A 138,347-nucleotide genomic window follows, 5' to 3' on the forward strand; every position below is an offset into this window, starting at 1 on the left:
CATCTGTGTGCTATTCGAAGAGGATATGTTGTTTCTCAAGAAACTACATATCGCCGCTTTTCCACTATCAGGCCGAACCGTTCTCTTCGCTTAACCGTTCCGGTCCGGCAGCACGGATACGATTTCATTTCCCACTGTGGTGCTGATAACGGAACTCTTTGGAATGTAAATACAAATGCGTCAGTCGTTGCCTTGGTAACGCAATTGTAATATAAACAGAGATATGGACGATGATCAGATATTTCTGTTTGTGGGACTTCGTTAAATAACAGAAAAAAAGGACACAACTATAAACAACGCAAAAAATAAACAAGGCGATGACAGGTATAACTTTACCAACAAATGCTGAGGGGATGTACATGCCAACGGAGACGGACAGCGTTCTAACAGTGGAAAAACGGCTTATGAGGTTGATGATCAAATAAAGCAATCGACCCTGAAGGAGCTGAACACCGGCACGCTCAGTACTTCAGCCGGGGTCCCAACGCATTGTGGCATATTCATATGATAAACTCAAGCCGTACGGCATTGCAATTAATGGTTGCACTGACAGCTTCAGTCGGTTTGTGTTGTGGATGGAAGCATGCAATACATTCACGTAAAAATATGACTTTATTTTCGTAATTTTGACTTTATTTCTCAAAATACTACGATTTTAATCTCGTATTACTACGAGTTTATTCTCGAAATATTTCGACTTTATTCTCGTAATATTTCGACTTTATTCTCGTAACATTTCGACTTTATTCTCGTAACATTTCGACTTTATTCTCGTAATATTTCGACTTTATTCTCGTAACATTTCGACTTTATTCTCGTAGTTTCGAGTTTATTGTCGAAATATTACGAGTTTAATCTCGTAATCTTAGATTTTTTTTTTTTTTTTAAGGTGGCACTAAAACGCCGTCGTAAATTATTGTAACGAATGTTTGTATGTTTTTATTGCATCCATTCTGATTTTTATTTTTAATGTCCATCAAATGTTTTCCGCTACGGAAGTGTATACTAGCTGTACATTAATTTAAATGTGATAACTGCTTATCAATATGTGGTACAACCACTCATAATGAGCTGTTTTATGTCATTTTATGAACAGAGAATTATGCCAATGACTAGATTTGTTGATAATAAAAACTTTACAGCATCGCAGTTTTCACGTCGTTTTTCACAGTCCTGTTTGAAAGAGACTAAGTTCGTGTCTTTAACGACAAAACTAATCTGATTTGTTTTGAGTATTTTTACCATTAGTTTTTGCAGCTTCTCATTGGTCCTCCCGTCTGTCAATCAAACAGCCTGGCGCGCGCTTCTGCCACGGTCTCGTACGCGCGGGAACGTGTGTGTGTGGCGCGCGCAGTGACAGCTGTCATCGGGCACGCGGCGGCGGAGCGGGTGCACAACAGGAGGAAAACCATCAAATACGTTCATAAACGGTACGTCAGCGGTTTATGATTAATATTCCGCTATTTAGACACATGTGTGAGTCTGTTTGAGCCGCGTCAGTGTGAAACACGAAGAAGAACAGCTTATTTTTGTGGATTTGGTTTAAAGAGCGCAAACAAAATCTGTCAGTAATATTTTTTGGTTTATTTATCGGTTTTGTTGGTGGTTTTGTAATATTTGGCTTTTTGTGTCCCAATGTTATGCATTTCAAGGCAACTCTGACAGAACGACAGAACTGTGCTTGATATTGGTGATATTAGTGTGTTCATGTCATAAGAGTGAATGTTTAAATGGGCCTGTTGGGCTGATATTGCAGTATCTGTAAATATAATGAATACATAATAATATCATGCTAGAGATGGAGGAAAAGAGATGCTGATATTTACAGAGCCACATACACTAACATATGTGGAAACAACAACACCATCATTCTGTGTGTGTGTGTGTTCGAGGGCAGTTTCACACAGATTATTGTCATTGTATGCAGTGTGAGACTAGAAAAGAAAAGAATCCGTGTGTTCTCATCCAAAACCAGCTCTGTTGTGAATAAATTCAACACTGATTGGACAAATTGAACAGAGAAGCACAGTCAGCTGAATAGAATAGAAAAGAATAGAATAGTAATATTTAATGGAAGTGGAAGATGTTGTTAGGTTCAGTTATGTAACGTTCATGGAACAGTTGCTTACAATACAGGACCAAACCAGCTAACAAAATATGTTCTAAGAACGTTTTTCTTTCTTGGTTATACAAACATTAAGAGAACATTCCATTTGATAATTTAGCAATGTTACTTTTTTTTTTAATAGAAATTCTCTGAGACTAGTTGTAAAAAAACGAATATCCAACTGAAACGTTTCAAGAAAAACTTTCCATAAAACTGTTTTGAGAACATTATTAAGGGGAGACACTGCAGGTAGCGTTTGTTTTTTGCACCTGTAAGATTTGAGATTTTAGGCTTTTGGTTTTTCATGAAGTGTTTTTTCGGACAGTGGAGGAAAGAAAACATCCAAAAGACACTGTTGAGTGTTTCATTTATAGCACTTTATCTGTTTATGTCAATAGATTTCAGTTATAATTCATATTTTTAAAGGCTGTTTTCTCAGTTTTTTCTCCAACACTAAGCCATAAATCTCCACTTCAGCAGCACTTACACACACCACACTTTACAGTTTGTAAAGGTTTTTACAGAGGGATTTGTTCATATATAATTTGTTTAATTATATGCAACATTTTATTCCCCCCAAAATTTGGGAAAATATATTGTTTTATGTTTGTTCTTTTCTGAATTATGGAGTGACAAAAATGAGATACCCAAAATTCTCTCTGTAAAAACATTTGACTCTAGTGTCAAAAAAAGTGTTTAGATTTTTATACAGGAAATTTTTGTAAATTAGCACATATTTCATTAAATAATGCCTCATTTGCATATTTAAAACGAACATTTTGGAAAACTTGTAATACAAAAAATGTAAGTAAGTAAAAAAATGTGGGTAAGTCGGCGTGAACTATTACTTTTTTTTTTTTTTTTTTTCCATATTCACCTGCAGTGTCTCACCTTAAGAACATTCCATTTGATAATTCAGCAAACATTATGGAAACGTTACTTTTTCTCTGAAACTGGTAGTAACGTGAAAAACGTTTGATGAATGTCCAACTGAAACGTTTCAGGAAAAACATTCCATAAAAAATGTTTTGACAACATTATTAAAGACCAAATAACTTACATTCTATTAACATTACTGGAAGAACGTCTGTTCATAACATTGAGGGAACCTTGCCGGAACGTTCTGAGCAGGGTTGCCAGGTTTTTTTTAACAAAACCCACCCAACTACTACTCAAAACTAGCCCAAAAGTAGCCAAAACGTGTCCCCCGGTAGAAATCGTTTTCTGGGGGGTAAAATACATATTTTTTTGGCAGGGTTCCCTGGTAAAATTAGCATTCCAGGGGCTAAATATGACGTTATTGGGGTCGCTTCAACCCGCAGACATGAAAAACATCCCATGGCAACAGTGTTAAAGTAGCCCAATTATGCAGGAAAACTGTGGACTTGGCAACACTGGTTCTGAGGACGTATCAAGAAAAGTATTTGAACTTTTACACGCAGCGCCGCGCATTAATGTCAGTCCCAGAACAGTGAACCAATCAGAAGAGCCCAGAGGCGGGGCATGTGCTGCCAGCTTTTGTTTACAGTAGCAAGTTGTCATGGCAACTGTTAGATTTGACAGCAACATGATGGAGGAGGCGTTCTGTGATTCTGTGATTTAAAAAAAAAAAAAAAAAAAATTCTGAGCGCTGCATCTCACGTTTTTAGACATGAAGATGTGTTTGGTGTGAACGGCCCCTTAAGACGTTTCCTGTTATCTGGGAACAAATCTTATGTTTTTGACAACGTTGCTGTGTATCACAGTCATTTCTGCAAGCACACACACACACACACACACACACACAGAGTGATGTAAGCACAGGCAGACGCATGTTTCTCCTCGTCTCACATCACACACACACACGATCACACACTGATCATCACTGATGTCATCACACACTCCTGCTGGGGATTTGCATGATAAATGTGCATTAGTCACAGCCTTCAGGGGTCTGTGTGTGTGTGTGTGTGTGTGTGTGTGTGTTCATGCAAGCTGAACAATATTGCATATGCAACCTATAAAAATGAAGGATGACCTATTTTCCCACATATACGGCACAAGACAACAGTGTATTTATAGATGTTTATGCATTTAATAGCAGTGTGATGCTTTAGATGTTAAACCTTCTGATGTGAGTAAAATCAAATCAGATCGTTTATTGTGACAGTAAAGCACAGCTCTCTCTAGTGTTTTCAGCTCAGCGTGTGTGTGTGTGTGTGTGTGTGGAAAGTGTTGGTTAGTTTCATGCTGGTTGTGTTTTTGTTGTGAGAGAATGATGGAATTTTTGAATAGGAAAATATTAATTCGATCCCATAAATCTAGCGCTGAGGAAGAGAAAACACTCTCTGGTTTCTCCTGTCAGTTCACTGAGCGCTCGCGTATGTCTCGATGTCTCCTCAAGACCCTGAAGGAGAATCGCTGCTTCTTTCCTGACACGTCAAGAGTGAATCCGTCCGTTTGTGTATCCGTCACTGACTGTGGATGTGAGTTTGTCTCTGCTGTTTCTGTGCTACGAACATTTGTGTTCTTCTGCTCAGTGAACAACGGAACAGCACCAGTGAAATATTCATCAGTCCTGCACCGTGTGTGCACTCGACCCGTAGATTCTCAAGATGTTTATATTCATTAATAATTCATAATGTTGCACATTTATTTGAAATTAAAACCAAATATCCATACACTGAAATAAGTGTGATGGTAAAAATTTATTACATTTAAGTCAAATAATTTAATTATTATTAATATTAAATTGATTAAAATGTGAACATTTAATAAAGTGAATTATTTAATAATTATTAACGTTAATAATACTGCATAAAATAATTAATTATTAATATTAACTTCATTGAAATGTATTAAAATTCTTGCTATATGATACGTTTTCTGCTGTTTTCTCAGTGTGTCCAGTATAATGGCCGCAGGCTCGAGCTCCTTGAGGATCCTCATTAAAGGCGGGCGGGTCGTTAACGATGATGTCACTCAGGAGGCGGACGTCTACATTGAGAACGGGCTCATCCAGCAGGTGGGGCGGGATCTGATGATTCCGGGCGGAGCCAAGGTGATTGACGCGTCCGGTAAGCTGGTGATTCCGGGCGGCATCGACTCCAGCGTTCACCTGCAGCAGACCTTCATGAACGCCAGCACACAGGACGACTTCTACAGCGGCACCAAGGTCACACACACACACACACACACACACACAACAGCTGTGATGGAGTCATGCAGATCACACACACACACACACACAGCTGCTGTCTGTAACATTCCTTCAGCTGTATGCAGTTTATTATTATCAGTCAAAGAGGTCTGTGATCTCCTGAATACACTCATACACTGAAAACAGGCTGAAAACTTTTGCACTCAGTAAGTGCTGGTAAACTTTTACAAATAATTACAAAGAAGTGGCAATTAACACGTTACTTTAAACATGAGTTTTGAAGTAGATTTTATTTTCTTGTAAAACATACTTGAGATAATCATTTTACAGTGTAAATCTTTAGATGTTTCATTTATGTTTAAAATATTTAGGCAGATTTAAAACAAAATGTGGGTTATTTTAGTAGTATTTATATACTATTATTGTGACATCTATTAATATTTGAATTGTGTATTTTATATTTTATTTAATTTTGTTAGACGTTTTTATCATATCTTTTAGTTTGTTAGTTGTTTTTTATTATTTCTATTTGATTTATTTAAACTTTGATTTATTTTTATTCCAGTTTTATTTTTAGTCATTTTAGTATTTTAGTTTTACCTTTTTTTTTAAATGACCATGGCAACATTTAAAAGGTTTATTTAAGGTGTTTAAATATACACCTCTCGTCTAATGTCTCTATTTTTTTCCACACTTGTGTTTGTTCTGTCTCACTCTGACTGTCCAGTTTCCATAGTAACCGTGTTACCGTAGTAACGGCCGGCATCACCGTGTTTGCTAGGAAAGATCAGCGCCGACACACCGGAAACAGACCTGAGCACTTCCTGAACTTTCTGCATTGCAAGAAACAGTCAGAATTATGAGATAAAAAGTCATAGTTACCTTTTTATTTCTCTGTTTCGTAGCGGAAACCCAGGTAACAAATTCAGGTCATAAAACCGTTGGGGGAGCGTTGTTTTAAAATGTTTCTAAAATGTTACAATGTCATGTTTTCTTTTTGTGATTAGAATCTTATTTAAAGGATACAAAAATGTTCTCCTAACGTTATTTTTGCCCAAAATGTAACATTATATGAGCGTTTATTATTAATACCTCAAGAACCTTTTCTGTTCTCACGTTAAAATAACATCATAAGAATGCTTGGAAAATGTTTTTCCAAAGTTTTCTCTCAGCGGTTTGAGAATGTATATCAAATATTAATGATGTTTTAAGAATGTTTCATTAAAAGGACTTTAAGGTTGTTTTGTCCCGACATTCTTATAACGTTTAAAAACATGAGTGGAAGTTGTGAGAACGTTGGGAAGGGTTTTTCGTGTCTCTCACATGCGTTAATATTCCACTCACATTCACTCACATCTCCAGCATCAAGCTGTGTGTGAGGATCAGGGTGTTTTCTGCTCGCACACACACGCACACACACACACACAGACTCCAGTGCATGTTTGTCATTCTCCATCAGTGTCTCATTCCTGTCTCCGGCTGTAGGCGGCGCTGTTGGGCGGCACGACCATGGTGATCGCTCACGTTCTGCCCGAGAGAGACGCGTCGCTGCTGGAGGAGTTTGAGAAGATCCGCGCTCACGCCGATGCCAAGGCCTGCTGTGATTACGCGCTGCACGTGGGCGTCACCTGGTGGGGACCGAAGGTACTGCATGCGCTCAGAATCCACAGGACGCGTCTGGAACAGTTTACTACTGTAACACTGATCATCCCACAGCATTGTACAACATTATTAGGGCTCAAGCCTCTTATTTTTCGTCAAGGTTTTGAGGGCTTTTGGGGCCCTTAACATGCTCAAAAACTCCTGAAAATTGGCACACACCTTGGAATCTGCGGCCATCAGGGCCGGGCAGAGACTGGTACACGGGTGTGGCAACAAAAAAGTCATCTGACAACAGTATAACATTCAGCTGATTCATTTATTTACTTTTTTTATTTAATTGTATTAGTTAATTTTACTTCAGGTAACTGGACACACTTGCTAAATTAAACATTGCAAAGTGTAGCACATAACAGATTCATTCAGTTTAATATTTTAGATGAGATAATAAATGGACATTTTCCGACATTCAGTTAAAATCATGCAACAGCAGTGTAGCAAACAGCGATTTTATTCATTTTATTTTCTTTTAGTTTGATGTTCTTCTTTTGATTTTCCTGACTCTGTATGTGAACTCGTTTTCTGTGATCTCGTTTTCTTTCAGGTGCGCAGGGAGATGGAGGTGTTGGTGGGAGAGAAGGGCGTCAACTCCTTCCAGATGTTCATGGCGTATAAAGACGTGCTGATGCTGAAGGACTCTGAGCTCTATCAGGCCATGCACACCTGTAAGGACATCGGAGCGGTCGCACGCGTCCACGCCGAGAACGGAGAGCTGGTGCTCGAGGTGCCGTCAGACCGCACACATTCCTCTTTTCTCACGTAACACTCTCTCTTACGATTTATTTTATTTGATCTGAAATGACAGTTGGACATGTTTACTGAATTAAAAAAATTAGTGTGACGAGTATAGCATAATACTTTTTTATTTTTTATGGTATTTTGTTTTATTTTATTTATGCCGTTTGCTTTTTTGTTTATTTTACCTGAGACTTAATTTAATTTACCTGAGATGATAACTGGACATATTTGCTAAATTAAGCATTCAACAAATTAAATTTATTTTATTTTATTATTTTAAATGTTAATTGGACAAATTTACTAAATGAACACACAAAAAAACATCAAATTTAATGTGACAACAGTATAGCATACTACTTTTTTATTTTTATGTTATTTTGTTATTTATGCAGTTTACTTTTTTATTTATTTTATTTTACCTGAGACTTATTTTTATTTTATTTTATTTTTGTCATATCTTTTATTGTGTGTTTGTTTAGGGGGCAAAAGAGGCATTGGATCTGGGCATCAGTGGTCCGGAGGGGATGGAGATCAGCCGACCAGAGGAGGTGACAGACCGACAGCGTGTGTGTGTGTGTGTGTGATTAATTATTTGCTTTCATTATGACTGATGTCTCTGTGTGTGTGTGTGTGTGATTAATTATTTGCTTTCATTATGACTGATGTCTCTGTGTGTGTGTGTGTGTGTGATTAATTATTTGCTTTCATTATGACTGATGTCTCTGTGTGTGTGTGTGTGTGATTAATTATTTGCTTTCATTATGACTGATGTCTCTGTGTGTGTGTGTGTGTGATTAATTATTTGCTTTCATTATGACTGATGTCTGTGTGTGTGTGTGTGTGTGTGTGTGTGTGATTAATTATTTGCTTTCATTATGACTGATGTCTCTGTGTGTGTGTGTGTGTGTGTGTGTGTGTGTGTGTGTCTGTAGCTGGAGGCAGAGGCCACACACCGAGCCATAACCATCGCAAACAGGGTGAGAACAGCACAGATAGTGTGTGTGTGTGTGTGTGTGTGCGTGTTGATATTCACTACTATATGCTCTTCACTGCAGGCTCACTGTCCGCTGTATTTGGTGAACGTGTCGAGCGTGTGTGCGGCTGACGTCATCGCTGCTGCTCGGATGCAGGGTGAGTTTCTGAGATGTAAACGTCAACGTTTGCATTACACACATACATTAATATTTCATTCCAAAGCTGTTGCAAAGTGTGCAGTTTCATTTTGGATAAAAGCACACATTTCAGCATACTATTAATGGAAATACCATACTTGAATGTAATGTTTTCAGACACTTAGAATTAAATGAAAATGCATTATAGTTTACACTTTGAACTCTAAGAGCTGTACTGGTGTGTGATTGTGTGTTCAGGTAAGGTGGTTCACGCTGAGACCACGCTGGCTCACTCTGTGCTGAGCGGCATGCACTACTATCATCAGGACTGGGCTCACGCCGCCGCTCACGTCGTAGCTCCGCCCCTCCGCCTCGACCCCAACACCCCCGAGTACATCATGGGCCTGCTGGGCAAGTACGCACCAATCACAGGAGCCGATCATTTCACAGCCCCGCCCATCTCCACAAACTCACCCATTCATTCATTCATTCATTCATCCGTCACATCAGAAACCGTCTCTGGGATTAGCGTGTGTGATGATGATGATGATGATGATGATGATGATGATGCGTTTCCTGTGCACGCAGTGACATCATCAACGTGGTGGCGTCGGATCACCGCGCGTTCAACACCAAGCAGAAGGCCATGGGCAAGGAAGACTTCACCAAGATCCCTCACGGGGCGGCCGGCGTGGAGGACCGCATGAGCGTCATCTGGGAGAGAGGAGTGGTGCGACATTCATTAATTAATCAAACCATTCATCAATTTAAGATCATTTAGATTTATTACTGTGTTAAATGAGAAAAGCATTCATTAGGCATTGCAAAAAGTAGCTTTAGAAAGAAATATTTTGATAACAATGGATATTAATGAGTTCAGTTTTACATGAATATTAATGAGCGAGTCACTGAATCATTCATTTAACTGATTTGTTCAAACTGCTGATTCATTCGGAAATGAAGCTGTTTGACTGTCTTTTTGAATGAATCACTGAATCATTGGCTCACTTGATTTGGGTTAGGGTTAGGGTTGAGTCATTTAAACCTGCAGATTCGCTCAGTAATGTTTTGTGTCCCTCAGGTCGCTGGTAAGATGGATGAGAATCGTTTTGTGGCCGTGACGAGCTCGAACGCGGCTAAAATCTATAATCTGTACCCGCGGAAGGGCCGCATTGTCCCGGGAGCGGACGCTGATGTGGTGGTGTGGGACCCCGACGCCACGCGGTACCGGATGATTTACTTTGCTATTTTCTGTGGGAGACAAAGCTTTTCTTCCTCTGGACTGAGGATTAACGTTGAAACCATTTTCACTCAGAAATTGCTTATACATTTCAAGAAACTGTAACTGAAATGGTATTTTCTCCAATAATACAAAAATATTTGTTCTGTTTGTAACTTCAAAAAATCTTAGAGGGATCTGACACATAAAATACTATAAAATGAATGTTTAAATATTAGTAAATTCAATTAAAATATTTTAAAGTATTAATATTTTAAAATGTAACACTGAGTTCAGTAGTTTGGGGTCAGTAAGTTTTTAAATGTTTATGAAATGCATGTCTTCTGCTCACCGAGGCTGCATTTATTTGGACAAAAATACAGTAAAAACAGTAAAAATGTAAAATATTATTACACTATGAAACAGCTGTTTTCTATGTGAATATCTGTTAAATTGTAATTTATTTCTGTGATGTGCAGCTGAATTTTCAGCATCATTACTCCAGTCTTCAGTGTCATATGATCCTCAGAAATCATTCTAATATTCTGATTTGCTGCTCAACAAACATTTATGATTATTATCAATGTTGAAAACAGTTGTGCTGCACAATATTTTTGTGGAAACTGTCATACATTTAATTTTTCAGGATTCACAGATGAATAGGATGTAAAAAAGAGCAGCATTTGTCTGGAATAGAAATCTTTTGTAACATTATAAATGTCTTTACTGTCACTTTTCATCAATTCAATGCATCCTTGATGAATAAAAGTATTCATTTATTTAATTAATGTTGAACACATTTTTATATTTTCTGTTTGTAATTTAATTTTAGTTCAAGTTTAAATTTCGTTGTGGTTTTTGTTGTTATTTTAATTTCATTTTTTATGATATGTGTATATAGTTTTTAATACATTTTTTATGTATAATTTTTTATGTATAAAGGTTTTTTTTTATATTTTATATGCTTTTATATTGTTTATATGCTGTCTGTCGCTGCAGGACGATTTCTGCGAGCGCTCAGGTTCAGGGTGGAGACTTTAACCTGTACGAGAGCCAGCGCTGTCACGGGGTCCCGCTGGTGACCATCAGCCACGGGCGTCTGGTGTGTGAGAACGGCGTGTTCACGTGCGCTCAGGGCTCCGGGAAGTTCCACCCCATGCGATCCTTCCCGGATTTCCTCTACAAGAAGATGGTTCAGAGAGAGAAGGTGCCGCTGATTGTGTATGAATCTCTTTCACGCGGTCGTGATGATGCTAACGCTGTCGTGATCCACAGACTCAGAGGCTGCGCGGTGTGGATCGAGCGCCGTATTCGGGCGACGTCGCCGCCGTAACCAACTCTGTCAGGAAGGAATCCGCCACTCCGGAGGGAGACGTTCCCATGCGGGCGACCGCGCGACACGCGGGCATACGGGACCTGCACGAGTCCAGCTTCAGCCTGTCAGGTGCGTGTCTGAGATCTGCATTACTGACACGCTTCAGATTCAGCCCAGAAAAAAAGGGCCAGTATTAGCTTATTTAATGATGCTGATTTCAAAAATACGTTGAGTTTTTCACAAAATAATAATGAAAAATGTAATTAATTCTATGTAATAATATTATATGCAACATATGTGACTAGATATAGCTTTATATTTAGATATAAATTACTATATTATCTTTTCTAATTATTTATATGTATCAGCTTTAATGCACTTTTCAAAATAACAAATGTCAATTGTTTTTGTGTTCAAAATGTAGGATGTAACTACAAAGGAGTGGAAAATTTGTGCAAATACTCCATTTAATGCCAAAGAACTTTACATAAACAAAATAAGGTTTTTAAATAAAAAACAACAAACTTTTTTAAAATAAGAATGAAGATTCTACTTTATTATATATTATAATATTCATTTTAAAAAATGAAATATAAAAAATGCATAGAAATGAAAATATGCTATATATATATATATATATATATATTTTTTTTTTTTTAAACAATATGACTGATTTTCTGTGTCTGTTTTGAGGCAGTAAACCTGAAAACACCTGCTTACGTTTGCATTTTGTGTCTCTGGTCATAATTCTAAAATAAAATCAGGATTAGAAATACAATCATGTCATACATGTTAATATGTGTAGAGAATTGATCAAGCAGTTGTTATTCGACTGAGATTCAGACAGGAATCATGTGTTTGTGGTGTTTTTCACTGCACAAATGATTCCTAAAATCAGAAATGCTGCAAAATGCACAGATTTAGTGAGAAAATGTGATGCAAAACAGGCACTGTTTGTGGAATCAGCAGCTCAGAATTAGACAGAAACCAGTACTGGATCCACTGATGCTCGGTGTGCTGAGGATTGTGGGATTGCGGTTTTTCAGGGGCTCAAGTGGACGATCACATTCCCAAGAGATCCTCGGCCAGGATTCTGGCTCCACCTGGTGGCCGTTCCAGTGGCATCTGGTAACCGCGGAAACCGCAGAACCGTCTCCACGGCGACCCCTTCCCTTCATGTCCTCGTACACGTGTGATTGAAACTACTCAGTGCCGCTGCAAACGAAGAACTGGATCGAATCGCTTCAGTGTCGCTTCCAAAGTGCCAATTTCAACTAAACTGAAACTGTGCCACACGATACCGCACACACGTGATTAGATGAAAACACCTGAAAATGTCTGTTCTGTCATCGTCTACTCACAAACCTCTGTGCGTTTCTTTCTTTGGTGAAACACAAGAACGTTGGGAACCAAAACGATTTGGGCCCCACTGACCCAACCCTAACAGATATGTGTTCAAGGAAAATTTAGCTGACATTCCTGTCAATTATGAAAACATAACGAAATGTTCTCTAAACACTTCATTTTTAAAAAAATATTTTTATTTTTTTTTTTTTTTTTTTTGATAATGTAAATGTTCAAGAAAACGTTAGGGTTACATTTCATTGTATCATTTTTCAAACATTATGTAACATCACTGTTAAATGTTTTCTGAAGCAATTAGTAACAATTTAAAAATGTTTCAGAAAAACATTCCACAATGTATCAGTAATGGGTTTTTTTGCTGACATTTTGTGAGCGTTATCATTTATCAGACAAGTGAACAAACGTTCTGTCAGCGTTAGTGGAATAACATTTGTTCGTAACTTTGAGCGAACGCTCTCAGAACGTTCCTGTTAGCTGCGATATTATTGAAATCAGTGGCTGCTGGCAGCTGTTTGGTTCCCAACGTTCTTTAGAATGTGTTCAGCAGAAGAAATACATTCATTCAGCTTTGAAACGACATGAGGACATGAGGACACGAGTAAATGATGGTAGAATAATCATTTTTAATTCAGTGGCGTTCTGGCAGCTGGGTCGTTCTTCTCCACATCACTGTTCATAGCTCGTGATATTACCAAAAGACAAATGAGAAGGAAAACAGTATTAAACAAATTCCAGTATAAATGTTTTTCTAGCACATGTACATACACATTCACAGAATAACTGTCAGTGTACTGAAAAACCAAGTGTGTTTTTCCCTCCTGCTGCAGGAAACACAGGAACTCTTGTGCTGTGCATCACGTCACCAACCTGCCCTCATTCACAGCAGCAGTTCAGACACAAATCAACATGTGCTGGAAATTTACTCACCCTCAGACCATCTGAGATTAAGATGAGTTTGTTTGTTCATCAGATTTGCTGAAATGTGTCATTCCATCACTTGCTCACCAATGGATGTGAATGGGTGCCGTCAGAATGAGAGTCCAAACAGCTGATAAAAACATCACAGTAATCCACAACACTTCACATCTTGACAAGACAAAAGCTGAAACAAATCCATCATTAAAACTTTTTTAAACTCTTATACGAGTCCATAATCCATAATAATTTCCTCCAGTGAAAATGTTCATCTCCTGTTGTCTCTCACATCTCACATCCAGCCACATTTGCTGATTGTTATCGGTGCTTGATCTGTGCAGATTTCCCTCCTGATCCCAACCAGACTACAACTGCGTTATTATGGATTATGGACTTAAAAATGTCTTAATGATGGATTTGTTTCATCTTTTGTCTTCTCAAGATATGAACTGAAGGACTGGAGTGTTGTGGATTACTGTGATGTTTTTATCAGCTGTTTGGACTCTCATTCTGACGGCACCCATTCACATCCATTGGTGAGACGGTGATGGAATGACACATTTCTACAAATCTGATGAAGAAACAAACTCATCCTAATCTCAGCTGAGCACATTTTCAGTGGTTTGTCGTTTTTGTCTGAAGTGTTGTTGTAAGTGTCTCGTGCTCATACTGATGTCAGTGTTTGTGTTTATAGTGATGATGCCCACATATGAATAGAGTGTCTGTGAAATATCTATATTTTACATATCTATATTTATAGAAATTGTACGTTGTTAGTTCTGATGGTCTTGTGTGGTAATGAAATATCTAAAGCGTCAGTGACTGATTTTCCCCCAGTTGTCAGGAAATGTGAAATCGTTGATCTCTGTTTATTCCGCCGTTCGTGAACTCTGACACACACACACACACACACACACACACGATCAGATTAGAAACCAGATTCACCTGGTCTGTGAAATGGAACAGCAGGGCTCTACAGTTTGTCTGGTTTGTGTTGATCATCAGTGTTCAGTCTCCATCCACGCATGAGCTATGAGCTAGGGCTGTTTTTATTGGTGCTGTTTTTTACATGATGACTTTCCATTGCGGATCTCAGTTTATATGGTTTAGGTGTTTTTTACTTTTCTTTTCAGAAAAAGCACTTTGTGAAGCGGTTTGTAATTCTGTGTCGTGTGATTTGTTTTTAACAGTAGGTCCTGAAAGTGAAGGCTTGTTTTCTTATCACATGGACAAGTGCAAAAAATAAATAAATAAATAAATAATCCCTATAGAAACGGTGTCGTTTCATTTATTTGATTTTATAAGCATTTATAAGCAGCATCAGAAGAACCTGTGCATGTCATTTACCAGTTCACAAGCAGAAACGCATATAAATAATTTAGAGCGATTCGATGTGAACATTTATTTTTTAATATTGAAAATACGGCAATAATGCGTTTTTAGGTCCTTTTTTAATTATTGTTCAGATATGAGATTTTAATTTCTAAATATTAAAATGGATGTAGCAGGGTTATTTTAGCATCCTTCAGATACTATTATAGTTTTTAAGATTTGGTACATTTTGAAATATTTGACAGTTTACTTGTGAAGTTTTAGTCTTTTTTGTAATAATAATAATGTAATAGCCGTGCTATTGACGTATTTGAGATTCTGTACTATATATATATATATATTTGTTTCTTCTATTCTTTAAAATATCACATCATATATGTGTTTCTGATATTCGTCGGACAAAATGGAGCGCTTTAAAACTATGTGGGTTTGCAGTGCGTCACAGGCCAGGCCAGTGTGCGCGCACGCTTCCGGCTCGAGTGACGCATGCGTGCCGACGGGGCGCGTTCAGGACGGTGGTTGGTGGGCGCGCGTATTGCGCGCTGCGTTTCCAGAGACGCTGATTACGGGAGAGAGACTGCGCACTGCAAACACCAGCGGGACAGATTTACCACAACCGTGAGTAAAATCCATCATTTATTGCAGTAACGTGGCGCGTGTATTTGGGCGGTCTGCAGGACTGAGGACTGTGAAATCGTGAATGACGCGCCGCTCTTATTATAGTGACTGGAGACGCCTCAGTCTGCGGAGGCCGCTTCACACACGCGCACGCGTCCCACATTTGTTTTGATGAGCTGTAATTCACCTTTAGCGATGGAATGAGGGATTTTTTTAGCGCTCCAGCGCAGTTTAGGGGTCTGTCGCGGTGTGACGGAGCGGCCGCGGCCGCAGAGACGCACCGGAGACGCGCACCGGCCCCTGACATCAGCGGCCCTCCGATACACAACACCACAACTACTGCACTACACACCACACGGTATTACACATCACACATTACACTGTAATGCCATAGTGTGATATACGCGGTATACAGTCAGTCCACGTTTTTGCTACTGCACCTTATATTATAATATACTTTTATATTGCTAAACTTTATATCTAGCATACTGTTATTTCCAGAAATTAGGCAAATAGGTATACATTTTTGTCATTATGTTATGATTTTGCTTACTTAAAATGGGAAATGTTTATGTAAAACATAAAAACATTAAAATGAGTTTAAACTGTAAAGAAAAAATGAAAACAAACAATGAATAATCATAATGCACATATTATCAAATGGAAACCGTTGACGAGCGATAGAGTGGAATGGAAGTGGAAAAAAAATCTTTTTTCTTATATTTCAATTATTCCTAAATAATGAATGTTAGTAATGACATTCATGCTGGTTTTGAGCTGAATAAGTCTGGACAGAAAGTAAATAACCCGACACACACACACACACTCATTCCCACGCAGAGAGAAGAATGCAGGATATTCATAGCAAATGGCATTCCAGACACGCTTCGAGACGCTTCGATAACGCTCAAAACATGACGCACGTTACCGTAAACTCAGTGAAACCGCCACAGTCCTCCAGACAGGTTTTGAACTGGTTTTGAGGGACAGTCTTTAATTTTGAACACAACAATGAAGATAACCTCACAAACACAGCCGCTCATTCACTCACACACACAAACACACACACACACACACACACAGGCAGACAGTGTTTCTGTAGAGGTGTGTGTGTGTGTGTGTGTTTTCCAGAGCTCAGCAGAAAGTCCAGCGCTCAGCATTATAGTGAGCCTCCATTCAGAGCGTCAGGATCAACTGATACACGTCTCTGTAAAGAACAGAAAACCTGGAAATATTACAGAGAGGAATTAAAGAGTTACTGCTTCTCTGAAAATGGACTCATGTTGTACTTATGTAACCTATTGTGCATCAGGAAAGAACCACACGAGGCGGGTCACCATCAACTTCTGTATTATTACTGAAGAAAATGGTGCAACAATGACAGATCACGCACTGTGTTCTTACAGCATACACACGAGTGCAGAGGCAGGGAAACCAGAGTCTTAAAGGGACCAACACCCAGACCGTTACAGACACTTACAGATGTAATATCAATAATACAGTATAATTAACATAGTAAAATAAAAAAAAAATACATAATACATTAACTGAAAATTAAACTAAAAGTAAGACTAAAAATGTAATATGAAAGCTAATTCGTAGTATATATATATATATATATATATATATATATATATGTGACCCTGGACCACAAAACCAGTCGGAAGAATCAATTTTTCAAAACTGAGATTAATACATCATCTGGAAACTGAGTAAACAAGCTTTCCATTGATGTATTGTTTGTTAGGAGATACAACTATTTGAAAATCTGGAATCTGAGGGTGCAAAAAAATCTAAATATTGAGAAAATCACCTTTAAAGTTGTTCAAATAAAGTTCTTAGCAATGCATATTACTAATCAAAAATTATGTTCTTATATATTTACAGTAGGAAATTTACAAAATATGATCTTTACTTAATTTCCTAATGAGTTTTGGCATGAAATAAAATTCAAGGACAATCTCAAACAAGGACACATACATAAACTAAAATTAAATCTGAAAATATAAAAATTAAATCTTGTTCGATATATTAATAGAAATATAATAGCATATATATAAAAAAAAAATACTAAACACAGGAAATAAAACTGCACTGGTCTGGAAAAGTCTTGAAAATACATGAAAAACCTGTGGAAAAGCTTGTGGAAATTTACATGGAGTGTATAATTCAACTAATCACTCTTTGCGAGTGTAATCTCTGTTGAACTGTAACACATTTAAATGATTTATTTTTAAATAGTATTTGTGGTGTGTGGGAATCCTCATGATGAAGAAAGCCATGGAAGTGATTGTAATATGAAACAGGTGTGACAGACACTCTTTTCTTCATAAACCACACACACACACACACACACACGCACGCTCTGTCAGTTGTTTCTGTAAACACGGCGTTTAGCGTCAGTAAACGTAGCGTCTGGTTTAACTAGTTGGTTGATTTTCGGGGCTTGTGAGCTGCATGAGACAGAGTCTGCTGAATATTTAGCATTTTCTGCACTAAGAGCGTCTTATTAAAGCAGCACACGGGTTTGATGTGTGAGTGACGTGTTTGAGGTGCAGATCGGTGTGTGTTTGGGCCGGGTCACGTGTTGATGAAGGGCGGCGCAGGAAAGAAAACACACCAGACTTTATCAACCACTGATTTCCACTTACTGTTGATCTGAGTGTAAAGCAGCGTTTCTCCCTCTGTTTGTAGGACACTGTTCTGTAGGGAGCAGAAGCCCAGAGGAGAGTTAGTGTACTACAGTGACGTCCACCTGCTGACGGTGAGAGCGCGTGAGCGTGAGCGTGAGCGCGTGCGCGTGTGTGTGTGTGCGGGACGTGCCATTGCCAGGCTGTTAGTGGGTCACCTATTTAAACAGAAAGAGAAAGTGATCATACATTCTCATCTAATTTAGCTGCTGTGTGTCAAAATGAGCTGCAAAAATAATGATTGTTTCCTTAAAGTTTCCTGAAAACAGCCCCGAAAAAAACCTGCCAGTGATTGGACAAACAGACAGTCCCGCCTCTAAAATCACACCACTGGTTGAGTCAGATGGTTCTAGTTGAACACCTAAAACATGAATCATTAAAGCACACAGAAAATAATCAGAAAGTTTCTTGTTACTTTGGTCAACCAAACCCCTATATATATCTATATATATAACACACAAAGGGTTGTATATATTCCCGGACAATTTTATTGTATTTGTTTGTTTTTTCAAAAGTACTATTTATCCTAATGTTACATTTTTATCATTTAATGATTTGCTTTTCATCAAACCCTGCTTTAGGACAAGACTATAATCTGTTTCCCCACAAATAATATATTTGACACTGACACTGGACAGACGTTGATGTTTGAGATTGTTCAGTGCGTTTATCACAGTCACGCCGAATGTGTGCCGTCATCCATCATAAACATAATGACGTATAAATAGCACCACGTGTGGAATTATGGGTAAATGTCAAAGGTCTTAGTCTGCACAGCTGTAAAATATAAAATCACCAGGGATTTTGCTTTTGGTGAGTCTCTGTAAAATAACTGAAACTGCTTTTTACTGTAATTGTAAACAAATGTAAAATTGTGAACGTGGTAATTTTTAGTTACAGTTTGTCAGTTTTGGGCAGGTAAACTTTTGTGTGTGTGTGTGTGTGTAATCTGGTTACTGGAGTCTAAGAACAGACACACTGTTAACAGTATTAAAGGTGTTGAGAACATCGTCTGATGAAAACCTGACACTTTTATCACTGCCAGTTCACACTCACAATATACAAATATTGACTAATACACTGTACAAAATCATTTTCAGAGGTGTAAATTAAAGGTTATTGTAGTATGGTTTACAGGGAAATTGTATTTCAGTCGTTCTAATTTCACATTTAAATTCTTTTAGTTTCACTGATATAGTGTTATAGTTTTTGTTGATATTTTGAATTAGGTTTTATTTGTATATTTTCTGCTCTCGTGTGCATTTTAGTTAGGGTTAGGGTTAGAGTTTTTAGGGTTATTAGTTTTTGTTGTTTTTAAAGATGTCTGTATAGTTTTTTTTCTCCAGATTTATTTTAGCACATCACATTATACTGAATTCAAATGAGACATTTTACTTTGGCAACTAGCTGAAATGAGATATATATATATATATATATATATATATATATATATCTGAAACAGGTGAGTATTAACATTTCAGAAACGTGAAGAACTTTATTAACCTCGTCACCTGTCGACGGTACTGGGAGATCGTTTGTTGGTAACGTTGAGACCGATGTTTTCCGTGAGTGTTTGACGTCGTGTCGTCTGTCTGCAGTTGTGGGATGGCGGTAAACGTTTACTCCACGTCCATGACCATCGAGAACCTGAGCAGACATGACATGCTGGCTTGGGTCAACGACTCTCTGCAGCTCACCTACACCAAGATCGAGCAGCTGTGCTCAGGTAAGCGTCCGCTCCGAACCGCGTCCCGCTCCCAATCGCGGCTCCTGGCGCTGACGGCTTCTGTTCCTCAGGTGTGGCGTACTGTCAGTTCATGGACATGCTGTTCCCCGGCTGTATCCTGCTGAAGAGGGTCAAGTTCCAGGCCAAACTGGAGCACGAGTACATAAACAACTTCAAAGTGCTGCAGACGGCCTTCAAGAGGATGAACGTGGACAAGGTGAGACGGACGAACCCTCGGAAGTTAATCGTTTCAACTTCTAAACCGGTACATTCGGTCAAAACTGAGTTTCCTAGCTGCTACATTTTAGCTTAACATTTCATTCTCAGTCCTTTTGATTTGATCGACGGCTCGGTTTTGATCGACACGACCCGCCTCGTTAACCCTTTCACCCCTCATTTGCTGTCACGGCTACTGTGGCCATGGCGACCGTTTGCAAACATGCATCCATTTGGAGTTTTACTATGTAAAATAAAAAACGAAAGACGTGTGTCTGCTAGTTTATTCACACTGTGCAGACATTAAACACTCACAAGTGGATACAGTAATACAGCAGACACTGAAGTCTGAAAGGGTTTAAAGGGTGATGGATTTGAGATTTGTCATGTAGATTCGCTTCGTGGAGGGAAGATGAAGTATCATAATATAAAACATTATTTCATGTATATAAAAACTCATACATATATTTGAATAGTCAAAAACAATACAGAAAAATCTGGTCTCGTACACTTGTTAATGCAAATTATCATTGAAACGGAGTTTTTTTTTTATTCGAATTGTTTACTTTAAAATGCCATTTTCATGATTTAATTTTCAGTAAGTGCTTTAACGATTTTTCTTCTAAATGATGCTTATTGTAAGTTTACATGCATGTGATTTTATTTTTAGTAAGTCTTCTATTTTAATTGTTTATTTCAATGTGTTTCAGATCATTCCCGTGGAGAGGCTCGTCAAAGGGAAGTTTCAGGACAACTTCGAGTTCCTTCAGTGGTTTAAGAAGTTCTTCGACGCCAACTACGACGGGAAGGAGTACGACCCTCAGTTAGCGCGACAGGGCCACGACGTCACGCCTCCGCCCAACCCAGGTGAAGTCACTTTCCACAAAACCAAGAGCCCTCCCAGAGCAGCAGGTAACACACACACACACACACACTCTGCACGCGTGTGTTTCGCTCGGTCGCTGGCCTGCTTTGAGTCTCCTCTCCAGAAACCTTTTACAGCTGATAGTGTGTGTGTGTGAGACACTGGATTTCAAGTGTGTTTCATGACCCGCCTGTACATCTGAAACTTAGATTTTGATTGGCTGATGAGCGCACCTCTGCTTTGCGATTGGCTGATGTGTGAGGTGCTCCGCTGTGATTGGCTACTGACTTGGGTTTCGTATGCAGGACCCCAGCGGACGTCGCCGACGGCACCCAAAACTATGCCCGCCCCCCAGCGCGCCATAAGCTCCACCCCCTCGACCGGAACACGGCGGAACCCGCCAATGTCACGGAACGGAGGCGGCGACGCCGAGATCATGGAGCTCAACCAGCAGGTACACGAATATATATACATTTTTACAATGCACATCTGCCCAGATTATGATTTTGGAAGGTTTTGTCAGGTTTAGCTCGCTTCTCAGCACAAATTTGTCTCCAAAATATGCATTTCACAAATCTTCAATAAATGACTAAATATGAAATAAATAAAATTCAGAATAAAATAAATAAAATCATATCAAAATTAAAACTAAAAAATATGAAATGAAATAAAGTAATTATTAAATATCTCAATGTGTGTGTGTGTGTGTGTGTGTGTGTGCAGCTGATGGACCTGAAACTGACGGTGGACGGTTTGGAGAAAGAGAGAGACTTTTACTTTGGCAAACTCAGAGACATTGAGCTGATCTGTCAGGAGCACGAGAGCGACAGCAACCCCATCCTCGGCAAAATCATCAACATCCTGTACGCCACAGAGGTCAGTCGCCGTTATGAAGCGCCGCAGAAGTCTGACACGTGAAATCGTACGCAGAAGTGTGACTGTGACTTTTGATCTCACGATTCAGACTTTTTTTTTTTTTGTAAATCGTCCTTTTTCTTTCTCACAACTTTGATTTTTTTTTTCTTGCGGTTTTGACGTTTTTTTCTCGGAATTCTGCCATTTGAACCTTTTCTTACAATTTGGACTTTTTTTCTTACAATTCTGTTGTTTTGAACCTAACTCAGATTGTTTTTTTACTCACAATTCTGACTTTTTCTCGAATTTTTTCTTGCACCTCAGATTTTTACATGCAATTTGGATTTTTTTCTTTTCATTCGGACCTTTTTTCACAGATATGTTTTTTCTCGCCATTTTGACTATTTCTTACAATTCAGATTTTTTTTTCTCACAATTCTGAATTTTTTCTGACTTTTTTTCTTAGAATTCAGAGGTTATAATTGCTGATTTTTTTTTCTGCAATTCTGATTTTTCTAGAAATTCTGAGTTTACATCTTGCAATTCAAATTTTTTCTTGCAATGGAGCTTTATTGCACTGGAATTGAACACCGGAAGCGTTCGTCGAAGCAGTGTACGGATTCTTTCGGTCATGTATATTTTTGAATATGCTGTAATCACCAGTTGAATAAAAGCCTTTTAAAGCCTGTTAAAATGAGCATCTTCAGGATGATTTCAAAATCCAGACATTTTCAGAGACAGGCCAAAAGATGTTCTGATGATTACCGTGCACAGAATTTTCCGAACTCAGCAACGGAACTTTTAGTTTTAATCCAACGTACCGATCTGAGAAACCCATGGCTCATAAACATGCGTGATTTCATCACACTGCGTCAGTGCTGCGGTGTGTGTGTGTGTGTGTGTGTGTGTGTGTGTGTGTGAGACCTGATGATCACAATCAACATATTTATTCATTTATATGAAATTTTAGTCTTTAATCTGTTACGTTTCATTCACAGTCACTTCACTGTATGTAATTCACATATTTATGCCACAATTCTTAATTAATGCTCAAATGCACGTTATACTATTAATTAGCTAAAATGTTCAACATTGTTATTTCTTTAAGGCAACGCCCACGTATTCATTCATCTGTTTTAATAGCCCTCTTATAAAAATGAGCCATGGCATGTGTAGTAAAACTGTGGCAATACAAATGAAAATCAGTCCACGGAAAAATAAAATATAACAGTTACTACATATTTACTATAGTAAATCCATGGTTAATTTTGTAAGGGTGTTTATCAGTCAAATCTATTTTAATGTAAACAGGTATAAAATATGATGAGAAAAACAAATTGATAATGAAAAGACGAAATTGACTGCAGCAGGTTAAATTAATTTATTATTCAGAATGCACATTTGGAAGAGAAATATATTAATAGGAAGATTTCAACAGGTGATATGAGATGTAGGCGTGAACATCCTCAGTTCCGAAGTGTATACTCCACGCGAACGTGCTCCCGCGTAATATTTTAGAAGGACCTTAATTCATCCCGCGCATCTCATCCGTGTTGTGTCAGGAAATGGTGAAAACTGAGGCAGTGTGTCGTTGTTTAGAATAAAAGCAGCCAAACACACTGCAGTAACAGCGGCCAAAGAAAGGAAAGAGACGATTCTCCCATTCGTTTTCATTACGCTGTGATGGGACCGGAAGTGGGGAGACACTGTTTCGCTTACCGGATATAGGAAGTGAGATAAAGGTCCATTCTGACCTTTTTTTTTTTGTTGTTTTTAATTTGCATTTGTACATTTTTTTTTTTTTTTTTTTTTTTTTTTTTCTCACAATTTGTCATTTTTTAAACACAATTGTGATTTTTTTTTTTTTTTTTTTTTTTTTACTCTAAATGCTGACTTTTTCTCAGAATTCTGGGTTTACATGTTGCAATTCAGATTTTTTCTTGCAATTTTGAATTGTTCCTCGAAACTCTGACTGATTTTTTTTTTGTTTACAAAATGGCAAATTTGCATCCTGCGATCCTAAGTTTCTAAAGGCCCAAATTGTGAAATGAAAATGTCACAGTTCCCTTTTTTCCCAATTTTTTTCAAGCTTCCATAGATCGTCCCCAAACGTGCTGTTGATTGATGTCTGGTTTGTTTTCAGGATGGTTTTGCGCCTCCGGAGGACGATGAGGTTGACGAACAGCCACGGGACCAGGATGAATACTGATCCTCTCACTCTCTCACTCTCTTCATCCTCTCTGCCTGCCCTCCCTCCATCATGTCATCCTCCTTTATTTCTCTCCCTGTCTTTCACTCCGCCAGCAGACAATGGGGGCGTGGTCTAATAGGCTCTTAGAGTGAGTAGGGGTGTGTCTATGCTAATGAGGTCTGAGTTGATGCGGTAAAGCTGATGTTTTATTGGCTGTGGGTTTAATTAGGAGTCCAGACGACTCAGTGATGATGATGATGATGATGATGATGATGCAGTGACACTTTGAAACACACACACACACACACACACTGATGTAGCCGACACACACCGTCGAGGTTATGACTAACAGTTTTTCATTTGGGCTCCAGTCAGCTAATTTATTAGAGAGCTTGAAGCTAATGTCTTTTTTTTTATTTGAATCTCTGCCTGTAGAAGGGTTTTTAGTAGCAATGAACCGAATCCCAGACAAAGCGCAGGTTAAGGCCCGTTTACTGTCTTGTTCCGTGTCCCTGATCTCAACACGTTCAGCGTCAGAGCAGAAACACGTGTTAGCACAGTGAATGGAGTCTCATGCTGACTTTATAGAGTTTGTGTGTGTTTAAATCGTTATTGATTCAGTGCAGGTGTGAGAGTTTTATTTATTTATGAAGGAAACCGTCAGACGGCATGAATAAGAACAACTAACGTTGAATAAATTAATACGATGATGAAAAGAGACGCGGCCATTGCTAACGGTTAACCGGCTGACAACTGAGTTTTCTAGCTGCTACATTTTAACTTAACATTTCATTCTCAGTCTTTTTGATTTGATCGACGGCTCGGTTTTGATCGGCACGACCCGCCTCGTTAACCCTTTCACCCCTCATTTGCTGTCACGGCTACTGTGGCCATGGCGACCGTTTGCAAACATGCATCCATTTGGAGTTTTACTATGTAAAATAAAAATGTGTGCACGGACCGAAAGACGTGTGTCTGCTAGTTTATTCACACTGTGCAGACATTAAACACTCACAAGTGGATACAGTAATACAGCAGACACTGAAGTCTGAAAGGGTTTAAAGGGTGATGGAGATTTATGTATATTCACATCATGGAGGGAAAAAAATATTTTATATATATAAAAACTCATACATATATTTAAAAGCTCAAATAAAATATGGAAAAATATGGTCTCCTACACTTTTTTGTTGTTGTTGTTTTTTTTTTTAACTTTCATTCATGAAGGTGAAATTAAGTAAATTAATCAAACACAATCCTTGTCGTTATCTTTAAAATAATCAAGCGAAACTGAGTTTTTCCACACAGGTTTGGTGTGTTTATTTAAATTGTTTACTTAAAATGAAAAAATCTTTAATGGTTTTTATTTTAAAATATGTTTATTACAATTGTACATGCATATGAGTTTATTTTTAGTAAGTGTTCTATTTTAATTGTTTATTTTAAATGATTTAATTCAATATTCTATTTGTATGATTTCTAGTGTTCTGCTTGTTTTGATTTTAATTTATTTTATTTTCAGTAAAATACATTCATTATAATTTTACATTTTTAGGATTCTAAGCGTTAAGTATTCTGTTTATTTTGTAACTGTTTAATTTCACTTTTTTATGATTTAATTTTCAGCGTGTTATTTTAATGGCAGTTATGTTTTACAATATGACATCATGTCTGGAGTTTTTTGTTTATTGTATTATTTATTGTCATTTTACATTTTTATGACTTCATTAATTATTCAATACATTTTTTCTAATATTCGATACATATTCAAAAAAAACCACGTCATTAACACAGAACTTCGAACAGCGCGTCCACTCGCCTGCTCCTTCCTGTACTTGATCAGAGAGTCACGTGCTACTCAGCTGCGCTTCTGATTGGTCAGCTCGATCCGCTCTCCAGCGTTTAGCCTGCGCGCTAGCAGGTTTACAAGAATCTCAAAATTCTTACATTAGTGAACAACACGTTTCCAGACCGCGACATAGCGGAATATAGTAAGTTCTACGTGGCATTTATGTTTAGTAGGTTTTACTGGGATAATATTCTAAATATACAGCAATAGTAGCAATTTTAGCCGCGCGCCCTACGGGATCGGTGTAGAACACACCCGCTAGCAGTTCCGCTCGCTCTGACCGGAAGTGCGCGGAGAGTGGACGCGCTGGAATTGGAAGCAGTTCCGCTCGCTGCAAACAGACGTGGCATAAGAACCGTTGGTTTGATCCGATCAACGCTGTCGTTTATTAATTATCATTGATTCGTTTTAGATCGGGATTATGGCCTCCGGTGCGGGCAAATGGGAGGTGGTGAAGAAAGGAAAGAAACAAAACAGCAGCGGCAGCTCCGGAGGAAAAACTCAGGACAAGAAATCAGCCCGGAAAGCGCTGAGTGAGGCCAACACGAGACACACTGACAGCAACCGTAAGAAAAACAAGCGAACACACACGAACACGAGCACGAGCACGAGCACGAGCGGACACTGCAGCACTGAACATCAGCTGATCGTCACTCATCGCTCATTACACGACAAATGCCAGCGCAGGCACATCTGTCGTGATCAACACCTGATACACCCTTACATGTTTACTCTAGTCTTTACCGTGGTACCGCCGAACTACCGACTGGCAGTGAATCGTGGTGCTGCTTTTCTGCTCAGATGAATGACACTTCAGCTGCTCGGAGGAATCGGAGCCAAGATTCGAACCCAAACAAAATCAAATCTCAGTGATTCACACTGTAAATGTGACCCTGGACCACAAAACCAGACGGAAGGGTCAGTTTTACTGACATCCAAATGCTGAATAAATGAGCTTTCCATTGATGCGTGGTTTGTTAGGACAGGACAGTATTTGGCTGAGATGCAACTCTTTGAAAATCTGGAATCTGAGGGCGCAAAAAAATCTAAATGTTGAGAAAATCACCTTTAAAGTTGTCCAAATGAAGTTCTGAGCCATGCATATTACTAACCAAAAATTAACCTGTGATATATTTACAGTAGGAAATTTCTTCATGGAACAAAAGAAAATCGATCATTTTGACCCATACAATGTATTTTTGGCTATTGCTACAAATATACCTGTGATACTTAAGACTGTTTTTTTTGGTCCAGGGTCACAAATATTAAAAGAAGATCAACTGAAATGCAGCACTGCAGAAAATATTAACGACTAGAATGAGAATATTGCAATAATACCACTTACAGTTCATTAGTTTATTGCTGAGATCAGTTTGCTAACGTATCAGGACGACTTTAATTTTTATTCAGTATTTATGCTTCTCTGCTGAAATGGCTTAATTCAAGGATGTTTGGATATTTTTATTTATTTATTTTTAGATATTTCTTGTGTGCAATATAAACGCAAAAACGAACTATTACTATTTAATTACTGTTACTATTAATATTACTTTAAAAAAACGAATAAAAATAACAAAAACAAACAAAAATATTACCAAAATAACTAATTAAAATGAATTGTCACATTTTCACATAAATTTGAAATTAATTAGTAGCTTAAAGCGTTCTTAAAATATAATTGACATTATATTAAAAAAAAAAAAAAACCTGTACTAAATGCTGTAATTTCTGGTTCAGGCTGATCCGATGTCAGTGGGTGTGTAGTTGTGAAATGTGTGCCGTGGGTCGTCGGGACTAGAGCACAGACGCTCTTCACCGCTCCCTTGTCTCATTCTGTTCTCTGTGCGTTTGCAGACGTGATGTCTGAGACCATATTTGACGGCTTTGAGAAGATGGTGAAGAAGCAGAACAAGGAGCAGTTTCCTCCTCTGGCCGAAACCCAGCAGAAGAAGCCCAACGCGGGGAAACAGAGCAAAAAACCTCCAGCCAACAGCAGCACCAAACCCACACGCTACAAGACGCTGGAGGAGGCCGTCAAAGCTGTAAGTACACACACACACACACACACGGTCCACCAGGTGCTCTAGACGGCGTCTGCCGACACGTGCGTGTACATGTGAGTATTATATGAGTATATGTCTCTCAGCTGGACGTGGTGGAGCTGAAGCAGCAGCTGGAGAAAAGTCAGAGTCTGTTTCCTGAGAATCCGTCCGTCTGGGTGAAGGATCTCGCCGGATACCTGAACTACAAACTCCCGGCGCCAGACGCCGACCCCACGCTCAGCAGCTACGCACACGGTCAGTCTGTGTGTCCAACTTTAATTCTGAAATTTATTTATGAAAAATGATGCGCTGTTCACGGAAAAGCTGTGATTTAATGCATATATATATATATGTATATATGAGCGCATGATCGTAACTTGTTTTGTGTCATCATATGAGAATCTAATGTTGTGTTTCTGTGTCTAGATTACCCATACTGCCTCGCTGGTAAGGAGCTGAGGGCCGTTATCAGAAACCTGCTAGGCAAATGTTCAGAGGCGCTGCCCGAGTTGTTCGACCACTGCGTGTACACAATGCTGCGAGAACAGGACCGACAGCCCGGTGAGACGCCGTACAGCTCGGTCGCTTTCACACAGAGAAGAAGAGTGTTCGTGAGGCTCAGTTATGGCAGATATTGAGCTCTGTCTTATTTCAGTGCTGAATCCAGAGCTTTGGCAGAGACATGAGTTGTGCTCGCTGTGTGTTGAGCTCTGCTGTTTCTGCTGCTTCTGCAGGTGAATCTCTGCATGGCTACAGGATGTGCATTCAGGCTCTCATGCAGGACAAACCCAAAATCGCCACGCTGAACCTGCCTGACGTGAGTCAAACGCCTCTGTGCTGGATCAAAAACAGATTGAAGCTCAACGGGGCGACTAACGCTTGGCAGACGCTCTTATGACCCTCGTGACCTTTGACCTATTAATACAGTAGTATAGATTTTGTTAATATTTTGATTACGATTGTATTTTTATATTTTGTTTTTGTTTTAATTTCAGTTACAATTAAAAATAATAATAATAATAATACATTTTTCTTAGACACTAATTTTTCTGGATTTTCTTACTTTTTTTTTTTTTTTTTTTTAGTATGTCTGTATCGTTTTTATTAAGTTTTGTTTTTTTGTTTTAGTTATTTTAGTGCATCAAATTAAACAAACAAATAAGAAATGCTGTCTTGTGGCCCGTCCACAGCACCTGGAGCTGCTGCGCTCGCATCAGAACCGGCCGGTCAAGTGTCTGACCATCATGTGGGCTCTGGGACAGGCGGGATTCTACGACCTCGGTCAGGGCATCAGAGGTGAGCGCCGCCGAAACCAAGGCAAAGACCAGAGAAAGCTTGAGAAATCATTGAGAAATAACTGCTGATGTGTGTGACTGCACTTCTGCAAGAACCCCTGGGATTGAACGTGAACTTTATAACGTCCGGAATGTTTTGTCCTGTAGTTTGGCTGGGGATCATGCTTCCTGTTCTCGGGGTGAAGGCTCTGTCTGCGTACGCCATCGCGTATCTGGAGCGGCTCCTCACGTGAGTGTTTATAAGATTTAATCGTTTGAGTTCTGGACCGTCGGACCTGAGGCTGAAGTTATTTGTGTCTGTGTTTCAGTCTTCATGCCAACCTGACCAAAGGCTTCGGGATCATGGGGCCGAAGGAGTTCTTCCCGCTGCTGGACTTTGCTTACATGCCCAAAAACGCCCTGTCCCAGAGGTGAGGCTCGCTGTGAGACGCACAGATCGTCAGACGCCACTGAGATCCTGATTCACATCGTGATTTCATATTAACATCCTGATTCACGCACTGATTCAGATTCACATCGTGATTAATGCCCTAATTCTTATTCATATCCTGATTCATATTCATGTTCTGATTGACGTGTGTTTTTTTTTTTTTTTTTGTTTTTGTTTTTGTTTTTGTTTTTTGTTTCTGCAGTCTACAGGAGCAGTTGTGTCGTCTTTACCCGCGGCTCAAGGTCCTGGCGTTCGGAGCCAAACCCGAAGTGACGCTGCACACGTATTTCCCCTCCTTCCTGTCACGAGCCACGCCGAACTGCCCTGACACCATGAAGAAAGAGGTGGAACACGCATTAACTAGCGCCTCATTAAGCACGTGTCTGAGTTTTTCCTGGATTCCTTCTAATGCTGTGTGTGTGTGTGTGTGTGTGTGTGTGTGTGTGTACGCGCAGCTCCTCAGGAGTCTGACAGAGTGTCTGACGGTCGACGGTCAGAGTTTGAGCGTGTGGAGGCAGTTATACACCAAACACCTGCCACAGTCCAGGTCAGACATTAAACACTAAAACACCTCTGGAGGAGGTTTGGACTGAACGCTTCATTCAATGTATTTCTCCTTCTCCTTTCAGTCTTCTGTTGAATCACCTGCTGAAATCGTGGAACACGCTTCCACCGAAGGTAAGAGTTCGTCAGACGCACAGCACAGTCTCTTCACTGACAGAGAAAGAACAGCCTGCATGTGATTCGATTTGATGTTGATACAGCACAGCCTTCACTCCACTGCATGTTCAGTTCAAATGATATTAGGCAATGTTTTTGTTCTTAAATTTCATAAACAGACATTTTTAGACACTCTTGATTTGGCCATGAATACAGCCTTTGTTGCTGTCTTGGCATTAAATAAATGGAGATGTGCCAGTCTGTGCTCATCATGTGTTGTTGTTTAGTTGCAGAAAAACCTTCAAGACACCATCCAGTCATTCAGAGTGACCAACGACGAGCTGCAGAGCAGCACAAACACACAACACATCAATGACTGCAACACCCTCTGCCACGTAAGACACACACACACACACGAGCCTGCTCAATTTATTGATGCTCCATATGTGTTGTTCAGTATATATATTACATTTAATATATAAATATATAAGTTCTGTTCTTTTCTAAATTATCATTATTATTATTTTTAATTTTTGGATGATGTGTCAGACTTTAATTGTGATGTGATTTTGACATGTTAATATTTTAGTTGGTTAATTTTATTTTTGATTTTCTGTTTTTATTTTAATTTTAAAGTTTTAGTAATTTTGTTTTCTTTTTTTTTTATTAGTGTTGTTTTTTGGGTTTTTTTTTTTGATTAGATCTTTAGTTTTACTATTTTAAATGAAAATAAGAAATGGCCAATGTCTGACTTTTGTTTTGACAGTTTTTTGACTTTGTTTTTTGACTTTCTCTGCAAAACACTACAGTATGTTTCCACAATCATGTAAATAAAGTTGTATGATGTATAATGGCTGATCCCCCATCAGTCTCTGCAGCTGAAGATGCACGGTCAGGGTTTCCCGTGGTGGCGCGTGCTGATGATGGCGCTGGTGTTCGTCGCGGGCTTCGTCGCGCATGACGTGAGGTCGCAGGGGTCGTTCGCCAACTCCACCACAGCGCTGTATCTGGAGAGGTCAGGGGTCACGGCCGTATCCCAGCAGGCCTGGAGTAAAGTGTCGCACTACGGCCAGCAGGGCGTCAGGTCAGGAAACGCATCATACGCGCGCTAGGTGTGCCGCTGCCGCCGCGTCACGTGACTCACGCGTGTTTGTGTTTCAGCTGGCTGGCGGAGAACACGCCGTATTATTACTCGCGTGCGGTGGAGGCCACGGGACCCCTGCTGGAGGGCGCACGGGACCGGATGAAGGTGGCGGCGCTCTTCGTCGCTCAGAAGAGCTCTGAACTCTTCCTGTGGCTCCAGGAGAACGTACCGCTTGTCATAGAATGGGTCAGAATATACATGCCATATCCTTTTATTTTCCAGATTATAAAAATTGTGTTTTTAGTTTTTGTAGTTTTTTTTAGTTACTCATGTAAGTACGTGCGCTGCGTTCGTTCGTTAGGTCCAAGCGAACACTCCAGACAGCGTGTTTGAGTTCATCGAGTATGTGAAGCAGCTGCTGCTGTACGTCCACGAGCGCGTCATCGTCCCGTCGCTGCAGTATCTGAACACGGCGCTGCAGCACGCCTGGAGGAGCCTGCAGGAGTCCTGCAAGTCAGTGACACACCACACATCACACATCGCTGAGCACTGAATTGTTTCTGCTGCTCCACCTTTAGAACTTCTGTATGCAAATGAGCTGTGTTTTGACTGGCTGCTGAATGAGCTGTGAACGTGTGGTGTTTTGTGTGTCTGTAGTGGCGAGGTGTCGCTCCACTGCTTACAGAATCACCTGAGATCCTTCACCAACAGCACCTGGATTTACCTGCAGGACGCCACGTCTGCCGCCAAGAGCCGAGCGCAGGAGCTGCTGTCGCGAGTGTGATTCGAACGTCGAACAGACCCTTCTTCACCTCAGAGTTCCTTTTTTGTTTGTTTGTTTTTTTTGTTTTGTTTTGCTTTATTTTGTCAACTTGCATGATTTTATATCTGTTGTACTGACGGTTTTGTCTTTTATGCAGATGTTTTTCATGGTGTTTATTTTACGAGGCGATGAGGCGTGTTCTTTAGCTCCGTGTGGATCACTAATGACTACTGCTGCTGCCTGAGCTCTGTACTTGAACACTGAACGTTAATGTGACGCCCCTCTGTGTGATTGAGCTGACGGACGATTTACCGTCCGTCTCGTGTGACGCGACGCGAACGGAGTCGGACCCACCCGCGTCTTCTGCTTTCGGGCCGTGGACTCCGGAATAACAGGGTTGCTACAGGAACCACATTGTTAAAATACAATGTATTTTTTGAAGCAGGCGTGTGTCCTGTCACATGAGCTGATTTGTTACTTTGTAAATGATTTATAAATAAATAAAACCAATGCTGTTCAGTCGTGCTCACCGAGTCTGGCTTTTTCTCACATTCGTTGTGTAATGGAACCCAAAGCCTTGTGTTTCCAACATATACCCATAAGCTGCATGGTTTTAAGAAACCAATCTATCATTAAGACGTTTTAAACTGAAGTCCAAGTCCATAATCCATAAGACCGCTTCCTCCAGTGAAAAAGTGGTCTGGTCTGAACCGGGAGAGAAATCTGCACAGATTAAGCACTGTGTACAGTCTAAAATGGCTCTAAACAAATATGTGGCTGGATTTTGATGTGAGAGACAACAGGAGATGAAGTGTTATTATGAGTAATGGACTCTATTTTAGTTAAACGCATCTTAATGGTGGATTTGTTTCAGCCTTTGTCTCCTCAAGATGTGAACTGATGGACTGGAGTGGTGTGGATTACTTGTGGATTATTGTGATGTTTTTTATCAGATGTTTGGACTCTCATTCTGACGGCACCCATTCACTGCAGAGGATGGAATGACACATTTCTACAAATCTGATGAAAAAACACTCCTCTGCATCTCGGACGGCCTTATGGGATTATTTTTGTGCCAATAAGAATGAACGTAACTTTATAAAACTGAACGTAACTTTCCAAGAAACGATCAAAAATATGCCACTGCAAAAGAAGAAAAACACAATGAAAATGAAAAAAGGAACTCAGTCGCACGAATTTAACATGCTCTTCAAATATGCTTCATTCTTTGTTAATGATTTTCAAAGAATCGTTTTCGCGAATCATGGATTCTGAATGCGTTGCCACAGCTTTCGCTTACGCTTCGCAAATGTTCGTTTGCTGTTTTGGCACAAACCTCTCGTGGGGGCGGGCTTAACAGCGATCTACTCTGATTGGCTAATGAGCTTTTGATGGACAGTTGCTCTCTGATCTGGAAGCACGGACGGTGACGTCAGTGGCGCACATATTGGAAAGTTGTTGCGGTGTGCAATACGTCGTGCTTTGTTTATATTAAGTATTAATGTTATTAGTATTTCACCTACGGTCGTCTCTTAGTTTCTAAAGATGAGCTCCCAGGAGAGACACGGAGCGGCATCATCTTCCACCTCAGCTTGTCCCTCAGGGCAGCTTGAAGTAAGTTTGTGTTGCTAAAGTAACGTTAATCAATAACATCGATAAAAGTTTTATTCATGTACAGTGTGCAACAGTTCTGATAGTTTCTATAAACAAAGCACGACGTATTGCGCCACTGACGTCACCGTCCGTGCTTCCAGGTCAGAGAGCAACTGTCCATCAAAAGCTCATTAGCCAATCAGAGTAGATCGCTGTTAAGCCCGCCCCCACCAGAGGTTTGTGCCAAAACAGCAAACGAAAATTTGCGAAGCGTAAGCGAAAGCTGTGGCAACGCATTCAGAATCCATGATTCGCGAAAACGATTCTTTGAAAATCATTAACAAAGAATGAAGCATATTTGAAGAGCATGTTAAATTCGTGCGACTGAGTTCCTTTTTTCATTTTCATTGTGTTTTTCTTCTTTTGCAGTGGCATATTTTTGATCGTTTCTTGGAAAGTTACGTTCAGTTTTATAAAGTTACGTTCATTCTTATTGGCACAAAAATAATCCCATACGGCCTGAGGGTGAGCACGTTTTAATCAAATATTCACCTTTTGCGAGACGTTTCTGTAGGTATTGGTAGAACTGTAGTGTTATTACGGCGTTATGACAGTGTTGTTTCATCCCCTTCGATAGCTCAGTTGGTAGAGCGGAGGACTGTAGAGGTGAATCCACTGATATCCTTAGGTCGCTGGTTCGAATCCGGCTCGAAGGAGGAAACTTTTCTTTTTTCAGTGACTTGTTTAATGTGCTGAGTTCGATTCAGTCGAGCAAAGATGCTCAAGGTAACGGGAAGAACACATTTCAACAAGGACTATAGAATACCTTTGATTCTACAGAACAAACCACACCGGATGAACTGGTTTAACTGGTAAACGATTTGAATAGTAATGTCCTTCCTGGGCACTTGGCCTGCAGCATTAACCAACCTAACCAGTCTTTTACCATTGCTGACCAGCTTTGCCTATTGAAAATATCCCTGGTCCAAACTGTTCGACGCGGTTTTCGCTTGAGCAGCCATAAATATTGGTGTAACAGAATGAAATCCCGACTTAAAAGCGAATTTAAGTATTTACTTAGTGAAACAGACTGAACGTGTATTTAATAAACATGATAAATATTTAATGCATAGTAGTGATGGGAAAAACGAACCTTAAGCGCTCGAATCTCCAGACGCTACTGACGCCTGCTGGTCAAAAGTGTGTAAATGCAACAAAAACTCAGGCTAAAACATCAATCAATCAATCACGTTTATTTATACAGCGCTTTTCAACAAAACAGGTTGTGTCAAAGGTTTTTATTATTGTGTCAAAGCAACTATTAAACAGGACAATAGTGTGTCAATAATACAAAAACATGCATAAAAACAGCTTTTAAAACCCCATTGCAAATGTTTTATTGGAAGTATAACACATTAAATGCAATTTAAAAAAATACCATCAAATATAAAGTATTCTTTTATATCAATTTGCAGGACTCGTTTTGTTTGTTTTACGGGGAGCTTGTACATAGAGGCCAGTAGGTGTCTTATTCTTGTCTCATGTCTCGTTAAAAATGTCTACAAATGGGTGAAACTGATCCGAGATCGCCCCCCCAACGGCAAGCCGTTGAAACGTTTCGAAACAGTTATGACGTAATGAAGCCTCGTTTACTGAAATCACGTGACTTTGGCAGTTTGATACGCGCTCCGAACCGCTGTTTCGAAACAAATGATTCACAAACGTTTCGAAGCTTCACGAAGCAGTGCCTCGAAAGCGCCCATCACTGTAACAGCGATCGTTAAACATATGTATTGAGTGATTGTACAGTAAAGTGCAGTGTGTGGGGCAGGACCCCCGGCCCGTGGCGTAGGAGGGGGATTAGCTCAAATGGTAGAGCGCTCGCTTAGCATGCGAGAGGTAGCGGGATCGATGCCCGCATCCTCCAAATCTTTTCATGCCGCGAATCATGAAGGAATCAAATGAGAACATGGATAGTAATTCGCAAAACAACTCGCGCTGTATTATATATTAAAAAGATATACATAGAACCTTGACTCTGAGTATTAAAACATGTGAATAATCTTATTTTGAAATAATTTCCAAAAATATTAAATCGTAGAAACTCGACGAACAAAAACAACGCAAATTTAAGATTGTTTTATTATGGTTTTCACGCCTTTTCCTGTTACTACGTCCTTGGAATCAAACCAACCAATCTCTACGCACGGAACTGTTGAACGAGCCAATCAGCTGTCGCTGCGTTGCGCTCTCAGGCCAATCAGCGGTCAGAACGCTGTTCCTGTGAGTCGAGCTGCTGATGAGGGTTTGTTTGGGTTTAAAGAGTCGCCTAGTGATCGCTGAGGAGGAAGGAATAAACGCAGGTATTTATTCTGAATAATACAGCGATGACAAACGCATGCTTGCTTTGATTTGTGTTTAGATATCTTTGCTGCTCGCGTCTGAGGTGTTTTGTCAGACGACAGTGCTGATTTTGTCATGAAATAGCTGCAGGAAAGCTAGCGAATGCTAACCAAACACTAGCTGCTGCCGCCGCTGATGGCGATTACAGCTTTCAGTGGAATTCAGAAACTATCGTATGTTTATGATCTGCCGAGTGATAAAGAATGATACAGGTTCGTATAACATGTCTGAATCAGGTAATGTCATCTCCAAAAACGTACCATGGTGCGTTGATGATTTCAGATAAAAATACCCTGCCATTGTTTGATTACTACAGTCGTACCTCACGGGTACTGTAAAGGAAAATCACGATGACGATTGTCATATTGTCAAAAACAACGACACTTATATGGAAGATTATTATTAAATATAAAATGGAGTCATTAAAATGTATTCGCAGTACCATGGTATTACTATGTTTTGTACATGGTTGATATTTCTGCAAGGTCCATAGAAAAAAAACTTTAGTTTTAGTTTGAGAAGGCACAGGGAAAAAGATAAAGCAGGAGAAATGTAAAAAGAAAAGTATTTAAATATGTTTATAATATATAAATGTATAAATCTTATATAAAAAGTGAAAAATATACTGTTTATTTAACATTAAAAATTAGAATAACACAACATTTTCAATAACATATATAGTGTATATTAATACATTTTTAAAAATTAAAACAGTACAGAATGTGCAGTAAAATATTGTTTATTTAAAATGTAAAAAAAAAAAGAAAATAATGCAAAATGTGCCATAACATATAGTATTTAAGGTTAAAAATATAATTATGCAAAATGTGCAGATACACATATTGTTTATTAAAAAAAAAAAAAAAAGAAAATGTAAAATGTTTAATAAAATATAGTGTTTATTTAACATTTCAAAAAACAAAAACAATGAAAAGTGCGTAATAAAATATGTAGTGTGCATTAAACATAAAAAATGCAAATAATGCAAAATGTGTAATAAAATAAAAATGAATAAAAATAGAGCGTGCATTCTGTAATGTTGCAGAAATGTTACACCGGTGGAGTTTTTTGTGTGTGAAATGTGATAAACTCACTAAGTAAGTCAGACCTTGCCTGTCATTGTGTGTGTGTGTGTGCTGAAACTGTGCTTGTCTTTCCAGCGAATGCACAATCATTACAGGATTCATTACAGAAGCGGTACAGCAGAGGAGACACAGGATCTGCCGCGTCGGCATTGATGTGTGTTTTATGGGCTGTGAGCTGAGCTGATGTTCGGGGTCAGAGGTCACTGAGCGATCGTGTGTGTTTCATTTGTTGTTCAGGTGTGGAGATGAAGAGCGTCGGCGCCGCGTGAACATCGGTCCGGTCATGGAGTTCCGCTTCGGGAGCATCGTGTTCAGCTCGCGCTTCGACTCGGGGAATCTGGCCCGCGTGGAGCGGGTGGATCGATCCGAACCCGACGGCGAGAGCGGCAGACCGGCCAACGCTTCAGCGCAGCCGCAGCCCGACTACGAGTTCAACGTCTGGACCAAACCGGACTGCGCCAGCACCGAGTTCGAGAATGGCAACCGGTAGATGATTACATGATCAATCATTTACTCAGATCTTTAAATGTTTATATTTCAACAATGAATTGGAGTAGAAACAGAATTATAGCATAAATTATAGCATGTTAAGATGCTTCAGAACTGCTTCATGTGCAGTTTTACTGTCTTTTTTAATGCTTACATGCAACTTTTTTTGTTTGTGTTTATTGTTAATTAAGTGATCAATAAATACACTCTTATTTTTGGGTTTCATGTTGAATTAAAGACAGAACGTGTGTGTTCGACAGGTCGTGGTTTTACTTCAGTGTTCGCGGGACGCTGCCGGGCAAACTGCTGAAGATCAACATGATGAACATGAACAAACAGAGCAAGCTTTACTCGCAGGGCATGGCGCCGTTTGTCCGCTCGCTGCCCGTCAGAACGCGCTGGGAGAGAGTCCGCGACAGACCCGCCTTTGAGGTGCAGAAAAACACTTCGAACAGTCCTGTTCGTCTCCTAAAATAATCTGCTGTTGTTATCAACTATAAATAACTCCTGTGTGTTTCTGCAGATGTCAGACAGTCAGTTCATCCTGTCGTTTGTTCATCGTCTGCTGGACGTGCGCGGCGTCACCACCTACTTTTCCTTCTGTTATCCGTTCTCGTACACGGAGTGTCAGGACATGATGCTGCAGCTCGACCACAGGTTCCTGAGCGCCGCACACACGCCGGGGCCCTGCAGGTACACGAACATCAACCCGTGCCACTAAACCCACATCTCACATCTGAAATAAACTCTACCTATTTTATTGCATTCTTTTAAATGTTGAATATGCACTGCATATTTTATTATACATTTTGCATTATTTTCACTTTTAAATGTTAAATAAACCATATATATATTTCATTGCTCATTTTGCATTTTTAATTTTTGAAATATTTAAATAGACACTATATGTGACCCTGTAGCACGAAGCCAGTCTTAATTAGCACGGGTATATTTGTAGCAATTGCCAACAAATCGTTGTTTGGGTCAAAATGATAGATTTTTTTTTCTTTTATGCCAAAAATCATTAGGATATTAAGTAAAGATCATGTTCCATGAAGATATTTTGTACATTTCCTACCGTAAATATATCAAAACTTAATTTCTGATTAGTAATATGCATTGCTAAGAACAGCTTTAAAGGTGATTTTCTCAATATTTTAAGTTTTTTTGCACCCTCAGATTCCAGATTTTCAAATAGTTGTATCTCGTCCTGTCCTAACAAAATATACATCAATGGAAAACTTATTTATTCAGCTTTGTATAATGTATAATGTAAAATATCACAATTTCAAAAAATTGACCCTTGTGACTGGTTTTGTGGTCCAGGGTCACATTTGGCATTCACATTTACATTTTTTTTTTCATTGCACATTTTGCTTTTTTAATTTTAAATTTTTTTTCATAATCACTGTATATTTTAATGCACATTTGGCATTATTTACATTTTTTACATGTTAAACAAACACTTATATTTTATTGCACATTTTGCATTTTTGAATGTTAAATATACACTATATTTTATTGAACATTTTGCTTTTTTATTTTTGAAATATTACATATTCACTTTATATTTTATTGCACATTTTATATTATTTACATTTTTGAAATATTTCAATAAATACTATATAATTTATTGCATAGTTAGTTTTCCCCTATTTTTATACATGGTATACATAATATATATTTTAAACACATTTAATGTGTCTTTTCCCTTTTAATTGCTTTTATTTCTTGAAAACCTCCCTTTCTCCTCGTAAGGTCTTCCTGTATTGAAACGGTGCAGTGTGTAGTTGTATTTTCTGCTGATGTTTTCGTCCGTCTGCAGTCCGCTGGAGAGTATCTACTATCACCGTGAGCTGCTGTGTTACTCTCTGGACGGCCACCGGGTGGATCTGATCACGGTTTCGTCGTGTCACGGTTTGCTGGAGGAGAGGGAGCCGCGGCTGGAGCGACTGTTCCCGGACCTCGGCACGCCTCGACCGCACTGCTTCAGCGGCAAACGGGTACCGGACGGTCACGCTGTTACTTCATTATCCCAGAGCCTGTATCAGAGCACACACATGATTGTGTTGAGTGTGTTTTCTCTGGTGTGTTCAGGTGTTTTTTCTGAGCAGTCGCGTTCATCCCGGCGAGACGCCGTCTAGTTTCGTTTTTAACGGTTTCCTGAACTTCATCTTGGGTCAGGACGACCCGCGCGCTCAGACGCTCCGCAGGATGTTCGTCTTCAAACTCATTCCCATGCTGAACCCCGACGGGGTCGTCAGGGGTCACTACAGGTCAGAGGTCACCTGGAAGAGTTTTTACTTTAATCAATTATTTGAAATGTTTCAAATGGAATCATAAGTTTTTTTAATTGAATCTTTTTTTTGATTCATGAGTTATTTGAATTGTTTTAAATGTAGCAGTGTGTGTGTGTGTGTGTTTGTAGGACGGACTCGCGCGGTGTGAATCTGAACAGACAGTATGTGAACCCCAGTCCTGACCTGCACCCGTCCATCTACGGCGCCAAATCTCTGCTGCTCTACCACCACATACACAATCGCCTCAGCAACAGCACGCACTCCGCCCTCAAAACCTCAAACCAATCGAACACCACTCCTCCTGTGACCACGCCCACTGAGCTAGAGCGCTGTCTCAACCTGCGCAACGAGGCGGAGCGAGGGGAGGGGCCGACCCTTGACCTCTCCGAGATCCCCATGCAGCTGGAGGAGAGCTGGGAGAAGGGCGGAGTCGAGAGGGAGGCGGGGCCCTGCGATGAGAACGAATCCACGCCGAGCAGATTCGAAGCGCTGGGTGCGACGAACCCCGCCCCCTCTGAACAGATCCCGCCCCTAGAAAGCGGCGTGGCCTATTATATAGACCTGCACGGACACGCCTCCAAAAGAGGATGCTTTATGTACGGCAACAACCTGCCGGATGAGAGTCAGCAGGTGTGTGTGTGTGTGTGTGTAACGGTGTGATTTTGTTCAGGTGTCATTTCATCCTTTTGCAGATTTGGCATTTTAACTTTATTTTTCTAGCCTTATAAAAAACATTTATTGGTTTGTTAATTAAATGTTAGCATTTTAAATGTTTTAGATTTAATCAGTTATTTGAAATGTTTTAAATGTAAATCAGTTACATTTTATATGTACATTTTACATTTTAAATGTTACAAATGTGTTCTTTATTTTAAATGTTTCAAATTTAATCAGGTATTTGAAATGTTCTGCAATGAATCGCTTATTTTAAGTGTTCTGTGTTTAATCATTTTTCTGTTTTGCAGGTGGAGAACATGTTGTATCCGAAGCTGATCTCTCTAAACTGTGCTCATTTTGATTTCCTGGGCTGTAATTTCTCCGAGAAGAACATGTACGCTCGTGACAAACGCGACGGCCAGTCGAAAGAGGGCAGCGGGCGTGTGGCCATTCACAAAGCCATCGGCCTGGTCCACAGGTACTGATCCAGAATCAGAAGCAGGCCGGTATTAAAACCGCTGTGACGCGCGTGTGAATGATCGCGTGTGTGTTTTCTGTCTTTAGCTACACACTGGAGTGCAATTACAACACGGGTCGCTCGGTGAACAGCATCCCGCCCGCCTGTCACGATAACGGACGAGCCACGCCCCCTCCGCCGCCCGCCTTCCCGCCCAAATACACGCCGGAGGTGTACGAGCAGGTGGGGCGCGCGGTGGCCGTCGCGGCGCTGGACATGGCGGAGTGTAACCCGTGGCCGCGGCTGGTTCTGTCCGAGCACAGCAGCCTGGTGAACCTGCGCGCCTCCATCCTCAAACACGTGAGGAACAGCAAGGGCCTCGTGTCCAACAACCGCAAAAACGCCGCTAACGCCAACACCAAATCCAGCAGCCCGCCAAAACCCACGTAAGAGCGACTTCCTGTGAGATTACGGCCTTCAGTGATTTGAAATGTTGTATATTTCAAGGATTGCTCCACTTCCAGAAAAAAATTGTCTGTCTTTCTTCAGTTGCAAAGAAATTAAGTTTTTTTAGGAAAACATTCCAAAAAGTGTATAAATATTACATTTTTTAGGAAAATTAAGAGCCTTATTCCTCGGCTGGGATCGTTTCGAGCCCTTTGAAGCTGCGCTGAAGCTGCGTTTTTAACCTTCAATCCGTTGAGCACCACTGAAGTCCACTGTATGGAGAAAAATACTGTAATGGTTTCCTCGAAAAACGTAATTTCTTTGCGACTGAAGAAAGAAAGTCATGAATATATTGAATGACAAGGGGGTGAGTACATTATCAGGAATGTTTTATTCTGAAAGTGGAGTAATCCTTTAATCTGCTATTTTAAATGTCGTACATGTGATTTGTTTAATTGTTATTCATTCAGTAGGATATTTTAAAGGTTTTGAATGGAATCATTATTTTAAATGTCGTTTAAAATCTTTCAGATTGTATCTGTTATTTTAAATGTTATACGTTTTAACAGTTATTTTAAAGGTTTTAAATCTGATCTGTTATTTTAAATGTTTCAAATTTATCCAGTTGTTTTAAATGTAATCGGTTATGTTAAATCTGCCAAATTTAATCGTTTATTTAAATGTGTTCAGTGCAAACAATTTCAATCAATCAATCAACATTTAATCAGTTATTTAAAATGTTTTAAATGTAATTAGTTATTTTACATTTTTTTAAATCAAATCAGCTACTTTTAAATGTTTTTTTGTTACATGTAAATAGTATACATATAGTCAAAATGGTCATTTTCTTTTTTTTCTGGAATTGAAATATGATATTAATTTAATTATTTACTTATTCATTCATTTATTAACAAAAATGTTCTTTTTATAGGTCATTTTCACCATATTTGTCCAGTCATATAAACGGCATGCGTTAATGCAGTGTTTTATTTGGCTGTGGTGTTGTGTTTTCTCAGGAGTCTGAGCACGTCTGCCTCGGAAAACTCCCTGAACCGTACGCGCAGTAACGGCAACGTTCACGGCGGCCGGCAGACGTCTCCTCAGCTCAAGAGTTCTCCCAGCTTCACCTTCGGCTGCGGCGCGTCCGGCCCCGCCGCGCAGCGGCCCTCACACCGGAGCCTGGGGCCCGTCAGAGGTGAGAGCGTAGAGACAGCCCAGGATGGATGTTTGACTCTTTATTGTGTCGTTGCGACGGCGGCCGCGCGTCTGATGCGTCTGTGTGTTTCGTAGAGTGTAAAGCGCAGGAGAAGAGGCGTCCGCATCATCTGCACCAGCGGCTCTCCCTGCGCCAGCAGCCGGCTCCCGCGCGGCCCCCTCTCTCGCCGTCCTCCTCCTCGTCCTCCTCCCCGTCCTCCTCGTCCTCTGGGGCCCCGGGCCCCTGCTCCATCACTATGGCAGGTCTGTACTCGCTCCAGCCGCCCAGCCTGGCTCAGATCCTGCCCTCCCTGCAGGCCATGCCGCGCACCAGCCTGCTCTCCAAACTGCCCCCCCCTGCAGGCCTACCTCAGCGACAGCAGGACGGCCCCGGGGCCCGCGCCGCAGTGACGGGCCCTCGCTGCCCGTGTGTGTGCGTGCGTGTGTGTGGATTGAAGGTTTTTTATTATTTTTATTTTTTTAAGTTGGATTTTACGTCCTCTGAAGGTTTTCCCATGTAGCACCTGCAAAGATTATTAGAGACGTTAATTAAAAAAGAGAGAGATTTTATTTATTCTGAATAATCTAGTAATATCGAGGCCTTAGATTCTGCGTTCATTGAATATGAGCTCAAACTGCACACAATTACGAGTGAATCTCATGACAGTACAGCATATTTCAACCCAAAGTTTTACTTCAGCATAATCCCCTGGTTGTTTTGAAATCGTTTGGTGAACACATTTAACTGCAGTGCAAACAAACATTTTTCTTTTGAGTAATGAGAATTGAATGTCTCTGCAATTCAGTAATAAGATGATATTGCCATGAAACATTCTGATTTTGGGTTGAAAAATGCTCACGTTCTTGAGAAAGCTAAAGAAATCAGACACTAGTAAGAATCTGACGACACTAATGCATCTAATACGGATGTGACGTCACGTTTCAGATTCCCAGAAGGCATTAAAGCTGATGAAAGGTGACGTCTGTTAATGTTCACGCCGCACTTTTATTGTTTCCTGTGTGATTATACATCATGGGAATGAAGCAGTGAGTGTGTTGTAGGTGTGTGTGTGTGTTTTCTACTCTCTCTCCCAGTCTGATGTGTGATTTGATTGGTTGTTTGCTGTGATCTTCATCTGAAAGCCTTTATTCTGACTCTATTCTGTCTCTGTACTGCCTTCTGCTGGATCTGTCATACTCACTGTATGCACGTCAATCTCACTAAAATGAATAAAACTCCGTAGTCTCCATCATATTTCACATCAAGATCAAAAGAAAACAAAGTAGGAATTAGATTTTGCTTAAATTAAAATATCTCTTCTTTTTATTTTTAGGTCCACTGAAGATTTTTGACATCATTTTCATGATAGTAAAGCACCTTTTTCCTTCAGAACTGTTTTTTTTCTGAAATGTAAAGTAATGATATATTGTATTAAATTGTGAAGTATTATTCATTACGGTATTATTTGTCACACTAAATTGGAAATGTTGAATTTGCAGATTTAATTTTTAAAAAATCTGAATAGTAATAAGTTTTGCAATGGTGTTTTATTTCTATATAGTTTCTTTCTTTTATGTTTGGGGTGAAATATGACATTTCTCTGTGAGATTGACTTGTCCTCGTGTGTTTTCGTGTGGCGAAACGCAGCTGTTCTTTGCACACAAAGCTGCTTGAAATCCCAGAATTCCCTCCGCAAATGTGTAAAGCACATCAGCACAAACTCAGCGCCGGACCGACGTTCGCTCGTCTTACAGACAGATTAAACAATCTTAGCAGAGCTGTGCGTAACCAATATGACGCGTAGCAAACGCCGTGTGTGTAAATATAGTGTGATCTGACGGTGGTGTCGTGTGATTGTGTACGTAACGTCCTGTTCTCTCGACATCTCTTCTCTATTTCAGTGTCTGTTCATCCTGAGCTGTAATCTGGTGGTTTTCTTGTCCCGTCTGTCTCTGAATGTATAACGGCAGCCAATCACGCGTGTCTCCTGTAAACCACATGAAGCTGTGCTCATTAATAAATGTATCTTGTATAACACTATAGAAGCGTCAAACTGACTTTTCTCTAATAAACATCCTGTTTGAACTGCTTCTGTGACCTTTGACCTCTTTTCAACCTTGCTCTGTCATCACATGCCGTCAGTCTGCAGGCAGATGCATTTATATCAACAAACCAGCTCCTTCCACTGTTACCATGGTTACTACGGGACCCGTTCGTAATTGGCTGTGTCTGTCTGTCTTGTTGCCTAGGCAACAGCTGCCCTGAGTTCCGCCCCGCCGGACAGATTAAAGAGATTCAAACGCGTGGTGGGCGGGGCAAGTCAGCCGGAGGCCCCGCCCACTCTCCCTCTCCCCAGCCGAGGACGGCGCTGCTGTCTCAGGTAGAGAATCAGCACAAAAACACATTCACAGAAGCCTTATGAATTTGAACAGCATCAGGCCTGTTTCTCTAGGAGCCGCTGCGGGAATCCCTGGACATCCTGACGTCTGTCGAGTACAGCAGGTGAACGTCAGCGTTTGGGACGCAGATACAGATGTGATGGAGCACAGAGACACAGTTCTGATTCTGTAAGTCTGCTTTCAGATGCGAGCTGCAGCCTCGGCCCAGCCGTATCCCGGTGCGGAGAGACATTCAGTCCGCCGGCCTTCCTCCCGCCGCATCCGAGACGCCCACCATGAGAGTGTGGAAACTCATCAAACCCGGCATCAAGAAACACCTGGCGGGTCAGAGTCGCTCGTTTAACCCTATAGACCTGGATAGTAAACTTGCCTTGCCTCATCTTAGCAAGACACATTATTAGAGATACAGAGTGACCACTGATATTTAAATCATTTTATGTCAGTATCTGCTCTACTGCTATAAAGATCTCATTGATTTACATTACAAGCAGCAGAATTTCGTCATATAAATATCAGCATCTGCAGCAAATTCATATTTTTAAATTTCTAAATTAAAGTTTTTCACTTTTCTCACTATATCACACCATATGAGCCATAAAAGCCTGATGGATCAAATAAGATACAAAAGATTTTCTTTTACATAAATGCATGAATGATTCAAGAATTGGCTCCATTTCAAAAAATGAAACGTGTGATATGTCAGGCTTTACGGAGTGAAATCTGCTGTTCTATTCACACGTTTTGTGATTTTGATCGTTCATGTTCTCTTCTGCTGTGTTCAGGTGTGTCTGGGAAAGACGGATCTTCTCTGCGTCTGGCCACTAAAGCTCTGCTGAAGAGCTCGTCCTGTAGTTATGAGAGCTCTGGAGACAAACACGCACACAGGTAAAGCCTTTGACTGCTGAAACACATAAGGAAGCTTTCACATTAACCTCATTCATGCCGAGAGACGTCCGGTGCGCGTGAACTGCAGCAGATTTAATGTGACATTCACACGTGCTCTAATACTTAAAGATCTTCATCTCAACAGATCCCTGCACACCTGAGAAACGCGAACGGATCTGCTCATCTACACGCACACACGCTCATGTTAGAGGAACACTTCAGCCAGAAATGGACATTTGCTGAAAATGTGCTCACTCTCAGTTCATCACAGATTGGGCTGAGTTTGTTTGTTCATCAGAAATGTGTCATTCTATCACTGTCTCACCAACGGATCCTCTGCAGTGAATGGGGGCCGTCAGAATGAGAGTCCAAACAGCTGATAAAAACATCACAATAATGTAATCCACACCGCTCCAGTCCATCAGTTCACATCTTGGGAAGCTCAAACAAATCCAGTGAGATGTTTTTAATCCATAATGTTGCTTCCTCCAGTGAAAAAGTCCATCTCCTGTTGTCTCTCACATCAAAATCCAGCCACATGTTTGTTTAGAGCTGTTTTGGCTTGTAAACGGTCTGTGCAGATTTCTCTCCTGATTCAGACCAGACCAGTTTTTCACAGGAGGAAGTGTTATTATGGATTATGGACTCATATTTTAGGTAAAAACGTCTTAATGTCGGTGCCGATAGCCTTGTGGGCAGGGTGCCAGCATGTGGTGCAGTTGCGCTTTGGGTGTCCTGAGTTCGAATCCCACCTCATGAACCTTTTCCGATCTCACCCCCCCCCTCCCAAATCTCTACTGTCCTATCCAGAAAAATGCAGAAATGCCAAAAAATGATGGATTTGTTTCATCTTTTATCTTCTCAAGATGTGAACTGAGGGTCTGGAGTGGTGTGGATTACTGTGATGTTTTTATCAGCTGTTTGGACACTCACTCTGACGGCACCCATTCACTGCAGAGGATCCATTGGTGAGACAGTGATGGAATGACACATTTCTACAAATCTGATGAAGAAACAAACTCACAGTAATCTGTGACGAGCACATTTTCAGCTAATGTTCATTGTTGTCTAACTGCTCTATGTGAGTGAAGTGATGTGTTTGAATCGTCGGTGGTTTCCGGTGTTCAGCAGTGCTGCGTCTGCTTTCGTTGTCCACGAGCACAAGAGCAGGAGTTTAATATCTACAGACACAACATGCGCCGGAACACGGGTCACCAGAGCCATCATCACTCACAACCACACTAAACCCGCACTACAGCACCTCCACTAATGAGCATGGTGTTTTTACAGAAACTCTTTTAAATGTGTGGTGTATTTTGTCATTTAAAATGATGTGAAGCTGTTTATTTGATCAGGATTGTGGTGCTTATTACAGACCCAGCTCAGTGTGAGATACGGAGACAAACCAGTCTGAGTCTGTTCATGGTGAATTAGATGCCGTTTCTCTGTGCAATTAAGAAGCAATAAATGTCCACATGTGTTTGTGAAAGAAACAGTGACTCGTGATTAATATGCGCACACAGTCTCTCACACTTTGACAATTTATTCACATCATTTTCATACAAAATGCAAATGTACAGGCTGCTTGATCCTCTGATTCTCCCCGACGGACGTGGTGTTTGTCATCCTGGAAGAGAAACACGAGTGATCATCTGATGAGGTGTGATCTAGTGTGGATGGGATGTGGTGTGTCCGCTCACCTGTCGCCTCTCACAGTCTCACTCCAGTTTTTTGGGGTTGTTCACGGCCACATAATGATACAGAACCACCAGCAGGAAGAGCGAAACGCCCAGCATGTTGGCGAATATGGCGAGCTGCACGTCTGTCACCATCTCACTGCAAAACACACACAGCAGCTCACACACTCCGGTCACACACGCCAAGGCATGAACTTCTAGTGTCTGTACAAGCGTGGGGATTTCATGCAGTGCCGCTGTGAACTACGGAAAACATAATGTGTCTTGTTTTTAATTGTAATACCATCCCTAAAAGACGTGTCATTCTAATACTTTAAGAATGACCACACTCCCTTCAGTGACACTTAAATGGTTTTAAAAGGCATTGAACACAACCCTCACCTGACGCATTTACAAATCACAGTTCAAATCACTGAACTACTCACGTAAATTGTGTTGTTTATGGGATGTTTATTAGGGATCTGCCCGCAGATTTGGATGCTCTTGCGCTGAATTCCGGGATTGAGACACGTCATGTACATACGGGTCTCTAAACACGTCACATCCGGAACAAGTCACCGATCACTCACATTTTTTTTTTTTTTACAGTTATTAATCTTATTTTAGGATAAATTGTTTGTGCTTTTTTATACGTATAAAATAAAACTGAATCTTACGTTTCAAAAGAATTGTAAGCGGAAGGCGTGTTTCTCCTCCTGACCGCTGGAGGCGCTGATGAGATTCTGGACGCTCGAGATCTCCGACAGGCGCGAGTTCAAATATTCAAACCGAGGCTTTACACAACAAAAACATTCGCAAAAAAACGGGTTAAATATATAAACACAACTCTTTTATCCATCAAGATACATATAACATATGTAAGTAATGATTTCTTCTCATAATCTGTAACGCAGAGTTGCCGTTATTTTGTGTTTTGTTGATTTGAACAGCGAATACTTGAACAATATATGTAATAGACAGTAGTGTTTATATGTCATACATGCAGAGAAAGATTCATCACCAACAGACAGATTATACGTGACCCTGGACGTATTTCAAGAATAAGCTTTCCATCGATGTATGGTTTGTTATGGTATGACAATATTTGAGATAACGTACAACTATTTGAAAATCTGCAATCTGAGGATGCAAAAAATCAAAATCACCTTTAAAGTTGTACAAATGAAGTTCTTAACAATGCATATTACTATTCAGAAATGAAGTTTTGATATATTTACAGTAGGAAATGTACAAAATATCTTCATGGAACATGATCTTTACATAATATTCTAATGATTTTTGTCATAAAAGAAAAATAGATCATTTTGACCTATACAGTGTGTTTTTGGCTATTGATACAAATAAACCTGTGACACTTATGAATGGTTTTGTGCTCCAGGGTCACAAATGTATACATATATAGATGATAGATAGATGTGAAATATTGTATCTATAAATTCTGTTTGTTAGGTACGGTCATGTGAAAAAGTTCGGACACCCTATTGAATTTCATGGTTTTCTGTATCAGGACATAATAAAAAAATATCTGGTCCTTGGCAGGTCTTAAAATGTAGAAAATAAATCCTCAGATAAACATCATCACATGACATATCACACTGTGTCATTATCTGTTTAACAAAAATACAGCCAAGAGGGAAAGGCCATGTGTGACAAAGTTAGGACGCCCTGTTACACCCTCCACCCAGTTACTTGTAGATCCAATTTTAGCAGCAATAACTTGAAGCATTCATTTTCTGTGTGACTTTATCAGTGTCTCACATCGTTCTGGAGGAATCTGGACCGCTCTTCTTTTCAACGTTGCTCCAGTTTATTGAGGTTTGTGGGCATTTGCTTATGCACAGCTCTCACCACAGCATTTGAGTCAGGATGAGCTCTGGACTTTGACTGGGCTGTTGCAACACCTTGATTCTTTTCTTTTCAGCCATTCTGTTGTAGATTTGCTGCTGTGCTTGGGATCATTGTCCTGTTGCATGACCCAGTTTTGGCCCAACTTTAGATGTGGGACAGATGCCCTCACATTTGACTCTAGAATACTTTGATATACAGAGGAGTTCTCGGTCAACTCAATGACTGTGAGGTGCCCAGGTCCTGTGGCTACAAAACAAGCCCAAAATGACCAGCCCTCCTCCAGCATGCTTGTCTTTTGGTATGAGGTGTTTGTGCTGATGTGCTCTTTAGGTTTTCACCAAACTTGGCGCTGTGCATTATGGCCAAACATCTCCACTTCGCTCTTGTCTGTTCAAAGGACATTATTCTAGAAGACTTGTGTTTTGTTCAGATGCAACTTTGCAGACCTAAACTGTGCTGCAGTGTTTTTTTAGATAGAAGAGGCTTTCTTCTGCCAACCCTTCCGAACATGCCATTTTTGTCACATATTTTTCTAATGGTATTGTCATGAACTTCATCATTTAACATGTGAACTGAGGCCTGTAGAGTCTGAGGTGTAGTTCTTGGGTTGTCTGTCATTTCTCTGAGCTCTACACGGTCTGATCTGGGGGTTAACTTTCTGGGACGTCCACTCCTGGAAGGAGAGGTGTCTGTTTTAAATGTCTTCCACTTGTGAATAAACTTCAAATTATTTGGAATTGGCCATATTACTCTTCTCAGATTGAAAGCAGCAACAACTGCTTCTCTAAGATGATTGCTGATGTCTTACCTCCTTGGCATTGTGTTAACACACACCTGAAGGCTCCAGACCAGCAAACTGACAAAGCTTATGCTTTTCTAGAGGCGCTCAGACTGATGATGATCAGTTAATCAAAGGTGTTTAATTATCAGTGCCTGACTGTTATTTATCCTCTTAATTCCAGTGTTAACAGTAAGGGTGTCCTAGCTTTGTCACACATGGCTTTTCCATTTTGGCTTTATTTTTGTTCAGTGAATAATGACACGCTGCAATTTGTCATGTGTTGTTGTTCATCTGAGGTTTTATTTTCAAAATAAAACGAGCCAAGCACCTTTTTTTTTTTTAAATGATGTCCTGATACAGAAAACCATGGAATTCAGTAGGGTGTCCTAACTTTTTCACATGACTGTATATATATAAAACGTATTTATACTGTTTGTTTATGTGTAATATTTTGTAGTGTTATAAAGCGATCTCATGTTTGTAGTGTGTGTTCTTGAGGTGATTATGGGTGTTTCTGAGCTCTGGTCCATCCTGGATCCGGTCCGGCAGTCTGTGCCGCTCTACAGTCTGTCAGGAAAGACCCTCGCCGTGGATCTCAGCCTGTGGGTCTGCGAGGCCCAGCACGTGCAGGGCATGATGGGAAAAGTCACAAAACCGCATCTCAGGTGAGTCTGAACGCACGTCTGAAAGGTCTGAGCTGTTGTTGATCTGCGTGTCACGTCCTGACGCTTTGTGTCACACAGGAACCTGTTTTTCCGCGTGTCCTCGCTCACGCTGATGGGTGTGAAGCTGGTGTTTGTGATGGAGGGAGACGCGCCGAGAATCAAAGCCGAGACCATGAGCAAACGCACCGAGATGAGGTACGGCAGTGCGAAGACCAAGCCGGCAGCCGCCAAAAACACCGGCAGAGGCCGATTCAAGGCCGTCCTGAGAGAGGTGTGCGCGCGTTCGTTCAGCTCGTGACGCTTCGTTCTCCAACGTCCTGTTCACGTGAGTTTCTCTGCAGTGCGCCGAGATGCTGGACTGTCTGGGAGTGCCGTGGGTGACGGCGGCGGGCGAGGCGGAGGCCATGTGTGCCTATCTGGACTCACAGGGCGTGGTGGACGGATGCATCACTAACGACGGCGATGCCTTCCTCTACGGCGCTCAGACCGTCTACAGGAACTTCAACATGAATACGAAGGTTCATACCGCTGTTTTGGTCTCCACACAGATGAGTAACGCGTGTCCTAACACGTCTCGTGTCGTGATCCCGCAGGATCCTCAGGTGGACTGCTACCGGACGTCTCGCGTTCAGGCCGAACTCGGGCTGTCCAGAGACACTCTCGTGGGGCTGGCTGTCCTCCTGGGCTGCGACTACATCCCCAAGGTACTTTCAGGAAGAAATGAAGAGTTTATTTGCAAAAACAGATAAGTCTGTTTTTTAAAATGTTCAAAAATCATGTTTTTCACTGCGTTAGCGTGTTCTTATTGAGTTAGTTGGCTGTATTTGTTTAGATGTTTTTATTTCATCAAAATAACCGCACAAAGGAATGCACAATGGATGTTTTTGCAAATGCGCTCTTCAAATGCTTTCCAGATTGCTCTGAAATGATGAAACGTTCTTGTAAACATTGTGCTGTTCTCCTTCTGGTCCTGTAGGGTGTCTCTGGAGTCGGTAAAGAGCAAACACTGAAGCTGATTCAGAATCTGAAAGGAAAAAGTCTGCTTCAAAAGTAAAAGAGTCATTTTTACAAAGTCTATTCAGGGAACTGAAACCAAAACCAAAACTTAGTTATATTCTCATTTTATTGTAGTTTCATTTGTATTAACATTACTAAACCTAAAATTGAAAGAACAAAACAAAAATGACTACAATTAAAAATGACAGTGAAAACTGAAAATAAAGAAATGTGAAAAATATACAAAATGTAATGAAATTCAAAATCTTAACAAAAACTCTAATAATATTGCAGTAAATTAAATGTTTTTTATTCAAATAAAGGCTTGGTGATATAAGCTATTTCCAGTATTTTATGATTTGATGTATTTTTAGTGTTTTATTTGAGATTACGCCAGCGCCGGTTTGAGAACGCCGCTCTATCACACTCCAGGTTTATTTCAGGTTTTCCCACATTAGTCAGGCTGCTTTGATTTATATTATTTGTGGACAGAGCGTTCTGTGTGTTTCTGCTCGGCCGCAGGTTCACCGAGTGGGACGCGGACAGAGCCGAAAGGTCAGAGGTCGCGGTGAAGAAGGTCACGCACTGTCTGGTTTGTCGACACCCAGGTCAGTATCGTCAGATTCCACGACTCGTTTAGCGATCTGAGACTCGTCGGCGTTGATCGAGCTGCTCTCGTGTCTCGTAGGTTCGGCTAAAGCGCACGAGCGCGGCGGCTGCGCGTTCTGTGAGAGCGAGCGCTTCTGTTCGCCGCAGGACTACGATTCCCAGTGTCCCTGTGAGTGGCACCGCACTGAACGCACTCGCCAGGCGTCCTCCGTCGAAGCCGGCATCAAAAAGTATGTAAACGTGAACATTTGCTGTTAATCTACTCACCCTCAGGCCGTCAGATCTTCAGTAGAGCAGCACAGAAGATTTTTAGATGAAACTGTGCTCCTAAAGCTGCTGCCATCACTTTGAGAATCAGGAAAAACGTATCAAGGAACACAAAATTCGATTCTCAGTACTTTAGTTGCTTGCACCGACCAGTCATTTTGCTTCATAAGACCTAAATATGTCATCAGGCGTCACGGGTATTCATTTTGTGCCGCCTGATATGCTTTGTTTTCACTCCTAAAGTACCAGGACCCATATACTTGCATTTTATGAATGACCAAGCACCACAGTTTCAGCTAAAATCTTCTTGACTGTTCTACTGAAGAATAAAAATCACCTACATCTCGGATGGCATGAGTAAATGAACAGCACATGTTAATTTCTGGGTGAACTGTCCCTGTAAGAGTGTGTTTTTCTGTCATGTGTCGACAGGAAGGCGCTGGCGTGTGAGCAGTTCCCGTTCACTGAGGTGAGTATAATCGTCTGCTTTGCTGATGTAGGAGATCAGATGTGCGCATTCAGACACGTTTGCTGTTTGCTGATGTTTTCAGATCATCAGTGAGTTCTTGGTGACGAAGGACAAACCCGTCCAGGCCTTCCGCAGGAGGAAACCCAACCTGCAGCTCATGCAGGTACCGAATGACCCACCCAACCCTATTTAGAGCGATGGTTCTGAGTGCGAGTGTGTGGTGCTTTCTGATGGACGTGTGATTGGTTTGTCAGACGTTTGCTCTGGAGAAGATGGACTGGCCCAAACACTACAGCAGCGAGAAGGTTCTGGTGCTCATGACCTACACCGAACTCATGAACCGAAAACACGGCAGAGACTCTCAGGCCCAGATCCAGCCCATCAGGTGACCACACATTCATTAAAATAAAAAATAAAATAATAAATAACACATAAAAACAGCAAAAATAAAATAACTTTAACTGAAATAACACAAAATACTTAAAAAAGTCTTCTTTTAATTTAACTTAAAGTGCTAAAATAACTAAAATGGAAATAAAAATTATATATTTAAAAAGAAAAATCTTGTAGAAGTAAAAATGGCAAAAAACAACAAAATATAGAAAACAGAAATTGTTTTAAAAAATGACAAATTCTTTTGTTCAAGTTGAAGTATAACATTTCTAAAATGAATACTAAATAGAAAAACATTTCTTTAAACTAAAGCAAAAAATGTAACTAAATTTTAAGTATAAACAGAACACATACAAATACAAGTAATTCAGAGTATTAATAAATACTATAATAGTATATTAATTATACTAAAATAAAAATACATTGATGTTCAAGTAAGAATGTTTATTTGTCAAACGACAATAAATTGTTAGACGGTACTTATTTTGTCCATCCAGTATTGGATTGTAAACAAAAAACAAAAAGGAGAGAGATCTGAATGCAAGTTATATGAGGGAACAGATGATAAATCATTTATAATCAACACCACAATATTCCTAAAAATATAAATATTCTTAGCTTTGATTTCATCTTGACTTTACATTTTCCTGTGTTTTTTTTAAAGGGTGAAATAAAATACAATTTTACTGAAATAACATAAAATACTAACTTGTGTTCAGTTTTTTCTGTGTCTGTAGTGTATTAAATATATAATAGGTATATATAAAAACGCTGTCTTTTTCTGTGGATATGTTGATGTCTCCTCCCAACAGAATATATAAGCCACGTGTGAGGAACGGCGTCTCCTGTTTTGAAGTCATCTGGAAGAAACCAGGTGATGCCAAACATCTTTTAATTCATCAGCAGGTTTCACACGCACTGTGTTGTATTTTGTGTTGTGTTGCGTTGTGAACGTGTGACGGCCGTCGCTGGGCTTGTTAGTGTCTTGTTGTGAGGTCGGATCAGGAGGGGTCGGGGGTCACAGGTGACGGAACAAATGTATCACCGTCAGGTGCTAAAAGAGCTTCCTCTAGACACCGTGAGCCGGCCGCCCCTCGCCAATCCACACTCCACACCGCCGTAAAACATTTATTACATCTCTGACGGCTGCTGTGATCGGAGGAGACGATCTCATTTCAGCAAATGAGGAAACAGTTTAACATGTCGTTATATAATCACAGCTCGTCAAAAACAACTTAAACATCGAGGAATTTTGTGTCTCCAGGCCTGGAACGCTCATGGAAATTAGTGAAATATTTTAAAATGTGTTTTTGTTTATACTGAATGTACGATTTTCTCATTTTGCTTTGCTTTTAAATATTTTATGGGCTGAAATGCTGCACTTTTTTAGTGTCCGGTCTGTTTTACTGGAGACATTTAGTGAGTGGAATCATGAAATGTCTTCATTTAAAAAATGGAAGCAGATACATAAATGGGATGAGCCTCGATCTCAAGCTGACTAAACAGTCAGGAAGTCAGGAAATATTATGACTGAGAACATCATGAATCGTCATTGTAGTTTCAGCTCATGTTGAAGTAATGAAGACCTATTTCTTGATTATTTCCTGCTGGTGTTTCAGATCACTACGTGTTCGCTGAGGGCTGTGAGGAGCAGACGGAGGTGCGGACGGTGGAGGAGGAGTCTCTCTTCGGCCTGGCGTTTCCCGGGATCGTCCGGGACTTCCAGCGGGACAGAGCCGAAGCTCAGGAGAACAAAACGAAAAGTACGTGCATCCATTCAAACTAACTCGGCTCCACAGGTGAGCTCGATCAGACTTTCTCACGTGCGCGTCTGGAGCGACAGCAGCTGAGCCGATGAAGGACGGGATCAAAGCCGACGCTCGTCTCACATCCACAGCTCGCCGCGCACAGACGCTTTGATAACCGGCAGGCGTCGCACAGGAGTCGCTGTCACTTTAACACCGATCACACGTCCTGCTGCAGGAAAGAGCTGCTCCTGGAGAGCTACAATTATTGTTGCTTAAAGGAAAAAAAAATTCAGAATGAATTAAAATAAAATAAACATTACATTAATATGAATAAATAATATTTCATATTAATAATGAATGTACATTAAAATAAAACTAAAAAAAAAATTAAAAATTATAATTTAGTTAGTTGTCAACATGTCTAGTTGTCTTTTTGTTCAAGTTTAAGTATGACATTTCTAAAATTGATACTAATAGACAAGAAACTAAAACTAAACAAAAGCAAAAATTTCACTACATTTCAATTATAGACAGGACACATACAAATGCAAGTCATTCAAAATATTAATAAATTCTACAATAGTATATTAATGATACTAAAATAAAAACAAATTGATGTTAACGTAAGAAAATTTGTTGACATTTCATGTTTGACATTTTCCTGTTTTTTTTTTAATTGAAGGGTGAACAACCACTAAAATATACAAAATGTATATATATTTTGTATATAATTTTATTAGTTATACAATTAATGTAATGTATTTCATATATTATAATATATATTGTGTATATATATATGTTGTATTTAATTATATACACGATTGAGTTGAATTGTATTTTTTATATTTTACATTATTTTTAATTAATTAATCATTTATTTATTTTTTTTTGTCAAAACCGTTGCAGAAAAGAAGCCAAAAGTGAAGAAAGAGAAGCCGGCCGTTTCCCACGATGCCGTGTCGGATCTCTTCGCTCAGATGTCTCTGCAGACGGACGCAGATCCGGACCCTGGATCTACCCAGAATCCTCCACAGCCCGATTCCCCTCCGTCCCCTGAGATCCAGCCGCCTCCTCCTTCCCAGAATTCACTGTCAGAGTCAGCTCTGATTGGCCAGCTGCATCTCAGCAGTATAGACTGGGACTCTTCGTCGTTCACGGCCTCACCGTCCCAGAAGCCTCAGAGCGGCAAAACTGACCTGAGACCTGCGGAAAACACAGCCTGTTCTCTTAAGGAACGAATAATCGTGAAAAACACTCCGAAACAACAGCAGACGGGTCCTGAGTCTAAAGTAGACGACCGCCGTTCAATCCCATCAGTCCTGTCGAAAGTTCCCAAGACCAAAACAAATACAACAGCCAAAACCACCAAAAACCCTTTCAGACCTGCAGCCAGGCCTCCAAAGGGCGTCTCGGGACGGTGTAACCCTACTGCGAACAGCAAAACCGTGTGTAAGACGAGTCCCGTCAGCGACGACAGCGACGCAGAGAATCGACCCGGATCACACAAACGCAGAAACGACGTCAAAGCCACGTCCAAACCACCAAAAACCGGCCCAACGGATCCGCTCCGGCAGCAGAAATCAGGCAGGAATGAGCAGATGAGTGTTAGAGCTGCTAAAACACCAGAGAAAGAGTCTCACGCTCCCGTCAGACCAGCGAAACCCATCCAGGTGCATCGTGGGACGGTTGAGGAGGACGATTCGGACGCTTCGCTGGACAGTCCTCGACCGCTGGCCGAGAGACTGAAGATGAGGTTTGCGAAATGAATGAAGCATTTCGGTTTGTTTGAGAGAATAATGTTTGGAATTAAAATTTGCTAATAAATTTACGCACAACTTGTCTTTTTATATGCAGTATCTTTCCCTTATTTTCTACATTATTTTCTTGTTTTACTCGTATACGAAAGTCCCGTATTTTTAAAAACAAGAACAGTAGATCCTTTGTAATCCCAGTGAAAATACAGATGCGTTTTTAGACAGCGGCTGAAGGTTGCGGTAAAGAATCAAACGTTCTCTTGTGCTGAAAGAAGCCGTCAGAATAACATCAGGATAAAAGTAACAGTCTGGTCCTAATAAGGACATAAACGCCTGCTACTTCCTGTCGGGCCTTGATCATGAGTGACAGGTGTCACACCTTCCCAGACATGAAAGATCTGACAGCTGCGGCTGAACGTCACTTCTGTCACTTCTGTCCTCTGCAGGGCCGTTAGAAAACAAAAACATGCTGTTAGAAATCAGATTTGTTTATTAAGAGCTTTAAACGTTTTACTTTTTGATCGTCTCTCTCTCTCGTTACTTCAAATAGTGTTTAGAAATGTAATACATACGTAAATGGATTATTAGAGAAATGATGTTTCAAACAAGTACAGTAGGTTTGACAAAAGTTAGCTGACTGTTAAAATATTACAGTACATAATAATGCAGCTAACAAGACGTCATACAATTACGTTCCCATTAGAGGATTTATTGTAAGTGTTCTCTGAATTGTTCAAAACATCCAGTTTTTTTTTGTTTTTATGTGTTAAAAATGTTTCTCTTGGTTATGTGAATGTTCATTTTAAAACATTACGGGAATGTTACTTTTGAATGTTCTCTAAATGTTCTTTTATTTAAAAAAAAAAACATTACACAAATCTTTAAATAAAACATTTCCCAAAAAAGCGATGTATTGGGGGTAACGGATTAAAAGTACTTTCTCCAAGTAACTAGTGAAGTCATGCATTCGTTTCCAATTTACAAGAAATGATTTGAGTTACTTTTTCAAGTACGTAACGCCATTTACTTTGTTTCTCATTTATTGAGTGAAAGCTCTCCTGTCCTCATGCTGAGAGAAAACAAACCTGCAATAATTATGTTAAATAACACAACTATACTCCTTTATGTATTTAGTCCCATTTTATTGAACAATGTCTTTTCTGCTGACCTTTGATGATCCAGTTCAGCCATACTAATAAGCAAAAGTTACTTTAGAAAAACGAACATTTGTGCTTCATTGTTTTTTTTGTTTGTTGCTGAAGAGTGTGTAGTTTTCTTCTTCTGTGTTCCACTGTACAGACGTGAATGTGCTTTTCCTTGAGTCTGAGGCTGATTCGTTTCACTTTTGGTGTGAAAGGACCTTTACATTTACCAAAAACAGAACTTTTCATATTAAAACCAAAGTAGCAAGACTAACCCAGATTTAGAAACGCACAAGTAACGTAACGCATTACTTTTCATTAAAGGTATCAGATCGTTTTTAGGGAGTAACGCAATATTGTAATGCATTACTTTTAAAAGTAACTTTCCCCAGCACTGTGTATAAATGTTTTGTGCTAACACTTTGAGATCGTTATTAAAGACCAGAACATTGAATATTTCTATTCAAAATTCGATTATTACATTTTAATTGTGACATTTTCGTGTTCTGTGAACTGGAAGAACGTTCTGGGAACGCTGAGAATCACGATCGTGATTCCAGAAGTTTTCTTTCTTGGGATTCGGCTCAAAGTGCCCGGTGGTCTGATGTGAGTTGTGATGTGTGAAGGTCGTGTGACGCACTTTTGCGCTCGTCTGCTCGCATCGGTGCGCTAATTGTCGTCGTGTCGACTTAAAGAGTCATTTCCCACAAAAGGGAATCTAATTATTTTCTTTTCTCTTTCACATTATCCGCCAACATCGCCTTATTCGCACCCGGGTGCCAAGCGCGCGTCTCTTTGAACTCGGCGCTCGTAAAGTTCGCGGGTATAAAAGCCCAGTTCGGCCCCACCGGCGCATTTTCTCGCCGAGCGCGGAGATGGAGCAGATCGAGGTCGACGCGTACACGGCCAAGGTTTTGTCCCAGTGGGGCTGGAGCAGAGAGGACGGGACGTTTGGAGACGCGCACGAGTGCGGCAGCGCGTCCTCGCCGGAGTCCGAGTCGTTCGATTCCGTGTGCTGCTCGTCCCCGGAGGCGCTGTCCGGACGCAAACACTGCGAGCAGCAGAAGCCCAAAGTGAAGATGAGCATGAAGAGGAGGATGAAGGCCAGCGAGCGCGAGAAGCTCCGCATGAGGAGTCTGGCGGAGGCGCTGCATCAGCTCCGCGATTACCTGCCGCCGGTGTACAGCCGCCGAGGACAACCGCTCACCAAAATACAGACCCTCAAATACACCATCCAGTACATCAAAGAACTCTCCAACCTCCTCGAGCAGCAGTGACGAGCACCCGAGGAGCACATCACGCACGAAACCTCACCTCTCGGAAACATCCGGTTGAACGTTAAGCGAACATTGTATCATTCTGGAAACATGATGGGAATGTCACATCCGAACGTTCTCTGAACTTCCAGAAACGAATGATGTGAAGCATGTTTCCGGAGAACATCATTAACTTTGAGCAAATGCTCTATTCCCAGCTCCAGTCCCGACCTCAGGCTGCTGTTGTACAGATTTATGTGTTTCTGTTCGTTTGTTCATCCGCTCTCGTGTTTTATTCTGATGTAAATATTTCTTGCTGGTGCTTGAGTGGAGTGTCCGTGTCTAAAATGAAGAGTGTCTTTTAAAGTTAAATTCTAAACAGGAATAGCGGAATAAATGTTTTGTTCGTGTTCATGTGAACTGGTACTTGTATTTTACGTCAAGATAAATGAATTTAAAGTGACTTTTTCACAACTAAAAGTTTTTGAAAGAATCATGCTGGAGCCCAGGGAACACATGATTTAGTTCAGTTAAACGTTGTAAAAAAAACATCGGTCTAAAACGTTAAAATGTCCGGTTTTCTTGTATTACATAATGTTTCTTAAAAGTTAGAAAAATGTTTCTTAGAACATTCAAGTACAAATCGCGTCATAAGGACGTTCCCTCGGCGTCATGAGAAGAGAATTTATATAAAATATTAATAAAGTTACGAGAACATCACTTAAAGAACGTTCTGTTTATAGAACCTTTAAAAACTTTGCTGTTCGCTGGGACACACAACCATTCCTGTGATGCCAAACGCATACATTTAAAATGATTATAACAGCCTATATAGATCTATTACTATATAGCTATAACATTATCATTACATATATAACATCCTGCTTTGTTGCTTATAGCTTCATCGACATCGTTTTTATAGCAGAGCACAAAAATGTTTGCTGTAAGACTTTTAACAATTAAAAATAGTACGATAAGTGCAGAAAATAAAGAGTATATAAGAAGATATATGTCTGAATCTTCAAATACGAAACGGTATGTTTTGAAACGCTAATATATGGGTGACACTGTGCTTTGGGATTAAATCGGTTTACGTACAACAGTCACTGTCGTGACGTCGATGTTGCGACAGGAACGCCGGCCAATCGCAGCGCTGTGTTCGCGGTGGGCGGGGCCTCGCGGCACAATGACGCTCTGACAAAGAGAATCAGCGCTGGTTGTGACGGTGCGGCGCGGGCCGCCATTTCAAAGCCGAATAAACGCGCGAGCTTTCACGGTTTAACAGTCGGATGCTTGTTTTATAGAACATACCGAATAACGCTGTATATTTTTTTTTAACGCTCGCTGTTTAGAAGAGCTCTCAATCTCGTAAGGTAAGTGGCTGGAGTTGAGCTGTGAGGCTGTAATGGAGCGCCTGAGTGTTTCATGTCAGGGAGCCGTTAAATCCCACATTCGCCTTCGTTCATTCTGTGGAAAAACTTCAGCATTTAGCAGCGAATGCGTGTTTCTTTGACAGTTCGGGGAGTATTGGTGTTTTCAGCTGATGTTTTTATCATCTAGAGAGTGATTATCGCTCTGTTATTTCGTTCAGCTGTGATTGTGGCCACAGAATGATTTTAAGCCTCCAGTAAATCTCCGAATGCGGGAAATAAATAAATGAGGAGCTCGCAAATCCCTTCGGAATCATCACACTGATGACAGAAGTCTTAATTTGTGTGATGGAAGGTGGCAATAATCGTAATACATTTAGCATCAAACATTTACATTCCAAATACTACATGTAAATGTTAAAATTCGCATTATAATATTACTACATGAGCCGTCATGAAAAAATATTGATGTCATCTTGCACTCAGGGGCGTGTGCAAATTATCACCCAATAAAATGCTTTGGACTGAGAAGTACCGCCCCCTACTAACATCAGGTAGCAAATCAGGGTCCACCACTGTAGTGTAAATTAAAGCCCATTAGCTACTTAAAATCTAAATATATTTGGTGTCTTGCCCCAACTTCCTGTTTCAGGAGGAAATTAGATCTATAATGAGCCATGAACCACTAATGTAGTCATTTCCCTCTCAGGTGTCTTGCGTCGTTCTCATTTGTACGTCAGAACGGGGTTCAAATCCTCTGATCGTGTGCGGTTTCCTGGAGACGCGTGTCTTCAGACGCTTCGTTCTACAGTTGGCTGTGTGCGTTCACGCTATTAATACACGGCTCGCGGCGTGCTCTGAAATCCCCACGGCCCGGATCAGCTGCTGCCATCCCAGCAGGCCGTTTGATGATGGAGCTGGCGGCATGTGAAGCCCGTCGTGTGGGTTTACCGCAGCGAGAGGCCAAAGGAAAATCATCAGATGTTTGACATTCATGCTAGAACATTTCCAGTCTGGATTTGGGTCAGAGGTGACGGTTTCAGGACTCGTTCGAGGGGGTCGGGGATGAGTGCGGCGCGAGGGCGGATGCGTTACGTGTTCACAGGCTCGAGCGTTTACTCCTGAGAATGCCGGTACGCACTGCCGACAGGCTTCTTTCACTAAAAAACACCGATGTTTTACAGATGGATGCTGAAACGGAGCAGGTGGAGGAGACGACAGAGGTGATGGAGGCCACGGAGACGCCCTCGCAGGACGAGCCTTCGGCTGACAGCAAGATCAGGTAGATCACATGACCGAAGCGGCTACCGCGGTTGGTTATTGTCATCGCCGTCATCACGCGTGTTTATTCGCAGGGGTCGCGGAGGAAAGATGCGCGGCAGAGGAGGCCGAATGCCCCGTGGGTTTCGTGGCGGCCGCGGGATGATGATGATGATGAAGGGGTTTCCACCGGGTCCCATGCGAGGCAGAGGCCGCGACGGGTTCGCGAACGGATTCGGACCCATGAGGTCTTGTCGACGTGTTCTTGAGTCACTCTTATCCAAGCGCTTTTAGTTCGTGTCGAAACGTTTTAATAAACTTGCTTATGAAAACAACTTTTTCCTCTCTGTGTTACAGGAGAGGCATGGGTCGCACGTGGCCGTATCCAGACATGCGCGGCCGGCGAGGTCGAGGCGGACCGATGGGAATGAACCTGGGTCCGCCGCCTCCACCACCTCCGCCCATGCACATGAGAGGACCTCCACCACACATGCACAGGTATGGAGGTCACAGCACGTCATGATGCCAAACGTCCGAGAAACACTTGAAAACCACATTTTTATGTGCTGCATTGAACCAAATACTGCATTCGAGCGCAATAGTATCTAGGGCTGGGTTGACAATATCGATCTCTCAATTATAATGTTCTCTTTCACCGATAAGAAACAAAGTCTCAGCTTTTGAATTCTGTCCGTTTTATCTCAAATTATATGGACAATACGTTTCTATGATTTTTTTTTTTTTTTTTATGACGTGGCGTGAGCGATCGCTGTCAACTTGATTTTCTAGATTTTAAAATAACCCCAGAAGGCATCTTGCCAAAAATTGTGCCATTTTAAATATTCATAATATTTTCACTTAACCTGCTTGTAATGTCTTATGTTTGCATAATTTCATGTTTGTAATGACAATCACCTTTTTAAATGTTTATATGTCCACAATGAATTGAAGTAGAAACATAATTGTGTAATTAAAAAGTTATTGTACGCAAATCAGTCAGTTTTTGTGTGAGTGTTAGCTAATTATATCTAAAAATGAAATTGCAGTCGGTTCAAGGTATAGTTTACATCATTAGTTTTTTTCCCATGAGAAAAATTGATGTATTGAAACACTGGAAATGCATCTAAATGAATCAATATCAATATCGGACTTAATTCAAATCAAGAGCTTGTGAATCAAAACTGAACAGATTCATGAAAGGCTCAATAGTAACAGTGTCAGATTTGTAAAATCTTTAATGTAAGATCTTTAACACATTAAAAACACAAATAAAAGTCTTAATAGTAACATGAAGTAGGGTTGAGGAAGAAAGTAAATCTGTGAATCTATTTTTTCAGCCTTACAATTACAATATTTATGTATTTGCTTTGAATTAGGTAAACTTTTTAATACATTTAAAATACTTGACAAATTGCTTATGTATAATTTAAACTGTATTTATTTAGAGAGGAGGATGTGTATATAACGTATAATACGAATGTGAATGTAGTATATATGAAAACTCGCTGATGTTGAGCGTAAAGGGGGCGTGTTTTTGTGATCGCAGGCACGGCCCGCCTCCTCCTCCGCCCCCGCCAGGACACCCGGCCTTCCGAGGGCGGCCGCCGCACCCCAGAGGGCGGAGCATGATGCCGCCGGGCCCGCCCCGCTTCTTCCATCCCCGAGGGTAAGAACGCACTCACCCGCCCCCCACTTTCCCTAGCGTGTCACGTGTCCAGAGTGTGCGTAGTCGCGTGACGGCGTAGAGCACGGCTAATCGATAACGTAAACTCCAGTACATGAATGACACTAGTGCATGACAACCCTGTGTTTCTTCAATTGTGTGTTTGACGAGTTTGGGCCCCTCTTGAGCACAGCAGGCCAATCCAAATGTGTGATTTTATCCTTTCATGCAGCTACCACAACGGATCGGCCCCTCCTCTGCCCCACCCGCCTCCAGGCAGGGGCCAGCGCTGGCCGGGGCCCCCCGGCGGCCGGAAGTTTTAACGCGGCTCAGACGTAGTTGAATTGTGTAGCGTCGAGTAACGGCCGCCGCTCACGCTCATTTCAGACTCGCAGGTCCTTTTACTGTAACGAGCACGCTACCCTTTTATGTTACTTCATTTGAGGAAAAAGCCCCGAAAGAGAGAGAAAAAAAAAAAAAACATTTAAAAGCACTCTCACTCTGAAGACGAGGAGGAGACATGTTCTTAAGTTGATTTAAATTAAGTGTATCTCATGAGACTTTTACTCCTAAGTGTTGTCTGGTCTGCGTGGTGCTATTCCTGTGAGCCTTAAGCAGTCTTGTTCCTTCCTTTACTCCACGAGAGAGAACGTAGGATTTTAGACGAGCGGGACGATGGCGCGTGCGTGTGTGCGTGCGTGTGTGTTTCTCAGTACGCTGGCGCCGACCAAGCAGATCGCTGACCCTCCATATGTTCTTCATGTGTAGTGCTCATGAGTTATTCATGATCTAATATCATAAATGTGCAGCTACTTTAAGTCAAGTGAGATATTGCTGTTGAAAAGTATTCCTGTTTCTTTTCTTGGTGGAATGATTCTGTTAAAATCACAAATCCATGGATTGAGTTAACATGACAGTAGAGTAGCACTACGATTTATACTTCTTTAAATAAACCTTTCCTTGCTTTTCTATTTTAAAGCCAGTTTTCGAAAGTATTTGATTCAAAATAGTAAAAGGAAAAAGAAAAAAAAAAAACTACAAATAAAAATCCTATCCTCTGTGTTGAGTTTTGAAGTGTTATGGCACATTCACGTATTGTAACCGATAAAGTCATGTGAATTTGTGAATGTAAACTGATCAGATAACAGCTTTTGACTTAGTTTTGGAAAAACAAAACAATAAAGTTAAGATAAAATGACCTCTCTTTTTATTGTTTATTTAAAGTAAAAGCCACTGAATGTCCATTTATGTAATGTATTTTAAAAGTATTGCTCATTTATGAAGCCAAATGGACAGTAATGTAAAGTCTTCTCTTATTTACATGAGCACAGAAATATTCTCTATGATTGAAATGACAGTGTTTTTTTATGAAGAATATCTCTATATATTTACTTCATGCATAATAAAGCACAAAAATGACTGTCCTATTATTGAGTAAATTTACAGTTAAATACACTGAGTAATTGATCTACAGTGGAGTGAGGCTTTTAAAGTTACCTAGAGGGCTGAAAATTCAAGCACAGACCAGACGTCCCAGGATGTGTGCATGAAAGAAACGATCTCTCCACGCCTCCGGCAGACCTGCAAGTCTCCGAAAACGTCTGCTCATTTGACTGATTCGGTTTGGGAAATTCAGTTCAGTCTTAGGTGCATGAATACAAGGACACATGTAGCATCTGTCTAGGCCACGCTGTAGTGCATGTGACCGATCTCCACAGGAAATGGCCTCAGTCGGAGCCAATGCACAAGCAGTCAAAAGTTTGGAGACGCTTAATGCTGATTATGATTATTTCACATGTTAGAATCAATAGTCTGCTTTTGCATTCCCGTTTAACGTTCCATTTGATAATTTTGCAAACATCACAGGAATGTTACTTTTGTAAAATATTAGTCAGATGTGCAACTGAAGCACTTCAGGAAAAAATGTTCCATGACTGATGTATGAAGACCAGAGACCAGATCGCTTTGAATGAGTTAGCGTAAGAACATTTAGAGAGCGTTTGTTCCCTGTTAGCTGGGTCATGATGAAAACACAAATCAAGTGAAAACTCCCAAATGTTGTTTTAGATCACAGCTCTGGACATTCATCAGGTGCATCGTGGGATGCTTTTAAACACCACTAAAGGAGGAACACATGCTTGATGAGCATTTCTTGTGCTAAGTGCAGTTCAGTAAATGTTTTACTTTGCACAAGTTAGATTTCTACATGCTAAATTTATACTCTTTTACATGGTGTACAGTACTGAACTGAGGAACCTAAATGCAGTCTGTGCGTCCAAACTTTTGACTCGTGTGGATTCATTAACAATGAAATATTTAGTGAATCCGAATCACTCTTTTCTGATACGAGGGCTTTGTCCTTGACATGATTAATATTACATTAAGTGTTGTATTCAAAATAAATGCAGCAGGAAACGGAATTCATAGGATCTCTGATCATAATCAGATCATAAGACTAATTAAAGACTCCTCTGATTGTTCGACATCATTGAAGCTCCACGCTGGCGATCTGTTTATGAATACTTGCGCAGGTTCATTTCACAGACTGAGACGACCGGCTGTATTTCTATAATACAAGGTGACGTGTGTAATGTTTTATTGTAATTGTGTATTCTATCCCTGCATTAGCAAATCAATCATAACAATTGATGTAGCATTCACAGCTTTCACGAATTGTGAGTAAATTTCTAAAATGGTTACGAAGAAATGGCCAGTAACGCACTGAATTAAAGCAACACTTCACCAAAAATTAACATCATCTGAACATCTGCTCGTCCCAGATTAGGATGAGCTTGCTCGTTCATCAGATTTGTAGAAATGTGTCATTCCGTCACTGTCTCTGCAGTGAATGGGTGCCGTAGGAATGAGGGTCCAAACAGACGATAAAAACATCACAATAATCCATTTAATTAATCAATTAAGATGTTTTTAACTAAAAGTCCATAATCCATAATAACACTTCCTCCAGTGAAAAGGTGGTCTGGTCTGAATCAGGAGAGAAATCTGCACGGATCAAGCACCGTTTACAAGCCAAAACAGCTCTAAACAAATATGTGGCTGGATTTCGATGTGAGAGACGACCGGAGGAAGTGTCATTGTGGATTATGGACTCATATTTTAGTTAAAAACATTGTCATGATGGATTTGTTTCAGCTTCTGTCTGATGGACTGGAGTGGTGTGGATTATTGTGATGTTTTCATCAGCTGTTTGGACTCTCATTCTGACGGCACCCATTCGCTGCAGTGATGGAACGCTTCATTTCTCCCGACGTGTTGAGATGAATGAGAGCGTCGTTTGGGTTTGACTGCAGTTTTCCTGCAGCAGACAGATTTACACACGTCACCGTTCTGATGTGTAGGAGCAGCAAGCGTCTGTGTTCCTCTGACGGGGCTCGTCTGCTGTGCTCTTCTGCTGCTTTCACTCTGGACTGACTCTTCTTGTCTCCTGAAGGGGTGTGACACCCTTTTGGAAGGCAGCCGGACACGCAGGAGGCAGGACGCTCCCGTCTGTCCCTCCTCTGCCCCGCCCGCCGCTGTGAAGCTCCGCCCCCCGTAACCAAGGTGAGTTTGTCTTTGTGTTCAGACCTGCATCTCTCTGCTCTCTGGACTGATCTGTCAATCAATCGCACTCTAACAGTGAGAAGAGAAACTCCTTCAGAACCAGGAGCTCATCAGTGAACGTTAGCGCTTCCTCCATCGTCAAGGCTTGACGCACAAATGTCAACAAATATTCATTTTATACATATTTGTCACAGAATTTAAAAATAGTTGTTTTTATGCATAGTGCATTATAATCCCATTCATAAAGTACATTATAATCAGTGTTATTGTTAGCTTCAAAATACTATTATAGTTAATATTCTGAACCGTTTTTAGAAATTTTATTTTATTTTTTTAGATTTTAAATGTCTACATAGTTTTTATGCGTATTTATTTGTTTTTTATTCATTTATTTTATTACTTCAACTACATGAGAATGACAAACATGCCTTGGCAGCTAGCTAATTTTCTATGTAATTTTTTGCTTCATTTTTTTTTTTTTTTAGTAAAACTCAAATCAAAATGAGAAAATTTGCCTTGTCATCTGAAATAAAATGAGTTTGAGGGTTTATATATTCTATACTATATAAAACTATATTTATATAATTTTCATTAACTGTAATATCCCTGATAATACTTTGTCTTTTCATGAATAATTACAAGTTAAAATGCATTACATTTTCTAAAGGTGTAACGCTGAATAGATTTAGACAGTTTATAAAAAAAACTGATCCCAGGATGCACCTCATTTTTTGGGTCGCTACATGACTCTCATTTGCATTATTTATTTGATGCATTTAATTCTAAACAAATGTTCACGATGTAATATCTGAGGCCCGTTCAGAGCCTAAGGAGCTTCTACAGACGTTCTGAATGCCGAATGATGAGTCACGTATCATTTTTAAAGTGATAAACAGTTACTAAATTATACAAAATGAACAGCGGCAGTGGCGGCTCGTACAGAAGAGCACAGATCTCTGCTGTTCAGGTAAGAGGAGGAAACTCCTTCAGTCTGACACTAATGTGAATCGCAGTGAATCTCTAGACTGGACAATCTGTTATTTACTTCTGGTTGTAAATGTTTTAGTTCTGTTGTCATATTTCTAAACTGTCTCTTTATTAAGTAGTTTATGTTTTATTGTAATTGTTCAGATGATGAGTGTATTTGACACATTGTGCTGTTCTCTTCGTGTGTGTGTGTGTGTGTGTGAGAGCGAGCGGGAGGCCGCGGGCGAGCAGTGAGTCATTTGACTGCTTCGGTTCAGAAGAATGACTCATTTGGTTTGTGCTGCAGGACTGCGCAGACGCAGACGCACCTGTAAGTAACACACACTCGCTCACATCCTGTAGAGTCACGGTCTGTTGTCCTCAGATGCTCATGTGTGTCGTTAGTTTTGCTCCTGCATTAAAGGAATGACGTTTCTGCAAATCTGTTTTGGTGTTTTTCATTGTTGACTGAAGATGTCGTGATTTAACCGTTTGACTTCTAAAGAGAAATGACAAATGTGTCTGTTTACTGAATTCTACATTTATATGTAAAATATTTTTATTTATGTACATGTAGTGTTATATAATATTATAATTTTATATGAATGTAACTTTTATATATTATAATATACAAATATAATTTATTTATATATAAATGGGTAATGAAATAAGGATTTACTGAATGATGCTGAAGATCTCTTTTTAATGTAGATGTGACATTTTCAAACAAAATAGTCAATATTAACCGACAAAATAAATAGGAAAATATTACAAAAAACAAAAGACTAGTTGGAAGAGAAGGTGGGCTGGTGTCAATTTCTTTTATAACGTAAAAGAAATGTATATAAAATGTATCTGGTTCCTGGTTTGCATGTACACACACTGACCGTCAGAATTTCTACTTGAATCTTGTTTCAGTGACAGAAACACAAACACATGCTGCACAGCTTCTGCTGTATTTCAGAATCGGGTTGACGGCGTGTTCATCGCTGGCCGGACGGCTCCAGATTGCTGTCGTCCCACAGCGGCTTCTGAATGTGCTCTGGGATCTTTTCAATCGCGGTCTGTAGAGAAACACAAGCACTGAGTGTTATATGAAGGACGTGTGATTGGTGAATCTCTACTCATGTCACTGCTGTGTTTGTCTGCAGCAGCTGCTTTATTGTGCTGCCGTTACCTTGGTGACCTCCATAGCAACACCCTCCGGCAGGTTACGCTGAATATACTCCAGATAAACCCGCGCGCTCGACCCCGTTACTCCGGAGATCTGAAATTAACCGATGTAACGAGTTTCTGAAACATTTTACAGAGTATGTATTTTAAACTATACAATTAAAAAACATTAATTTATATATTTTTATGTATAAAATATTAAAATAAAAGATACATCATATAATTTATTTTATATTTTTTATATAAAATGTATAATATATACACGTGTATATAATTAAAATGTAAATATAAATTGAAAAAACATTTATATATATATAAATTGTTTTGAATAATTCCTAAAGCAAACATAAACAAGATGTATAATATATAATTACATCATTTTTAAAATATTAAAAAAAAAGTTTTACATATTTCTTAGAATACAGTCTCTACAAATGTTAATTTCTTCTGTGAATGACTGAATTCTCACTCACCTCAATACACCTGTAATGCGTCCTCATCTCGTACTGCACTCGGTGCTTCTTGAAGATGTGAACGGACTTGAGCAGCGTCAGTTTATCGATGTGTTTTGGTGCCTCAAATCTGTGGAGCAGAAAGCAGCAGGTTGATCTCTCCGTTCGAGTGTTTCTGTGAGTTCGGCTCTCGATCAAGTTCACTCACACTGTCTTCAGGTTGAGGCCGAGCTCTCGAGCCGCCAGAGTCGCGAAAAACTCATAGCTGTCCAGCACGGCCCTGTCGTGACCTTTGACCCGCACCGACAGCTTCTGATAGAGCACATCCGGCTCCTCTGACACCGACACCTGACACACATTCACAGCCTACAATCACACACAGAAGGGCTTCATGTGATCCACACAGGACGAGTGTGATGCAGATACTCACAGCAGGACACAGCGATGAGGACACTGGAGCGGAGTGGACAAACCTGTGTGTACACACACACACACACACACACACACACGTTTAAACCGTTAAATGAGCTTCAGTTTGTATTCAGTGGAGTCCAAACATCTGAAAGCACAGTAATCTGTCAAACAGGCCCAACTCTTTACAATCTCCCTGAGGAAAGAGAGAGAGAGAGAGAGAGAAACTGACCGTGAACGGACCGTTTGATGCCGGACTGCAGCAGCCTGATACACAACACATGACAAACAACGATTAAAACACGATCAACTGCTGAGAGTGTAATAAAAACACAGAGACAAGCACGTGAAAGAAGCAGCAATACCGGTAGGAAGCGTCCGGGAATGATCTTTGACAGGACGCGAACGGTCCTTAAACTCGCGATGGAGGCCGCCATGTTTTCTGTCTCAGCGGGAAGGAAACGGAAGCGACGTCAAAACAGAGACGAGGGAAACGGCGCGTCTAATGGCAGTGAATGAAACTGCAATAAATCTGGTGAGTTTATGAGATTAATTTAGCCACTTTTAGAGTATTTTTGTCTTTAAACTAAAACACTGTGTGGAAAAGTAGTCGATGTTGTTGTCATATGTGCTCATTTATTATGCAACACTAAACATCAACATTACTGAATGATTATAGAAGACGTGCAGAAAACCCCACTATATTTACAGTAACTGTTATACTGCAGATTTCACTAACGCAGAAATAAGGACGCCTGACAATTTGTGCTACCCTGTCAGATTTTGCTACCTCCCGTTCAAACAGATGGTAGCATAATTCGACAGCGAAAAATGCTACCTATCAGATTTTGCTTCCAGCATGATATTAATATTGTGTGAGGCTTTATTAACGTGTACACCTACCCCAACCCTAAACATAACATTACAGTATGAAAAACACAGGGCTGGTAGCACAATCTGACAGGTAGGATTATTTGTTAAAACACTGTTTCCGCCCCATAAAAATAAAGTTTTCTAAAAAGACAGACTAAGTCGTAATAATGACGTAAAAAACATAACTATGAGATAAAAGTCAAAAGTATAATTAGGATTGTCTTTAAGAAATTTTCTTCGACTTTTATGTAATAATTTCGATTCTGTACGTCTTTTTTATCTCATAATCATGACTTTTTATGCCTCAGTTTCCATTATGTCATACACTGGGACTTTTGTCTCATAGTAATGACTTACCAAAGCATGATTTATTTATGTTTTTATTTTCCTTGTGTGTGACATTCTGCATTTCACGTGTTCGGGTTGTGTTTTATATTGCTGAATGCTGCGTGAAGGCGTAGAAATATACAGACTTTATTTCTATTTAAATGTAGTTCTAAATCATTTTAGAGAATAATGCATACTGAGACGTAATAAACGAAAAATACAACACTTAACTGTTCCCATCGCTTTTTCCATGACCGTCTAATTATTTTCGTTTGATTTATTTTTTAAAATGCCAATAAATGTATATCTGTTCTGTTGTATTAGTGTGAAATCTTATAAAAGCGCAAGTCCTGTACAGGTTGTGGAAATGAGATCAAAATAAAAGCGCCGCGGCTGATGTATGTGCGATCATATGGCGGTCACGTGACCCAGCGCAGGGGCCCAGACAGCATCCGAGTCAGAGACAGCAGCGCTAAAAACACACTCATCGGACACACACACGCACAGGTAAACAGCAGGGCGGGTTCGCTCGGGGTTCGTTGTCATCCGTGGACCGGTTCCGTTCCTCTAGCACGTCCACTTCGTGCGTTTTAAAGCGGAAAAACAGTGAGGAGCGCGTGAAGTGAGTGTAGCTGCGGAGCTAACAAAAGCCTCGCACACACAAATCAGGCGAAGACGCGTTATATTAACGAGACGACACTTGGAATGGCGTTTTATTAGACACATGCACTGGATGCATGTACAGATTTTATCCGGCCGTACAGCACGTGTTACATCTTCATCTGAGTTTGATTTTCTCGGGATCGTTACGACTGGAGTTCAATATTTATAGCGAATTATCCTTATTTAATTCTCAGAACGCCGTTGTTATTGACGGATCTGTCATAAAACAGGTAGGATGATGCGTTATGGATGTTCAACGCGCAAACCAAAGCATTGGATGAAGGATCGCTTTGTTTTGAACTGTAATTACACGTTTAACGAAATAACTAGACATAAAATAAACGTGGGGGTTTCGTTTTTCGTCTTGTGTAGTTACGGCGCGTAACTCGGGGAAATACTGAGGTAAAACGGCAAATAAAGCGCCATGAGTGCTACAGAAAGACGATGTTTCTGGTACCTCAGAAACGAACGAATGAACGAGTTCATTGGTGTGTTTTCGATCATTTCAGCATCATTCGACAGTGCCCGTGTGTTGCGAGGCTTATATCAGCGCTGTAAACACATTCCCGATCATTAATTGGGTTTGTATTCTGCCGTTGTTCTCTTAAAGGAATCCCCGACGCTGATTGGCCGGTGGCTCCTCTGATGCCATGACGTCACAGGCGGAGCCGGCGCTCCCGCGCTCGAGCAGCTGACACGCAGGAGAATCCCGTCCGCGCGCTGCCGCTGCCATGAACACGCGTGGAGGCGCGTTCCATCCGTCGATGACGTCACCAGGAGCGGGGCACCGGCCGTAATGACGTCATGAGGTTAAGTCGCCAGCGTCAAGGAGGAGAAAGTTTTCTGTGACTCGGACATTTCCGTCTCTTTGCTCTTTGGAGAATCGCTAGGGACTCCGTCCTCGATATTCCCCGGACCGGCGCTCCTTGTGTCTAGGCTGCTCGGCGTGGCATAATTTATGTGCCTGGTTGGTGGTTTTATGCGGTACTTTTGGGCCGGAAGTGGTTGTGAACCAGCGGCCGCTCTCACCTGGACCCCAGGGACCCGCCGGTGAGCCGGGTGACTTTGTGGATTTGCGCGCGGAGCTCCGGGCAGGTATGTTTGCGGCGGTGGAGCACGGGCCCGTCCTGTGCAGCGACTCCAACATCCTGTGCCTCTCCTGGAAGGGCCGCGTGCCCCGGAGCGAGAAGGAGAAGCCCGTGTGCAGGAGGCGCTACTATGAGGAGGGCTGGCTGGCCACGGGGAACGGCAGGGGCGTCGTGGGCGTCACCTTCACCTCCAGCCACTGCAGGAGAGACCGACCCACACCACAGCGCATCAACTTCAACCTGAGGGGACACAACAGTGAGGTGGGGAGTTAGAAACACACACACACACACACAAATACATTTTGATTCTAAAACTGTGGGTACAGTATTTGATCGTTTTATTAAACTAGTTCTAAACTGGTTCTAAAATATCTAATGTAAATGACTAAATGTACTTAAAATGGCAGGGAATAATACATTTTAATTTCAAAATTGTGATTTCAATGCCTGGAAAAGTAACTGTAATAATTGTCGGCCAGTTTATTGATCCTTAATTGATCTCTTGTGAATATAATTTTGCTTCTAAAATATTTAAAATAAATGAATCAATTAGCTTTAAATTTGCATTTAATAATACATTAAAAAGGTAAAAAAAAATAATAATAATTTAATATAAATACTTACTTTTGCTTACATTTTGCTTGGTTTGGAAACATCTCAAATAGATGCATTGCATTTAAAAAATTTGATTGAAAATCGCATTTAAAAAAGGCCAAGAGCAAATTGTGATTTCATGGACTGATAAAGTAAATATAATTTGTCCTTCAGTCACTTTCTCATATTGTTTTTTTTTTTTTTTTTTGTGAATATTCATTTCCATTTTTACTTAAGGTTCTTTTTGCTTGGTTCTAAAATATCTAGAATGAATGGTTTAATTTATTCAGTGGACATTTCATCAGTCTGTCACTTGATCTCTTGTGAATATAAAAGGTTTTGCTTGGTGTGTCATGTTTTTTTGCTTTGTTTAGTTTTTTGCAAAAAAGTGCAAATTTGCATTTTAAAAACAGCCTTTGTCTGACAGGTGAAGTCATTTATAGATATGAATTGGTAAATGGAAAAGCGTTGGTCACAAGCTGCAGGATCCTGTGAAAATCACACTGATGTCATTTAATTCTCATTTAAAGCCTGTTATGTTTAGGAACGGCGTTTCTGAATGCGCTATCGTCTGATGATCTTCTGGAGCCGTTGAATGGAGACCAGCGAGCGCAGGACAGACGTGCAGCGGCGTGTGAAATGATCACGGGTTAATGAGATCTGTCAGGTTTTGAGTTATGAGACACACGCCCTCGTTAGCAGAACATCTCTCGTCTCACGCTCAACCACCGCGTGTTGTTCTGCGTTCGCTTTGATCTCCAAACTCCAGCTAAAGTCATATAGAATGACTGCAGACCAAATGTTGAACTTGAATGAACTTAAATATTAGAAAATAAAAGAAAAATAGTTTGGTCATTTATCCTGTGCTAACGTTGGCATGATTGAGCTGAGATGTTGTCATAAGTGTTGTTGGAAGTTAAAGCGGCCTAGTTTTCCTGCCCTGCTCAGTTCTGTCGAATACTTCATCTGGAGTAACTCGTTGCTCCCAAAGGGATTCGTCTAACGCTTCAAAACAAGTAACAAGACGCCAAAGTGTCATTTGTGCGGTTTGTTTCCGTCTCCCGAGCGTTTTTCATCAGCGAGTGTCCATCACACATAAAGAGAGCAGAAAATAGACGGGATAAAAATACACGGCTGTAATCCGTTCTCTGCTGGGATTCTTAACCTTGTTGCATCTTTAAAGCGTCTCGTCATCTGCGTCTGATATAAAAACACTCAGACGGCCGCTTCTGCTTCTCACACTCACGCTCTTTCATATATTATCAGTAAAGTGAGGCCGCGCGGCGCTAAAAATAGTAGATTGGGAGAAAAGGAACCTTACCTAGTTTAGTCGGCAGCCCATTTAGAGCACACGGTGTGTGTTATCTGCAGTGCTTTAGCAGCATTTCAATGAAGAAATATGGGGGAAATTAGAGCACCTTTTCATTAGAGGATCCTCATGTCGTCCCAAAGCCGTATGACTTCCATTATTTCTATATTCCAGGGTTTCTGTGGGTAAAGGTCTTAAAATGTCTTAATTCGTGGTTGCACCATGAAGACCTAAGTCAGAGCATTAAGTGTGGCATACACTGCAAAAAAAAGTATCTTCCTATATAAAAAATAAAAAAAGGCCTGAAAAAGTAGATGAAATGGTCATTTTATTCAGTCACACACGTTTATGCCTTGTGTCTCTTTTTGTGTTCCTCTGGAAACAGTTTGTAGGTCTGTCCTCTAGTGAAGGCACCTTATGTAAGCGGATCAGGATCTGTTCTTCGTTCAGACTGAAGACACGTCTGCACGCATGTGATATACAGCATTAAATGGCTTCAGTTTCTGCATCGCATCATTATTTGATGTCCAATGCTAAATCTGGTTCTTGAAGTAAAAGCGCTGAGTTTTATCACTTCAGTTCACACTGGTGATTTCTATAAAGAGCGGCTGAGTTTACATTCACAGCACGTTTAATCGCAGAGAACCTCATGTTTAGGTGCGTGCAGCATATAAGCGCGTCTTGGCCTTGTGGGGCACGTGTTGATCGCGCGTCTGCTGTCAGAGGTTGGGCAGAGAGTTAATAAACTGATTCTGGACTCTTGCTTTGGCTTGTGCTGTAATCCTGCATCGGTCGGATCTTCAGTCTTATGTTGTTGTGACGCCTGATCTGCTGAACCGACCGCTGCGTCACTGTCTGTGCGAGCAGAACGTCTTAATATAGAGCCGCGTGTGTGTTCACCTGCGTCTGCACGCGGATCGGTGTGTGTCTGTGAAGGGAACATCTCAGAAATCTGCTCACTCTTTCATTACTGAGAGGCCATGCGGTCTCTTAATATAAATACACACTTGACAGTACAATATACAGCTTTGCTTGGTTCTAAAATATCAAAATTTGCTTCAAATATGCACAAATATCATTAAAAGAGTAGGGAGAAAATACATTGTAATTAAGAACAATTTAATTAATTTGTTTTTTGAGATCTATAAATGTTCATTTTTGCTTGATTCTATAATATATTCACTAGATTTGCTTCAAAATGTCAGGGAAAATTTTGAATTAGTTTTTTTTTTTTTTTTTTTTTTTTTTTTAATTGTGATTTGAAGGCCTGAAAAAGTAAATGTTTATGATTTTATCATCCTTCAATCACTCACTCACTTTTTTTTTTTTTTGCTTGGTTCTAAAATAAATCAACTAAATGATTTGATTTGCTTTAAATTTACATTTAATTATCAGTAAAATGCACCAAAAATGCCAGAAAAAAACATATAAAGAAAACCCTAAATGTTAATTTTAAAATTAAATATTTAAAATTAAATAAATATTAATCATTTAAATATTTAAAATGATTGGCTTGATTTGCTCCAAGTTTCCATTAAATGAAAAAATATTAAATTAAATTAAAGATATTACTCAAAACGCTTGGTAAATTTGTTGGTCAGATGCTGTGGGAACCCTGCAAAATGCCATAAAAACACACTGTCAATGCATATTATGTTTTAAAAAACGCATTTAAGCAGCATTGGCGAATCATAATCTAGTGTTACAGAATATGATCAATATTTGCAGTCTGTTTATTTATTTGTTAAGTTTCTGTCATTCGAAGCGTGATGTTCGACCGTACGGTTTAGTTGTAAATGTGTTGTGAACGAGCAGTGTTAACTGCGGCGGATGTGCTGCTCTCGCAGGTGGTGCTGGTGCGATGGAACGAGCCCTTTCAGAAGCTGGCCACCTGCGACACCGACGGCGGCATCTTCGTTTGGATCCAGTATGAGGGCCGCTGGTCTGTCGAGCTGGTCAACGACCGAGGAGCTCAGGTGAGGCGTCCTAAAGCTCCGTTAACGTTCCCTCACGAGCTGCGGTGTTTAACGCGCTGTTCCTGCGCAGGTCAGCGACTTCACCTGGTCTCACGACGGCATGCAGGCGCTGATCTCCTACCGCGACGGCTTCGTGCTGGTGGGCTCGGTGAGCGGCCAGCGACACTGGTCCTCCGAGATCAACCTGGAGAGTCAGATCACCTGTGGGATCTGGACACCCGACGACCAGCAGGTGACGACATTTGCTCAGTTACGCTTTTGTGACATTAAATGACATTAATTAATGAGAAAATTTGAATCATAAAAAATGGCAATCAAGATACGGCCTAATGTCAATATTAAACTTCAGAAGGTTTTACTGAGTTAAATATGTTTACAGTCTTGAATATTATTAAAAAATGACATCATTATTTTATGAATTGTTTTAATAGAATCAAATGAAATAATAATATTTATTTCAATTATATATCCATCATTCTTATTTTAATAGGCAGGGCAAGTTTATTTTATAGCACATTTCATACACAGTGGTGATTCAAAGTGCTTTAGAGAAAAATGTTTTTCCAAAAATAGTAATGAAAAAGTTTTATAATAGATATATAAATCAAAAAAAGAAAGTAAGATGAAAACAAATCTTGATGTTATTGCTATTTTGGTCACACAAACTGTATCTGGTGTTCAGTTTAATGTAAACTTGCAGGAATAATTGATGATAACTCGATCGTATGGGCTTGTTCTGCAGTAATTTTATTTGCGCAGCTCTTAAAGACTTACAGTTTAAAAGATTTTCTCAAAATGGTTTTGTTTTGTACGTCAGGTGTTGTTTGGCACGGCGGACGGGCAGGTGATCGTCATGGACTGTCACGGGCGGATGTTGGCTCACATCCTGCTGCACGAGGCGGAGGGCATCGCCAGCATGGCGTGGAATTATCCCAACTTCCTGGTGGAGGACAGCAGCGAGAGCGACACGGACTCGGACGATTACACGCCTCTGCAGGGTAACGTGTGCTCGCGTTCGTCTGTGTGTTTTCAAGCGGTCGCGGAATGAATCTGTTTTTATGGCTCTCCTCAGATGCATATTGATCTTGTGTTTGTGTCGGGATTGTTCAAGTGCAGTCGCGGGAGCTGCTGCCGTAGCGGGAGATTTATCATCCTGTAGTCCGTTCTCCTGACGTGCCCGTCTTACACGCACATGAAACGGATCATTCATGTGATCGTGTTCCTGTCGTTCTCTGTTTGTAGTAGCAGCGGTTCACCTAGTGTTCCCTGGTGTTCATTCACCGTGACTAGTTATTGTATTCATGAACAGAAAACACAAATCAACACATTACAAAAAGAGTCTGAACATGAACGTTCATTTTCTTTCAGTGCACAGTCTGAAGCCGCTGCTGACCGTCTGCTTCACGTCTGGAGACGTCAGTTTGATGAGCAACTACGATGACCTCTCACCCACGCTAATACGCACCGGCCTCAAAGGTTCTTATTGTCGATATTCTTACAAGCTTATTTAAATATACAATGTACAATCATTGCAATCATTAGGTCACTGCATCTGGTGCTTGTTGAGCGTTAATTCTCCTGCTTACTGTCACAAACGGACCACAGAGAACAGAATGGGATCTGTTGAAATCCAAATGGATTTTCCTATAATGAGTCCGTTGGGGGGGGGATCCAATACAATCTAAACCAATCGATATTTGCTGAATCAGTACACTGATGCCATGTGTGATCGTCATTACAAAGCTCTAATGTTTTTCACGGATAGTGAAATTGTGTATAATGTTCATGCTCGTCGTATATCAGATGTGGTGGTGCAGTGGTGCTCTCAGGGCGACTTGCTGGCTGTTGCTGGGATGGAGAGACTCGTGATGACCTCTGACCCGACCCAAGCCACCCGAAATGCCATTGTTAAGTTTTACAATGTTCGTGGTGAACACATTTACTCACTGGAAACACCTGCTCAGGTGAGTGTTTGGGCATTAACCACAAAATAGTCTTGTTTCGTGAGAGTTTACGCTTAAACACGAATGCCGGTTTTCGCTTTGAATTAGGTTCAGAAGAATATATTTGATCATATTTTCAGAAAACAAGACATCTTATGTAATTTTGTTTCTCAAACACAAAGCAACACAAAAATACTGATCATCACAATACATCACTTTATTCAGTCTGACCGGAAGATGAAGTAGTAGTTATTCAGCAGCTGAGCCGTTAATACCTTATTAAACGTGTTTTTTTTGTAAAATATATAAAGTAGAGATCTGTTGGAAGTTGTATTTTCATTAAGTGCAACATATCAATGAGTTTTTTTTTTCCCTAAATGTTTTTTTTTTTTTTTTTTTTTTTTTTTAATTGTTGTTTGTGTGTGTGTGGTGGTGTTGTTTTTTTTAAACATTTTCTTCTTGGTCTTAAAAAGCGCTTAAAAGTCTTGAATGTACCCTCATAAAACCCTGGTAATCTCATGCATACAGGACTGTTTCATTGACATTTCCTCTGGGTTTACCGTATGTTTGTATCTGCATCTGTGTTCAGAGGCCGATCAGTACGCTGTGCTGGGGCCATCGGGACTCGCGTCTGTTTCTGGCTAGCGGCCCGGCGCTGTACGTGCTGCGCGTGGAGCACAGGGTCGCCAGTCTGCAGCTGCTGTGCCAGCAGGTCATCGCCAGCGCAGTACACGAGGAGAAAGACGTGGCCAAGCTCAGCATGCCCTCTCGCCTAAGCACATACGTGTCTTCTGCCTTCGCTCCCACCATTAAGGTAGAAATCGTCCAGTTTACAGGCAGTTCTGCACATGCATCTGCTGGTTGTGTAGTACATTCTGTATTTCAAGGAATACCCATTTCTGTCCGTCTTTGTTTCTGGCACCCTTTCCTCACTTCAGCCCCCCATCCCAGATCCCAACAACATGCGGGACTTTGTTAGCTATCCGACGTCGGGAAACGAACGTCTCCACTGCACCATGAAGCGCACCGAGGACAACCCGGAGGTGGGCGGCCCGTGCTACACCTTGTACCTTGAGTATCTGGGGGGGCTCGTCCCGATTCTGAAAGGCCGTAGGATTAGCAAACTTCGCCCTGAATTTGTCATCATGGACCCAAAGACTGACGGGAAAACAGGTGGGGATATGCGAGTACAGTTTTGGCCACAATGCCACACCGGTTTAGTTCCTGGTCGGCTCATTTTGTTCCTGTATCACAGATGAAGTGTATGGAAACAGCTTCATCCCCTCCATGATCGACAGCTGCAATTGCTCAGATTCCAGTGACATTGAGCTCAATGATGATTGGGTTGGAAAGAAATCACCAAAGATCTCCAGAGGCAGCAAGTCTCCCAAACTTCCCAGGTACTGCATGTTTTGGATTTGCGTGGCTTGATTAGTGGAATAATAAGACGCTGCACTGCAGTTCATGTGGCTACGCATTGACCATTTAATTGAGATCACCTGTGCATAAAAATTATCTGCATGGTTGTAGATGCACATTCAAACCTGCTTAATATGCACCATGAAATGCTTTCCTAAAAATAGAGCTCATCTCGGTAGCATGAAACTCATGGATACTCCAGTTCTGAAGACATGTTGTGCAATTGTAGACTGCATGCTGCTGCAAACTCACCTTGAACTCTTTTCTTCGTTTGCTACCTTCTCTGTAGAGACTTAGTGTGTCCCTTTACCAACAGGATAAATATAGATCCCCGTAAGTCCCCCAAGCTCTCCCGCACCGCGCAGGAAATATCCCGATCGCCTCGGTTACCCATTCGCAAGCCCTCCATCGGCTCTCCGAGCCTGACTCGGCGAGAGTTTCCGCTAGACGACATTACGCAGGTACTCGCTGCAGCTAAATTATAAACCGTGCTGGCTATACAATTTGCAAAAACATTTATGTGTGTATTAGAGCTCACCGAATGTCTCCTTTCTTAGCACAATTATCTTGCGCAAGTTACATCGAACATATGGGGAACAAAGTTCAAAATTGTGGGGCTTGCAGCATTTTTGCCAACAAATCTTGGTGCAGGTATTTTGTTTCTTTCAGTAATATAAACCACAAAATACTACATTTGTTTATCCATCCCATGATTTCTAATACACATTTCCCCTCTCACTAGTTATCTACAAGACAAGTCTGCTTCACCTCCAGCCCAGACAGATGACCATCTACCTTCCTGAGGTGAGGAAGATCTCAGTGGAATACATTAACCTACCTTTGTTTAGTCCTAATGTCTTCAGTGAGGATGAGGATGACCTGCCTGTCACAGGCGCATCAGGAATCACTGACGATAATCCACCTTGCACTGTCAACATACCCATCGCCCCCATACACAGCCCCGCCCAAGCCATGTCCCCAACCCAAAGCATTGGCCTTGTCCAATCCCTGTTAGCCAATCAGAACGTCCAGTTAGATGTATTGTCCAATCCAACATCGACTGTGGCCCCGCCTGGGGTTTCTGACCAAGCACAGCAGGACACTGTGCTTACGGCCCAGTACACTGTCCCTGCCAGGTATTCCAGTCCTGGACAGGTAATCTTTGGAGGTATGGAAGTTGGTCGGCTTTTAGTTGCGCAATCCCAACAGCAGCAGCAGCAGCAGCAATCACAACAACAACAACAACAACAACAACAACAGCAGCTGCAGCTGCAGCAACATTATCAGCAGCAGCAGCATCAACAGCTACAGCAGCAGCTTCAACAATATCAGCTGCAGCAGCAACAGTTGTTGCAGCATCAGCACATGCAGCAACAGCAGCAGCAACACATGCAACAGCAGATCCAACAACAAATGCAGCAACAGCTGCAGCATCAAATCCAACAGCAGCATCTGCAAATGCAACTGCAGCTGCAGCACCAGCAAATGCAGCAGCAGTTGCAGCAGCATCAGATCCAAATCCCTGTTCCAACTTTGCCCTCAGGTCAACCATCATGCCCAGTCATTCAGCTTCCGCAGAGTGCGATACCAGTCGCTCCCCCTACAGCAGAGCACAGTACGGAGCGCGGGGAGCATGAGCTCCTGCTTAAAATTAAAACTACTCGTTCTGCCCCACAACTGGCTGAGGGTGATGCTGTCGTTTTTACCGCCCCTCTTGAGATTAGCAAAATGAACCCTCCCCCTCCTTACCCCGGCACAGTCGCCGCTGCGGTGGCGGCTGCCACAGTTACAGTTTCGGCTGCCGCTTCTACGAGTTCCACCGCTGGGGCGACGGGAAGCGGCTCTAGCGCTTCATCCTCAGGGGAAGTTTGTGTAAAGAAAGGGGACCTGACCTTGTATCCACCCGGTGCGCAGGCAGCTCAGTACCCAACCCCGCTGGGCTACGAGCGCATCACCACGTTTGACAGCAGCGGAAACGTGGAGGAGGTGTGCCGCCCCCGCACGCGACTTGTTTGCAACCAGAATGTTTACACGCTGCAGGGCCCGGGAAGCTCTGCCACCCTCAGGGTCTCATCATCTTCCTCTGCGGTAGAGGGGAAGAAGGTGCAGCTGCCCTACGCCTCAGCCACGTTGAACCGTCTCACTGTGCCAAGGTACTCTATACCCAGCGGGGACCCACCCCCTTACCCTGACCCAGCCAATCAGGTCGGAGCAGGGCGGAACCCGGGCCAGAGACTGGACAGCAGCTTGATTCACGCTACCATGAGGCGCAACAGTCGGGAAGCTGCGCTGAAGGTTTCTCAGATGCTGGATCCCCAGAGGACCCTACCCTCCAAGGCCAAAGCCAGTACTTTGTCCGCTTCCTACCAGCCGAGAGGGCCAACGGCTCTTTACACGTGCAGCCAGTGCAGCAGTAACGGCGCCGTCGGCGGTGGGGCCGCCAGCGGTGGAAGTAACGGAATAGCTGGGGGGACGATCATTAGGCAAGATTTCCCACCCACCGGAGGTGGTGCACCTCACAGCACTGTCATAGTGCACTCCAACAGTGCCTCGCCTCTGCCTTCCCAATCCTCCTACAGCCTGCTCAGTATGGACGGCACCGGCGGAGTGGCTAGTGGAGCTGGAAACCGGGAAAGGGCTGACTATATCAACTCTGCCTTTACAGAGGACGAGGCATTGAATCAGTCTCTGAGGCAAATGGCTCTCGGTACCGAGGTGGTGAGTTTGACAGTCAAACGGCCACCGCCGTATCAATGGGATCCATCTGCCACTGAAGAGATCTGGGTTCCTCAAGAGCGTACGGCGTCTCTGCCCACCTCTGGACCTCCTGCCTCCCACAAACCTCCCCCACTCATCCTCAGCCCCGCGCAGCATCTGGACGTTTCCCGTCTTCCGTTCGTCCTCTCGCCGAAGTCTCCGACAAGTCCTAACGCCACAACCTTCCAGCCGGCAGGAGCGTACCAGATTGCTCTTCCCTATCCGCCAAGTGCGGGCTACGGCGGTCCCCCCCTTCAGACGGTGCAGGCTTCTCCACGTCCCGCATCTCCCAAAGAGGTGGTTACTCCTCTTCCCTTTTCCCAGCAAGACCAAGCGGTGCTCTTGCCACCGGGCTATCCTCCCAGTTTGCCCAACATTGCGTGCTGCCCCCTCCCACCAATGTACCCTGGGACGGCTTCTTGTTCTAATCTGCCTGTGACACCCATTCCTCTCCATCCATGGGGTTCTTACAATCCCTGTCCGCCCATGCCAAGCCCCCCGGGTCCTGCCCCGTCCCTTCCGCCAAAGACCTCCCACATGCTGGATAAGCCTGTTCTGTCTCCTCCCCCTCAACCTCAACCTCCCCCTCTGCCTACGCCTCCTCCAGACCTCCAGAGCGCGGTCAGTCCCCCTGAGGCCATCGCCGAGGCTGGGGAAGGCTTTCAGGAGGTGCTCTCGCTAAACGAAAGCCCGGTTCCTCAAAGAGCGGACCGGTTCGGCAAGAAGAACCGGAAGCGTTTGGACAACAGTCGGGCAGATGAAGCCAACGTTCCAGCGATCACGGAAGGGGGCAGCAAGTCCAAAAAAGAGGGCCGTGCCCTCGGTGACTTCAACTCCCTCATCTCCAGTCCGAGGTTAGGCGGAAGAGACAAGAAGAAACCGAAAGGCCAGAAAGAGCAGCTGAAAGCCAAAAAGCTAAGCAAGGCCACCACAAATGAGTTCCAGGACAGCTCCGAGAGCGAGCCGGAGCTCTTCATCAGCGGCGACGAGCTGATGAACCAGAGCCAGAGCGGTAAAAAGAGCTGGAAGGCCAAAAGGAACTTGCGGGCGGGAGGCTGCGAGCTGGACGAGATCAAATGCCGAAAGGCCAACGAGAAAGAAGACCGTGGCCTCGGCAGCCAAGGCTTCGTCTACGTCATGGCCAACAAACAGCCTCTTTGGAACGAAGCCACGCAGGTCTACCAGCTGGACTTCGGAGGAAGAGTCACGCAGGAGTCGGCAAAGAACTTCCAGATCGAGCTCGAGGGCAGACAGGTACGCGAGAGGCTTCAGATGTTGTTTCTGTCGGTCGCCGTTTGTGCTTTTTTTTTTTAACTTGTGACCCGTTTCATTCTGCGCAGGTGATGCAGTTCGGAAGGATCGACGGGAACGCGTACATCCTGGACTTTCAGTACCCCTTCTCAGCTGTGCAGGCTTTTGCTGTAGCACTTGCTAATGTCACCCAGCGCCTCAAGTGATCGCCTGGGCTTGAACATTGTAGCCGATTGTCCCATTTCTTTCTTTGCTCTCTGTTGTTTTTTTAGCACTTCTTTTTTTCCCAGTTTGAGATGCAGTACTAATACTTGAAAACTACATCTGGGAAGTAATTGCCACATTTTCCAAGTGTTGGAGGTACTACTGGGCACTGAAATCAATTGCTGTACAACATACTGTCATTACTAATTAGTTTTTTTTTTTTTTTTGCATAAGATACTAATGTTTGTCACACTTTGAGGACGTAATATCTAATCTCACTTCCAGGGACTTTACCCTTGGAGTTCAATAGCTAGCATCTGATTAGATGCTTTTGGCTTGCAGTCATAAAATGTATTTTATTAAGAAATAGTTTGACTGAATATACAGTCTGTAGCTGTACACTCTAGGTATTTCTGTTAGGATGGACTTGCTTTGGCAGACTGAATAAGCTCAACGGTGAAACCATTGATGCTGTATTCATTAGCACTCTAGATGTTTTTATTTTTTTCCCTCTTCAGTGTTTTTTTGTTTGTTCATCCACACTTTTTTTATTTGTATCCCCCTGCATGTGTCATTTTTATATTTACAAAGTAACTTTTTTTTTATTGTCTAGTACATTCTTCCTGATTGTGCATCTCTTTCCTGCTGCCAAACAGGAAGTGGTGAGAAAATCAGCATTCACCTCCCCGCCACCTTCCAAAAATGAAGTGACTGCCCCCTGCTGACGCTTCTGTGAAGTGATTTTGTGTAATGGCTTCCAAGCCACATTTAGTCCACCTCAACATGTGCAAACAGGAGATATTTTTCTACCGTGCTTCAACAATGTCATTTCATACCTTTTATTTTTTCGAAAATGATGTTTGTGTGACACGTTTGGTTACCAGTGCTAAGAATATCACAGTGTTAGACGACACCTCGTAGTACGAATAGAAGTTCAGCAGTAGTTTTGCGAGGAACAGGATTTCGATTCTCTATGAATATAGCAACACGCTTAACGTTTTCCTTTTGTTTGATTTGACTGATATCAATAAAACAAGCAAGCGACACAGCGTGATTGGAGCAGTCCCGGTTCAGAAGAGAGTAAAGGCCTGTGACCGTGGTCGTTACATTTCCTTTTTAGTGGCTCTGTGTTTTTGAAAGAGTTTTGAAGACAGTATTTGTGATCGGAAACCATCGCGGCACAAAAATCCGTTGTGCGTTTATGTGCATGTGTGTCTGTCTTATGTCTTTTGTAAAGAGTGATCCAAACACAAATGGTGTTTCGTTTCATGTGGTGATTTCTTTGGGTTTTCGCCAAGAAAATCCCCTGATGGTGGTTTGAGAAACAGTGGTCGATGTTCTTAACGGAAGAGTTTATTTATTTATTTATGTCTTGTTTGTGCAATATTGTCAAGACTAATGCTTTCTTTACCGTCGGATTTCTCGAGACAGCCGTTCGCCGTGAACGCGTACGCCATCGAATCCACCTTTCGTGAGCGTGAACGTTATTTATGTACAAATGATTCTTCAGCTTGGTGTCGTGTGTGTGCATATAACGTGGATGATGCTGAATAGTGTTTGTGGATGAGGATCGGGCGGCGCTGGGTTTTGGTGTTGGTGATTGTGGTGTTTTGTGAGTCGAACCCAGAACGACACAATGAGACTTTCTGACGCTTTAACTGTTACATGACCTGCTCCATCTAAAATGGGCCCCGCCGGGGTGACGTGTGTCGTTACCGCGTGCTGATTCGACTGGTGGTCTTTATTGTACTATTATTATTATTATTATTATTATTATTATTATTATTATTATTATTATTATTATTATTTGAAATGTGCTTGGTGTTCGTAGGGATAGGTCAGTGCTTTGGAGAAGGAAAAACGTGACTTTGGTGAACGAATGTTTGTATTGAACGGTACAAAGGCATGCTGGGTAAATGATATTACTTGTTTTTTAAAGAACGTGTTCGTTTTAGAAGGGGTGAGCTTGGAACGGCTTCGGAATTGAAGACGCACGCCACGGTTCCTTATAATCGCAACACGTTTTAGATTCACGCTTGCTTTAGTCCATTCTGTCTCGAATAAGCGAAACGCACCCATGATGCCGTTTGGTTTTGAGGTGACTGCTTGGCAGGAAAGTTAGGACTTGTTTAGATATCTCGGTTAGTTTCTGGAAGCGTCTTTATTTGCTCTATACTGTATATTTAGGGGAATCTCATGCTTTGCCAGTTCCCCCTTTTTTGACTCTTGTTTTGTAAACAGACTCTGGGGTTCGGGGTTAGGCCTAACTAACTTGAAGCCTATGCACTAGGGTTTGCATTGTACTGTAATGAACAGTTTTGTTGTTCCTCAAAAGCTGAATTGTGTCCTTTGTCGGTGTGTAGCCCAATAAAAGTGTACAGGATGAAATGTGTCTCCTCGATTGTTGATTTCATGAGCATAACAAACATACTGATTAGACCAAATTCTCGACACATTTGCATGCTTTTATCACTAAAGAAATCCGTAAATAGTGAAAAATAAAGTGCTACGTTAATATGTATACTTTGAAGTATCACTTAAAAAGGGTAATGTTTTAGTAAATTATTACCGTTGCATATATCAAAGCAGCATGGTTTTACCATTACTTTAATATGGTACAACCGCAGTACAGCACAGTACAGAGCGCATTAAATTTGCTTGTTTAATGATTCTATGAAACACGAAATTCAGTCACACGGTGCTTTACACAGTACAGATTGTGTCAAACAATTATACTGTTTTGTTCATTTTCAAGTCAAGCTGCTTCATATATAAGGAAGTTGAGAATATTTTTATATAAATTAGTATATACATTTATGAATTACAGTCTAGTCAGACTGAAGCCAATATATTATACTATTAGTATACTAGTAACTAATAGTTATCGCCTTACCCAGTTGATTGATTACATAGGTAATTGCATATTAACATTTTTTGTATTACAAGTTTTCTAAAATGTTAGGTTTAAATATGCAAGCGAGGCATTATTTAATGAAATATGTGCTAATTTGCATACATTTCTAGAACAAAAATCAAGACACTGAATGAAGTCAGTTTCAGAATTGTAGGTTTTTTTGACATATTCGTGTCCAATGTTTTTACAGAGGGAATTTGGGGTATTTCATTTTTGTTACTCCATAATTCAGAAAATACAATATATTTTCACAATTTTGGGGGGAATAAAATGTTCAAGCAAATTATATACGAACAAATCCCTCTGTAAAAATCTTACAGACAGGAATAAAACTGTAAAGTGTGGTGTGTGTGTCAGTGCTGCTGAGGTTGACACAAATAGATAAAGTGCTATAAAAGAAACGCTCAACAGTGTCTTTTGGATGTTTTCTTTATGAAACACTTTACGAAAAACCAAAAAGCCCAAAATCTCAAACTTCACAAGTGCTTGGAAAAAAGTGTTTGTGCCTGCAGTGTCTCCCCTAAACATATGACAGAAAAGTCAAGTCACAGTATTGAGTGACTTAACTCGTATTCAGCGTTAATCTTTAGGGTAGGTTAGGGTCTATGAGCCCTATGTAGTGTGCCCTACCCGGCGAACAGAACCCTGTCCGTGGTGCTGAACGCGCCCGATCACGTGACCGCCCCCCGCGCGCCTCCGGTGTTCAGCAGATCCTCGAACCCGCACAACTGAACAGCATCGCCTGCGTTTCCCCTCCATAGAGCGGCTGAAAAAAAACACCATCAAACGCCATTTTCAATGAGGAGACATGGAGCGGCCGGACAGCGACTACTGCAGCTTTGAGAACCCGCTGATCAGCGAGATGAAGCAGTTCTGCAAGAGAATACAAGAAGCCTGCAACGAGCTCAAGGAGGATCTGACGCCCTACAAAAACGAGCGCTTCTACAGGTAGGTTAGCGTCTGAAACACTGCGGATAAATCATGCGTGTCGAAGCGTTTGGCTCAACACACTCTGCGTGAATCCGATGAAATCGTGTTTCATACACAAACAACGGCGCGTGAAAAAACGTGAACACATCCCTACACCTGTCCTTCATTTCTCATGATGAACTGACCAAACAGAGTCGTACCATGCAACATAAATCTGTATTGTTTGTCTTTTAAATGTGCGGTAAATGCTCGTTTTGAGTGAATTCCGGCCACACTGAAGCTGCTCTTTGCGGCGTTAAATCGCAGCATTTGATCAACAACCAATTACAATTGTTTAGCAAATCGTACCAATTGATATAAAACCAATAACGCAGATGGCACATGCGCACTGCGGCGGAGGTCACATGACCTCGTGAGGGTGACGTCAGCGGGCTGATGTGTGCGGATGTGCGCCGCCAACAAACATAATTCTGCTTTATTCGCGTCGCAAATGGAGTAAAAGCAGCGCGATGGAGCGGTAAGTGTGCGGAAGACGATCACGACATCACATACACACACGGAGAGGCGCGGGAGTCCGGTAAACGCGCGTTCGGCTCGGTTTCGCGGCCTTTCTCGGCGAATGTCCAGATGTTTGAGTGAAACTCAACTCACGTGCGCGCGCTTCACAGCGTGTTTACTGTTATGAATAATTCATTGATTATATGTGGAGTTTAACGATATTTAGAGATGCTTTGTGTGTCGTGTTTGCGGCTGTCTGGGGCGGAGAGGGGGTTCGATCTTCAACTGGCTGGCAGGAGCCGCCACTGGCAGGTCACGTGACCAGTGGCTGGCGGCAGCTGCCAGTCTGATTCTGGCAGGTCACGTGACCTGTCAGTGGCGGGCTTACTGGCAGCTGCCATCTGGCAGTATGCCTCAACAAGTTTCAGCAACAACAGATTTTCGGCAGATTTTGTGTTCAGTTCTTTATTTTTAGCGCGATTAACGTGTTTAAATGGCGGTGATTCCGACTGGTAGGTTAATGCCGCGAGAGCGCTCCGAGTTCAGCGCGTTTCTGCCATTCCTCCTACAAGGAAGTATATTATTTCATGATCATTAATATCTTCTTATATGGGTCTTGTTTTTTAATTTGCCGACGTTTATGGAGTTTTATTATGAATAAAATGTTTAAATGGCCGTGGTTTCAACTGGCAGCTTGTTGTCGCTTCCACTGGTCGCTCAGTCAGTCAGCCGCTCTGCCACTCTTGCTACAAGGAAATATATTATTTCATGATCATTAATATATTCTTATGGGTCTAGTCTTTTAATTTGTCGACAAATTCAGTCACAGAATCAGACTGGCAGCTGCCACCAGCCACTGACAGGTCACATGACCTGTCAGTGGCGGCTCCTGCCAGCCAGTTGAAGATCGAACCCCTACTGCTCGGGCGGGTGGATGCTGTGGGCGTGATCTCATTTCATCTCATTTCATTTCATTTCATTTAATTTTTTTCATTTTGATCTATTAATCGGTCGCTTGAAACCAGTTTTGGCTCTCGCAGCTTGTTAGTTACTGATCTCATCGTTGTCGATAATACTTAAAGATTGAAGGAGTGCGCACGTGACCTCATTTCATATTTTAATATCAGTGTTCTGGTGTGTTGTTGAGGGTCTCTCGCCCTGTTCACACCTGTCAGAAATGCCACATATTAATAACCACAATAATAACTTTTACAGACCATTACAGTGTAAGTACTTCAGTGAATATAGACATACATATGATTGAATATATTTGCAATTTTTAAAACTATCAGTTATATCAATTAAATATTCAATATGTGAAAATAATTGCGTTTTTGTATTTATATGTTATCTGTATAATCATATGCATTTTAATATATGTTAAATATATGCTGTCATAATGTATGTATAACAGTGGACAGACTTCAGTAAGGCTGACTGTGCTGTGTATGTTTGCAGTCTCATGACTCTGTGTTTGCTGTAGGTTGGCCCCCATGCGTCTCTACACTCTCTCTAAGAGGCACTTTGTTCTGGTGTTCGTGGTTTTCTTCTTCTGCTTCGGCGTCTCCACCCTCATCGGCGTGTCAGGTAAGAGCTCTGATTTCCTGCAGACAGAGGCCTGATTCAGGAGCCGTGACCGTTTCCCAGCATTCACCTGCTCGCCTGCTGCTTTGTTTGATCGAGGCCTGTAATTAGTTGTGTGGATGAAGATCATGTGCTTCACAATGACTTAATCCTAATGCTGTCGTTCATAACCCTCAGAGACATCTAGTGTATTAAAGTCCCAACTCTTGTTCGAAGCAGTTAAAAAAGCCTGTTTATTTGAACATATTTACTATTTAAATCTTCCATTGTGATCAAGTTACTAAACCATTTAATTGTAATTAATATTACTAGTCCAAATCATGAAACATATAGTTTTAATATCCACTGGCTAAAAAGTGCTTATATATTCTAGATCTAGTAGTACGTGTTGTGTTCCCACCGTACACAGACGGCGCTGTGTTTCAGTAACTTTACACCACTGATTCAGGAGTGAGGAATGAAAGAGTGTTTTCTTAGAAAAAGGGACTGTGGCTGATTTACATCATGGCAGGATTGAACAGACAAAGCAAGGCGTTATTATGAGAGAGATAAACGTAAACGTGATAAATGTCTCTCCTGCAGGACCCAAGATCATTAGTGAGAATTATTGCAACGGTTTGAGCATCAGCAACGATGGATCAAAGGTGAGACGCATGCAATCAACTGCTCCATAATTTCTTTTTTTCTTTTTTTTTTTTTGGTGATACATTACCATTCAGATGTAAGAAATAAACACTTTTATTCATCAAGGATGCATTAAATTGCTCAAAAGTGACAGTAAAGAGATTTCGTTATGTTACAAAAATTTCTATTTCAAATAAATGCTGTTCTTTTGAATCCTGAAAATAAAATATATGACGGTTTCCACAAAAATATGGTGCAGCACAACTGTTTTCAGCATTGAGCATCAAATCAGCATATTAGAATGACTTCTGAAGGGTCATGTGACACTGAAGACTGGAGTAATGATGCTGAAAATTCAACTTTGATCACAGCGATCAGTTACATTTTAACAGATATTCACACAGCAAACAAATATTTTGAATTGTAATAATATTTCACTGTTTTTACTGTATATTTGATCAAATAAATGCAGCCTTGGTGAGCAGAAGAGACTTCTTTCAGAAACATTACAACATGAATTATTCCAAGTCTTTGATGGATAGCGTAAGCCTGTGTTTTGGTGGTTAAATGTGATCCGTTTTGTCGTCAGACTGGCCCTTTCGACCTCAGATCTCAGCCGCTGTCCAACTACAACCAGCAGCTGTGGCTCACGTGCATCATTCAGCTGGAAGACAACAGTGAGACGCGTCCGCACTCATTCACTGATTGACGGCTGGTGTGGGGTTTGTGAGTGTGTTTTAGTGCTGACGGAGCCTGTGTTCAGTTGTAGATTTGAGCTCGGTAGAGTTCGGGATGAACGTGGAGCTGCAGGGCGTGATGCAGGACGCCAGCGTGATGCGCATCAGCGACAACGTGCACAACAAGAACCGCAGCCTCCACTGCGCCGCCGTGAGTCCTGACGCTGATCTCCGTGTGACGCTCCTGCTTTCATTCAGGTCCTCACAAGTGTGTGTGTGTGTGTGTGTGTGTGTGTGTTGTACAGCATCAGCAGGCGTGTGATGAGATCATCGTGCTGCATCTGGGATATCTGAACTACACGCAGTACAAGATCAACGTCAGCTTCACAAACCTGCAGGACAGACTGAAAAACATCAAAAACGTGACTTTTGTGGTGAGTTCAGATTTGAACACTGTAAAATAGACCTAGTATTAGGTCATTTGTTGCCAATAACAATAACAAATTAACAAAGTAAGAGTGAAGATTTTTTTCTAATTTTTTATATATATATAATATATACATATATATATATATATATATATATATATATGTGTGTGTGTATGAATAAGCTATAATGAACTGATCACAACAACAAAAACTTTGGTTTGGCTAACAAAAACATTTTACAAAATATAATCTACAAAAAGTGAAAAACTATGTTCAAAAACCCCATTTAATGTCCTAAACTTTATATAGACACAAGTTCATAAATATATTCGGGATGTCGATTTAACGCGTTAATATGGTTTGATTCATTATGGAAAAAATAACGTGTTAAAATGAATGCATTACTGCACCCGTCCAGACTCGTCTGGCGTCTTACACTGATGAACACGATGCGGGACGACTGACTATGAGAATGCAGTTATATGAGCCTGAAATTCAAGATTTTATGTCTTGTATATCATATGATAGAGTTTAGCAATATCACACCAGCACGAGTGCTGCTTTTGATTCATACAGCAGTTCATTGAACACAATAATGGCTTTATTTAATTTTTTTTTTTTTTTTAACCGTAATTTGTCAGCCCAAACTGATGTGTGATTCATTTGTTGGCACATCATGTGATTGCTGGGATCAGTTTCACAGAAACATGTTTAACAACCTTTTTGAAATAAACTCTGTTGTAGGAACAAGATGTATGTATGTATTCTTTTAAATCCAGGCATTACCAAGTTGTGTATACAAGGTGTCATACTGGACATACTAGATTAACTCATGGACGTTTATTGATTGGTGAAGAAGCACCAAAATGTCAATATTGAGACACTTGACGGTGAAGCGTGTGCTTTTGTCCTGCCCAATATTTAATGTCATGAGACAAAGGTTGTTATCAGGACAAACTCTTAAGGACTTGTTTTCTAAGATGGACCCAGAAAAACGTTTAGTTTCTTTCGAAAGTAAATGTGAGGAATCTTTTATAAAATTTTATGTGCATTTTGTTTTATAACTGCTTTAAATTTTTGTATTTCGTATTGTGCACAACTGTATTGATTTTCTCTGTATGTGTAGTTTTTGTTTGCCATGAAATGCCTGTGAAGTCCGTAAATCAAGTCAAGTCACAGAAACATGTTGTGAAGTGTGCTGCAGGAGTACATGAACACACGACTGATCTCGTGTCTCTGTGTTTTGTCAGTTTAAGATGTACAACGCCACGTTCTCTCAGGTGGAGATCTGGTTCCGCTTCGTGTTTGTGGTGATGACCTTCATAGTGACTGTAAGTTACAGGCGCAGACCGCCGGCATGTGTGAGCAGATCCTCAGCAGATGATGATGATGATGATGATGATGATGATGTGTTTGTGTGTGTAGTGCATGTTCGCTCACTCCTTACGCAAGTTCTCCATGAGGGACTGGGGAATCGAGCAGAAGTGGATGTCCATTCTTCTTCCTCTGCTGCTTCTGTATAACGGTGAGAACGTTCTCCTCGTATCACACATTTCACTTCCATTTCATTACCACAGAATAACTAAAAACGCACCACCGCTGAGATGTTTGATGTTTTTACTGCGTTTGTGATCAATGAAATGCAGCTGTGGTGAGCAGAAGAGACTCTTTCAGAAACGTAGTGTGTATATCTGACGTAGCGATGTTGTGCTGCAGATCCGTTCTTCCCGCTGTCGTTCCTGGTCAACAGCTGGTTTCCGGGCACGCTGGACACGTTCTTCCAGGCTCTGTTCCTGTGCGCGCTGCTGCTCTTCTGGCTGTGCGTGTATCACGGCATCCGAGTGCAGGTACGTTCTCCGACGGCCCTCGTCAATGCGCGTCGTCCGCGGCTCCGCTCACCTGTGCTTTCGTCCGCAGGGCGAGAGGAAGTTCCTGACCTTCTACCTGCCCAAGCTGGTGATCGTCGGGCTGCTGTGGTTATCGGCCGTCACGCTGGGAATCTGGCAAACGTGAGAAATGCTTTCCGCTGTTTTCTGCTGTCACTGCTGGTGTCTTATGGGATTTTCATCATATTTTTATTATTATCAGGGTAAATGAGCTTCAGGATCCCACGTATCAGTACAAAGTGGACATCCAGAACTTCCAGGTGAGTTTCCTTCAGCTCCGACTGTTTCTGCGAAATAAAATGACATCTGTCAAAATATATAGTATTACTGAATAAGAAAAAGAATATTGTTTTCAGAAAATAAGTCACACTAGGTCAAAACTGCATTAAGTGAAATAAACATTTGTGTGTGTGTTGTAGGGCATGAAGATCTTCTTCCTGCTGCTGGTGTGTGTGTACGTGCTGTATCTGGTGTTTCTGGTGCTGCGCGCCTGCTCCGAGCTCAAGAACATGCCCTACACAGGTAACACACGCCACTGACACCTCAACAACACACACACACACACACACACACCCGTACCCGTGTGACCGTGCATGTTTGTGACGGTCGTCTGATTGGTTTGCTCAGATCTGCGTCTGAAGTTCCTGACGGTGCTGACGCTGCTGGTGCTGGTGATCAGGTACAGTAGAAATACAGCAGCATCTCATTCATCACACACACAGAGACATGTAAACACATGCTTTCAGATGAGGGAGGTGGTTTGTGTTATTTCCTCTTCCTGTTTCCTCAGCGTGGTTATTCTGTACCTGAGATTCGGCTCCAAGGCTTTGCAAGACAACTTTGTTGCTGAACTTTCCACTCACTACCAGAATTATATCCTTTCATTAGAGATCGTACAGGATTCACTCACACGTCCAGCAGCTGTGATTCGTCCCTATAAAATCATCACTACGAAACAATTGTTCAAGTTAAACCAAGCAAAAATAGTTGAAGTAGAATAAGAGTTTTTGTTAAGATAATTTTTTCCTTTGCAAGTAACTTTTTTTTGTTGTTGTTGTTGTTGTTGTTATTTTTATAGTTTTTATTAATGTATATTTTTATTTCAGTTCAGTTACTTTAGTACTTCAAGTTGAAAAGAGTTTAAAGTGGTTTGTCTGTGGTTTTCCTGAGCGTTTTTTCTCTACCAGCTGAATTTCTTTCCTTCTACGGCCTTCTGAACTTCTATCTCTACACGTTAGCGTTCGTCTACTCGCCCTCCAGAAACGCTCTTTACGGTGAGTCTGTCGGCGCTGACATACGGAGCGTTTCAGCAGTAAATCTTGCCTTTGTCATGTAGGTGTGTGTTTGCGTGTCCAGATTCACAGCTGAAGGACAATCCCGCGTTCTCCATGCTCAACGACTCGGACGATGAAGTCATTTACGGGTACGTTCGTTACATCACATCATTTACCCGATCCGAACGACCCGCTCTGATCATCTTGTCTGGATCTGTTTTTCTGAAGGAGCGACTATGAGGAAATGCCTCTTCAGAACGGCCGCGCCATCAAAGCCAGCGCCAAATACCAGGACGAGAGTGAAAGCGACTGAAAGCGGAGTGACGCCGGATTGCTGGTGTATCTTTGAGGGTGTATATAAACTAGCTGTCCAAACGATGCCAGTGTGTAAATATACAGGCGATATATTTTTAACGATACAGTGGCGTTTATGAATGTCAGTCGAGACGCACTGAACCCCAGTGAGTGTCGGTGAAGGGCAGCGTGCAAATATCAGCATGACATCTGATCTCAGATCAGCTGTGACTGATGCTCAGTGTTCAACCACTATTGGGGTGAATGTCATATTTCACCTCGAAATTAATAGGAGAAAAATGAATCATGTATATTTTCAAGAAGCCCATTTTTAATGAGATAATTAAGCACATTTCACTCCTGTAATGATGAAAATCGTCCTGATTTCTCATTACCATCAGCATACGCTAAATTCAGTCATACAAATATTTATTTGACGTAAGGTGTACTTTTACAAAATGTATTTAAGTGTAAACATTCTAAAAAAAATAACTTGTAAATATTTTCATTACAATATTGTCATTTTGGGTTTTCTTTGCAATGCAGTAATAACAATTTAGGGTAAAATGTGCTTAATTGTCATGAAAATAAGTATGTGAAGGGTCAAAATAGCCATCTTGTCAATATTTTTTCTTTTGATCTTTGAGTGAAATGTATTGGGAATTTCTCGACAGTGTTTGTGATTCGGCCGTAGGTTTTTCTCATCGATCAGACTCCGTTTGTGTGTGAGGACGCTGCTCGTTTGCATATTTCTAATGATTTCTGGCTCGTTTGAGCCGTTTTGCCAATATGGAGATCCTGTGTGCTCGTGTGAGTCTCTCTGGTTGTGGATGAGAAAATCGAGTCTCTGCGTTCACTGGATGTTGTCGTTTAACATTCCTAAAACCCTCTTTGCCCACATTCCTCTTTTATTGTGGCTGTACGCATTTCTCTCTTGCTGTCTTTGTGTATTTATGATGATGTATTATTTTGTGGGACTGAATCACTTCCAGGGTCCCGTTCAGGACAGAAGCGCCTTGTTTTTGTCACTGTAAGCAATGTAAACGGTTGGCTCTGCTGTCTTAAGGCTGTTGGAGTGGAGCTGTAATGCCGGTTGAGGGTCTGTTCGGACTCTAGAATGCTGTTGTGCTCCTAAATGTTGATTTGCTTTACACATTTCTGTTTACTTGAGTTTAAAGCAGCAGGTTGTTGTTGTGTGATTGAGTGGTTTATCTGTCTGCTGGACTTCACGAAATGTCCCAGAAGCACTATGTGATGAGTGATAATGATGGTCACGGGACGTCCGGTTCGCTGTGCCTTTCAACATGTACGTGAGATCATTCCCAGACCCGCTGACCTCAGTCCAGACGAACTCGTGGCGAGGAGCTTTCCTTCAACTGCACTGTTGTGACGTCTCAGCGAATGTGGAATAAAATGTTCAGACATTTTTTAACTTGTGAATTTGTGGGCTTTTATTGTACATGGTCATGGTTTTAATGCAGAAATACTGAAGCTTTACATGCCGTCTGATGGCAGTGTGAATGTGAACACAGGCAGGAGGGGTGTGTGTGTGTGTGTCTGACGTGAGACTAAATGGCGAGTCCGAACACACTGACGATGCAGTACAAGTGTTTATTTTCCCATCTGACCGTGCAGCTGCCTGCAGAAGAGACAAAATAAATACAGTGTTTCACATTTGCTCATATTACTACATCATATATTATCCTGAATTTATAAAGTATATAGGCCTATAAAATAAAAAATAATAATAAACTGCAACTGAAGGGCAAAGTTTTTGTCATAAACGACAGACAAAATGTCAAAGATTAGTGAATAAGCCTAAGAAATGTTTAATATTAGGTGATATTTTTGCAGCTTTAAGCTACATTTATTTCTGGAAACCTTGTGAATGACTGAATGGAGATTAATGACATACTGCAATATTCCTGTGAAATTACACCTTAAAAATGGAAACAACAGTATGGTTAAAATATATAGTACTTCTAATAACTTTTGCTAATGTTCTGGCAAGATTCCGTGATGAACAAACATTCTTCAGTAATGTTAACAGAACATTCATGCACAGCTTTATGCTTTTTAATAATGTTCTGTAAACATTAAAACAAAAACATTATTTCTACACTATTCATACAATGTTTTGTCCTGAAATGTTTCAGTTGGATGTTCATCTAATGTTTTTAAAATGTTACAACTTGTTTCACAATGTTCAAAGAACATTTAAAAGTAACATTCCTATAATGTTTCAAAACCTTAACGGAACAGAACGTTTTCTTTGTGTTGGCATAACCAAGAAAACCAACCTGGATGTTTGAATGTTAAAGGAACATCAGAATTAACTTTTTTTAAATTTTTTTTTTATTTGAGCATTGGCTAACCGGTCTTAAAAAAGCTCTTAGCTGCTCAGAGGGGGTGTGTGTGTGTGTGTGTAAGTGCTGTTCACATTTCTGTTTGAACAGAACTCCAGCTGACCCGTACCATCTGTAGTGTTGTCCCAGAAACACGAAGAGGCCGACTGCAGTCCTGCGCCGTTCTTCTGCATTATAATGCATGTGACTGATGGAAAGAAGAGAACAGATCATCAGTCTTCAGTGAAACAACAGAGCTCAACTTCAGCTCTGCTACAGGAACAGTTTGGTCAAAAATGACCATGTGAGATGAGGATGAGTTTGTTTGTTCATCAGGTTTGTAGAAATGTGTCCATCACCGTCTCACCAGTGCTCTCATTCTGACGGCACCCATTCACAGAGGATCCGTTGGTGAGACAGTGATGGACTGAATGACAGGTCTCTACAAATCTGATGAACAAACAAACTCATCCCAATTTGGGATGGTCTGAGCATATTTTCAGTAGTTTGTTTTTTTATCTGAACTGTTCCTCTGTGTGTGTGTGTGTGTGTGTGATGTGAATCTGACCGATGTATTTGAAGGGTTTGCCCAGTTTACTGATCTGACCCAGACACTGCTCCACCACACTGGACGTCCATTGATTCACACGCTTGTGCTCATACGGGTTCCTCCCGATCACTGCTTCAAGAGACTGAGAACACGACGAAGACGATCAGACCAAACACGACATGACACTCAGAATCAAGGCCGACAGAAGACAAACGCACCTCTTTAACGATGCTGCTCACCTCATCCACCACGAACGCGGTCTGGAGGAAATCAAATACGAGAAAACACGATAAAAACATGTTTATGACGTGATGCAGTTGTGAGGACTGTGCTGTACATTCTAGAGCAGGGCGGCGAACTCCGGTCCTGTAGTTCAGCTCCAACACTAATAAACTCTTGTGCCTGCTGTTTTCTAGTCGCCCTTCGCACCTCCATGAGCTTCTTCAGGTGTGTTCGATCAGGACTGAAGCACAACTCTGCAGGCTGCGACTCTCCAGAACCGACGTTCGCCGCCCCTGCTCCAGACAAACGAGTCAGCCGCTGATTCTTTGATGAAATCGAGTCCCGTGAACGCGCTCCTGCTTCAGTCACTAACCCGATGTTTACCGCAGCGCCGAGAAAAAACCCGGAAATGTAACACATGACTTCTGAAAGCAAACACCTTTACTTTACTTCTGATTGAGTTTATTGCAAACACTTGATCGTCTTTACCTCTTCTGCGCTCTGATCGTCGTCCATGTTGCGTCGTTGTCGTCGCTCGGAGCCCCAGCGGTTGTCATGGAAATGACGCACACGTCGCTCACTACGCCCAGACGACGTAGCAAGGGACAGACCTTTACTAACTCTACACATTTTCAGATGTATAATTTTGATGGTGCTTTTTGTTTGATATTCACTGTGAGATTTAGCTCCATCTGTGAGTCCGATTCCGCTGCTTTACACAGAACCGCTTTAAAAGTGAGCGTCGCTTCTGTTTATATTTTGGGTGACGACGAAAGTGACACGTGCTCTTAGTTTTCTTTTTAAATATCATGTTGAATTTGGAGTCACACGTATACAAATATTAAATATGTCAAATAAAATGCATGTACCTAAATATAAAAATATGTCAAGAACGTGTTAAGACATTGCAGAATCGCATCAAAACAGTTTGTGTCGGTGTGCGATCAGTGATGTGAATCAGCTGCGACTGAACTCGAGCTCATTTCATTCACGAGCAAACGCGACTGACGGAGACGCTCGTCTGTGAGCAGCGATGGCTTTGACGAGGCGCCGTTTGTGACCGGAGACCGGCACCGGTTCCGGTTCATGACGCGGATAATAACAGATGAACGGACACCACTCCAGATTCACACCGGACACCGGACGAGGGAAGTGGGAAGTGTGCTGTTGTTGTCCGTTACATATTACAAATATTTTACTATAATAAATGACTACAGTTAAAGTTATTTGAGATAAAAATGGCATGAAATTTCGCAATTATATTCACCAAAGTGATCACAGTTAATAATATTATCACGGTATTATTAAAATGTACTGGAAATGTTCCAGAAGTACTGAAATCAATTTTAAAAACAGAAAATCTTGGTTGAGTGACTTACAGCATAATATGAAATCATGCACTACTCCAATAGGCCTAATGTTCTGATCAAATAAATAAATAGATAAAATGATAAACTTCACATTTCAGCCTTTAAACTGAGTCCGGTAAAGATCTACAACAGTAATTTGGTCCCATTTTCACATTGGTCTGAGGACAAACAGACGCGCTGAATGAGGATGTGATTCCTCTGTCTGACAGCAGGTTGTGACGAGCTGAAATGAGGGAGGAAGCAAATGGAGGTTTATTGAGAAGACAGAATGTGAACAAAGTCTGATGGTGAAGTCTCTCGGCTGGGTGAGGCAGGGGTTAGACGGCAGGCAGTGAAGTGGCGTGAGTCCCGTGGTGGTTGAAGTCCAGGTGGTGCAGACACGAAGACACCACGAAATCCAACACGAAATGATCCCAACTGAAGACTGACACACACGAAGACAGAACCAACACCGCGACATCCAGTCGAACTATCGGACGAGGGGAGAGAGAATGAGGTGAGTATTTATAGGCTGAGGTAATGGGAAACACCTCAGCTGAGCGAGCACACGATCACATGACAAACCAACAGATCACGAGACGTCAGAACACGGCAGATCTGTGAACCGTGGCCGTTTCTCAATATGCGTTCTTGTCTGTACTTGTGTTCTGGCGGACTTGTGAAACGTCATCAGTCGTCGCCCAAGTACTGTTCCAATTTAAAGTTCACATCTGGCCAAGTACAGTTCAAATCCCCGGATGTGTTCTTGCTCCGCCCCTTTTATCAAGGATGCATCAAGAGGAGACTTGTGCGAACTTGAGCAGCCATGTATCCCAGAATGCATTTCGCACCAATCAGCGAGCGTTAATGGCGGAGGCGAAATCCCGCATAATTTTCAAAATATTACTGTTATTCTGTCATGAAATAAAGTTTTAAGAGTATTTCAGGCGAGAATGTCGTTGTTTAAAACTCAAATCTGCAGTTTATTTACAAAGACCGCGCCTATTTGAAAATTTGTTTCGCCGATTTCGGACATGTGAGTTCCAGGCGAACACCGGGAGCTCAGTGGTCGTTTTTTTTTTTTTTTTTTTTTTTTTTTTTTTTTCAAAAGCTTTATTTTCAATTTACAATATGTCAGATAAACTTGAACTGAAATTTACATCAAGAACTCGTTTGAGGAAAAAACATGTGCTCGCATTTAAAACAGTACCAACTCACACCATATCGACAAAATAAGATAGATTAAAATAATTATAAAACAAAACAATAAATAAATAAATAAATAAAATTATTATACAGGGGCTGACAAAACAACATAGTGCTTCAAGCATTTTTAAGAACATAGGACTGTAAAAAAAAAAAAAAACCTCAAGGAGCAAGAGACTCTGACATTGTTTCATATAACTCACTTATGGACTGGTTATCTTCCGATAACACCTTTAGAGATGCTATATAATTTTTTATTTCATTCTTAAAACAGTTTATGTTGGGCTTGCTATTATTCCACTTATTCTTATGTATATGATATTTCCCCATAATGAAAATAATGTTCACCATTTTAGATACCTTTTTTGACAGACCATCCATATATATTATCACTTGAAATTTGTTAAACAAAGAGTTGTTGATCCCAATTTTTAACCATCGATATACATCCTTCCAAAACCCCATTGTGACTGAACAAGAGAAAAAAAGGTGTTCAATTGTTTCGTTTTCTGTCATACAAAAAACACACGGATTAACTTCAAAATTGAACCTTTTCCTTAGGGTTTCAGCAGCAGGATAAATATTATTTATTAATTTAAACTGAATTTCTTTTACCTTGGGTGAAATTGGCCATTTAAGATAGCTACAAAAAGTCTTTGTTAATGTAACTTGATTATCTGTTATCTTTATTTTCGTTGGCTTTTTGATATCATAGAATAGCTTTTCTTTAAACACACTTCCAAGTATTTTGTTGTTACATTTTCTTTCTCCAAATTTCAATTCACCAATTTTTAAATCGGGAAGTTTAACAGTCACATTTGGATTTGTAAGGACATTTTTAATCATGAATTTTAAGGGAAGTGGAATAGCTCTACTGATTTGGTTAAATTCTTTATAAGAGCATCTTAAATTAAATTTTTCGACAAAGGAATTAAACTGCAACAGACTGCCATTTTCATCCATCAAGTCCTTAACATATAGAATATTTTTATCATACCATTCTTGTTTAAATAATGTCTTCCTGTTAATTAATATGGTTCTATTATTCCACAAGGTGGAGCTATGCGGTGTGAAGTTGTGAGTGAACATCATTTTCCAGTAGAGAAGTATTTGTTTATGGAAGTCGGACAGTTTGATTGGTAGTTTAGTTATTTCAAAGTCACACCTTAACAAAAATTCTAATCCACCAACATTTTGGAAAATACATTTTGGTATGTGGAACCATATGGAATTTGGTTGTGTCAAATAAGCTTTAACCCAGTTCATCTTTAATACACCTATCATGGATTCAAAGTCAGCAGCTTTCAGCCCACCATGTTTATAGTCTTTAACCATCACAGATTTTTTAAGGTAGTGTGTCTTATTTTTCCATATGAAATTAAAAATGATTGAATTGACCTTTTTAATCATTTGGGGGGGGACATAAAGAGATTGACAAGGATATATTAATTTTGATAAACCTTCTGCTTTTGTTAATAAGATCCTGCCAAGAATAGAGAGGTCTCTCATGAGCCAATGATTGAGAGATTTTTTCATACTCTCTATTTTCTCTTCAATGTTTAGTTGTTCCCTCTTATCTCTATCTTTAGACATTATTAATCCTAGGTATTTTAGTTCAGTTTTGACAGGTATGGAGTCTATATTTGTCTCAGCACATGGATGAAGACATAGTATTTCACATTTTTTCAAGTTTAGACATAAACCTGAAGCTTTGGAAAAAACTGATATTATATCTAGGGCTTTTCGAATTAAAGATTTATCTTTCAAAAAGATTACTGTGTCATCTGCAAATTGACTTATTCGATATTCGTAATTGAAAATGGTGATTCCTTTAATTTGAAGGTGATTTACGATTAGATATGCTAGCATTTGTGTACATAAAATAAATAGTTTTGGTGAGATAGGACAACCTTGTCTAATACCACGCGAAATCTTGATTTTTGGTGTCATTCCAGGGTTGAGGGAGATGTAACTATAAATATCATTGTAAAACATTTTTATGATTTTGCAGAACTCTTCTCCAAATCCGAATTTTTTGAGCACCGTAAACATGAAATCATGTTCCACAGTGTCGAAAGCTTTGAAGAAATCTATGAATAAAACAAGACTATCTGATTGAATGAATGATTGGTAGTCAATCATATCTAGAATCAGTCGAATATGATTGTGAATATATCTTCCTTTTATAAAAGCTGATTGATACTCTTCGATAAGTTTTCCAATTACATGCTTTAAGCGATTTGCATAAACTAAAGCAAGAAGTTTATAATCGCTGCATAATAAGGTTATTGGTCTCCAGTTGTCCAGCATCAACAAATCTTTTGAGGTTTTGGTAATAAGGTTATCAATCCTGTCTTCATAGTAGGGGACAAACATCCTTCCTTAATGCATTCTAAAAAAGCTTTACATAGTAACTTTTTGATATCTGTCCAAAAATGCTTTAGGAATTCAGATGTTAACCCATCTATTCCGGGGGATTTACCGTTTTTCATTTTTTTTAATGCAGTTTCAATTTCTATTATAGTTAATTCTTCTTCAAGCATGTGTTTGTCTTCTACATCCAGTTTTTTAATGTTTTCCTCAATTTTTTCAAATAAAAATTCACAGTCTAATTTGTTAAATTTTGATTTATATATGTTACCATAAAAGAGACTAATTTCATCTTGGACTAATTTCTGATCTTCAATTGTTATACCATTTATCATAAGTTTACTTTTTTTTTTTACTTTGTCTTTGTTTTTCAAGTCCGAAGAAATAAGTTGAACTTTTTCACCCTTTTCAATCCATCTAGCTCTTGATCGAACATAAGCTCCATTTGCCTTTGTTGTGTACATGTCATCTAATTGGGACTGCAATAACTTTAATTCAGTAATGTTGTCTAAGGATAAGTGTACATTACTTGTTAGTTGATTGATTTTGTCAATTAGATTCTTTTGCTTCTGTTTCCTTATACATGACAGTTTTTTACCTGTGTCAACTGCTATTTGTCTTGTTTTGAACTTAAACCATTCCCATTTACTGATATCACTCATGTCTAGCTTTTCAACCTCCGGGACAAGAGACTTCACCTGTTCACAAAATTCAGCATTTTGTAAGAAATCATTATTAAACTTCCAGATATTTGGAGAATTCAATTGTTGTTTGGACGTTAATAAGTTTAGACTAATCATGCAATGGTCTGTAAGCGGAGAGGCTGATATTTTACAATCTGAAATATCACTACATAACTCACATGAAATCAGCCAGTAGTCTAATCTTGAACATTGACCGTTTCCTGCAGAGTTATACCATGTAAACTGAACTGATGTTGGATTTAATGCTCTCCAATAATCAATTAAATGCGTTGTTGTACATAAAGACAGTATAGTGTCGCTATATACATGTTGAGAGTTCCTATGAGGTAATCGGTCTAGCCATGAATCAGGGGCTATATTATGATCTCCTCCCAATATCACTTTATCTGAATCATATGTTGTTTTCCATTCCATTATAAGTTGGCTTAATTTTGCATACAACTTCACATTGATTGCTTGGTTGTTAAAGCCATACACGCATATCAAAATATAACGTTTGTCATTTGTTTCCACAACCACCATTAACCAGTGACCTTCAGTATCTTTTTTATGATCCATTATGTTACCTGGAAATCTATTAAACAGTATCATGACTCCTGCTGAGTGTGATGTTCCATGTGCAAAGAAGGCGTAATCCCCCATTGAATTTTCCAAAATTTTTCATTATCCATAACAGAATGAGTCTCCTGTAAAAAGATGCATTGCGATTTCTGATCCTTACAAAAAAAAAAATGGCTTTACGCTTAGTAATGTTATTTAATCCCCTAACATTCAATGATATAAAAGAAAGTATGGTTGTTCTAAATGCGCTAAACTTTTTTTTTTTTTTTTTTTTTTTTTTCTTTCTTCTTTTTTTTTTTTTTTTGCAGGAATGAACATGTTGTCCTGAGTAACATATCAAAAATATAGCAAAAAAAAAAACCAATCAATTAAACTTTCACCTGGTAAGATTCATACTAACAGAATATGTTTAAATAAAATACCTGAGAGTTTGTTTCTGTAAACTTAAATACACCTTACCATGTTACTGACTTTTTGCTCTGAATAAGCAGAAAGTGCCTGAGCATTCGCTTACTACACAACAATTAGGGGTCAACTCTGCGTCCATCAATGAGAGCATATCCTTCTCTTAGGGAGGCCTTTTTTCCGTTTCTTCTGGCTTCTTGCACCTTAGGCCAAAGCTTAGCACGAGCCTCACGATCTTCTTTTGAGAAGTCCTCCTTGAACTGAATGTTCATCTCTCTGCACACTCTTGCCTCTCTTGATCTCCTCCATACTTCATCACGGACAGTTCGCAAGGCAAACTGGATGATTATAGGTCTGGGCATCCTGTTGGTAGCTGCATCGTTCTTCTTTCCCAAGCGGTGCACTGTGTCGACTGACTCACGGAGTTTCTCCACTGACACCGGGATCACTCTTGTAAGGATGCCGATCACAGTCTCTCTTGTATCCTCTTTGTCTTTTTCAGGAAGGCCCATCAGTCTAAGATCCCACCTTCTCTTATATCTGGCTTGCTCCAAACAGATCTGCTTCAGTGATGCATTTTCTTTTTCAACATTAACATTTCTTCCTTCACTTTGCTTATTTCTTCCTTATTTTCTCTCACTGCTTGTGTGTTAGCTTCCATTCGACTTTCAAAAGCTTTCAGTCTGTCATCTTGTTCATCAAATCTCTTTATCAAAGTTTGAATAGCATCTAAGATGGTTTCATTTGTTATCTCACCCGGCTGTTTTCCCACATCTTGATTCTTTGATTTCATTTTCTTGGGATTTGGACTAGGCAAAGGTGTGTGGTTATGAGACATTTTCCGATTTTCTTCCTCCATTTCCTCTATTTCTTCTTCCTCACATGCCTCACGTAGGGCCGTCAGGTTATAGTCGTGGTCTGTTAGTAGTTGAGCTTTAGCCGCTTTGCTAACGTTAGCCATCTCGTTCACGTTGCAGAAAAGAAAAAGAAAAATCGAGTAAAGGTGGTCAGCTTCGAAAAAACAAAACTCTCTGGGGCTGAGATGTTGTTCGTGCAGTTCTTATGTGAAGTTGCTGGGGGTTTTTTCTGTCTGAGATTAAATGTTTAGGACGATTTCAAGACTTTAATAACGAGCCTGCAAAAAACGCTACCGCTCACTCCGCCATCATAACTCCTCCAGCTCAGTGGTCGTGTATCCCGCAGAGAGAGCCTCACCACGGCTAGTCCTTCTGACGTTTGCCGCTGGTCCTCACGTCTCTGTAGTGGTTAATCGAGAGGTGTAATTCGTTTTGGGTAAATCTTACAGTTAATTTTTGGTCTCGTTAATCTATTAATGGTCTCGTGAATCTTATCAAAGTTATGCTTCATAAATTATTTATCAATCGTAATTCAATGCTGACTTTTTAACATGCATTCGACTGAATTGTTTTTGTCTTCATTTCCGATTACATATGTCTCTTATACGTTATACCTATACTTTTATAATGGCTAATATTGTTAATTAAAACTGACATTTAACAAAAAAGGCAGAGCTGTGCTTGTCATGTTTCATTTTATTATATATAAAGTAAAGATGTATTATACACAGTGCACATATCGTCTAAATCACATATTAATATGTTTTAATTTTTTTTAATGAGTACGAAAAGAGGGTTGTGGTTAATGTTTTGAAGAAAACAAAGAGGCAGTGGTGTTTGATATCACTTCGTTTTATTGTAATGCGTGTACGCGTTGCGTGAACCACATTTTTGTCGCTATTAATATGTTTAGATACAGAAACAGAAAAGAGGCAGTGTTGTTTGATATAACATTTCGTTTCACTGTAATGTTGTACATTCCCTGAACTACATTTTTGCAGCTATTAATATGGTTAAATTAAAACGAAAATAGGCAGTGGTGGTTGATATCATATTTCGTCGTATTGTAAATACATACAGTGAACATAACCGGAGTAGAAAAGGCGAGCTGACTGACGTTATCAAGTACACTGCTGTTCCATTTGCAGAATTACACGACTTGCGTCCTCCCGTCCTCGGGAGTTCGTACTCCCAAGTCAAACTACCAAGTCCGAACTACAAAGGACGCAAGTCCGAACTTTGCGTACTTGGTATTGAGAAACGGCCCGTGACACAGGTGGCGCAGCAGAAATCGAGCTGTTTCCACAGTAACCGCTGTAAACAAAGCAGCGCTGTGCACATTTAAACCATCGATTTTTATTGTAAAATGATGGACATTTTACGATTTAATTATCATTTTATTAATAATTCACTTTTCACTTTTACCAATTACATTTCCAAAGCAAAATTAACATGTTTACTGGCTCATCAACTATGGAAGATCCATTGTTGCCGTCTGAAAACAATATAATCATAGTAATTGGCGTCCGATTTTCGCAATTCTCCGCACGGAACTTACACACCCCTCCGCTTACCATGGTACAATGAATAACACATGAATCTGTGTGAATATATCCAAACAAAACCAATGAAAGACGAAAGAGAAAGACAAAAAATAAAAAAAACAGATTTTCTAGCGTTTATCAACGTAGACAATTAAATAATACACACAAAATGATTATTTGGGGCATATTCCTAAGTGGTCATTTACAGAAAGACTGTTTTAGCCAAAAAATATGGGCAGTTTTCACCTCGCGCTCAGAGATTTGATTAGAATGCCTTACCTAGTCGCATAAGGTCTTTGTATTATATATATACTTTCATATTAATGATTTATATCACGACTTTACACATTACAGCGGCGGCTGTGTGTCGCCCTCTAGTGCCGCAGACGCGCCACAGCACCATCAACAACATGCGCGCACACGACTGCAGAGCTTTATTCGTTCGGTCATACGTACATTTATCAGGATGAACTGACTTGATTTACACACTCCAACGTATTTTATAGCTTCATAATTCAGTAATAATAATAATAATAATAAACGCTGCTGCTGTAGATGCGCTTCATGTTTGTGTCCAGCAGGCGGCAGTAACGCGCAAACAGCTCTTATGACGCGCTCGCTTTCTCTAAAGGATCATGGGTAATGTAGTTCTCACCTGGAATGTAGTTCTCACCGCTGTTAAACGGGATTATTTCATAAAAATGAGACCCAACTGGCTTTAAAAAGCATACACTATTGGTTAATGTTCTCGTAGCTCTTTCTTAGATTTAACCCTAACCCTAATAATAAATAATTACATGTATTTCTAATAATAATTAAATTAATAGAGCTTATGACAGCTTAATCGCACTATAACAGAATGATCTTTTTCAGACGTATTAACGAGCATTTATTTTATAAAATAAAAGTAAATTTAAAAGTACTTGTTGCTTCATATTTACTATCACTTGATAAACTATGAATCAATCAATAAATATATAAAAAAAAAAGCGTTTTATTGATTTTCTCTGCACTTCTCTGTTGTTCTCTGTAATGTTGTATTACTGGTGGAATTTTTGCAAGTTAAAAAAAAAAAGCTGAAATTGTGTGCGCTGTTTTCTTCTCTGTCAGATGATCGGCTGTGTGTCGCCCTCTAGTGCTGCAGACGCGCCACAGCGACAACACAATGAGCGCTATTAAAACATACATTCATTCGTTTTAGAATAGAGATAGTCGACTACATTCAAAGTGGAAAAAAACGCGAATTACCGTAAAGTCTTTGTCCTTTGAGTAATTTTGAGTTATAATATACATTAATAATATGCTATTTGTTTTCAAGATAATGATATACCCTGCCTGTTTTTCTTTTTCTATGAATATTCTGACGTTTGTCTTAGTATTTCGTTTGCCACGACTGAGATATCCCACAATTATGTGTTCATAGGCACAAAAATTGCAATAAAAAGCATGTGCGTCACGAGCGCGCGCACGTCACATTTAAGAGTATTTGTAGTTTTGCCATACGTGTATTTAATTATTTATTGTACATGTTTATGTATTTATTCATGCACTTGATTTACGTTAGTGACAAATCACACAAACGTACCTTTTCTGTTTTAATATCAAATAATGTTTGCGCTGAAAATAATAGAGGCGCTTCGTGTTTGTGAGCAGCAGGTGGCGCACATGTGCAAAACATATATTTAATCGCCAATAACATCAATGAAATTTCTCTTAATCTCATTCATAAATATAACTGCAGCAATTTCTGTCTTGTAAACAGACTTGCCTGTGATAGTAATATAACTTTTACAGTCCAGAAATATCTAAAAACATCTATAATTCGAAAAACGAGAGCTGTGAATGTGTTCATGTAAATATTTTAATTTAATATGACCTTTGATATTTATTTGTAAATGTAATATTTACCCATCATACAAATAACAAAGGATTTACGTTTATTATGACTTCAAAATACAGCAGGTAATAAGTTTTTATTATTATTTTTAAAATCCCGCACAAGTGAAGCTCCGCACTTGTTTTTGTTCTCTGTAGTGTTGTATTATTGAAGAAATCTATTTATTTATTGAAAATAATGAACAAAATACGCATGTATAATGGCATTGATGAATGCAAATAAACAGGTATTAAGCAAAGCACGTATCAGCCACACACAAAAATAACGAATAAAAAGTCAAATTTGCGAATGAAAACGGAGAAGTCAACAGGAAGTGCGGTGCGCTGTTTTCTTCTCCGTCAGGTGATCGGCTGTGTGTCGCCCTCTAGTGCTGCAGACGCGCCACAGCGTCAACCAGCGACAACACAATGAGCGCGCGTCACATTCCGAGTTTACGAAGACAAATTCAGTTTACAAGCGTTTGAGCCGCAGAAGGACGCGCGAGGAAATCAGCGCTTCGTTTATGACGGATGAACATTTAGCGCTTCATTTACGGCTGTTGAACATTTAGATCTGTGAGCATCAGCGTGTGTGAGCGAGAGACGGCATCATCATCATCATCACCATCATCATCATCATCATCATCCAGCGGAGGACAAAGACACAGAAATGGGTCACAGCAGCGGCTGATCTCAGGGTAAGTGTTTGATCTCCATCGGCTGCTGAAGCTTCATCGTGTCCAAATCACAGCGATATTTCACACGACGCGCGTTTGTGTTCGCGAATCGACTCCGTGCGAATCTGTTTCTCTGTGTGTGTGTGTGTGTGTGTGTGTGTGTGCGATTCTTCGCTCGGTTTCTGGTTTCAGGGTTTTGTCCACGCGGATAACGGGACGCGATGTGTGTTGTGTCGATGAGCGAATAAAACCAGTCGTTCATTTCCTTACGCGACATTCGCTCTTTAAAGCAGTTCACGTGGCTTTAATCCAGTGAATTCGGCGGTTTTTAGGTGTTCTGTGTTTCATAAGGGTTGCATCACGACGATGGCCCACACACGCCGGACACTCTTCCAGTGATGCTCAGTCTCCATGGCGACCAGCGCAGCATCAGCACCACATCACACTACTTTCGGCGATTTCTCCATGACGCTGCGCTCATCGGTCACATCGGTGATCTCTGCTTCAGAACAGCAGCACGTCTGTACACGCGGGATGAGTGATGTGATGATGAGGGCAGAGGTGAGGCTGTAGTTTTATGATGTGTGTGATGAACATTCCTCTGCAGCAGAACAAAGTTCGTCCTGTGTGTTTGTGAGCCGTGACCGGATCGGATGGAGATCAGGTCAGTCTGCTGTCGTCCTTCATCACTGTTTGCTCAGAATTATTACAAAACGCGTCACTATTCCACATTCACTGAGCTGATTCTTGAAAGGCCTTGAGCGGCGAGTATTCCCAACAAATGTCAGTTCTGTTGCTGTAAATCAGGGGCTTGACATCACTGAAGGCCGGACACTGCAGGTGAATAGGCTAAAAAACAATGAACCAATAGTTATCACCTTACTTCCCCAGTGGATCGATTACACTGATAATTGCAAACATTTTTTGCACAAGTTTTGTCAGATGATTAAATATGCAAATGAGATTTAATGAAATATGTGCTCATTTGTAGAAGAAAAATCTAAACGCTGGATGAAGTCAGTTTCAAAATTCTTGTTTCATTTTTTGACATTTTAGAGTCAAATGTTTTTACAGAGGGGATCTGGGGTATCTGTCACTCCGTAATTCAGAAAACAGTATATTTTTGGGGGAATAAAATGTTGTAAATAATCAAGCAAATTACATATGAACAAATCCCTCTGTAAAAACCTTCAGGAATAAAACAGTAAAGTGTGGTGTGTGTAAGTGCTGCTGAAGTGTTGATTTATGGCTCAGTGTAGGAGAAAAAACCCGGTTTGAGAAAATGGCTTTTAAAAATATGTAATTGAAGTCTACTGACACAAATAGATAAAGTGCTATAAAAGAAACACTCAACGGTGTCTTTTGGATGTTTTCTTTCCACTAGACTGAAAAAACACTTTATGAAAAATTAAAAAGTGGTGTGTGCAGTGTCTCACCTTAACCTAATATAGAACACACTTCCTTATGCCGCAACAATAATGAACGTAGATTTGTCTGAATGTTCAGTGTGTCATGTCGTGTGTGTGTAGGTTGGGATCAGAGTTTGCACGAGAGCTGATGACGGGGTCAAACTCTTTGGACTTCAGTATCCATAAACGGGCTGGAACAGATAACGTGATCCAGACCGAGTTGCTCGTTCGCTTTCTCTCGGGTCTTTGATCGTAGACTGGTTTGTTGTGTGCAGGTCTGTGAGGACGTCCGTCTCTTCTGCTCTGTGTTCCTCAAACATCTCGTCATGTTCGTCGGCTCTGGACCGGTCGGGACGTCCGTCCTGCTGCTGTGTCTCCTCCTGCACGCCTGCGGCGGGACGCCGGACTCCGACAGAGAACTGTGTTACTCTCGGCAGCACCGGGACGTCACCGTAAACGTGCGCTTGGCTCTTGAACAGAAGGGAACCGTCATGGTGGCCAAAGCCAAGCCGTCCGAGAAAGACTGCATCTTGACCTGCTGCTCGGAGGACGTCGGCCCAGGTACGACACGAACACAAACACGAAGGCCGTTCGTCGCCGTCTCACGCGTGCGGAGCTCTGCTGATGTGCTGTGATGTTCTCTTAGGTGTGAAGTGTAATCTGGTGGTGTATAAACCGCCGGAGCGGCCCGGAGCGCTCAACTGTCAGCTCTTCCACTGTCCGAACGAGAGAGACTGTCCGCTGATGACGGCCAGCGCTGGAATCAACACTTACAACATATACAAGGGTGAGCAGAGCCACAGTAACATCAGATCTCTGTCAGACTCCTCGTGCACACCATAATCTCACTGGATTCTTACAATTAGTGCCATATTGATTGTAATATTTCCTACTGACACACTACAGCAAAAGATAGAAATAACTGCTTAAAACCATTTTTTGCTGGTGAAAATGCTAATGGCCTAAAACTTCTGCACAGTTGTGTGTGTGTGTGCGTGTGTTTTTGTGACATATCAGGACACAAGTTTGTATAATGACATGGGTATGGCATAGATATTACAAGGAGGAGGTGAATTATGAAGACATTCTAAGTGTCCTTATAATTCTAAAGGCTAATAAATCATGCAGAATGAGTTTTTTTGAGAAAGTAAAAATGTGCACAGTTTCCTGTGAGGGCTAGGTTTAGGTGTAGGCTGATGTGTACAGTATAAAAACAATAGAAGTCTATGGAAAGTGCCTGCAAATCACAAAAACAAACCTGTGTGTGTCACTAAAAGCAGCTGGAGCGCTCCGGTCGTCCACTAGAGGTCACTCCACCCCAGACTACTGTCACTAGCAAAGAATGACTCAATCAACCAGGCTTAAGGCCCAGATATACTTCTCTTTCTGCGTTCCGTTCTGTCTCGTGCACAGCCGCATCCACACAGCTTTCAAATCATTCTCATGCGCAGATGAGCACGGGTCGCCAAGTTTGACACATCCGTAGTCCCCCGAAACGCCATCGGGCTACTTTTGGGCTAGTTCAGGGCTAGTAGCAATTGAGTGCGTTTTGTGGTGAAAACCTGATAACCCTACCACGATCCCAAAAATTGCATGTATGCAGACAGGGTGTGCGGCTGTCCGTGAGCCCTCCTGATGACCAAAATTAGGTAAAAAAAGGTAAAAATGTATAAAACATATTTAAAAGCAACAAAAGCTAATAAAATGGCAAAAACACAACTATATTAGTAAAACTAAAATGAAAATGAACATGGAAAAATAGAAAAACTAATTCAGAATATGAATAAAAACTGCAGTAATGTCTCTGATACTAAAATCAAACTGGTTGGTTTCTGCAATTGATTTGATCTTTCAGGTGTGTCTCATCCGACAACGAAAGGAACTGGAAGAATAACAGCCAAACCTGCAGCACCACAACTAACCACAACTACACCCACGACAACCACAACGACACCTGCAACAAAAGCCACAACTACAACTACACTTACAACTACAACCACAACTACAAGTACAACACCACCACCACCACCACCACCACCACCACCAACAACAACAACAACAACAACAACAACAACAACAACAACAACAACAACAACAACCACATCCAGCAGCAGTGAACCCACTGAAGAAGCGCTGACCGAGTCAGAATCACCCGTGATGCTGGAAACCGTCGCTATGACGACCGCACCCACTACCACGGCAACCAGCACCACCCAGTCCACCACCACGACTAAAAGCGCCAGCACTAAAGCGCCGCGTCCTCCTCCACGAGCGCCCGTCAAACCCAACCGACCCAGAAAACCCAGCAAACCCTCCAGAACGGAGACGCACTCAGCGAAGCCCGTCAGAGCCACGCCGATCCCTACGACGCGCCCCACGAGCAGCGCACCGGCCACCACCACCACCACAACAACAGCAACTACAACAACCACGACAGCTTCGACCACCTCCACTACAACCACCACAGCGACGCCCTCGACCGCGCCGCCTCCGGCCCCCGAGAGAACCACGGCGGTGGCCGTTGAGCTCGAGAGCGACCCGAAGCGCCGGGATTTCGGTCATCCCGTTCTGTCTCTTCCAGGGAAGCCCAAGGTGTCGCGGGTGATGTGGAAGAACAGCCTGGTGGCCATCGTGGTGATCACGCTCATCTTCCTGGCGCTCATCCTCTCTCTGGTGGCCCGTAAAGCCATGGAGTCGTTCGACAGGCGTCACTACACCAGACTGGAGCTCAACGACCTGCATTACGAGGTCTGAAACGCCGCCGGCGCGACAATCCAATGGAGAAACGTGTTTTCCCGTTGACTCGCTGGGAAAAAAGCTTTGTATTTTAATATTTAGGCCGTTTGGTTTTGACACTGAACACTGTCGACGCTTCATCTGTGAATAGAGGTGAATGGAGATTTGAGGAGAGAAATAAAAGCAATACACTGAACTCAGGTCGCCTCCACTGATGAAGTTAAGAGTGAGACGGTGAGCGGCGTCACTGCTGTAACTCCTGTTTAGTTTTGTCAGTAAGCTGCGCGAGGACTGTAGAAACGCAGCGTCGGCTCTCGGTAAACGTCACTTGTGTTCTGTTGAAATGGGCTTTTGCGAGAAGAGCCTCAGCTGATATGGTGGCTGTTTATTTCACTGTGTTTTCCTGATCCAGAGCACAGATCTCCTTCACCGATGGATGCGACGCTCATCCGTTTGTGCACCTCTCTCATGTGTTTTTACTGTATTATTATTATTATTATTACTCCACGTGACTGCAGGCAAAATCTTCACGTGCATTTCATGTTTTCGGTGTAACTGAACGAGTGGCGCGTGTGAATGTGGCTATTTGTAATTCACTGCATTTTTTTGGATAATTGTCTGCTTCAATGATGACTGAACAACAGCATGAGATTCAGAAATCTGTCCGCTTCATTCCGTTTGTTTTGATCTTATTCTGCTTCAGTATTTTCTAATCTGTTATTATATGTTGTTGGTAAATTTTTGGTGAGCCTTGGCTTTTACAGACACCTTAAGATTAATGTGATTATTTCTCTTTCAAGAAATAAAAGGGAGTCTTTTTCAATATTTAACAGCTTTATCACTTTTTTTTTTTTTTTTTTTAAAAAAAGGTAAACGAAGAGTGCTGGAGGTATTTATTAAATATTGGTTATTAATGTTCTGATATGAGTTACGCAAATACAGAAACAACCGCAAATGACAATGTTTCAAAAACATTTCAATTTTTTGAAAGTTAAATGTGACACTAACAAATGCTGTTCTTCTGAACTTAAAAAAAAAAATACTGGGCAGCACAACTGTTTTCACTGTTGATATAGAAGTGTTAGCATGCAAATCAGCATATTAGACTGATTTCTGAAGGATCATGTGACACTGAAGACTGGAGTAATGATGCTGAAAATTCAGCTGCGCATCACAGCAATCAAAACAGATATTCACTTAGAAAAGAGGTGTTTTAAATTGCATTTTGTATTTTGATTGTATTTTTGATCAAATAAGTGCTGTAAAAATATCAGAAGTGCAACGTTTATTGTAGCTGCACGGCTGTGGTTAGACACAAGGGGACGCTGTATAACACATCTGTATGACACGTCCATACATCACACTTACACACACATATATATATATATATATATATTACTGCATGACTCCTACACGTAGATCTTGAATAATTCTATCATGCTCACGCAGCTGTCAATAGAGATCCATCCTCACTAAAGATAGTTTTTTCGACACGGTAAAGAATAGCCGTGTACGCTGCACTAGCAGCAGATATGCACAGTATGGGCTGTACAATGTAATGCATATAGATGTCGTATAATAATATCACTGCGAGCGAATCGCCCCAAAAAATCTTTCGACTGAGAGTCTTGAAAAACTCCCATAATACGCGTCTGCAATATTCAGTGATCATGGGGAACAAATGAGAGGCAATAAGTGAGCAATAATGAAATATAATTCGGGTTCGTGTTGCTTTGTGTTGTTTTGTGTTTCGGGCCGCAGCACGAACCGCTGCGTGAAAAACTAGTCCCATCGGAATGCGCTTCCCTGCCTTTATCCGCGCGTCCACAACGCTCGCGACGCCTTTTCCCCCTCATTAAAGCGTTTGTTCTGCGTTTCCGCCGCACTATGGTCTCAGCAGAGAAAGACAGACGCGAATGCGATGAAATACAACAATAGCGAGCAGAAGAGCCGAGCTGGAGAAAGACAGACGGAGGGAAAGGGAAAGGGGGAAGGGTTTGGAAGCGTCCGGGCATTTTTCCTGTGAGCGGAAGGAGACGGACGGACGGACGGACGGCAGGCAAGATGTCGCGGTCACACTGAAACACTGAAACAATCAAATCGATGAAAAACTGCAGCGGAGATTCAGCGCGAAGAATCCGAATCACAGACACACGCAGCCGGAGCGATGCGAGCGAAGCGGCGCGGCTGAGCGTTGAAGATGGGTGCCGTACTACAGAGTCTCTTACTGTGTACTTTGTGTTTGCAGATACGAGGTGAGTTTCATTTACAGCGCTCGATTAGCGAGGAATCGCGTTCTTCTGATCCGAGCCTCGGGATCGAGTCTCCGTGAATCCGCTTGTGTGAATCGGTCGCGTCGTTTCTCGTGCGCTCAATCAGTGCTGTTGTTTGCGGTGTCGCTCGATGCTAAGCTTAGCTCTGCCGCCGCTGTATTGTTGGAGAAAGTCGTCTGTCTGTCTGTTCGTGTGTAACGTGATTGTTTTGTTTCCCTCAAGTAAATCTGCTTTCGTCAAACTCGCCGGTTTTCAGCTGCTTTTGTCGCGAAAGCCTCGAATATCTCAGCCGTTTCTGGTCTTTTTTGTGGCCTGTGAGCGAGTTTAGTGTGAGATCAGATCAGATCAGATCTGCTGCTTCACTTACATGCGTGGAAGGACTCGAACTGATTGTTTCTAGGTGTTTGACTCAGTCCTGAGTTTTTCTGCACTAGAGAATCACTTTTATTATGAGAGAGAGTCGTTCGTGTTGGTAAACAGTGTTGAGTTTAACAGCTGTTCAGGTGTGTGTGTGTGTGTGTGTGTGTGTGAGAACAGTCACTCTGTTACAGACAAACAAAAGCCAGCAGCAAGAAACTCTGAAAAAGTGTGTAAAAGAGCAGCTAAATGGTTGACGTGATCCGAGGCCAAACATTAAGTGTCCAAAAAGCCTAATATTTCTTCTGTTTGCTCTGGGCTCAGTCTGGCACGGGCTTCACTGAATCACCCGCAGTTCTTCAATCTGCAAGTTTCCAAATATTTGCAAAAGGAAATTCCCCATGTTACAAAAACAGGCCGTCGGCTGGAGGCGAGAAGGTTGAGGTCGCCCTCCGTCGCAATGTGCCGGTGTTTTGTGGTGGATGTGTCAAATTGAGGTTTGATTCAGTGCCAGATCCCTGCAGAGTCACACTCTCTCTCACACACACACACACACACACACACACACTCGCTGCGCTCCAGCACTGGCCTCCATCACGCTCGCTGGATTGGCAGGAATCAGTCTTTCTTTGGCAGAAACAACAGTTTGATTTTTCATGACCTAAAACTTTTGATGGACATAAATGCAAAACAGGAATACGGCTCTTACAGGATGAGGCTGTACGGACATCTGAAGTGATTCGTTCCTAAATGAGATTTCATTCTTTTGTTTACTTCTAGTGCAATAGTGAAAATTGTTTCCTTTTAATGCTGTTTGTAAATGCTTTTAATCAGCACGACTTACAAAAAAAAACAATATCATCCACAGTATTTTTGCCTTTGCTTTCTAGTATAAATATCTAAACATCCTTAAGCTACATTAACTTGAGAAGTAAAGTGAAGTCTTGTTTTCTGAGAAATTGAACAAAATTGAGTTTATCCTTAAAACAAGAATAAATATCTGTCAATGAGGAATGAAAACTCGATTTCCCTATTTATTTGAATCCATTGGTATATATTTGTACTTGTTTTAATCATAAACTCACTTCATTTCGATCAGTTTCTTAGATGCAAGTGTATGTTGATTTATGAATCTTTAGACATTGGCACTGGAAAACAAGACAAAAATACTGAGGAAAAACATTATTTCTTTGCTGTGTAATCAGAAGGTACAGTGAAATTTATTAAAGCTTTTTTTATATAAAGCTTTTTTTTCTGAATTGAATTGAGAAGTAGTGAAGATCTGTTGGAAGGTGCTATTAACATGTTCTCGTTAACATTTAGAGCACATATTGACATCCTTAAATTGCATACTTGGTCTTTGAAAATAGTCCCAAATCGACCTGCAGAAACCCTGATGTATCATCTGAGAATCAAACCCATGAGAGTGGCGTTGCTAGCGCAGTGGAAAGTGGCATGAATCGTTCAGAATCAAATGAAGCTTCACTGGTTTAGGCGTGACCTCTGACCTCCACATGTTCTCTCTCTCTCTCTCTCTCTCCCGCAGGCCTGCCGCTCCTCTTATATGCGAACCGGCGGGACTTGCGGTTGGTGGACGCGGCTCACGGTCGGGCGAACGCCACCGTGGTGATCGGCGGTTTGGAGGACGCGGCGGCGGTGGATTACGTTTACGCGCAGGGACTGATTTACTGGAGCGACGTGAGCGAGGAGTCTATCAAACGGACGCTGTTTAACGGGTCGGCGCCCGGCGGGGTCCAGACCACGGTCGTGTCCAATCTGGCCTCTCCGGACGGCCTGGCCTGCGACTGGATGGGGAATAAGCTCTACTGGACCGACTCGGAGACCAATCGGATAGAAGTGGCCGAACTGGACGGGACGTACCGGAAAGTGTTGTTCTGGCAGGATCTGGACCAGCCGAGAGCCATCGCTCTGGATCCGGGCCGAGGGTGAGTAGACGAGATCGCACCCTTCCCTTCCCCCTTCGCACCGAACCCGCGTTACGCCACGCCGGGACCGTTTCTCACATTTTTATCTCGCCTTCATAAGCGGCAGCAGACGGAGCGGCTCACTCGTACCTGGGCGCAGCGGCTGTGGGCGTCGGGAACTGCGACGTGTTGCGGCTTGTTTTCTGGATGTTTATGTTGAACAGGCCGGTAGTTACAGGTTTGCCTGAACGCTGAACGCAGAGCCGCTCGTGTGCGTCTGTTACAGCTCATTGTAGTTCAGGCCGATCGTGTTTGTGTTCTGCTCCGTTTCTGACACCGATGCTAAAACGTAGCCGAACCCAGGCGCTTCAGTGACTCGTACTGTTGAAATCTCTCCTACTAAACGAACGTCTTGCTCTGCTCTGTTTATCACACCACATGCTCTGAAAAGGTTCAGGCAGTTTATCAACAGCACAGATGTGTTTGAGAGATCGGCTCAGTCGTGACCGTATTGATCTTTTCTGCACGGCACTTCCTGAATCCTTAGGATCGCTCGTATCCTTATCTGTCATCATCAATGAAATGAAATGTACTTTATTGTCCCCAAAGGGGAAATTTGTAATGGCATTTCAACAAGACCTGATACATTAGAAATGAAAGCAGTATTCATACACACCGCTCGCACAAACGGCATAAACGTCACCGATCGGTATTCGACAGTCTAACTGATTCTGTAGGGTCATTCGGTGTCAAATCAACCAAATTTCAAAAACCTGGTTAGGATACTAAATTTGAAGGGGCCTTAAATGAAGAATCCAAAAGAAAAGTTTATGAAGAACTAGAATTAAATCTTTTGTGGCTTTAATGGACAGGACAGTACAGAGATGACAGGAGAGGGGAGCGGGATCAGCGAAGGACCTCGAGACGGGAATCAAACTCGGGTCACCGCGAGCACGCTTGTGCTATATGTCGCCGCACTAACCGCAAGGCTATCCGACTACATCCGTGACATTTAATAGTTTCATCACTATGCTTGTGTATCTTTCTTCGGAAAATCAAAACATCTGAGCCAGGGACCTTCGGTTGAGTTGACACCGAATGACCAGAGGGTTAGAGTTCAAAACGGGGATGGACTGTCGTTGTATTTAAACAATTCTGAAGGGAGAAGTAGGGAGGCTTTTTTTTTTTTTTTTTTTTTTTTTTAACATTTATTTTCTCAGTGTGTGTTTTCTCTAGTTGTTTCTTTTCACAGTTAAGCTAGCTCTTTCTCTCTGTCATAAATGGTAGGTTTTTGAAAACATGCATTGTAGATGTGAAGCTGCTTTAATCGCATGTGTTTTGTTGAAAGTCTTTACAAATGCGTTTGATTGTGAAATCCCAGAATCCCCGTCCGTCTCTGTCGGTGGCATCTGGTGAAGCGTGTCGTTTACATGACATTAGCCTCCATAAACGGCACTGCAAAGTGATGAATGTTTCAAACAGGTTCCCAAACACACTCTGTCTGTCGTTGGTCAGTCAGATTTTGCCATTGGTTGAGTCAGAATTAAACTGGCTCAGATGAACAGGTTAGTGTTGTGAAAGTGTCGCAGTGTTTTTTTTTTTGTTGTTGCTGTGTGTGATCTGTGGTTGGTTTTGTCACTTTTAGTTTTTTAGTGATGTTCACTGTGTTTATCTGTGCTGTTCTCCTCCTGATTAAGAGGAAATAATCGTGTTCGAGGTTTTTGAGATCCGGCCTGAATGGATTTGTCCTCATTCAGTGACAGGTGTTGTCTACAGTAGATGTATTTTTTGAGTTTAAAGGGTTAGTTTGACCAAAAGTGAAGATTCTGTCATCATTTACTCCGAGAAAGGAAAGTCATCCAGCTCTGGATCAGCGTGACGACAGGACGATCATTCTTGGCTGAACTGTTCCTTATTGTTTAAATGTGTTCGAAGATGCCGTGAGTTTTGTGTGTTTGTAGTTGATTTCTCGTGCGTGTGCCGATGTCATCCGGGACGTCAGTCTCAGCAATAGCACACGACGGTTCACGTTTGAGCTGTAATCTGCTGGGCCGGTTTCCTGCTTCGGTAGGAAACGCAACGGTGATTTCACGGCTCTTTTCCTGCAGACGGCAGCTGTAGAGGTTTTCGTGAGGGTTTAGTGTTACCTTCAGCAGCGCTAACCAGGTGAGTCCGTACGTAACCCGAGCGACGGCTTTTCTCTGGAGGGTTGATGGGTAATCCAGCCTCTCCACACTGACCCACACAGGCGCTTTTGTTCTGCTCTGATGACGCCGCTGCTGCCGTGGAGCTCCAGGAAGCATCAGAATGATTTTAGCCGTGTGTTATTTTCATATTGTTGTGATCATGGGAGTTTGTTCGGCTGCTGTCGCCTCAATCGAACCGGCTCACGCTGTTTGTGCAGGTACTGAAAGTGCAGTTTGAGGTCTAGACACGGATATGTTCTCAGATATATGTTCTCCCTCGTTGTGCTCTGTTTTTTTTGGGCTCAGATGAACTCTGAAGTGTCTCAGTGACTGTTTCATAAAACAAGTTTACCAAATAAGCCAGGCTTGTTTTAGTTAGTCTGACTTATTGTTTTATTGCTTATTTGGTAAACTTGTTTAAAGAAACAAATCAAATCAAATTGTTTTTTTTTTCTCATGCTAATTTGCCCTCATCCAGGTTTGCTGTACTTGTTTTTTTAGGTCTGCATTTTTTTTGGCCAGAATTTGTGATTTATATGTCAGTATAGCTATAAAATAAAAAATAAATCAATAAAAAGGCCTGATGTTGTAATATGATTTCTGTTTTATTGAGCGTGTCTGATTTGGCTGCACAGATTGAAATAACTTGATTGCTCAGTATCAGAAATATGTTCTGAATCACCTGCATTTGTGTTTCATTTCATGTGTAACATTCTGCTTCCAGCTCACTTTTATCATGTGTTTTTTGTGTTGTTTATATATAGCTTAGTTACTGTGTATCTTTCACTTGTTTCTCACAGTGAATACAGCTGTTGTAGAAGGCATGGTGCCTAATTATGAGCGAACTAACTCTCAGGTCGGCGTGAGCGCTGTGTCGTACCTGCAGCACTCGAGTGACGTCACTGAAGAGCTTCGTTTGCATGTCAATCCAACACCCCGTCTATTCATGAGCCCGATTTGAATTGAAGCAGAGCCGCTTCCTTCATTTGTGACGGTGTGAAAGACAGCGCTTTAAACAGCGGGCTTCTGACACGACGTGGACACGAGAGACTCTGATCTCTGCGCGTCTCTGATGTCAAATCGCGTGCTGCTGAATCAGTAGGAAGGTGCTGAATCAATTGCATGCTGTGCTCCATGAAACAGCGCAGATTCAACATCCGTCTTGTTAGCGTGACGCTCCTCTGCTCCCAGATGCTGTTGGATTGTGAAATCGCGGATGTAACGGCGTATTTGTGCGTCTCTGTGCTGCTGATTCTGCTTTTGTTTCTTTATTTGATTCACTGGTTCAGAAAACACTGTTTTGTTCATTTCTCAGTCTCAGATTCTCAGAACAGTGGATGATGGACAGGTGAGTGGGCGGGGCTCCACGTCAGTGATGTCATCATCACAGCTTATCATCTCTTTAACTGTAAATCTTCCTGTAGTTCTAGGCTACTGTATGAAAGGCATCTGAGGTATTTGCCGCCTCACGCAGGAAACGCATCATCATCGCGCGCTGATGGTGTCGTAGCTGCAGCTGTACAAACGACGGATCACACATTCCTGCTTCACACCAGAGTGACACATTCATGTGACGTCCCGCCCCGTTCACACCTGAGTGTGTGTGTGTGTGTACTTGTTTGTGTGTGCGCACACACACACACACACACATGCGCATGTTCAGGGCGGGCAGACTGATTTCTGACCGCGTCTTCATTGGTTGAAGTGTCTTTGGTTGTGTGACCTCAGAGGAAGTGATGTCGTTTGTAGAGCTCCTGTTTTAAGTTCATATTTCAATAATTGTTCATTTTTCTGTACATGCAGCTAAAAACATGTTTTATGTCTTAAAGAATTATGTTTTATTTATTTATTTTATTTTATTTTTTTTTTATGTTACGAGTTCAATTTAAAAAAAAAAAAAAAAACAGATTGTGAATTGTTCTCACAGAGCCGGTGTGATGCTCACTGTGCCATTGATCCTGTTCAGACAGTCAATTGGTGGTTTAATTGCGAGTCGGTCGTGTGATGTGAAGTTGGTAGATTTAACCGGGTTGGTTAGCGGAGCGTCTTGTTTATAATAGCAGTAGTTTGAGTCGCGAGGCAACTGATTCTCCACCTAAATATAACCGCCAGCGTGAGGAGCGACTGAAACACGAGTCTCCGGCTCCCGTCGGCCTCCCTGACCCTCGTGCTGTGCTCTCGTGTGGCTCACGGCCTCCTCATCCGCTCTGCCAAAGGTCAAAGGTCGTCAGTGGTTGTGGTTCACACGCTGTTCTGCTGAGTTTCTCTAATGGTTTTATCTGTGTTTGCTGCTTCTCACGTTACAGGCCATTATTTTGCGTTTGACAAACTATTTGGACATCATTGCGTCTTAAAGTTAAAATAGTGTTCACTAGACTCGTGGTTGGTCTAGTTGTTTTTAAAAGGCAGCAGTTGTCGTGTGAACAAACCTGGTCTGATCAGACGCAGAACGAATCCTCTCTGTGACACGTTGATCGGTGCGAGACGTTGTTGCTCCTCGTCTGACTTTAACGTTTGTTTCTGCTTTCTCAGGTACATGTACTGGACGGATTGGGGTGAGATCCCGAAAATCGAGCGCGCTGGGATGGACGGGACGCATCGCTCCGTCATCATCGACTCTGAGATCTACTGGCCCAACGGACTGACGCTCGACTACGGCCAGCAGAAACTGTACTGGGCCGACGCCAAGTTCAACTTTATCCACCGCTCCAACCCAGACGGTTCGGGCAGGTAAGAGCGCCACCGTCGTGTGTGTCCGCGTGCTGTGCGTTCGTGATCTCACGCGTGTGTGTGTGTGTTCTCAGGGAGGTGGTGGTGAAGGGCTCGCTGCCGCACCCGTTCGCGCTGACGCTGTACGAGGACACGCTCTTCTGGACGGACTGGAACACGCACTCCATCCACGCCTGCCACAAACACACGGGAGAAAACAGCCGCGAGATCCACACCAACATCTTCTCCCCCATGGACATACACGTCTACAGCCAGAAGCGCCAGCCGCTGGGTAAGAGACGTCCGTCTGCGCGTGTGCTTCCTTTCCTTCCCACAGTGCTTCTAGAGGAGTTTCCTGAAACGCTACGCAGACGGGCTGCTGGGTACGAGCCTCTGCAGAAATGATTATGACACACGACTCCCGGTTCAGCCTCTCGCACACAATGGAGCGTCTGTTCTGTCCTCGGTGCTGATTGAACGCAGAGAATTTCTCACAGCGCTGACAGAATCCTCCGTTACGGCCTCCGTCTCTCACTCGTCGCTGCAGATCTTTCTCAGCGTCTTCCTCCGTTCTCTGCTTTTTCTGTGAGGGCTGTGAATCTTTACGCAATTAAAATAACTTTAAATTTACATTTGTAGTGTTTAATGGAATTATTTTTTAATAACTTCTTTTAAAAAAAAAAAAATTCATTTTAAATTTTATGATTTAATCTTTATATTTGGAAATGATTATAAATCATTTAAGAGACAATGCATTGGAGAATTTTTTGCTAAATAAACTCTTTTCTTCTGTTTCTGTCTGCGAGTGAGTGTTTGTGTGAGAGTCTCAGAGGGTTTGATCAATGAAAAACCTTTACTGTTATATGGATCGAGTCTGTCAGATATTTGTGTATCACAGCTGCTCCTTGACGCGTCTTCATGTTCTCATGCTGTTCTCCTCCTCTGACGTGTGTGTGTGTGTGTGTGTGTGTGTGACACAGAGGCGACGAGTCCCTGCGCGCTGAAGAACGGAGGATGTTCTCATCTGTGTCTGCTGTCTCCGGTTAAACCCTATTACCAGTGCGCCTGTCCGACCGGCGTCCAGCTGCTGGACGACAACAAGAACTGCAGAGACGGTGAGAGACTCGTAGGCTTCATCTCATAGGCTTCCACTGTTTTTCTGCCAGGTTCATATTTTTTTTCTGTTTCCAACCCGACCTCTGACCCCTAAACAAACCCTCAGAAACCTGTGGAAAACACGAGATTTAAACAGAAACGTGGTTTATGAGCTCTAGTGACTCACTAGTCTGTGCTCAACAGGTTTCGCTGTTAGTGAGGACATTTTTGAATAGTCAAACTTTTACATGATTCCAGGAATTGTTATATTGAAGGTTACGGGAACTTATGTTTGTATTGAATGAGGTGTGTGAATGAGCAGCTATTGGGATGATCACGTAATAATCTAAGTGATGTTTCTTTAAAATCAGAGATGTGTGTGAAGCTCAGCTGTTTAGAGACGCTCCTGTAGCTCAGTGTTGCGTGAGGTTGTGGGTTTGATGAGTGTGTGCACGTGTTGCGTTCGACGGTTACCGGCGTACGCCGGCTCGCGTTCATTCGCTCTCGGTTGACGTCGCAGGGTTACCGTCCAGTGGTTGCTATGGTAACGCGGTTCTCTCTGTGATCCGTGTTTGTGGGTCACGTGACCGGTGCTGCTGTAGTCGTCCATCTCTGTCTGTCTGTCTGTCTGTCTGTCTGTCTGTACTGAGTGATCGCAGGCTGCCGTTCACACCGGGCTGCTGGGAACAGTCTTCACTATTTGAATGTGTTTGGCTGAAAGAGACTCATTTGTAAGGCCTTTTGTTTGCGTCCCTCCCCCCACTGAATGGACGCCACCAGCACGGCCTGATGGGAGATCGTTTCTCTGTTCAATGGCCTCATCTTGAGCAGCACGAACAGCAGCGGGTTCATTCATTCTCTGTGTGTGTGTGTGCAGAGATTGAACATGTTTTACACATGATGGAGTAAAACACCCTTGTTTGCTTTAAAGCAGAAACATTGCGTTTTCATGCACTGGTCAGTTTAGAGATTTTGGTTTATTTTGCTTGCGCAACACATCTCCTTTCACACTAGTGGAGAGAAATAATCCAAAATGCACATTTAAATGTTTAATTTGATTGCACTTAATTTAACAAATACTTAAATTATATTACTTTACATTTTTATTCCTCTCTATATTCTGAAGATTTGTTCATATCATTCACACTGATTTATACAATTGTAAATACATTGTAAAATGTTTGTTTTCTGTCAGTTTACAGTATTTTTTGATTTATAAAATTTTAAAAGGAGAAATCCAAAATGCCCTCTGGAAAAACCTTTTAATATGTCAAAAAAACAAGAATTTTCAACCAGTGTTCAGATTTCTGTTTGGACATGTATGCAAAGTAATGCATATTTAATTAGATAATGCCTCTTTTGCCTGTTTAGACATAATATTTCAGAAAAGTTTTTTACCCTCTTCACCTGAGCTGATTTCCACGACTGACTTTCTTCCGTAAAATACTAAATACAATATTTTAAAGAATGTCTCGTGTTTTTTCTTTACAGTGAAAGTCAGTGTTGTTTGGCTTCCAGCGTTCTTCAGAGTGTCTTCTTTAGTGTTCAGCAGAAGCGAGTGATGTTCACTGGTGTGGTCTGATCTTACACACTCTCGAGTTCTGTGTTGTGACCTCTGACCTCTGACCCTCTCCAGGTGCCAGTCAGCTGCTGCTTCTGGCGCGACGCACGGACCTGCGGCGAATCTCTCTGGACACGCCCGACTTCACCGACATCGTGCTGCAGGCCGACGACATCCGGCACGCCATCGCCATCGACTACGACCCGGTGGAGGGACACATCTACTGGACGGACGACGAGGTGCAGGCCATTCGCAGGTCCTACCTGGACGGGAGCGACGCTCAGTTTGTGGTGACCTCGCAGGTGAACCACCCGGACGGGATCGCCGTGGACTGGATCGCACGAAACCTGTACTGGACCGACACCGGCACGGACCGCATCGAGGTGACGCGACTGAACGGCACCATGAGAAAGATCCTGATATCGGAGGAGCTGGACGAGCCCAGAGCCATCGTGCTGGACCCCGTCGCCGGGTGAGACGCTCGTCTTCGTTAGTCTGCTTTGAACGGCTCCGTTTATACGACTTATACGACGTTTTATACATCGATTTGACGGCACTTCCTGTTTGCCTAGTTCATTTCAATCAGTACTTCACTGATCGGTTAAAAAATAATTTCGCCAATCTATCCAGCCATGAATGAAAATAATTTTTCTGAAAGTCATAGTACACGTTCACAGAATCACTTTTGCAAACTCATGTTTTTTGCAAGTTTTAGTCTACCTGATGTACTTTTTGTTACACAGGCTTCCGTGTATTTTGTAAGATTCATTGTCTGGTTCTTCAACTCTTTTAAAAGACTGACTAAACTCATCAGGTTTGAGTAGTTTAAAGGCTTTACTTTGTCACAAGGAAGGGAAATGTACTTACAATTTACACAAACATTCCAGTGCAGAAATGATCGTGTGAGCTCATGTGATGCGTATGAACAGATGGCCTTTGCTTTGTAACGGTTAAATAAAGTGCAGAACCTAAACATGTTACACAAACATGTTACAAATGTTGCGTTACTCCACCAATCAAAGGAATCCCAATCCTACTAAAAAGTTTTGAACAACACGTACAGAAGGTTTGATCCGGATCAAAAACTAGACTGGATTATATGATCTAATCTGATTTCAGAACCTGTATTTTGTAAATGATCCAATTCAAGATTTGAGCCAACCCAATCAGATTACTATTGAACCACAGGCCTCCCTCACTTCATGAAGACTGATATACTTCAGTATTGAGTATTGAATACTTCAGAACGTTGTTCTGGTGGCATTAGAGGCGGTCGACGCTGCCGTGTTCCAGCGTGTGCTGAAGCGTGTGTCTCGTGTGTCGCCGCAGGTACATGTACTGGACGGACTGGGGTGAAGTGCCGAAGATCGAGCGTGCGGCACTGGACGGGACGGAGCGGCTGGTGCTGGTCAACACGTCTCTGGGCTGGCCGAACGGACTGGCGCTCGACTACACCGAGAGGAAGATCTATTGGGGAGACGCCAAGACCGACGTCATCGAGGTGAGACGACACGCTAGTTACGTGTGTAATTATGTCTCCGAGTTCTTCAGTATCCATCTTAATATTAAACTAGGACAATAGTTTGCAATTTTCTACTTGCATACAGACAAATGCATGTAGCAATATTTGATGATCTTCATTTTTTTACCAGTTGTTTTCACCAGTTGTGATAAATTGGGATAATCTCAGTTTTCTTGGGAAACCGTGCGTCACGTGTTCTCGTGCTGTCAGTCGTTGTCCCGCGCGTCTCCTCTTACTCTCACGTTTAGCCTCTGGTGCTTCAGCGTGTCTCATTAGCCGCGGCTCCACAGGAGCGAAAAACTGCTGATAATCCTGACAGATACAGGCTGAGAGAGAGAGAGAGTGTGTGTGTGTGTGTGTGTGTGTGTGTGTGTGTGTGTGTGTGTGTGTGTGTGTGTGTGTGTGTGTCTCCAGCCAGCAGCAGCGCTGCTTCACGCTGAGAGCTCACGCTAACGGCACGCTCTGGGAGTCTGACAGAAACAAGACGCACAAACACACACACGTGGAGAGCCAGCTGTGTGTGTGAGAGTGTGTGTGTGTGTCCAGGATGAGTCCTAATGAACACTGGAGAAAAGATGAATTACAGGAATAATGATTATTTTTTTCATGTACTCTCCATCATGTTCTTCTGTGCAGCACAAAAGCAGATGTTTAGCGCAATGTTCACGCTGCTCTTTTCCATACAGTGCCAGCAGACAGTGAGCAACAGCTGTTCTAACCCTAATCGGACAAACTGTCCAGTTTCACTGTATGAAGATTTTATTTAGTAAGATCTGATTTGTTTAATAAGATGCTTCCAGAAAACACATACATTTGAAAGATCTTGTACTTTAAATCGCTTACGTTTTTTAATCTTTTTGTTTATTTGGATTTGTTTTATTCCATTTATGTAACTCTTGTTGTACATGTACATTAAAATATCCTCAGCTGCTGTCGTGGATTTAACTTTTGCTACTTATCTTGCATGGAAAGCAGCGGCTCAAACATTCTTCAGGATTTCTCCTGTTTTATTCAGAAGGATGTCTTAAATTAGTGAGTGAATAATGACACTGTTTTTGGGTTGGCTTGGTTTCTCCATCTTTCGGGTGTCTGATGTTGAGCTCGTGTGTTTAGTTCCCGTACGGCTCTCAGATGCTCGAGTTGCTCTAAGTTAACTTGAAGAAACTGAAGCCTGTTAAACACTTCAATATGTCTCACTCGGACCTGCGGATTCGCTAGAAGAAAACGCCACTCGTCGTTTCGTGGGTCTTTTCAGTGCATTCATGTGATGTGATGATCTGCAGGACTCCAGAAACGTTTCAGAAATGCGTTTTCTGTAGAAGTGTAGATCGGTCCGCAACACGAGACTCCGTACGGACGTGACGCCGCTCTCTCAGGCCGCGTTCGGCCAATCGGCGCTCCGTCCCGTCGGGTGGAGGACGGCCGGCTCTGTGGTTTCAGCCCACATCTGGTTCCGATTGCGGCCTCCACTCCAGCTGCGGTCGGCTCTGTTTAGAATAGACCCAGAATCTGAAAGCCACACCGCACTGCGGTCTCCATCCAAACCAGCGGAGACTCGCGACTCGGGCCGAAACACCCAAGATGGAAACTTCACTTCAGCGCTGGTGTGACCCAGAGCTACAGCGAACACGGTCACATGATTGACCGCACAGGTTCTTATCCTGGAATCCGGACCGGGATTTGAGTGCAGCCCGTGTGTGTGTGTGTGTGTGTGTGTGTAATCTGAGAGTGTGAGTCAGAGTCTCTGGAGCGGCAGGAAGTGAGTGTAGTATTCCTGAGGTCTGGAATCCAGACCAGCGCTGCGGATTCTCCGCAGATGTAAACACGCGCTCTCGCGTCTCCATCATCACCGCTGCCATGTTATTCTAGCACTTCATCACCTCTTGATGTTTGGTCTCAGGTGCTCAGCGTGTTTCCCGTGTTCAGACGTTCGTGTGCTGCTGTGTGTTTGACTTACCGCTGCTCGGTGATGCTGGACGCTAGTTTGGCAGGTTAACACGTTTTGCTCCTCTGTTGTGCCGTACTTAAAGGAGAGTTCGCTGGTTAAAGGTGAGCTCTTTTCATTTATCTGCTGAATACCCATTAAAATTCAGACTGACTGGCATCATTAGTAACCACGGCCACCGTTTCCATGGACACAGGATTGAGCACAAGCGTGACAGCATTTCCTGTTTATTCAAATGATGTTTTCAAGGATGTCGTCGTCTTCTGTTTACAGACCCTCTGCTAAGCTCCGCCCCTCTCGGTTACCGTTGCGATCACAAAGGTCTCCCGAGAGCTGTTCTTTCTACATGTGTTCGTTTGAAGTGTTTTTAATTCAATAGAAAATATATGCGTGTGTGTGCATGTATGTATGGATTGCTCAGGAGTGTTTCTTGTGTTCTTCAGGTGATGGAGATGGACGGATCGGGCCGGCGGGTGTTGGTGGACGATAACCTGCCTCACATCTTCGGTTTCACGCTGCTGGGCGACTACATCTACTGGACGGACTGGCAGCGGCGCAGCATCGAGCGCGTGCACAAACGCAGCCTGGAGCGCGAGGTCATCATCGACCAGCTGCCCGACCTCATGGGAATCAAGGCCACATACGTCCACGAGACCTTCGGTGAGGAGCTGCGAACGTCACGTACTCCCTCGTGTCGTTCAAACCCGCGTGAGCTTTGCTGTTCTGTAAAAGAAAATATTTTGAAGAACCGGTCAGTTTCAGTCCTCACTGACTGTATCGTTTGTCCATGTACTGGATGAACCAAAACAGTTCTTCAAAATATCTTTATTCGGGCAGAAGAAGGCTTTGAACGATGAGAGGGCTGAATTTGTTGTGAATTTCTGCTGAATTTCTGTGTCTCTGTGCAGGTGTGAACCCGTGCGCGCACGCTAACGGCGGCTGCAGTCACCTGTGTCTCTATAAGCCGCAGGGCGTGTCGTGCGCGTGTCCCATCGGTCTGGAGCTCATGGCCGATCTGACCACCTGCATCGTCCCCGAGGCCTTCCTGCTGTTCTCCCGCCACACGGACATCAGACGCATCTCGCTGGAGACCAACAACAACAACGTGGCCATTCCACTCACCGGCGTCAAGGAGGCGTCCGCGCTCGACTTCGACGTCACCGACAACCGCATCTACTGGACCGATATAACGCTGAAGGTGAGGACACACACACACACACAGGCCTGAAGCGCAGCTCCATAATGGGCTCCCTTGAGATGCAGCTGGGAAATAATTGACGGCTGATGTTTCTCTCTTTCTCTCTTCAGGGTTTGTTCTGTGTTTTAGCAGTGAGTCGAGCTGAATGAATCCACACCCGTTAATCTGCCTTATTATTGTTATTAATCAAGTAAAAGCTTTTTTTAGTGTAGGGTTGGAGCTTCAGCTGGTTTTTGCTGTCAAATCTGTACAAGTAAACACGAGCAATGATCTTCCTAAGCCTTCAAAACATCTCACATCCTTTGAGGAACACTTATTTGTTCATCTCTCAATCAACATTGCACTGCATTGCATTATATGCTCGGATCATTTCAGTCTCATCTTACTAAGACATATTATTGGAGATATAGAGTGAATGCTAAAATTTAGATCATTTTATGTCAGTATCTGCTGTTATAAAGATTTCATTGATTTACATTACAAGCATCAGAATTTCATCATAAATATCAGCATCTGCAGCAAATTCTTTTTTTTTCCTTTTTTTATCAGTTTGAGTCTCTGAATAGAATTAAACTGAAGCTGCTAGAAACATGTCAACGATTCAACAAACGAAGTACGCTGTCGATAACCCATTGATCTGAAAAATTACCTTAGACGATGTTCATGCAAATCTTGTGTTGTGAGCTCCGGTTTAGACAGAGTAGTTTCACTACAAACTACTGAACACTGCAGACGTCTAAGAGTCTGAATAGAGTGTAAATCCTGAACTATCAGATGATCTTACTGACTCACAGAGACATTTCTAAAACATTTACACTAAATACAAGCAGAAAACACTCATATTCAGCAGATAATCACTCCTCAAAGAGGAGGTGTGTGTGTGTGTGTGTGTGTGTGTTGCTCGAGGTCTTACAGCTGCTTCTGCTGATCTTGTGTGGAGTATCTGCTCGTTTCTCTAACGAGGCGTCTGGGGTACGACACACACTGTCTCTCTCTCACACACAAAACACACACACACACACAGTCTCTCTGTTGATGCTGTTGGGAATGTTCTGGTCTCATTCGTATCATTTTTTAGCTGTGTTTGTTTGATCTGATGGGTTTCTGGTGTTTCCTCAGACCATCAGTCGCGCGTTCATGAACGGCAGCTCTCTGGAGCACGTGGTGGAGTTCGGACTGGACTATCCCGAGGGAATGGCCGTGGACTGGCTGGGCAAGAACCTGTACTGGGCCGATACAGGGACCAATCGCATCGAGGTGGCCAAACTGGATGGGCAGCACAGACAGGTGCTGGTGTGGAAGGATCTGGACAGCCCACGAGCACTGGCACTGGACCCGGCCGAGGGGTACGTACGTGTGTGTGTCCTGCAGTCGCTCAGGACCGGTTCCTGGTTGCTGTGGTCATGTGACGTGGATGGCGCCATCTCACGGTCCACTTGTCTTCCTCTCAGCTTCATGTACTGGACGGAGTGGGGTGGACGGCCAAAGATCGACCGCGCCGCCATGGACGGTTCCGGACGCATCACTCTGGTGCCAAACGTGGGTCGCGCAAACGGACTGACCATTGACTACGCCGAGCGGCGGCTGTACTGGACGGACCTCGACACCACGCTGATCGAGTCCTCCAACATGCTGGGTGAATATCAGTGATGTTTAGTTGCTCTGTGTGTGTGTGTGTGTGTGTGTGTGTGTCACCCCAGCAGATTTACGGAATGTGAAAAATACGTGTTTGTAATACATTAATATTATATAATTTGTACATTTTATATTTTTTATGGGTATGAAATTGTAATATATTAGCTACTCATAATTTCATAGATTTGTGTCAGTTGTGACGAGTTCTCCTGACGTTGTCGTTCAGGTCTGGAGCGTGAGGTGATCGCTGACGATCTGCCGCACCCGTTCGGACTCACGCAGTATCAGGACTACATCTACTGGACCGACTGGAGCCAGCGCAGCATCGAACGGGCAAACAAGACCAGCGGGCAGAACCGCACCATCATACAGGGCCACCTGGACTACGTCATGGACATCCTGGTGTTTCACTCGTCCAGACAGGGCGGCTGGAACGCGTGCGCGTCCACCAACGGCCACTGCTCACACCTGTGTCTGGCCGTTCCCGTCAGCAGCTTCGTGTGCGGCTGCCCGGCGCATTACTCGCTCAACTACGACAACAAGACATGCAGCGGTGAGCTCACACTCGCTCGCACTCACGCACACGCATGTCCTTGAGCGTGTCTGGTTCCTCTTGGGTTTGGGATCCAGATTTTCCGAGGATTTTTTGAGCTTGTGGTTCAGAGCCGAGTTTCAGCCGGTTCGGCGCACGATGGCGTTACGCCTCGTCACGTTGCTCCGTGCGCGTTTGGCGCAGACGCTCGCGTGTTCTCGTACCGCTCGGCTCGGTTTGGCAGGGCTCAGACGTGATTTCTCGCAGAAAGAGCCGCCGGGGTCCGTCCTGGAGACGCAGAGCCGTTGTTCGAGAATCGCAGGCAGGGAATTTTCTTTTTAAAGCTCTTGTGGTGGACGAGCTGCAGCCAAGTTGGCAGATGCTGGAAACCCAAAGGCCGTATGAGCCCTGAGTGTCTCGTTTTGCGTTTGACAGAGTAAAAACAGGCATATAATCGCTGCAGGCCGTGTGTGTGTGTGTGACTGTAAACTCCCTCACACCGAAGCAGTCGTGGTCATGTGATCGAGGGCTGATCACAACGCCTTGTTTGGTCCTGATGTAAAGAAATACTGTTTCCGGGTCCTAACCTCCTTGCCGTTTCAAGTGGGAATCTCAACAGCTGTTTATTATTTATTATTCACAATAAAAACAATAAAGAAATAATTGTTTTGACTTTGTGAACATTAACTGTATTAAAAAAAATAAAAAATTTCAAATCTAATTAAAAAGTATAAAAATCTGAAAGAGTTTATTAATGATACTAAAACAACACTGACTACAGCACACCGTGAGCGTATATTATCACCGTTTTTGATGAAGTGTTTGGACTGAACCAGCGTCCCTTTCTACAGCGGCTATCACAAGTTTAATCTTGCACAGCACAATGAGGTTGTTTTAGGTGTAAAGTAGAGATGGACAGGCGTTGTTTGATGATGAAAGGTTAAATGTCTCCTCCTGTTTTCTGTCAGCGCCCACGTCCTTCCTGCTGTTCAGTCAGAAGACGGCCATCAACCGCATGGTCATAGACGAGCTGCAGAGTCCCGACATCATCCTGCCCATCCACAGCCTCAGAAACGTGCGCGCCATCGACTACGACCCGCTCGACCGGCACCTCTACTGGATCGACTCCAAGCAGAACGTCATCCGGCGCGCGCAGGAGGACGGGAACCAGGTAAGCGCTGCGGCGCGAGGCCCGCGGGACTCGTGGGATCGCGCCGGACTCGTCTGACCGCTGTCGTGTCGTTCCTCAGAGCGTGGCGGTGGTGTCCGGAGCGGTGGGCGGCCCCAACCTCGGCCTGCAGCCCTACGACCTCAGCATCGACATCTACAGCCGCTTCATCTACTGGACCAGCGAAGTGACCAACGTCGTCAACGTCACGCGCACGGACGGATCGCGGGTCGGCGTGGTGCTGCGGGGGGAGCACGACAAACCCCGCGCCATCGTGGTCAATCCGGAGAGAGGGTGAGAGGCGCAGAGGTGTAGATTTGTCACGTAGTGCTGACCGGTTAATAGCAAAACCATTCTGCTTCCGTATCACGTCTTCATTCAGACTAGTGAAAGAAAACATTGAAAATACACATTTAAGTGGTGTTGTTTTTTTTGTTTGCATCTGTAGATTTCAGTTCTAATCTGAGTTTTTTCTCTCACATACACCATACTTTACAGTTTTATTCCTCTCTGTGTTCTGACAGTTTGTATATCATTCACATTAATTTATACATTTTACTCCTAAAATATGGTGAAAATGTTTGTTTTCTGTCTGTTGACAGTATTTTCAGATTTATGGAGAGATGAAAGAGAAATCTAAAATCACCTGTGTAGAAACCTTCAACTCTGTCAACACAAACCACAATTATGAACCTGACTTTATGCAGTGTTGAGCAATACATGCAAATAAGTGCATATTTACCTAGATAATGCATCATTTGCATATTCAAACATAACATTTCAGGTAACCTGTAATACAGAACTGATGTAGCCGTTTCTCCTCCCTCTCCCGCAGGTACATGTACTTCACGAATCTGCAGGAGCGCTCGCCGAAGATCGAACGCGCCGCCCTGGACGGGACGGAGCGTGAGGTTCTGTTCTTCAGTAATCTGGGCAAGCCGGTCGCTCTGGCCGTCGACAACGAGCTGGGAAAACTCTTCTGGGTCGACATGGACCTGAGGCGCATCGAGAGCAGCGATCTGTCCGGTGAGATCCTGGGGTTGAAGGTCACGCGCATGGCTCAGGCCATCCTCGCTGTCAGCTTCACTAATTGTTTTTAAAATCTCCCCGTCCAATGAATGCCCCGCCCCTCAGCCCCTGACCACTCCCCTCTCTCCTCCAGGAGCCAATCGGATCGTCATCGAGGACTCCAACATCCTGCAGCCGGTGGGTCTGACGGTGTTTGGGAATTTCCTGTACTGGATCGACCGGCAGCAGCAGATGATCGAGCGCATCGATAAGGTCACGCGTGAGGGACGCACCAAGATCCAGGCGCGCATCGCGTCTCTGAGCGACATCCACGCCGTCCACGAGCTCGACATGGAGGAGTACAGTAAGCGTCTCTCTGAGCGTCATGGGTAAAGCGTCTGCTGGAGCGTGTGTTGATCCGTGTGTCTGTCCGCAGATAAACACCCCTGCACGTCCGATAACGGCGGCTGCTCGCACATCTGCATCGTCAAAGGAGACGGAACCACGCGCTGCTCGTGTCCCGTTCATCTGGTGCTGCTGCAGGACGAGCTCTCCTGCGGAGGTACTGCGTCCCCTTCGTCGGATGATGAGATCCATGTGACGCATGGAGAAAAACACACACTTTAGTCATCCTAGATGAACTTCTGATCTTCTAAATGTGACTAGATGTTTCAAAGCTGTTGTACAGAAAATCATGATGTTAATGTTTAGAATTATCTTAAAGGCGTAGTTCACCCAAAAATTAAGAATTGCCGCCTCAGGCCATTTTCTTGGTAGATCTTCAAACTGTGGTCCTTGGCGATTCATAAAATGCAAGTCGACATCTACTGTCACTTGAGAGTCAGAAAAAGCATAAAAGGGAACACAAAACAAATCCCTGTGGCTGAAGCAAAACGATTAGTCTGTCCAAGAAACTGAACATTTACAGCAAATTGTAGTTTTTGGGTGAACCATCCCTTTAATATCGTCACGTGCGGTCGATAGTACGGTTTCGTTCTCAAACTTCCGCCATTAACCGTTGACTGTCGTCGTCCTCAGAGCCGCCCACGTGTTCTCCTGAGCAGTTCTCCTGCGCGTCCGGCGAGGTCGACTGCATCCCGCAGGCCTGGCGCTGCGACGGTTTCGCCGAGTGCGACGACAGCAGCGACGAGCTCGACTGTCCCGTTTGCTCCGACGAGGAGTTCCAGTGCGACAGCAAGCAGTGCGTGGACATTTCGCTGCGCTGCAACGGGGAAATCAACTGCCAGGACCGATCGGATGAGAACAAATGCGAAGGTAACGATCGCGGGCTGATCCTCGCGGTCTGTGAGCGTCTTCCTGCCTGATTCACCGACGCTTTCTGTCTGTCTCTGTGCAGTTCACTGTCCCGTGGATCAGTTCACCTGCGCCAACGGCCAGTGCATCGGACGCCATAAGAAATGTGACCACAACATGGACTGCACGGACAACTCGGACGAGATCGGCTGCTGTACGTGTCTGTCAGAACGAACCGTATCAGGGTTTCTGCGGGTCTTAATTCACCTTCCGCAAATGAAGAGCTCAGAGCAGAAAGTGTTAAATTCGTAGTCATGTCGCTGCAAAAAATGCATTTCTTTGTGTGTTTTTTTTTATTTATTTTTTTTTAACCTTAACAACAGTTATCTGAACCTTAAATCACGGTACATTTACTCGAAATGAAAATGAAGATATGAAGTCTTGTTTTCTGGGAAACTGAACAAAATTAAGCATCGACTTAAAACAAGAACAAGTATCTGGCAGTGGGGAATGAAAGCTTGTTGTTGTTCCCTTTGTACTGAATTGATTTTATGAGCCCACTAGCAGACATTTGTTCTTGTTTTAATCATAAACTCCATTTTGCTTCACCTCTCATCTGTTGTTTGTGTTCTCCAGTCTAAGAATATTGAGACATTTACACTGGAAAACAAGACACAAACACTGAGGAAGTTTTTGTGCAGTGTGATCAGAAGTACAGTGAAAGTCATTTCCATAATGTAGCGTTTGAAGATTTCAGACTTTCTGTACTGTCTTGAAAATGTCTTAAACGAGTCTTAAACCAACCTTCATCAAACCTGCAGAAACCCTGTGGTAATAAAGCAGCAGGTAAGAGACTGACGCTCGTTTTCTTCCTCAGATGCCACAGAAGAGCCTTCCTTTCCTCCGACGAACACCATCGGCTCTATCGTGGGTGTGGTGATGGTGTTGTTCGTGGTGGGCGCCGTGTATTTCGTGTGCCAGCGCGTCCTGTGTCCTCAGATGAAGGACGACGGCGAGACCATGACCAATGACTTCGTGGTCCACGGGCCGTCGTCGGTGCCGCTGGGATACGTGCCTCAC

The 138,347-nt window shown here is 41.9% G+C and overlaps 14 protein-coding genes and 2 non-coding genes across 27 annotated transcripts in view; 13 read left to right on the forward strand and 3 right to left on the reverse strand.

The window, feature by feature from the left end:
• The first annotated feature begins 1,276 nt into the window (after nt 1–1,276).
• Nucleotides 1,277–13,440, forward strand: dpysl5b (dihydropyrimidinase like 5b). Of its 3 annotated transcripts, XM_051107394.1 has the most exons (13): nt 1,277–1,430; nt 4,988–5,261; nt 6,732–6,890; nt 7,450–7,629; nt 8,123–8,191; nt 8,576–8,620; nt 8,699–8,774; nt 9,014–9,170; nt 9,344–9,485; nt 9,837–9,979; nt 10,974–11,181; nt 11,250–11,418; nt 12,336–13,440. In XM_051107394.1, exons 2-13 carry the CDS (start codon nt 5,001–5,003, stop codon nt 12,419–12,421), a joined length of 1,695 nt encoding a protein of 564 aa, XP_050963351.1. In that variant the 5' UTR covers nt 1,277–1,430; nt 4,988–5,000; the 3' UTR covers nt 12,422–13,440. The 3 variants fall into 3 exon arrangements, with proteins under 3 accessions (XP_050963351.1, XP_050963353.1, XP_050963352.1); XM_051107396.1 differs by lacking the exon at nt 1,277–1,430 and having other exon boundaries at nt 5,118–6,162; XM_051107395.1 differs by lacking the exon at nt 1,277–1,430 and having other exon boundaries at nt 5,118–5,261; nt 5,974–6,890.
• A 1,917-nt stretch (nt 13,441–15,357) lies between these two features.
• mapre3b (microtubule-associated protein, RP/EB family, member 3b) lies at nt 15,358–25,244 on the forward strand. 3 transcript variants are annotated; one of them, XM_051107539.1, is made up of 8 exons: nt 15,358–15,519; nt 18,214–18,283; nt 19,808–19,935; nt 20,007–20,152; nt 20,862–21,063; nt 21,322–21,470; nt 21,740–21,892; nt 24,015–25,244. In XM_051107539.1, exons 3-8 carry the CDS (start codon nt 19,815–19,817, stop codon nt 24,078–24,080), a joined length of 837 nt encoding a protein of 278 aa, XP_050963496.1. In that variant the 5' UTR covers nt 15,358–15,519; nt 18,214–18,283; nt 19,808–19,814; the 3' UTR covers nt 24,081–25,244. The 3 variants fall into 3 exon arrangements, with proteins under 3 accessions (XP_050963496.1, XP_050963498.1, XP_050963497.1); XM_051107541.1 differs by having other exon boundaries at nt 15,359–15,519; nt 20,862–21,018; XM_051107540.1 differs by lacking the exon at nt 18,214–18,283 and having other exon boundaries at nt 15,375–15,519.
• A 949-nt stretch (nt 25,245–26,193) lies between these two features.
• On the forward strand, nt 26,194–32,704 carry tmem214 (transmembrane protein 214). Its single transcript, XM_051107538.1, has 16 exons — nt 26,194–26,477; nt 27,766–27,953; nt 28,058–28,208; nt 28,380–28,514; nt 28,688–28,770; nt 29,144–29,249; nt 29,396–29,477; nt 29,557–29,658; nt 29,881–30,022; nt 30,134–30,225; nt 30,308–30,356; nt 30,626–30,733; nt 31,208–31,422; nt 31,500–31,668; nt 31,784–31,935; nt 32,080–32,704. The coding sequence occupies exons 1-16, from the start codon at nt 26,333–26,335 to the stop codon at nt 32,204–32,206; spliced, it is 2,046 nt and encodes a 681-aa protein (XP_050963495.1). The 5' UTR covers nt 26,194–26,332; the 3' UTR covers nt 32,207–32,704.
• Nucleotides 32,705–34,405: 1,701 nt separating this feature from the next.
• On the forward strand, nt 34,406–34,494 carry trnay-gua (transfer RNA tyrosine (anticodon GUA)). Its single transcript is given in 2 exon segments — nt 34,406–34,442; nt 34,459–34,494. It is a non-coding gene; the product is annotated as a tRNA-Tyr (tRNA).
• Nucleotides 34,495–35,475: 981 nt separating this feature from the next.
• Nucleotides 35,476–47,571, forward strand: agbl5 (AGBL carboxypeptidase 5). Of its 2 annotated transcripts, none has more exons than XM_051108187.1 (16): nt 35,476–36,141; nt 37,504–37,752; nt 38,016–38,187; nt 38,279–38,448; nt 39,581–39,758; nt 39,853–40,031; nt 40,184–40,685; nt 41,021–41,190; nt 41,277–41,615; nt 42,633–42,811; nt 42,907–43,074; nt 45,061–45,191; nt 45,264–45,313; nt 45,395–45,534; nt 45,993–46,095; nt 46,241–47,571. In XM_051108187.1, the coding sequence occupies exons 2-16, from the start codon at nt 37,550–37,552 to the stop codon at nt 46,254–46,256; spliced, it is 2,700 nt and encodes an 899-aa protein (XP_050964144.1). In that variant the 5' UTR covers nt 35,476–36,141; nt 37,504–37,549; the 3' UTR covers nt 46,257–47,571. The 2 variants fall into 2 exon arrangements, with proteins under 2 accessions (XP_050964144.1, XP_050964143.1); XM_051108186.1 differs by lacking the exon at nt 35,476–36,141 and adding an exon at nt 37,251–37,420.
• trnaa-agc (transfer RNA alanine (anticodon AGC)) lies at nt 35,633–35,705 on the forward strand. Its single transcript has one exon. It is a non-coding gene; the product is annotated as a tRNA-Ala (tRNA).
• A 51-nt stretch (nt 47,572–47,622) lies between the features above and the next one.
• On the reverse strand, nt 47,623–48,307 carry ost4 (oligosaccharyltransferase complex subunit 4 (non-catalytic)). The gene is made up of 3 exons (XM_051108188.1): nt 48,218–48,307; nt 47,796–47,931; nt 47,623–47,722 (listed from the first exon to the last, which is right to left on the reverse strand). Exon 2 carries the CDS (start codon nt 47,925–47,927, stop codon nt 47,814–47,816), a length of 114 nt encoding a protein of 37 aa, XP_050964145.1. The 5' UTR covers nt 47,928–47,931; nt 48,218–48,307; the 3' UTR covers nt 47,623–47,722; nt 47,796–47,813.
• Nucleotides 48,308–48,527: 220 nt separating this feature from the next.
• LOC127164605 (flap endonuclease GEN homolog 1) lies at nt 48,528–57,682 on the forward strand. Of its 2 annotated transcripts, none has more exons than XM_051108621.1 (14): nt 48,528–48,649; nt 50,920–51,086; nt 51,165–51,357; nt 51,428–51,604; nt 51,680–51,790; nt 52,063–52,136; nt 52,605–52,690; nt 52,771–52,921; nt 53,391–53,427; nt 53,510–53,590; nt 53,682–53,812; nt 54,633–54,694; nt 55,440–55,583; nt 56,475–57,682. In XM_051108621.1, exons 2-14 carry the CDS (start codon nt 50,926–50,928, stop codon nt 57,332–57,334), a joined length of 2,268 nt encoding a protein of 755 aa, XP_050964578.1. In that variant the 5' UTR covers nt 48,528–48,649; nt 50,920–50,925; the 3' UTR covers nt 57,335–57,682. The 2 variants fall into 2 exon arrangements, with proteins under 2 accessions (XP_050964578.1, XP_050964577.1); XM_051108620.1 differs by having other exon boundaries at nt 48,531–48,649; nt 50,906–51,086.
• A 978-nt stretch (nt 57,683–58,660) lies between these two features.
• Nucleotides 58,661–60,430, forward strand: msgn1 (mesogenin 1). The gene has a single exon (XM_051108622.1). The coding sequence runs from the start codon at nt 59,340–59,342 to the stop codon at nt 59,739–59,741; it is 402 nt and encodes a 133-aa protein (XP_050964579.1). The 5' UTR covers nt 58,661–59,339; the 3' UTR covers nt 59,742–60,430.
• A 464-nt stretch (nt 60,431–60,894) lies between these two features.
• On the forward strand, nt 60,895–68,064 carry si:ch211-51e12.7 (uncharacterized protein LOC336335 homolog). 3 transcript variants are annotated; one of them, XM_051107189.1, is made up of 6 exons: nt 60,895–61,093; nt 62,275–62,372; nt 62,446–62,598; nt 62,708–62,848; nt 63,897–64,016; nt 67,373–68,064. In XM_051107189.1, exons 2-6 carry the CDS (start codon nt 62,275–62,277, stop codon nt 67,443–67,445), a joined length of 585 nt encoding a protein of 194 aa, XP_050963146.1. In that variant the 5' UTR covers nt 60,895–61,093; the 3' UTR covers nt 67,446–68,064. The 3 variants fall into 3 exon arrangements, with proteins under 3 accessions (XP_050963146.1, XP_050963145.1, XP_050963144.1); XM_051107188.1 differs by having other exon boundaries at nt 67,465–68,064; XM_051107187.1 differs by lacking the exon at nt 67,373–68,064 and adding an exon at nt 64,246–64,507 and having other exon boundaries at nt 60,896–61,093.
• A 1,159-nt stretch (nt 68,065–69,223) lies between these two features.
• mrps10 (mitochondrial ribosomal protein S10) lies at nt 69,224–71,067 on the reverse strand. The gene is made up of 7 exons (XM_051107190.1): nt 70,942–71,067; nt 70,809–70,843; nt 70,596–70,638; nt 70,374–70,513; nt 70,187–70,295; nt 69,718–69,807; nt 69,224–69,604 (listed from the first exon to the last, which is right to left on the reverse strand). The coding sequence occupies exons 1-7, from the start codon at nt 71,011–71,013 to the stop codon at nt 69,524–69,526; spliced, it is 570 nt and encodes a 189-aa protein (XP_050963147.1). The 5' UTR covers nt 71,014–71,067; the 3' UTR covers nt 69,224–69,523.
• On the forward strand, nt 70,987–87,368 carry tulp4a (TUB like protein 4a). 3 transcript variants are annotated; one of them, XM_051107184.1, is made up of 14 exons: nt 70,987–71,111; nt 73,050–73,788; nt 77,278–77,406; nt 77,477–77,638; nt 78,224–78,404; nt 78,775–78,882; nt 79,210–79,370; nt 79,939–80,163; nt 80,288–80,522; nt 80,605–80,749; nt 81,058–81,229; nt 81,326–81,419; nt 81,511–84,779; nt 84,866–87,368. In XM_051107184.1, the coding sequence occupies exons 2-14, from the start codon at nt 73,537–73,539 to the stop codon at nt 84,980–84,982; spliced, it is 5,250 nt and encodes a 1,749-aa protein (XP_050963141.1). In that variant the 5' UTR covers nt 70,987–71,111; nt 73,050–73,536; the 3' UTR covers nt 84,983–87,368. The 3 variants fall into 3 exon arrangements, with proteins under 3 accessions (XP_050963141.1, XP_050963143.1, XP_050963142.1); XM_051107186.1 differs by having other exon boundaries at nt 81,085–81,229; XM_051107185.1 differs by lacking the exon at nt 70,987–71,111 and adding an exon at nt 72,194–72,283.
• A 1,220-nt stretch (nt 87,369–88,588) lies between these two features.
• On the forward strand, nt 88,589–97,521 carry tmem181 (transmembrane protein 181). Of its 2 annotated transcripts, none has more exons than XM_051107864.1 (17): nt 88,589–88,842; nt 90,806–90,909; nt 91,489–91,550; nt 92,120–92,207; nt 92,294–92,418; nt 92,513–92,641; nt 93,886–93,966; nt 94,061–94,160; nt 94,352–94,482; nt 94,553–94,644; nt 94,724–94,781; nt 94,941–95,043; nt 95,149–95,200; nt 95,312–95,394; nt 95,706–95,795; nt 95,878–95,944; nt 96,024–97,521. In XM_051107864.1, exons 1-17 carry the CDS (start codon nt 88,703–88,705, stop codon nt 96,106–96,108), a joined length of 1,590 nt encoding a protein of 529 aa, XP_050963821.1. In that variant the 5' UTR covers nt 88,589–88,702; the 3' UTR covers nt 96,109–97,521. The 2 variants fall into 2 exon arrangements, with proteins under 2 accessions (XP_050963821.1, XP_050963822.1); XM_051107865.1 differs by lacking the exon at nt 88,589–88,842 and adding an exon at nt 89,187–89,341.
• A 60-nt stretch (nt 97,522–97,581) lies between these two features.
• On the reverse strand, nt 97,582–99,836 carry dynlt1b (dynein light chain Tctex-type 1b). The gene is made up of 5 exons (XM_051107866.1): nt 99,696–99,836; nt 99,203–99,244; nt 99,003–99,126; nt 98,565–98,642; nt 97,582–97,728 (listed from the first exon to the last, which is right to left on the reverse strand). The coding sequence occupies exons 1-5, from the start codon at nt 99,834–99,836 to the stop codon at nt 97,658–97,660; spliced, it is 456 nt and encodes a 151-aa protein (XP_050963823.1). The 3' UTR covers nt 97,582–97,657.
• Nucleotides 99,837–109,969: 10,133 nt separating this feature from the next.
• mansc1 (MANSC domain containing 1) lies at nt 109,970–115,722 on the forward strand. Its single transcript, XM_051107390.1, has 4 exons — nt 109,970–110,775; nt 112,439–112,724; nt 112,810–112,950; nt 114,019–115,722. The coding sequence occupies exons 2-4, from the start codon at nt 112,490–112,492 to the stop codon at nt 114,915–114,917; spliced, it is 1,275 nt and encodes a 424-aa protein (XP_050963347.1). The 5' UTR covers nt 109,970–110,775; nt 112,439–112,489; the 3' UTR covers nt 114,918–115,722.
• Nucleotides 115,723–116,669: 947 nt separating this feature from the next.
• lrp6 (low density lipoprotein receptor-related protein 6) overlaps nt 116,670–138,347 on the forward strand; it is a 25,170-nt gene continuing 3,492 nt past the window's right edge. Inside the window, exons 1-20 of the mRNA XM_051107389.1 lie at nt 116,670–117,154; nt 119,076–119,475; nt 124,173–124,370; nt 124,445–124,641; nt 125,330–125,464; nt 127,081–127,477; nt 128,335–128,506; nt 130,916–131,132; nt 131,381–131,670; nt 132,790–133,016; nt 133,122–133,306; nt 133,532–133,858; nt 134,806–135,008; nt 135,088–135,299; nt 135,841–136,031; nt 136,168–136,377; nt 136,450–136,575; nt 137,052–137,288; nt 137,371–137,481; nt 138,145–138,347. The exon at nt 138,145–138,347 is cut by the window's right edge and continues 28 nt beyond it. Of these exons, the coding sequence (XP_050963346.1) occupies nt 117,100–117,154; nt 119,076–119,475; nt 124,173–124,370; nt 124,445–124,641; nt 125,330–125,464; nt 127,081–127,477; nt 128,335–128,506; nt 130,916–131,132; nt 131,381–131,670; nt 132,790–133,016; nt 133,122–133,306; nt 133,532–133,858; nt 134,806–135,008; nt 135,088–135,299; nt 135,841–136,031; nt 136,168–136,377; nt 136,450–136,575; nt 137,052–137,288; nt 137,371–137,481; nt 138,145–138,347 (4,293 nt within the window). The 5' untranslated portion in view covers nt 116,670–117,099. The remainder of the gene's footprint in view (nt 117,155–119,075; nt 119,476–124,172; nt 124,371–124,444; nt 124,642–125,329; nt 125,465–127,080; nt 127,478–128,334; nt 128,507–130,915; nt 131,133–131,380; nt 131,671–132,789; nt 133,017–133,121; nt 133,307–133,531; nt 133,859–134,805; nt 135,009–135,087; nt 135,300–135,840; nt 136,032–136,167; nt 136,378–136,449; nt 136,576–137,051; nt 137,289–137,370; nt 137,482–138,144) is intronic.

This window comes from Labeo rohita, chromosome 4 (genome assembly GCF_022985175.1).
Source record: "Labeo rohita strain BAU-BD-2019 chromosome 4, IGBB_LRoh.1.0, whole genome shotgun sequence".
Lineage (NCBI taxonomy): Eukaryota > Metazoa > Chordata > Actinopteri > Cypriniformes > Cyprinidae > Labeo > Labeo rohita.

Coding starts and splice junctions, on each gene's coding strand:
- dpysl5b (XM_051107394.1), top strand. CDS start 5,001: ATGGCCGCAGGCTCGAGCTCCTTGAGGATCCTCATTAAAGGCGGGCGG. Junction 6,891..7,449: donor TCACCTGGTGGGGACCGAAG/GTACTGCATGCG, acceptor GTTTTCTTTCAG/GTGCGCAGGGAGATGGAGGT. Junction 8,621..8,698: donor CCATAACCATCGCAAACAGG/GTGAGAACAGCA, acceptor TCTTCACTGCAG/GCTCACTGTCCGCTGTATTT.
- mapre3b (XM_051107539.1), top strand. CDS start 19,815: ATGGCGGTAAACGTTTACTCCACGTCCATGACCATCGAGAACCTGAGC. Junction 21,064..21,321: donor GAGCCCTCCCAGAGCAGCAG/GTAACACACACA, acceptor TTTCGTATGCAG/GACCCCAGCGGACGTCGCCG. Junction 21,471..21,739: donor TCATGGAGCTCAACCAGCAG/GTACACGAATAT, acceptor GTGTGTGTGCAG/CTGATGGACCTGAAACTGAC.
- tmem214 (XM_051107538.1), top strand. CDS start 26,333: ATGGCCTCCGGTGCGGGCAAATGGGAGGTGGTGAAGAAAGGAAAGAAA. Junction 27,954..28,057: donor TGGAGGAGGCCGTCAAAGCT/GTAAGTACACAC, acceptor TATGTCTCTCAG/CTGGACGTGGTGGAGCTGAA. Junction 31,423..31,499: donor TACGGCCAGCAGGGCGTCAG/GTCAGGAAACGC, acceptor TTTGTGTTTCAG/CTGGCTGGCGGAGAACACGC.
- agbl5 (XM_051108186.1), top strand. Junction 39,759..39,852: donor ACTGCTTCAGCGGCAAACGG/GTACCGGACGGT, acceptor TGGTGTGTTCAG/GTGTTTTTTCTGAGCAGTCG. Junction 43,075..45,060: donor CTGCTCCATCACTATGGCAG/GTCTGTACTCGC, acceptor CTTGTTGCCTAG/GCAACAGCTGCCCTGAGTTC.
- ost4 (XM_051108188.1), bottom strand. CDS start 47,927: ATGGTGACAGACGTGCAGCTCGCCATATTCGCCAACATGCTGGGCGTT.
- LOC127164605 (XM_051108621.1), top strand. CDS start 50,926: ATGGGTGTTTCTGAGCTCTGGTCCATCCTGGATCCGGTCCGGCAGTCT. Junction 53,591..53,681: donor CCAACCTGCAGCTCATGCAG/GTACCGAATGAC, acceptor TTGGTTTGTCAG/ACGTTTGCTCTGGAGAAGAT. Junction 55,584..56,474: donor TCAGGAGAACAAAACGAAAA/GTACGTGCATCC, acceptor AAACCGTTGCAG/AAAAGAAGCCAAAAGTGAAG.
- msgn1 (XM_051108622.1), top strand. CDS start 59,340: ATGGAGCAGATCGAGGTCGACGCGTACACGGCCAAGGTTTTGTCCCAG.
- si:ch211-51e12.7 (XM_051107187.1), top strand. CDS start 62,275: ATGGATGCTGAAACGGAGCAGGTGGAGGAGACGACAGAGGTGATGGAG. Junction 62,599..62,707: donor AACGGATTCGGACCCATGAG/GTCTTGTCGACG, acceptor TCTGTGTTACAG/GAGAGGCATGGGTCGCACGT. Junction 62,849..63,896: donor CCTCCACCACACATGCACAG/GTATGGAGGTCA, acceptor TTGTGATCGCAG/GCACGGCCCGCCTCCTCCTC.
- mrps10 (XM_051107190.1), bottom strand. CDS start 71,013: ATGGCGGCCTCCATCGCGAGTTTAAGGACCGTTCGCGTCCTGTCAAAG. Junction 70,844..70,941: donor TTCCCGGACGCTTCCTACCG/GTATTGCTGCTT, acceptor GTTGTGTATCAG/GCTGCTGCAGTCCGGCATCA. Junction 69,808..70,186: donor CGCATTACAGGTGTATTGAG/GTGAGTGAGAAT, acceptor GGTTAATTTCAG/ATCTCCGGAGTAACGGGGTC.
- tulp4a (XM_051107184.1), top strand. CDS start 73,537: ATGTTTGCGGCGGTGGAGCACGGGCCCGTCCTGTGCAGCGACTCCAAC. Junction 78,405..78,774: donor CGATTACACGCCTCTGCAGG/GTAACGTGTGCT, acceptor ATTTTCTTTCAG/TGCACAGTCTGAAGCCGCTG. Junction 80,523..80,604: donor AAAGACTGACGGGAAAACAG/GTGGGGATATGC, acceptor CCTGTATCACAG/ATGAAGTGTATGGAAACAGC.
- tmem181 (XM_051107864.1), top strand. CDS start 88,703: ATGGAGCGGCCGGACAGCGACTACTGCAGCTTTGAGAACCCGCTGATC. Junction 94,161..94,351: donor TCTGCTGCTTCTGTATAACG/GTGAGAACGTTC, acceptor GTTGTGCTGCAG/ATCCGTTCTTCCCGCTGTCG. Junction 95,044..95,148: donor CAAGAACATGCCCTACACAG/GTAACACACGCC, acceptor TGGTTTGCTCAG/ATCTGCGTCTGAAGTTCCTG.
- dynlt1b (XM_051107866.1), bottom strand. CDS start 99,836: ATGTGTAGAGTTAGTAAAGGTCTGTCCCTTGCTACGTCGTCTGGGCGT. Junction 98,643..99,002: donor CAAACCCTTCAAATACATCG/GTCAGATTCACA, acceptor TCTTTCCATCAG/TCACATGCATTATAATGCAG. Junction 97,729..98,564: donor CTGGGACAACACTACAGATG/GTACGGGTCAGC, acceptor TCTCTTCTGCAG/GCAGCTGCACGGTCAGATGG.
- mansc1 (XM_051107390.1), top strand. CDS start 112,490: ATGTTCGTCGGCTCTGGACCGGTCGGGACGTCCGTCCTGCTGCTGTGT. Junction 112,725..112,809: donor CTCGGAGGACGTCGGCCCAG/GTACGACACGAA, acceptor ATGTTCTCTTAG/GTGTGAAGTGTAATCTGGTG. Junction 112,951..114,018: donor CACTTACAACATATACAAGG/GTGAGCAGAGCC, acceptor TTGATCTTTCAG/GTGTGTCTCATCCGACAACG.